This window comes from Mirounga angustirostris, unplaced genomic scaffold (genome assembly GCF_029215605.1).
Source record: "Mirounga angustirostris isolate CCGP_5_RB_7025 unplaced genomic scaffold, mMirAng1.0.hap1 SCAF_11, whole genome shotgun sequence".
NCBI lineage: Eukaryota > Metazoa > Chordata > Mammalia > Carnivora > Phocidae > Mirounga > Mirounga angustirostris.
In genome coordinates, this window is record NW_026991719.1 from 122,993,395 (window position 1) to 123,096,353 (window position 102,959).

The 102,959-nt window shown below is 43.7% G+C and overlaps 1 protein-coding gene and 1 non-coding gene across 9 annotated transcripts; one reads left to right on the plus strand and one right to left on the minus strand.

The window, feature by feature from the left end:
* The first annotated feature begins 429 nt into the window (after positions 1-429).
* Positions 430-95,211, plus strand: MTM1 (myotubularin 1). Of its 8 annotated transcripts, none has more exons than XM_045883646.3 (15): positions 430-486; positions 23,827-23,899; positions 26,145-26,217; positions 27,933-28,027; positions 40,197-40,307; positions 44,833-44,934; positions 64,370-64,453; positions 66,563-66,712; positions 70,858-71,046; positions 74,823-75,008; positions 81,076-81,282; positions 82,475-82,567; positions 83,132-83,245; positions 87,630-87,806; positions 94,503-95,211. In XM_045883646.3, exons 2-15 carry the CDS (start codon positions 23,837-23,839, stop codon positions 94,668-94,670), a joined length of 1,812 nt encoding a protein of 603 aa, XP_045739602.1. In that variant the 5' UTR covers positions 430-486; positions 23,827-23,836; the 3' UTR covers positions 94,671-95,211. The 8 variants fall into 8 exon arrangements, with proteins under 8 accessions (XP_045739602.1, XP_064430744.1, XP_064430745.1 ...); XM_064574674.1 differs by having other exon boundaries at positions 94,506-95,211; XM_064574673.1 differs by lacking the exon at positions 430-486 and adding an exon at positions 10,716-10,735.
* Positions 9,225-9,326, minus strand: LOC123851445 (U6 spliceosomal RNA). Its single transcript, XR_006792604.1, has one exon. It is a non-coding gene; the product is annotated as a U6 spliceosomal RNA (small nuclear RNA).
* Positions 95,212-102,959: the final 7,748 nt, after the last annotated feature.

Below are 102,959 nucleotides of genomic sequence, written 5' to 3' on the forward strand. Positions count from 1 at the left end.
CAGCTCCATTTAGTGACATCCGCTAAAGTTTTATCTAGAGAAGTTTCCCCTCTGTATTTCCCCTTTATTGGAAAAAACAATGGGACACAGAGGAGTCCTGGGACTACGCTTCCCAGCAGCCTCCGTCCGGCTTCTACTCCAACTTCCCTCACAGGGGCGGCTCCTAGCATCTGGGCCCTGCCCACTGGCATCGTATTTAGAACTACAACTTCCAGATGCCTCCACGTGCCGGACCTTTCAAAGAGGGCTTCCCAGCAGCCTCCCGGGTGAAGAGCCCCGCCCCTCGGGGCGGCTGCCGAGGCTTTCACGGCGCCTTCCGCCCGCCTCACCCATGTCACGTGATGCACCCGCACCAACCGGCACGGGGAGGAGGGCGGCGGGCGGTGGCCAGAGGCGGGGAGGCCGCAGGGGGCGGGCCCTGGAGGGGGCGGAGCGGGGCCCGGGAGCCGAGCAGCCTGGCAACGGCGGTGGTGCCCGGAGCCCGAGGTGGGTGCGCGCTCGCGGCTGGCCTGGCTCTGAGCCGGGCGCTGCGGGGACCTGTGGTGGGAGAGCCGGCAGGAGGAAGTTGGGACTCCCCGGGCCGACGGGTCCGGCGGGTCCTCGCTGCACCCGCGGGTGTGGGGGGGGGGGGCGGTTCGCCCGAGCGCCTCGCTGTCCCTGCCGGCCAGGGCTGAGTGAGGCCGGACAGCCGCAGGCAGGTGCCTCTGGCTTCCTCCTGTTCTCCCCGCCCAAGGTCCCAGGCCGGCGACGGGCGAAGGTCGGGACGGGGATCGGGGCCGAGGGGGGAACTCTGGGGGCGTCGCGGCCGCTCCCCGGACTTTGCTTCCCCGTCCTGGAGCGGCGAGCCGGCTGGGCGGCCGTCCTGCCTCCCAGGCGACGCGCGGCGGCTGGTCCTCGCCTTGGCCCTCCGCCTGGGGTGGGTGCCCGCCGCATCCCCAGTGGGTCCTGCGGAGCGGCCGCAGCCCGGCGCTGGCCAGGAAGCCCCATGGGGTCTCTCTAACAGAGTTTCGGTGTCACGCACGGGAGGTTTTCTGCTCTTGCAACAGTTGAGAGAAGATCTGAGAGGGAACGGTTAGTTCCCTGATACGCAGTCGGAAGTATGCACAGGCACGAGCAAGCGCCCTTTGCCGGGTTGCCTCCCTTAACTGTCTTGCTGCGCTCAGGAAGTGAAAACTAATTTTAGTTTTTGCCTAAGCAAATATGAAATGAATCTGCCGCAAAGATTATATTATGGGCTTTATAGACGCATACTAAGTATGAGGTGTAGTGAATTGTGACTGGTTTTTAAGTAGACATAATAGACCTTCACAAGAATGAAATCGTGGCATATTAGAATTGACTGGGACCTTGAAGTTCTTAGTTGTTCGTTTCCAGGATGGGGAAACTGAGGCCCAGAGAGTGTAACGCTGTATAATATTGTAATAATATGACCCAAGATTTGGGGCAACCTGATGGCAAAGCTAACATCACAAGTCAGGTCTCTGGGGGAGTATCTTGGCCTCTGCCTAACCCGGGTACTTTTTTTTTTTTTTTATCGCAGCTTAGTTTTGTTCCTTGTAAAGTATCCACCTTAGAGCCTTGAGATCGAGCCAGTGATTTTGCTTTAGTTCAAACCATTTTGAATTTCCTTCAAAACCAGTTTACCAGCCAAATAAGGCAATTAGGCGTGTTAATTTATAAACACATTTTGCTTTCATCCAACATATATTTTGGGCACGATCACTTATTGCTCACCAGATTTGACTCAATGGCTTTTGGCAGTTTCACAAAACCATATCTATCCTTGAGAGATTCCACACCATGGAGTAGATTCAAACCAGTGAAAGTAGAGAAGATTCATTGGGGCGTTTAGATTCTAGTTATTAAATGCTTTTAAACAGTTGGGTCTCCTTACCTTAAAGTTCTAACTTATATTTATCAGGTTGTCAGCGGCTTCATTTACCCATTATGCCCAGAATGCCCATAGTGTGCCTTCAGCGTGCCAAACACCGAGAAGACAGCAGACAGCACCACTAAGTCCCTGCCTTAGAGAACTTATGTGTGGGGAAGCAGAGAATAAAAAAAAAAAAAAGCAATGATATATTTTCTAGTGGAGATGAGCACTATGCGGAAAAATAGAGCTCTGAAACTCTATGATGTCAGTAAAACAGGCTGGCATGTTTGAGAGTGACTTGGGAATTACATTGAATTGTTAGTTTTAAGAGTGTCAGCTGCTGCTCCATTAAAGCAAATAATGAAATCCAAAAGTAAATCTGTCTAAATCAAAGAGATTCTATGGAGTCCTCATTTCTCTGGCGATTACCTCTTGGATCATAAATTCATCCTAGCCTCATTTTTACTTGCATTTTTTTCTCTTACATGCAAACAGTAAGTGCTTTCAAACACCTAGGGAGGTGGTCTTCCAGTCGCTCCCTGTCTCAGTAGTTCCCTTGCTCTAGCTACAGAAGGCTCTGCTGAGCTCAGTATTCCTTGTTGATTTCATGTCAGTGTCTGCCTGCCTCAGGCTACCTTAGGCAGCGATTTCTTTTCCTGCACTCTGGTTTGTACTGAGAACCTACCATCTGAAACCATTGTCAGTCTTTGGGTTGTGTGGTTTGTAAAGAAACGAGTTCATTTTGATGTTAGCTGTAGCGTAAAGAAGCATTCAACTTCTTAAAAACTAAAGCGGTAGTAAAATGGCATGCATGGTGGCTTACTATACAAGTTCATCTGTTTAGTACCTCTTCTCTCATATTCTGTATGTTCAATGGCTTCAAAGCAAATTTTTTCATTTTTACAGGTTCTAAAAAATGACTAAACGTATAAACAAATACTCAAATATTCTTTGTTCCAAAATGAAAGGAGGATTAACAAAATGTAGTTACTTTAAAAACCACTGAAAGAACATGTGGTTCTTGCTCTCATTGAGGGCTCCAAAATCAAGAGAAAAGCAGAGCCTCTTCAAGGCTTAGTAGGCAACATTTTGAACTGGTGGCCAAAGGATTTCAAAGGCCAGAGTTTCTTATTTCTAAAGTTTTTTTCATTTTATAGAAGAATAAGAGGTTGCTTTCATTATTTAGTAATTTCCCTTCCCTGCATCTGACCTCTTTGAAGTTCTGCTTTCTTTATTTTCTAGTTTCTCGGTTCATTATTCTTTTTTGGCAGATGGGGGAGGGACAGGGGCTGCCATTTGCCTGTAAGGTGTTGACCCTGGATTTGAATCCTGGCTCTAATATTACCTGCGTGACTTTGGGTGAGTTACTTACCCCTGTGCCTCAGTGTCCTTACCTGTAAAATGAAAATAATAATACGCATAGTACCTGCCTCAAAGGGTTGTTGGCCAGACTGAATGCTAATCTATGTCCAGTGCTTAGAATAGTGTCTTGCACATAGCACACACTCAAGAAAAGTTAACTGTTACTGACTAGGACTACATGGAACTCCCTTGTTTGCTTTTAAAGATTGATTTGAGAGAGAGAGAGAGAGCATGCAAATAGGGGGAGGGGCAAAGGGAGAGGGAGAGGGAGAGAGAATCCCAGGCAGACTCCCTGCTGAGCATGGAACCTGACAGGAGGCTCAATCCCAGGACCCTGAGATCATGACCTGAGCAGAAATCAAGAGTCTGACACTTCACCCAGGGCCCCCCCCTTGTTTGCTTTCAAAGAAAAAGAATGATTCTAGACATGTCCTAATACACTTTTGGACGTCCAGTAAGCGTGATTTTCCCTTTTACTATTTGGACTCAGAAATTACTTGAGACCATATTTTGTTTGTTTCTACAAACATGACTAGAGCAAGAAAGGCCTTCTTCCAGTTCCTCTGCTTTGAAAGCAGGAGGGTACCAGGAGACCCAGTTGGAGTCAGTCAGGTGAGATCCAGTTGCCATCCTGTAGTTGGAGGACAGTTCTTCACGTTAAATGTTTACAATGTGTTTTTCCACCTGAGCACCTAGACAGTCTCATCCTTTTCTGTTTAAGAATGCAGTGGGCACCTGTTTAGAACATTGGCATCATGCACTAGCGCTTTCTTTCTGTTTCTGAGGAACAAGAAATGGTAAAGGAGCTCTTTGTCTGTGTGAGGTGGCCGAAAGCTTCCTGAGTTTGGATTCTGGAAGCCAGGTTCAAGTCCCATTTCTGCCCCTTCTTAACTCTGTGACATTGGATAAGTCATTTTACCTCACTGCTGCTGCCTCCTCCATTTGTAAGACAGAGCAGTGAGCCCCGCCAAGCTCCCAGAGCTTTCCAAAGAATCAAATGTACATCAGTACCCCTTTGTAGGCTGTGCAGCGTTATTATTGCATTCATGTATTATATAGGCCGTGGCTATTTGGAGAACTGGTGTAAGAGAGCAGGGTCCTTCCTGCCCTTGGCCCCCCTCCCCCATAGCTATAGGTGCAGCCTCTCTGCCTTGCTCTCCCTCTTCTGTCAGCATTGAAATACGCACGTGTTTGATTGCCTCTCTCAAATGGACCTGAAGCCATTGGTACTTACGAGCTTCCATTCTATTGATTCCTAAAATGGTAGTACTGCATAACCAACAATGACAGGGCAATAGCAAGGCAATCTCTTGCACCAGGGAATATTGCCTGCCTTTTTCTGCAGTGTTTCAGAATGAAAATCTTTCCTTTTTCAAATCAACACCTTACATTAGCTCCTCAGTGCAGCTTGAGGCCCTGCCAAGCTCCTCCATCCATACTAGACTGGATGCTCTACTCAGGGGCTTAGGATGGGAAGAAATACAGGGCCTTCATTGCTCTCCAGGTCTATGCTGCCTTTCTTGTTCCAACAGAACCAAAACAGAGTGCTGTTTTCTCATTATTTGAACTTGTTTCTCAGTATCTTGAAATGACTCCGTAAGTAGCTCTTTGAAATGTCGAGTACTCGTCTCCCCTCTTTGTCTTGATATGTAATACCTGCATATTTCAGCATTACTTGTTTCATCTTCCAAGCTTGTGCAGAAAGGGGCTGAGGTTGGAGACGTTTTTTCCTGGGCAGGTGAAACCTAACATGGCCCTCCACACACAGTAGACATTTAGTACATGCTCTTTGACTTGAGCTGGACAAGGAAGGGATAGTTCAGAGTTGTTTGGATGTGTCCATTTCAGCAAATTCGGTTGTATGTAGAGAGACCATATCCCCTGACTGCAAGATGAAATGGAGCTCATGCTCAGCCTTCCTTGTTGTGGTCAGTTAGCAGATGAATAAGAAAGTTCTTTGAGTCCAGTGATGGGAGAGGTCTTACACGTTGCATTCCCAGCCTCTGGATTTTTGGACTATTGTCATGAGCAGTTGTAGAATAGGTTCATTTTTGTTTTGCTTGTTGGTATGTTTGGGGGTGGGAAGGGGTAAGGGAAGTTGAAGGGTAATAATTGGAAGTAAAAATAAAAGTAACTTGTTTGTAACTCATTCTATTCTCATTCCCTTGCCTACAGACCTTGACAACACAGTGACGTCCTTTCATTAACTTGTGATAATTGTTCTATATTGATATCATGTCCTTGGGCTTTCCGTGAGAAGGAAGCATTGTTTCCCAGAGCCTCTTAAAACGGAACGGGCTGCTACGTCACGGCACCATGCTTTCCCCTTCAGGGAGCCCTTGAGGCCGAGGTGGCCATAAAGGGGATTCGTGGTATCAGATGGTGGTGCTTGAAATGCCCTCGTCTGAGCCTTAAGTTCCTTTTCGGCCCCGAGGTGACTTAGGTGGGGACTCAGGAGAACAGGGACTGTGCTGTCAGGGTTCGTTCCAGCAGTCCTGGAATTGACCTGAGCTGTTTTGCTAAAAGAAGAAATGCACCTGCGGGACAGTGACCCCCAGCCATGCTTGTCAGTAGTACTGGGTGGGTCACAGTGACAAGGAAGATCCGCACTTGGTTTCAGGGAGACCCAAGGAGACCACTGCCCTTGACACTAGTTATGTGGCGGGCAGGATATGCGAAAGCTCAGTGGACATTCCGTTTTGAGCTTTCTGGTCCTGACGTGTTCCTTGCCCACACTGATACTTCCACATCTGAGAGAGAAAGGGAGTCCCCAGGTGGAGGGCAATTGGAGCTGGCCCTCACCTCTTTGTAGTTCTTGCTGTGAGGCCGAACAGCTGAGTTTTTAAAGTTGAGGCTGAGTGCAACCCTGCTGGCCATTTCCTTTCTTTACTGTTATCAGCTCTGACATGACATGATCATTTCTCCAGAGCTCCCCATCACCTCTGTGCCACAAAACAGTTTTTCCTTGTTGCTAATTGTCCAGATGCTCCTGCCCTTCCTCGGCTCCTGGGAGCTTAGGAGAAATGCAGAATTTGAGGCCCCTCAGATCTACCCAGCCAAGAATCTGCATTTTAATGACACCCCTAGGTGATCTGTATGTACATTAAAGTTTGAAAAGGCTGGTTTAAGTAATAGTTCACATCCTGGCTTCCCCATGATCCTTTGAGACCCTGTGGTCCATTAGAAAGATAATTCGAGCCACATGTGTAACCCATGTTCCTAGTAGCCGCATTGAAAGAGAAACAGATGAAGTCAATTTTTATAATATATTTAACCTAGTAGATCCAAAATATTATCATTTCAACATGCAATCAGTGTAATGATTAGTGAGTGGTCTCCCCTCCCCTTTTTTTGTATGAAGTTGTGAACATCTGGCACATACTTTACATTTACAGCACCCCTCAAGTGGGACTAGCCGTTTTTCAAGTGTGCAGGGGCTACGTGGACTAGTGGCCCCCATGTTGGACAGCGCAGCTTTGAGAGATACATCCTGGCCTTGATTTGCTGATGATGTCATCAGATTTGCTGTCAGTGCCTGAAGAGCAGTTAGAGCCGGGGTCGCCTCAGTAATAACTTGCATTAACGATCCGTGTAACCTGTGGCAAACCCTTTGCCCGTTGGGATTATGCACATCCCATTTGAATCCTCACAACATCCCCACTTTACTGAAGACCATTCTTCCCTCTGCTCCAGTTTGGTAAGCAGTTTGAAGAATTCGCCAGTGGTATATATGTGAAATGCAGGCTTTTTTCTTGGGTACCAGTATCTGCAAAGAACTCGAGGATTGCGCCCTTCCTCTCTGGCTCACCCAAGAGGGTGCGGAGTCCCTAAATAGAAGTTTCCATGTGCTGGAATACTGCAGATCAGTGGTTTGCCACGGTGGCTCTCATTAGAATCACCTGGGAGCTTTAAAGACCTGCTGCCCCGGCCCCACCCACTGACGTTCAGATGTACTTAATCTTGGGGGAGATCAAAGGTGTGCATTTTGTGCAGTGCTCCGCCTGCCGCTCAGCTCGAGAACAGCTGCTATAGGAGCGTGTCTCCAACCTGGGTAAGCCCAGAACAACCCGCACTTCAGGTCCAAACAGATTCCGACTCAGTGGGTCTGCCGGGCGGGAGAGCCGGCTTCAGTTGCTGCGAGCTCCCAGGCTCTGTCACTGGCGCTTTGACTTTGGGTAGCCGGCTGCCTCGGGATCACCTGAGGGCGTTTCCCAAAAGACAAGTTCCCTGGCGTCAAGCCTGGAGTTTCTGATTCAGGGGGTGCGGGGTGGGGCCCAGGAGTTATACTTGAGAAAGCACCATGTTTTCCGTATTACACCACGAAGTATTAGGTTTACTTTAGGTTTTGTGTAGGCACAGTTCTAGTGCATGTTTGTTTTGGCCTAAGTGGATGTTGAATGATATCAAACTCCTTTTCTGCCTTTACGGAGCTCTGTTTTTTCCCCCTTGGCACCTGTTAAGCTGATGGGGTATTTTAAGGGATTTTCTAATACAACATTGTAGCATTAACCCGGTTTGCCTGCTGGGGTGAAACCAGCATGTTTCTTACTGCTGGACTTGATTGGTAGTATTTTCTTCAGGATTTTTACATCTGTATTTGAGAGTGAGATTTGGCTTTCCTCTACTATCTTTGCCTAGTGTCAGTTTGCTAGCCTTGTAAAGTGAGTGAGAGCATTCCCTTTTTCTGGTATCTGGAAGTTCCTGTAAGATTGGAATTACCTGAATTCTTGAATGTTTGGTAGGACTTGCCCCCAGAGCCACCTGGGCCTGGTGTATTTGGTGTGGGAAGATGTTAAACTACCAGTTAATATCTGCCATTATCTGTGGTTATGTCTGTCTTTTCATTTTTTAAATTTTTTTAAGATTTATTTATTTGAGAGAGAGAGAGAAGGAGCGGGAGGGGCAGAGGGAGAGAGATTCCCAGGCCGACTTGGTGCTGAGCCAGATGCAGGGCTCAATCCCATGACCCCAAGGTCGGGACCCAAGCCGAAACCAAGAGTCGGATGCTTAACCGACTGTGCCACCCAGGCGCCCCTGTCTTTTCATTCTTTTTTTTTTCCCTAAGATTTTTATTTATTTATTTAACAGAGAGAGAGAGCGAGCCTAAGTAGGCAGAGCGACAGACAGAGGGGGAGGGAGAAGCAGGCTCTCCACCGAGCAGGGAGTCCAATGCGGGGCTCGATCCCAGGACCCTGGGATCATGACCTGAGCCGAAGGCAGCCGCTTAACTGACTGAGCCACCCAGGCGCCCCTGTCTTTTCATTCTTAAATCTTAATATCGTTTGTGCCCTTTTTTTTTTTCTTAGTCTTACCAGAGGTTTGTCAGTATGTGGAAATGAATGAACATAATTATATTCTCCAGTTTCTTTTTGATTTTTATTTATTTATTTATTTATTTATTTTAAGATTTTTTTTTATTTATTTATTTGACAGAGACAGAGAGAGCGGGAACACAAGCAGGGGGAGTGGGAGAGGGAGAAGCAGGCTTCCCGCTGAACCGGGAGCCCGATGTGGGACTCGATCCCAGGACCCTGGGATCATGACCTGAGCTGAAGGCAGTCGCTTAACCAACTGAGCCACCCAGGCGCCCTCTTTTTGATTTTTAATGAGTAAAAATTTTACATAATTTTATTTTTATTTTTTTTGAAGATTTTATTTATTTATTTGACAGAGCGAGCACAAGCAGGGGGAGCAGGGGCAGAGGGAGAGGGAGAAGCAGACTCCCTGCTGAGCAGGGAGCCCAATTCAGGGCTCCATCCCAGGACCCCGGGATCACGACCTGAGCCAAAGGCAAAGGCAGATGCTTAATCAACTGAGCCACCCAGGAGCCCCTTTATATAATTTTAAAGTCAAATTTACATCAGGGTGTTTTACCAAGAAGCCTTACTTCCATCCCTGCCTCTTGCCAGGCATTCTGTTTCCCCCACCCCGTCCCAGGTAATCAACATTATTAGGTTTTAGTTTATCCTTCTGTTTCTTCTTTTTTTTTTTTAATATATAACGCTTCACAAATTTGTGTCATCCTTGAGCAGGGGCCGTGCTAATCTCTGTATCGTTCCAATTTTAGTATATGTGCTGCCGAAGCGAGCACTCTTCTGTTTCTTCTGTCGTGAGTGCGCGCACACACGCACACACACACACACATTTGCATTTCCCCCCTTACACCAAAAAAGCATATTACATACACTATTCGGTCTCTTTTTTTTTTTCCACTTAAAATATATCCTGGAAATCACTCTTCATTTTCTCCTCTCTTTGGATTTATTTTGTGGTTTGGATGTTTCAAAACATTAGAATTATTATTATTTAGTTCTAGGATAGCCTCATTTCTATTGTGATTATTTCATTCACCTATGGGTTTAGAAGTATATTTTTAAATTTACAAATACATTTTCTAGGTATTTTTAGAACTGATTTCTAACTTCACTGCATTATGGTTACGGACTGTGGTCTGAATACCAGCAGGTCTTTGGGATGTGTTGAGGGTAGGTTTATATAGTGTTTTGTGGTTGGCTTCTTTCACTTAGCATAATGCTTTTCAAATTCATCCATGTTGACTCACAGATCCACAGTTGGTGACTTTCTGTTGTTGAGCAGTGTTCCACAGTTATTTGTTTATTCACTAGTTGATGAACATTTGAGTTGACTGAGTTTTTGGCCATGGTGAATAAAGCTGCTATGAACATTTGCTTACGAGTCTTTGTGTGGACTTGTGTTTTCATTTGTGTAAATACTTAGGTGGGGCATCGCTGGGCGGTATGCTTACTATATGTTTAACTTTACAAGAAACTGTCAAAGTATTTTCCAAAGCGCTTGTGCCAATTTGCAAAGTAAAGTATGAGAGTTCTGCTTGGGCCCATATCCTCAACTCTTGTTATTGTCTGTCTGGTTAAATTGTAGCCATTCTAGTGGGTGGGTAATGGTAGCTCACTGTGATTTTAATTTGCACGTTCCCAGTAACTAATGATGGGCAATGAGTATGTCGTCACGGGCTCATTAGCCATTTGTACATCTTTGGTGAAGTGTTTGTTCAAATCTTTTGCCTGTTTCTTATTGGATTGCCTGTCTTATTAAATTTTAAGAGTTCTTTATATATTTTGATTATAACACCTTTATGAGATCTATGATTGGCAAATACAGACTACAGCTTACCCTTTCACTTTCTTAATTGTGCCTTTGAAAAAGAGCAAGGTTTTTAATTTTGATGATGTCAGGTTTATCATTTTTTTCCTCTTCAGGTTTATGCTTTTTGTGTTCTAAGAAATCTTAGCCTAACCTAAGTTCATAAAGATTTTCCCTTGTGTCTCCCTCTAGGACTTTTGTAGTTTTAGTACTTATTTATGTTTAGATCTCTTATGTCTTCCCCCCCCCCCCACAGGTTCATACCCTGTATAATCCCCTTCCCTTGAGTTTACAGCCTTGTGAGACCTTGAGGAGAGGATCCAGCTAAGCTGTGCCAGCTCCTGACCCATGACCCACAGAAACTGCACGATGATTAATGTATGTTGTTTACAGCTACTAAGTTTGTTATGCAGTAATATAAAACAAATACTTTTTTAAAAAGATTTATTTATTTGAGAGCGAGCGCGTGCAAGCAGTGGAGGGGGAGGGGCAGAGGGAGGTGGAGGGAGAGAATCCCAAGTAGACTGCAGGTTGAGTGTGGAGTCTGACATGGGTCTCCATCTCACAACCCTGAGATCATGACCTGAGCCAAAATCAAGAGTCAGATGCTTAACCGGCTGAGCCACCCAGGTGCCCCTAAAACTAATACTTCGATGCTTCATTTCAACTTGATTTTGTATATTGTATGAAGTAAGGTTCAATATTCACTTATTTTTTATATGGATATCAAATTGCTCCAGCATCATTGGTGGAAAAGACTATCCTTTTCCCACTGAATTACCTTGGTACCTTTGTTGGAAATCAGTTGGCTGTTGCTAGGACCTCCAAAAGATGGGTCTCATCCTGAAGCCAGTCTTTGGCAATTCCTTTGGACAGTTTTTTATTATGGCAAGCTGCCTGCTGGGCAGGCTAACTAGTCCTGCCAGTATCACACAGTCTTGATTACTGAGGCATTTTTAGTAAGTCTGGAAATTGGATAGTGAAAGTACTCCAACTTTTTTTTTTCCCCTTCAAGGTTGTTTCGGCTATTCTTGGTCCTTTGCCTTTCCATATAAATTTCAGAATTGTCTTGTCAATTTCTGCAACAAAGCCCATTGGGATTTCACAGGGATGGCATCGAATCTCTAGATCAATATTGACATCATACCAATGTTGAGTCTTCTGATCCTTGAGCGGGATATGTATTTCCATGTACTTAGGTCTTCTTTAATTTCTCTCAGCAGTGTTTTATAGTTTTCCATGCATGGTTCTTGTATACATTTTGTTAAATGTATCCCTAAAGATTTCATTTTTTTATATTATGCAGGTGATTTTTTTTACACTTTCATGTTCGTTTGTTCATTGCTAGCAATACAAATATCATGGGTTTTTTATGTTGACCTGCATATCTGCAACCTTCCTAAATTTACTTACTGGTTCTGGTAGTTCTTCTACAGTATTCTTGGGATTTTTTGCATACATGACCATGTTGTCTGCGAATACAATTTTACTTCCAATATGTTACGACTTTCATTTCTTTTACCTTATTAAACTTGCTAGGATCTCTAAGAGCTATGGAATGCAAGCAATAAGAGCAACCACCCTTGCCTTGTTCCCACACTTTGTGGGAAAGCATTCCATCTTTCATCATTAAGTATGATATTAGCTATAGGTTTTTCATAGGTGCTCTTGACTATTCCTAGTTTGCTGAGGGTTTTTTTTTTTTTAAATCATGATTAGATGTTGAATTATGTTTGTAGAAGCCATGTCTCAGATACAATCTTTAGGAAGATAGTATACATCATGAATAGCCTTGTCGACTTGACATAATCACCACATTACTATCCCTTACCAACCACCACTATCCAGCTTTTCCTCCTGTTGCTAACAGAATTTCCATCTGGAGCATGGGAATTTTTTTTTCTATTCTTCTATGGAGCAGCATATATTGCTCCTTCAAAAGCCGAGGAAATTCTCTGTCAGATGCGTATATGTCATTGTTATGGTACTGGCAATTCTTCATCTTCTGACACCCGGTTTGGTTCCTCTTCATCTCCTTGCCTTTTTTATTTCTGCCTTTTTTATTTCTGCCTTTTTCCTTAGATTATTTTCTCACATCTATGAAAACCTTCTCCCTGCTAATAGTGCCAAGCTTTAGAAGTGTGTGTGTGTGTTCATGTGTTCGGTCCTTCACCTTCTTGTATGGCTTGGGTGATTGACCACTGTATTTATGACTGATTGCCCTACTCTGGGTCACTGCATGTCATTCTCTTTCTGAATCTCCAAGGCATCTAATGAAGCCAATCTTTAGAGATCCCTTTGCACACTTCTCTTAACTATTATGGCAAATTGCTTATTCAGCAGGCTAGGTAGTCCTGTTGCTGATTTCTGCTAACCTTCAAGGTCAACCTGCTCTTGTAAATTAGGACTAATAAAGATGTATCATGCCCAGCGTTTGCAGCAGTTGGCCACATTCAAAAACCTCACCTGCTGCTTTTTCCTTCTGGCCCATGTAGAGAAGGGACAGGAAACTCTATAAAACTATCCAGCCCGTTTCTGGAACTCTTTGGAATTGCCTTCAGGCACCTTTTAAAAAATATCCTCAGTGGTGTCAAATCTTTGGGTGAGGACTGGGCATTTGGCTTCAGGCCGAAATGAGGCTCCTCTGTTAAATAGACTGGGCACCCATGCAGTGGGAAGCATTATTTTTCATTGAAAAACTGAGATGTGATAAAATTCATGAGATGATGTCTTATGTAGCTCTAAACTCTAAAGGCAGTTTCAAGAGAAGAACTGGAAGAATACTTTGAATGGTGATGGGGCGCCTGGGTGGCTCAGCCGGTTAAGCGTCTGCCTTTGGCTCAAGTCATGATCTCGGGGTCCTGGGATCCAGTCCTGCGTCAAGTCCCACATCGGCGCCCCCGCTCGGCAGGGAGCCTGCTTCTCCCTCTCCCTCTGTCCTCCCCCCCACTCATGCTCTCTCGCGTGTGCTCTCTCAAATAAATAAATAAAATCTTTTAAAAATTACTTTGAATAGTAGCGGTGTTACTGGAATAAGTGCACATGACCAAAAGGGCCTGCTTTGAAGAACCCCGGCTCCATATGCTCTGCTAGGCATTTTAACAAAGGCCCCCTTACATCACAGTTGTACCTCATGGGGTCTGTATTTGATTTTTGTCCACTAATAATGAAGTTTTTCCATCTTTTTGATATACTTGGAAAACACTCTTCCATGATACAAAGTAATATCGCGGTGGGCAAACAAGAAAGAAGGTACTGGTTCAGTGCCTCCGACACATGGATGTGGGGAGAAGAGGCCCTATTTGTTTACTCGTCTGTTAAATGGAGGCTAGAGTTCCTGTTTGTGACCATCCAATTTTATCACGTAGAGATGGCATTCCCAAAAAAACCTTTTGTATTCAGCTGTGAAAGCATGAAGCATTCCTCATTTGACCGTCTATCAGAGAACCAGAGCCACAAATATCTGTTAGTGGGCAAGAGGGTCAGACTGACTGGGTTTGAATTCTAGCTTTGACAGTTCTTAGCGGACACATTCTTTAACCTTCCTATTCCCTGGGGTTGTGTGTTTTGATATGAAGATAGTAATAGTAGGGTTATAAGGTTGTTGGGTGGGGGGATCGAATGAGTTCATCTATGCTTAGAACAATGCCTGGCACATAGTAGGGGGTCAGTAAATGAAAGCCATGATCATTATCCACGAGCAGATGTTCTATTTTGATTTTTAACCTGTATGTTTGGCTTTATTACTATTTAATTTCTATCTATTCATTATCTTCATTGCTGTTTCACTTATATTTATTCATCTCCCCAACTCAGTTGCTAGCTCCTTGAAGATAGATCTCAGTTTTTTTTTTTAGAACTTCCTACTGTGGTCCAGAGTAGTTGCCCAGTATATATTTATTAACTGATTTTGGACCTCTTTGGAAATAATTACATATGCTGAGCAAGAAGTGCCTCAGAAATAGTTAGCCTGGTGTCATTTCATTATTTCTTCTCAGAAGCTATATGAATATTTTAGTGCTGGTTAATTTAATAGGTATTTAGTGAATCCTTATAGACGGTTTGACAGACTAAATTATTCTGAATGTAACCATATGTTGACATGACCATTCTGTAGATTGTTAATTTCTGCAGCTAATCTCTTGCCTCTTATGCGTTGGATTGCATTCCCCAAAAAGATATGTTGCTAGGCCTAGCCCCCAGCACCTCATAGTGGGACCTTACTTTGAAATAGGGTCATTGTAGATATAACTAGTTGAGATCATACTGGAGTCGGGTGGGCCCTTAATCCAATATGACCAACGTCCTTATAAGAGAGAAGAAGACCATGTGAAGACACAGACATATGGGGACAACTCTGTGTGACAGAGATCGGAGTGATGCAGCTACAGGCCAAGGAATGCCAGGGACTTCCGGCCACCACCAGAAGCTCGGAAGAAGCAAGGAAGGATCCTCCCTGAGTGCCTTCAGAGGAGCATAGCCCGGCAGATACGATATCTTGATTTCAGACTCATAGCCTCTGGAACTTGAGAGAAGAAATTTCTCTTGTAAGCTCTCTGGTTTGTGGTACTTTGTTAGAGTAGCCTCAGGAAACTCAGAGATTGCCATCCATTATTTTGCCTTTTTCCCCCTTGCTGCTTGAATTAGAGTGTTGATAACCCTGAGATTTCATCTCCAGTGGTTGGTTTGCCTATATTTTCATCCATTATCCATCTTCTCCATATAATTAAAAAATATATTTACAGCAAATCAGACAAAGGTATTGGGAAATCTGACACAAAAATACCATTGCAGTTCTCCTACAACTGTGCCAGAAGTGGGAGACATTTATGTTTGTAGCAGAACAGTTTGTAATAGCAAAACCTGGAACCAGTTCGGAAGCCGTGGTGTGGAACAACAGACTTCTATGCAGCAGTGAAAATGTGTGGAACACAGCTCCGCACGTCTACGTATATGGCTCTCCCAACCATGCTGTGTGAGCAAAACAACGGGCAGAAGAATATGGCGTGATTCCATTTATGTATAAAAGGCCAAAACCACACGAAAGCAACATCACTTAGGGATATTTATATTTATGAAAAATGACACAGATATGCAAAGGAGTGATAAACACAAAAATCAGCCCTAAGGAGGAAGGGTGGGGTACCTTTAATAGCTGAAGACTAATGTCTCCAAAGTAATGAAAGTTTGTGAAGGTAATACTATATTCATTGATTCATAGACTGAGTGCCCAGGCTGTTGCGTGCTGGAGCCACAAGGTGAAATAGCCCTGGCCCTTAGGAAGCGCAGATCGAACAGCACAAAGGGTCAATGGATAAGTACAGTACAGCCTGAGAAGTGAAATATTAGAAATCTGTACAATGTACGGAGAAGCAAGGTGTGTGTGTGCGCGCACGCGCGTGTGCACGCACGCATGCCCATGGGGAAGTCAGGTAAAGCTTCCTGTATCTTGAAGCAGGGAAATAAGGAGCCAGGGCCAACAAGGCTCCTGCGCCACCTCCAGTAAAAGTGCCTGGAGGAATTGGTCTGAGTGGAAGGTTATCATCTCCGGCCTTTCATCCTCTCCCTATTTTTCTGGAAACTGCACATCTGCTCTTTAGTTCTTTCCATCCCTCCCTCTTCACCACTGATTCTAGTTGGAGGAATCTTTGTCAGGAACGCCAGTCTGAGAAGGTCCTTGGAGAGTAAGGAGATGCTCTGGACGGGCACCTTCATTATTACTGTAGTTGTGACTGTTTCCATATGTTTACTTTTACCTTCGACAATTACGGTCTTAACTTTTGCTTAAGAAGGTACTTTTCACTTACAAATTTAAAGTGGACTTTTTGCAGTAGTTTCTCATAGGGAAAAATAGTTCAACAAAATGCAGTTTTATCATGGAGTACATTAGCTGGGTTCATGAGTTTTGAAATTGGCAGGTGGATGGGGAACTTGATCTTGTTCCTATTTTAAAACTTTGTTTACCTGCAGGTATTTGACAGTTACAAAATCCACTGGTGGATTCAATGATTTGTTTAAGTGTATGTGATATTACTAGGTAGCCTTTTTACATTAAAAAAAGTGAACCTGATGGTAGTTGATTTTTCTAAGAGTTTATATAGCATACCATTTCAATTCAGGAAGCATTTTGAAAGTTACCTTGTTCCATGGCCACCGCTCATGCTGCTGAAGCCAATCAGCTGTCTTGAAGATGTGCCATTTGTCATGAGGGAAACCAAGTAGAGTGGATCAGTTCAAATCCACCACTAACCACTGGAAAAAATGATTCAAAAAGCATTCTACACTGGATCTGAATTGTATTGCTTTTAGCCAAAGGTCTTTGCAGCATTTAAAGAAGTAGAAATAAGTGTATTGTGTTCTTAAAATGAATAGTAGGGGCGCCTGGGTGGCTCAGTCGGTTAAGTGGTTAAGTGTCGGACTCCTGATTTTGACTCAGGTCATGATCTCAGGGTTGTGAGATCTAGCACCATTTCGGGCTCAGTGCTGGAGGCTGCTTGTTCTTCCTGCCCTCTGCCCCTCTGCCCTTCTCCCTGCTCATGCTCTATTGCTCTCTCTCTCTCAAATCTTTAAAAAATAAAATGAATAGTAAATATCAAACTGATACAAAGAGTTTCTAAATGAAATACTTTTTAACATTTTGTAATTTCCAAAGAAGAATCATCAAAATGAAACCCCTTTAGCCCTGAGATTTGATGTGGCTGAGACAAATTGAGGAGCTGTGATGCATATGTGTGGCATGTGTCTATTTGAACAATAACTGTTGTGGGATAAACAGAGATTTACTCTGAGAAACCTCTAGCATATTTCTAGATCCTTGAGCCAAAATAGAAGGTAATGAGGTGAGGTCCTCATGTTAGGGATCCCGTGGAAAGTGTCCCTGGGTGAGGAGTCAAGTGTTCTGTTTTTCTATTTTTTTCATGGAAGTCGGCATGCTTTAAGGACAAACTACTTTAAAGCTATTCAGAGCCTCGCCAAGATCAGGTGGATCATCTTAGAAAGTGTGTGTGCAGGATGGTTAGGCAGTGTTAGACATCATGTATTTTATGGAAAATCCAGCGAAGTGTATTAGCACCAGTTGGAGGAATGACTTAGAGTTCATCAGACATCTCTCGTAGGAGGAGGAGACTTGCCCTCTGCTGTGGTAGTATCATGTGCATTTCACGGACCAGGAACTGTAGTTTGTCCAACGGGGCATAACTATTATTAATCAAGCCGCAGCGTTGGGATTTGAAACACAAACTGGTCTGAATACAGAATCCCTTTCTTTTTTCAACCCTATCACACGGTTTTGCAGCTGGTCATAGTGCATTTTTATAAGGTATAAGCTACGAATGGGGGGTGGCTAATAGCTTATATTTTAGTTTAGAAGGGCACGATTGTTACTTTGGGCAAAGAAAGTTCATTTGGAAATCATTTATTTTAATCGTTTAAGGCAGAGGGTGACAACCTGTCTTTGTAAATAAAATTTTACTGGAATACAGGCACACCCCTTCATTTCCCTATTGCCTTTTACTGTTTTATTTATTTATTTCTTTAGTAAGCTCAGCGCCCAACGTGGGGCTTGAACTCATGCCTCCAAGATCAAGAGTCGCATGCCCTACGGACTGAGCCAGTGAGGCGACCCTGCCTTTTGCTGTTTTAATGCTACAACACAGAGTTTAGGAGCTGTAACAGAGTCCAGATGGCCCACAAAGCCTAAAATATTTACTGTCTGTCCCTTTACAGAAAAAGTTTGCCAACCCCTGTGTGAAGGAAGATGTATAAAAATGAAATAAACTTGTAATTTTACAGAGCCTCGTTTGTTTTCATGTGGGTCGAGCACATATGGAACTTGATAGTGTACCTGGTCTCAAAATGGCTGGGATAGGAACATTTCCCTTTTGTGCAGAGTGGTTTCTCAAGGCATCCTTTTCATTTTCTTGCCTCCTAGGTGGTCTGTAGTCAAAGCAACTTTAATGCAAAAATCAGAATAAGTTAATTTAGTAAGTTCTGTGTATACAGGCACTCCAGGTACATAAGGGAATTCTTGAGTACTTCTCATTGGGGGCGACACTCCCCCTAGAGGCCAAATTGGAAATGGGGGGGTGCTTTTATTTTTAGTGTAATATATTGAAAAATACATTATTTAAACAAATTTTTTAGGGGCGACTGGGTGGCTCAGTTGGTTGAGCTTCCGACTCTTGGTTTTGGCTCAGGTCATGGTCTCAAGGTCCTGGGATCGAGCCCTGAGTCTGCTTGTCTCTCTTTGCCGTTCCCCCTTCTTGCGTGCAATGCCCTCTCTCTCTCTCAAATAAATAAATAAATCTTAAAGTAAAATAAAATTTTTAAAAAGAAAAATGCATTATTTTATTATAAATCACTGTCCCTTTGTTTCTCCTTTATACTAGAATTTAGGCACTATATTGATTATTTGTTGAAATTGTGTTTAGGTTGATAATATCCATGATTTTCATTTCAGGCTAGCAAAGGGGGTTTTACGGGAGTTTGCTTTAATAACAAAGGGAGCATTGGGTCTAGTGGTATTAAGCAGCACTGTCCTAAGTATGTGGCTTTTTTTTTTTTTTTTTTCAAAACAGACTTCCAAGTAAAGAGAGCACCTTCAGAAAGATTTGTAATTCTGGGCCCAGAGGCTGCTTACGCACAACTTCTTGCTCACTGGCAGGCTTTAGAAGTGGGTTTTCAGACTGGGTAGCTTTCCACAGCTTTCAAGGGAGCCTCCAGAGAAAAACTATCTTTAAACTTCATTTACACGTCAACACAGAGTAAGAAAGCACCCTGAGTAAAATCCAAACAGAAGGCCTGCATACCTTTTATCACTGTTTGTACATGGAAAGTTCCTAGACCACTGATGGAGGGCCATTGATCTCCAGTCAGGTGACCATGGGAACTAGAGCTTCCCTTGGAGTTTAGATTTTGCTTACAAAGGCCCTATGGGGTGGAGGTCAAAACTGTTTTCTAATTCTACTGCCTTTAGATTTATATAATAAGGGCAAAGATGGCCCACCTTTGAAAGTGTTTATAGTTATGTCTGCTGCAGGTGTTTTGTGGAATTCTGCTTTTCATATGCAACAGAGAGGGGAACAGGTTCTTAGTCTGGAAGCAGGGTATGGGGGAAGAGGTTTCCCCACCTGAATTTGGAAGGTCTGTTTCAGGGGAAAAGTCTATAGTGGAGGCCAGCAGCGCTCCAGTTCTTGGTGGTGCAAATTGCTTCAAAGCAGCATAAGTTAATGCTGCCACTCTGCTACCCAGAGCCATCCTGCCTTGAGCATCTGGATTGGCCAAGGATTTGTTCTACCGTTTTCTTAAGCTTGCATGAACTTCTGGCTTAAATGAAATGTTGGGTGAACAACGGTTCAGGTCTTGGGCCAGCTCTTTATTGCCCAGTCCATTTATTCATTTAACCAGCACTTACTGAGTACCTGCTGAGTGCCAGGCACCGTCAAAGATGCTGTAACTGCAGCGGTAAGTACAACAGACCAGAATCCCCTTCTGCTGGAGGCTTGTATTCTGCTGGGGGGAGGCAGACAGTAACAGCGGATTATCTGAAAGGTGGCAGGTGCTAGGGAGAAGAGATGGACAGAGAGAGGCAGAGAAAGAAGGGTGGAGGGTGGGAGATAGACGGAGATGGGGAAGAGAGTTGAGGAGGACAGTGTAGGAGGGGCAAAGAGAGTGACACCATGAGACCTTTGAGTTTCGTTGTCTTGAATGTAAAGAGAGATCCAATTAAGACCATCTTGTGACTTTCACATTTGATTTATTAAATAATCCCACCTTTATGTAGCTTTATTTGAAGGAGTTTGGGGCCCCCAATGATTGTTTGCCTAGATGAGTTGAGTTTTCCTAACTACTTCTTAGTCTAAAACTCCATTTCTGCTGGGATTGGCACCAGTCACATCCAACGTGGTTTCTTCAAAATAGAGACACTTGGAAGCATTTTTCCCTGGGTGGAAAGGACACTCCAGTGTTAGTGCAGAGGCCTAGGCTAGAGCTGACCTGCCATTAACTTGCACCAGTCCTTTTCACACATCCTCTGGGCTCTTCTGGTCATCTTCTCTGTCACAGAGAGAGGATTGGGTTGAAAGCATGACAAAAGTTTTTTTTTCAGGATCAAAAATGAGAGATATCTACCTTTTGTTAGATTCCTACAGTGTGTGTGTGTGTGTGTATGTGTGTGTGTGTGGATAGATAGAAATAGATACAGGAATTAAGTTTCAATTTCACTTTAAAGCCAGGGTAGCCCAAATTCAATGTTTTTTTAGATAAAAAGGATGAAAACTCAATCTTTAGGGGTCCTGGGCAAAATGTAACCAAAAGGGTATTTTCATGTACTTTTTAAAGAGAAGCTTTATAACTAGGTCACTGCTGGCCATGCACTATCCCTGTGCTAGTTAACTTTCTAGCTAGTATTTATAGGGTCAAGACTAATTTGTAGAATAATTTGTTAGTGTCAGCATTCAATAAGTATCCTTTCATAATTGAAAAAAAATGCTAATAATTTGTTAATGTATGTACCAGAACCCTGTTCTGAGCCTGTCCCATGTATTTATTCATTTTGCCATCTGTGCTGCAAAAACACAGAGATCGTAGCAGCCGAAGGCCAGAATAGTGGGAAGGTTGAATCACCCGCCCAAGGTCAAATAGTGAGTTGCAGAGTCAGGATTTGAATGGAGTTGGCTCTAACATCTGTGCTCTCCATCATCATGCTGTTCCAGCTTCTGTGCATCAGGGATCAATTGGAACCATTCACCAGAAAGGTTCACCTATGACATTTTAAAGCAAACCTCATGGAACTGACCCATGTTACTTGGACCCCTGGATTTCTCAGATTTGTGCTTGATCCAACTTTTAATAATAGCAGTTTCTGGTGCAACTCTAAAATATCAGGACTTTAGACCTACTACAGTTGACCCTTGAACAAAGACTGCGTATTACAGTTGAGCCTTGAACAACATAGGAGTTAGGGGCATTAGCCCCCCACGCAGTTGAAAATACACATATAAGTGTGTAAACATTTGATTAGCACATATTTTTTATGTTGTCTGTGTTACATACTGTATTCTTACAATAAAAGCGAGCTAGAGAAAATGTTATTAAGGGGATCATAAGAGAAAATAAACTTACAGTACTATAAAAAAATCTATGTGTAAGTAGACCCACGCAGTTCAAGCCTTTGTTGTTTAAGGGTGAACTGTATGTGATTCCTTATATAAAATGTCCAGAATGGGCAAATCTGTAGAGATAGAAAGCAGATTTGTGGTCACTTAGGGGCAGGAGGAATGGGGAGTGATATGTGACTAATGGGTACAGAGTTTCTCTCTGGGGTGCTGAGAATGTTCTAACGCTGGGTACAACTCTGGGTATACTAAAAACCATTAAATTGTACACTTGAAAAGGGTGACTTGTGTAGCTAGTTATATCTTGTTAGGTAGTTAGAAATAAGGGGGATGTGAGGACTTTCCTCTGTTATATTTAGTTCATTTTAAATTGAAGTTTCTTATTTTAAAGATTTTATTTATTTACTTAGAGAGAGGGGAGAGGAGAGGGAGAGGGACAAGCAGACTCCACACTCAGTATGGAGCCTGACACAGGGCTCGATCTTATGACTCTGAGATCAAGACCTGAGCCAAAATCAAGAGTGGGACACTCAACTGACTGAGCCACCCCGGTACCCCTAAATTGAAATTTTTTTAAACAAGGATTGAAAAATATAGGAAGACTCCTCTTCCTTTTATGACTTATAAACATGAACAGGAAAGTGAAGACTGAATTGACTGTATACCCCAGCATTTTGAATTTCTTATATTGACTTGATAGTAGTAATTTAATGTTATTTGAAAACATTGACTTATATTATTAAAATGTTTTAAATACTGCAGTATCTGATTATTAAAAAGTAATTTTATATCTGTTACTGAAGAAAATCCCTCAAGTATATAATCTTGTTTAGTGCATAGAATAATTTCAGGGCAGAAACATCTGACTTGCTCTCACTAGTCTGTCTCATCCATTCTGCTGTCTCTGAGAATAATGAGTTATTTTGCTTGGATTTGAACTTGAGGTTAGAGAGGTCTTTTGAAGCTATTTTTTCTAAGCTTTTATCTGAATTTCACTCATTTTTAAATTATTCATTAATTTTTCTAAAAAGCTATTTCTAATTTTAGATTGTGCTACCTCTTAATAGTTGCAGATTTAAGTTTATAAAGAAGCATTTTATTTTGCCATGGTTTTTAATTTTTAAGCCTCAGGGTAGCACCCTAGGTCCATTGTTTTAGGATTTGGTGAACCAAGGTACTAGCTCACCCCGTCACGTTTCACAATATTGTGTATCTTGTACATACTCATTCATTGACCAAATAGTTATGAGTGCCAGCTGTGTGCCAGGATGCAGCCATGACCTAGATGGATGCCCAGCCTTGCCCTTGGTGAGCTGAACTCTGCTGGGGGAAGCCTGGCAGTCTTAATCTTGTAAGAATGTCCTCATGTAGCCATCCTTGCCTCGTTATCCTGGTGGTTACCTTTATGTGCATCTTTGTCACCTCTCTTGGGCCTTACTTATGGACAGTGATTGGCACTGGGCAGCTATCAGATCTCTAGGTTTTGTGCCAAGGTGTGTTAATATTAGCCATGCCAGATTTTGTGTGGTTGCTTTTTTCATGAGCCCGGCAAAAAAGATCCCATAAATATCCACAGTCACCTAGTTGATGTGGTTCACCTCCCAGTGACTTCATACAGATCTCTTTGTGTCATTAACTTTGAGAAATAAAATAACTAAAGCATCACTTAGTTTTCTGTTGTTGCAATAGTCTTCACAAGTCTAAATCCTTGCATTAAAATATTGTGTATGTTCTGAATACGATGCTTTCATTTATGCCTGAATTGTGATGAATATGCATTATTTAAATGAAGTATAAACTTTCCCTGGAAAATACTGATCAAATCAAATCTTGCTAATTTGATTTCCATCAAGTCCATGCCACTTTAAATTGCCTCAATTTGGAGAAGACTGAATTCTTAAAGGCGAAAAGAGTGTGAGTTCAGTTGTCTACCCTTTTTACCAATCTGCTTGGCTGCTTCTAAATTATCTTTAAAAATTAAGAAGTGTGGAAATTTGAGGACTGGTGCACAATTACTAAACAGTGCATTTTTTGAGATGACGATTTGAACGCTATGAATAACCATTCTGGGGGTATGTGTAGCGTCTCCCACTGAGCTCCCCCAAGTATACTTAGCTGCCCTTTTCTGTTCTTGCCCAGTTCCCTATACATTTGTTGGAGCTCTTTCACGTGACCTGTGCTGTGTGCTGTGGTAAGTCCCTTGTGTGTCTCGTTCCCCCTGGAGACTACTACGGAAATGGGGCCTGTCGAGCGTAGTACCATTTGTTCTCAGTTGCAATATTTAAATCTCAGATGCCGCATTGTTGGAAATTGCATACAAAATCTGCTGATATTGAATGTTGTCTTTTTTGCTAGAGTTTCCAGTATGGCTTCTGCACCAACTTCTAAGTATAATTCACACTCCTTGGAGAATGAGTCTATTAAGAGGGTAAGTTTTCAGATTTAATTTGTACCCCTTTCTCTGCATTTCTCTTCTCATATTTGCATATTAGGTGGTCATTTCGGGCTTATTGAATTATTAATTTCATTATTCACATAATGTACGTTCTTCAATATATGTGGTTTTCTTTAATATCCTACTTTGTTCCAGAAAAGGCAGAATGCCATATATGTGTTAAGTAAGTTTTGCATTTCTAAATCCTTTCACGTAACTTCATTTTTGAGAACCTTTGTTTTGTGAACTGCTGCCAGACATTATATTTAAGATACTAGGCAATCTCTGGGCCTTAAAAGCTTCCTGAAGGAGATATTGGAAGGCCAAGGCCCACTGAAGAGGCTCTCACACCTTCCGAAATATTGGCCTTATTTTCTAATATGATGCTAAAATAGTTGTATGAGCGAAACGAATACAGCGTCAAGAAAAAGTTGTTCAAAGTATCGAGGAGAAAATTGTGTAATTAGAGGTTGATTTTGAAACATATATTGAAAGGAAGGGGCGAATTTAAAATAAGCTTTATTCATGGCCCTTTGAAGCCTTGGATACATTTACCAATTATCCACCAGAAAGGTTCATTTACACTCCCACCAGCAGTGTACAGGGATGCCTAAGCAATCAGAAGGGAGCCAACTAGTGTTTTTTAATTTGTAGCTCCCTGAGTACTAATGAGGATGACCTTTTTTTAAAAAATAGTGTTTATTATCCATTTGTATTTCTTTTTTGAAGTGGCTGTTCATGTCCTTTGCCTGTTTGCTTTATGGTGTGTTTCTATTGATTCATAAGTGTTCTTTACATATTATGATAATCAGCTCTTTATAATATACATTACAGGTCTTTTTCCTAGCTTATCATTGGCCTTTGAATTATATTTGTGGCATTTTGATTTTGAAATACAGAGGTTTAAGTTTTTTATGGGATCACATCTATCATTCTTTTGTATTTCATATTTTCTGCTTTGGGTGTCATGTCTACAACGACCTTTTTCATCCCCAAGATTTTATAAGTTTTTATTGTATTTGGTATCCTTATGGTACAAGGATCATTCCTAAACACAAGAGTTACTTCATGGAGCTAATTGTAAGTCCTTGACTCTAATATAAAGTATATCCTATGTTAATCCCATGTTATCCATGTTAATCAAACATCTGTTTCCCTAATTTTCTGGTTGAATTGTACTTTCTTCTCCTGACCCCGAACTGTGGCCCTTAAAAGGTATACTGAGTATTACATCTGCTCGTTATACTTGTTTTTAGTTAGTGAGGGGCGGCGTTAAAGGATGCTGGTGATTTCTTTCCAGTCTTACCATTTATATAAGTTGTGTGGTTTTGCTCCCCATGGGGGAAGGCATTTCTGGCTGGCAACAATTGGTCTTGCCCTCCTAGTTAAAATGCTTAGCTTACAAGTACTAAAAGATTGAAAAATGGTTAGGAATTTTCATTTTGTGCCTGAATAAAAATGATAAAACCATTAAAAATCCAGCAGAGCACCCAACTTTGACAGCTTATATCTTACTTAAATACACAATTCACAGTTCTCTTATTGTATAATACTTTACATTTGCATAGGCCTTGATAATTCACAGAAGTGTGCTTGTGCATTTTGTTTCACTTAATAGTCACAAAAACCCTCTGTGGGAAGTATATACTAACTTCGCACACGAAATGATTGCCCTCCTAGTTAAAATGCTTGACCGCCCTTTCCTCTTTATATAGTGACCTATGCGAGGAAGGATCTCAGTAAAATAAGAAACCTGATACGTTAAGAAGTAACATATGGGAAGATTCTGACATTATGGGAAGATTCTGTAATTACTGTTGTTCAGTTAAGGCCCCCTTGAAATGAACTTTTCATTTCTGCTGTTAACATAAGATGACTAAATATTTAATATGGAAAAAAATGCCAAAGTATGCATGTGTCTATAGAATATGCTTAATATTGACTTTTTATCACTTTTCTGAACAGTGTTCACTGTAAAGCTCCTGGAAGGGGTATTTAAAAATTAATATTGAAAAGTGTGCTAATGTTATTTACAGACTAAAAGTTAACACAGCTAATGAATATTGAAGCTAAGTTGTATTTTTTGGTCGTTTGTTTTTTTCTGTGCCACTTTTCTGTAACGATAAATATCACTCTAATTTTTTTCTTTACAAAGTATATTTCTGGTTGGTTGTGTTCCAGGTTGCTTAAAAATCTGCAAATGTAATGTTATTCCTCTGATGCCCTGTTTCGTTTCCAGACTTCTAGGGATGGAGTTAATCGGGACCTCAGTGAGGCTGTTCCTCGACTTCCAGGAGAAACTCGCATCACTGGTAAGGGTCCTGTGAAGTTAGGATTTGCATTACTTGATGAGAATCCCAGCAGGATCAGGTGGCGTCAATCCCTCTTTCTCTTTAGAACTCAGATTTAGGTATATAGGCTAGCTTTGTTTAAAAGTGTTAACATAAGGAGAACTCTCTGCATTAGTTTCTTGATCAGAGTTCTTTGAAGAGTTTCATGCTATCCAGGATAGTCATATTTTCCCCTCTGTACCCAAGATAGAATTATTTTGGAGAAAAAAAAAAAGTGGATTCTCTCTCGAATGTCCTTATTGGAGCTCTAAGCTCTCATGGTTTGAGGTTTTAAGAACCAAGTAATAGTAAGGTTTTCCAGCCTAGGTTGTATGCCTTAAAATGATCAACCTAAAGACTTAACGTCTAAATAGTCTTCTCTTTGAAATATAGGAGACCATACTGGTTTATGATAGCTTTTGTTTGTCCGATAACTGGCGTTAGTAATATTGATGCAGTATTTCGATTGTAGACTTGTCTTTTTCATGATAAATTCATTCTAAGAGGAAGGGATCTACTTTGGAAGGGCCAGGTCATTCTGGCTTAAGAATACAGGAGCATCTGACAACTTCTAAGCCAAATGCTGATGTTGTGGGCATTCACATTTTATATTAGGGCTGACACCCTTGCCTCAGATTACCATGTATTTGGTGGTGATACAGTTACCATCGTTTCAGGGAACCTTTTGGTTTGTTCACTAAGGTCTGGGTTGTTTAGCTTCAATGGCTAAAACATGGTGTAAGACATGGTGCCTTTGTGAGTTAGTTAGCCATGCACCATGAGAAACTCTTCCGTATCCACAGACTTGCACACGATGCTAGTCTTGAAAACCAGTGGCATGTGTCCATCCCAAATTCTGGATAAGAGCAAAGAGGATAGCTTACTTTGGGTGGCCTTCATATATGAAATTTTGGTGCTCTGCATCAGCATCAGAAGCTTAACCGAGGGAGTCCTGTATTGAATTAGCATGAAGTCACCTTACTGGGTATTTTTCATTTAGCACCCGAGGAGAAAGGGATTTCAAAATTGTTAAGAAGAATTAAAAGCCGTTAACACATTCAAGGACATCCTTGAAAGATAACAGAAAGATCTTTTTATGATAATAAATTAAGTCTCCTGATTTAGTCTCTCCTTATGTTTGAGTCTACTAAAGATGTACTATTCTCCTGGCCATCTGTTTTCTGTCCCTTAAATGATCGAAATGAGTCTAGCTAAAAACTCTTCTCTGGACTATTAGAAAGAGTAGACTGTAGGAATATTTCTACCACTGACGTTTGTTTATTTAAAACATCATGATGTTTGCATGATCAGAGGTTGGCCAACCTCAAACCCTATCTGGCAGTTAGTCCACGAGACTGTCCTGCCTGAATGGCCGTCCTCTAGTTGAAGTAGCTCCGTAGTTACCTTTACAACCACCTTCACTTCTGCTCTCTAGCTGTTACCACCTTGCCCTCCGTGGTGCCAGCATTTTGGTCAAGCTCAGGGAAGCAATGCCGGTACCTGGAGGTGACCTGTGGCCCCACTTGACCCGGCACGGTAATGTAGAAACGCGGCCAGTGCCCGCCTTTCAACCTTTCCAGGGATCTTTTTTTACTGTAGTTATTCTTAGCCACATAGTTGATATTAAATGAGTGCCATTTGTTGTGTATCTTGGTATATATTTCCATTATTTTAGGGTACTTTTTTTATCTTAATAGACAAAGAAGTTATTTACATATGTCCTTTCAATGGCCCCATTAAGGGAAGAGTTTACATCACAAATTATCGTCTTTATTTAAGAAGTTTGGAAATGGTAAGTAGAATCTAAGACCATAAAGATGACCCTAACTGTTAAAGATAATGCTAAACTGTGTCTCTTCTACCTGGCAACGTTGCCTGTGGATCAGATTAACATGGGGGATGTATTTGCTTCTCGGCTCTTAATTTTTGGCTTATGCAAAGCTCATTTACCACTAACACCTGTGTACGTAGGAATAGTGTGGATTTAAAAAGTAAGAAGTTTGAGCTCTCAGAACATAGGGGAGGCGTTGGTAACTGGACCCATTCGCTAGTTTGGAGAAATTAGTAGAGAACAGTGGTTCTTTACCAGAAGCACAGACGAGAACCACCTGGGGTGCTTAACAGACACTACAGATGCCCTAGATGTCCTGCATCACAGTGTCCAGGCCTGTGGTCCAGGTATAGTCGTAAGTTTTAAGACTTCACAGAGGAGGATGCTGATGCGAATCCCTTGTTAAGGCCCATTGCTCTAGAACTTTCCAAGTGGTCAGTCACAAAGTACTAGACAGCGGTTTAGCACTAGGATGCCAATGGTGTGGCTTAGTGCCAATCTACCTTTTCATTCCGTGGCCGTGAAATGTGTGCCATAGCATTTCAAGGCATGTAGCACTGATGGAACAATGAGATGGGGACGAGGTGCTCCCGAAGGGAAGGGATGAGTGAAGAGCTGCGTGGCTGTCGCCGAAGGACCTACGGTGCATGCAGTGGGTCGCCATTGTCCAGGACAGCCTGAAGGGGCAGCTGTATTTGGGGCCAAGGAAGAATGGATAGGTCCAGGGTATGTGGAAGAGTAGCCCAACAGCAGTTTATACACAGGAGATGTAAAGAATGTTGGGGGAATGTAGCTTTTGTGTCATTGCTTTTACCCCATCATTTCCTTAGGACTGTGTTACTGACAGCTTGTCCTGATTAAATTGAGGCATATGACTAAGAAACATGGGCCAAATGGTGGTGGTACATCTAGATGGAGTTACAGACTGGATTAAAGCCTTGATACCAACCAGGAAGGGCGGTAACGAATGTCTTGCTGTATAGGGCCCCTCCTCTGCAGTGTGTCTAATGCAATGCAGTTGAACCCATAGGAAGTATGCATGTCCCATATGTGAAAGACTGCGAAGTAGCCAATGTGCTAGACGACGCAGTTGCGATTTGAAACTGTCTTAATGGACTAGGATATTGGCGGGAAACTAATGATACATTTCATGTAGATAACATTTACTTTATACAAACCTGTTGTACCAACAAAGGATGGAGGAGGTCAGGTCTGTCTTAATAGGGGCTCAAGCTTATTTGATCCAGTAATTGGGCATGACTGCTGACAAAGTTAATATCCCCGTAGGCTTAACTAACAAAATATAATATAATGGCCAGCAAAATGAGACTGTAGTCCCATCTGAAGTGTCGTGTTCAAATCCAGGTGCCATGTTTTAAGAGGGACATTGGCAAACCAGCGAGGGTTCAGACAGAGGGAACCAGGCTTGTGAAGGGGCTGCAATATGAGCGATGATTGAAATAAGTGTTGATGATTCATCTGAAGAAAAGAAGACGGAAGGGAGGCATGACAGAGCTACCTTGGAATGTCTGAAGTGCCTTCTGTGGAGCAGGGATCAGACTCATTCTGTATGGCTCCCAAGGGTCAAATTGAGACAGATTGAGAGATTTTATGCTAATATATGCAAGAGTCATCAAAAATGAGAATTAAAGCAAGTGTTACGGTGCCTTTCTCCTCTGAGACTCTTGGCTTGTTGGCCGGCCACGCATGCCCGGTTCCATTTTGTGCTGTCACTGATGATGAACTGGGGAAATTTTTAAAACTCTGATGCCATGACAAGATTGTACGATCTCAACTGCATAAACCAAGCAAAACCTGTCTGTAGAAAAGAGGCCGGAAAGAAATAACAGCAGGTGTGTTAGTACTTGGGAGATCTGGAGAGTGGACTTATGCATGCTCTGTTTTCTCCTCTCCACTTGGAATGAGCACGTGGGACTTTTGGAATTAATTGGGGAAGCACTTAGCAAGCTTTAGTTGGTTTTCATATGGCATAGTAGAAGGTGGGGATTAGCACCGAATGGGTGTATAAAAGGCCCATTGGACACTGACTACTAACTTGTTTCTTCTTCCACTGTTTTACATAAACATTTTGACCAATCGGCTATAACATTTAGTCCAAGTATAAAAGCAAGAAGCTAATGGCAGAAAACATCCTTTAAAGAAAGCCACGTAAGTGGTTATGCAGAAGCCTCAAAACATAGTCATCATAGTGTTTCTTAAAGCCCTAAATAAGAGTATCAGTTGTGGATTCTGCTGCACACTGTGTGTTTGACAAAGAGCTATCCTCTTATTGGCATTTTGAAGTGGACACCTGTTGGTTTCAGGTAGGTAAACACTGCTGCAGGAGCGCGGTCTGACACGGGAGTCCACAGTCCCACTTCGTTGAGGTGTCAAGGGCAAGGTTTCCTGCCCGCCCCGTTCCCCAGGACAGTAGAAGCACAGTGGTTGTTTCCTTAGACTGTCCCTGTGGCCCTCCTGCGTGGTCATCCCCCCTCTACTCTGCCCTGCATGCTGCCTCCAGAGTGATCCTCCTTAGAACTAGGCCGGCCAGCTTACTTCTCCAGTCTAAAACTCTCATTGGCTCCCTGTGGCCCACAGAATAAAATCCACTGTCCTTTACATGGCATAAAAATCCTTGTGACTTGTCTTGCTTCAGCTCCCGCCACTGCTGCCCATGCTGTTTGTCCAGAACCCACCTCAACAATCATACCCTCTTCCGAGCCTCCTCCAGCTTCCCGTGAAGGAGCCCCTCCCTCTTCGTGTCCCCACAGCCTTTTCCCACGCCTCTCCGTTAGCACTTAGTGCTCGTGAGCAGCCCGCCCCCCACCACCAACACGTCCTCTTTCCATGTTTGTTTGTTTCTCCTGAGCACTTGCCTCCGCCTCCTTTTTTATATATGTCACTGCTTCATCTTGTTCCTTGGCTGTCTGAGGACAGGGATGCTTGTCTGTCTGTCTCCCCACCCCCCACCCCCGTGTCTCCTCAGTGCGGAGGGCAGAGCCTGGCACATTGAAGAAGTTCAGGCGGGCTGCTGAACGAAGGAACTCTGGTCTTTTTTCTTTGCTGCCATGTGTCTTTGGCCTTTACTAATGCTGAGTCCTTTGGGTCCAGTAGACAGTAGGCACTCAGTAAAAACGTGTTCTGTGAGTGAACTTGGGAGGGGACAGGCTTCATCGCTGTGCTTTGACTGCCATGCGGACCTCACTAAATTGTGGCATCTCGAATACCAACCGTGTTTCTGGAGTTTGGAAATGTCATAGCCCCCTTTTGACCTTGAGGGTGCTCAGGAATTTGGCGGGGGCACTTTAGGCATGTAATATTCTGTAATCTGTAACCAGGGGGAAGACTGCTTCAGCTTCCTTTCCAGGAACACTTTGGGTTCAGCTGCTATAGTGGGTGAGAAAGGCGAAGTAACCCTTTGTTCGTTCATGTGCTCATAACTTTATTCCGGAACCTTCAGCAAGCAGCACGGTGAACTAACACTGAGCTTGGTGAACGACACAGAGGCGAGTAATTGGGGTGTATTATGACAAAGCCTGCTGTGGTTGTGTAACATTGTGAGGTTATGAAGGAGACGGTGATTAGCCGAGTGATGGGTCCTAGCATGCTTTGTAGAGGAGGTGATATTTGAACCGAGTCTTGAAGAATGGTAACAATTTCCTGGACAGGAGGGGAGAGAGGGAGGAGCATATCAGGTAGAGCGTTTCCCTCGCACTTGTGTGACGATGTGGAGAAGACCACATACTGTGGCAACAGCTGAGTGGTCTGTTGGAGCTGGAGCACAGGGTGGAGGGGGAGTGGGGTGGCAGGAGATGAAGCCGGAAGAAGAGTCCGCCCCAAGAGTCTCGCAAGTCACGGGTCAGCAGTGCACACCTTATGGGGAGGACCACATGTTGGATGTGGGTTTCTGGAAGGGGCGTCCAGTTGCAGTGTGTCTAATGGATTAGGGAGGGGGACTGGAGGCGGGGAGAGCAGTGGAAAAGTTAGTTGTTCAGGTGGGCAGCCAGGGCCTCGCACAGTTGTCTTTGCAACAGGAGGAAGAGCACAGAAGGTTCAGGAGCATGGGGTGGCCATTTGGAGGCGGGAGTTAGAGGAAGGACTCGAGTTGAGAATGATGCCTGTGATCCTTTGCCTTTGAAATGGACCTCACGGGAGAAGGAACACGTCGGAGATGAGTCCCTCGGGATTCTCGGAACATGTGGACTTAATAACTATACAGCCACTGAGTGGAGAAGTCTCCGAAGCATTTGGAAACGTGACTCTGAAGCTCGTGAAGTTGTTAGCACATCAGTGTTGGTGAAAGCCGCATACATCCACGCGATTACCTGAGAAGAAGATGTGACAAGGAGATGCGCGCTGAGCCACACGAACATTCTCCCGGGGTGGGGGGGTGGGGGGGAGCCCCAGGGCCAACTGAGAAGAGAAAGCAGGAGCGGTGGGAGCAGGAGAAAATCTGAGCAAAGGCTTTGGTGGAAGTTGGTAGAAGAGAAAAGACTCAGAAAAGAAGGGAGGGGACCACGGACAAAATGCTGCAAGACTCAGCAGGATAGAGAATGAGCAGAGGCCACAGAGGGTGGTCATTAGGTCACTGGGAGCCCCGGTGGGAACCCATTCAGTGGAGACGCCAGTCTGATTGGTCTCTTGCTCCTCCTTCCACCTCCCAGGGGTCTGCATGCTTCTTTCTAGTCCTGCTCCTCCCCAGGGCTTCCTCTGCTCCCCGGCAGCAGTCTCTTCTGTCAGGAGAACACTGCATGCTGGCCGCGCTCCTTTCCACACGCTGTCCCCCATCTGGCCACAACTGACAGAGCCATCCCCTAGTCACCCCTGGGCTTTCTTGGGTTTCAAGGGCTGCCTTTCTTCTGGCCCCTTTCTCATTTTTTTTTTTAAGATTTATTTATTTTTGAGAGCAAGAGCAGGTGGGGGGGAGGGAGAGAAGGGACAGAGGGAGAGAATCCCCAAAAAGACTCTGCACATAGCATGGAGCCTGACGCAGGACTCGATCCCATAATCCATGAGATCATGACCTGAGCTGAAACCAAGAGTCTGACACTCAACCTACTGAACCACCCAGGCGCCTCCCCCCTTTCTCCTTTCTTACTGCCTGCTCAAGACCCCTGGGCTTTTTGCCTCCCATCCCAGATGTGTGGACCAAGGTGGGAGTCTTCAGCTCTTTCTCCCTTCCCAGTCCCTTCTTTTGGTGTTCTTACTTCTCGGGCTGGTGCTGCTTATCTCCCAGGGGCCTGGGATCCCTGCCCCGTCCTCCTTCTCCACAGTCTTCACATGTGCCCCACCCTAGTCCAAGGTCTTGTCCTGGGTCATCACAGGGGCCACATATTGGCTTCCCTGCCTGCAGCCTCTCCCCACTTCCTTCTCTCTGGCTCCTGAAGTCCTCTTTATAGTTGCACCATCCCTGTGCTCAGAAACTCTCCGTGGCTCCTTTCCTCCCTCATGTCCTATGCCTTAGCCACAAGTTAGGGACGTGGCACCTTGCCACCTCTCTCCTGTGTGCCCACCCCACGCTCCGGCTCAGGTGCCCTACTCACTGACCCCTAACGAAGCCCTGTGCTTTCTCCTCCGGACCTTTCTTCAAGCCATTTTTTTTTTTTCCACCTAGATCACCCATCCATCCCCACCCCATTTGAAAAATTGTTTTGAAATATTTAAGATAGGAAGTTTATAAAGAATAACCTAAACATCTGTGGATCCACCACCCAGCTGAAGAAACCCCATCTCCCCTTTACCCCAGAGGTAATCCCATCTGAAAGTTGGTATTTCTCACTCCCCGTCACTCCACACAGCCCTAAACTAGAACGGACTGTGGCAGATGTGTGGTAGCTAGAGGAATGGAGGCTTTTAGGCCTTCCAACTGAGTGATGCTGATGAGATGAGAAACGTGTTGTGCACACCCCTTTCATTTTCTGACAGTAAGTCAGAAACAGTATGTTCTTCCTGGATTCAATTCAAGGAGAAATCTCTCTAAAAGATAGGAACATAATGGTTCCATTCTTTAGGCAGAGTGTTACCCAAAGATTCTTTAGTACCATTTAAGACCCTCTATAAAGATGGAACACACATTCACCTGTAGTTTATAAAGGTATTTCTTTGAGGGACGAGAAAAATGAGGTCTGTTTACTTAGCTTTTTGATGGCTTATCAGTGTATAGACAGGGCTTGGAGAATTAAGATGGATGGATGGCTTGTGTGTCAGACTGTCTCTGAAATATTCGGGTCTGAAATGAGCTTTGAGCAGGTGCTAGGTATCATGCCACTTAGTAGCTGGGCATCTAACAAGTATGGCGGCGCTTAGCTTCCATGGTCTCTCTCATTGGCTGCAAATGGAGCTGTGAGCCTTGAACACTACCCTCTCCCATTATGGACATTCAGAGCCAGATCTGTATTCTTTCCCAGAGGGAAGGCCCATCCAGTTCATTATGAGGATGACCGACAAGGATACCTGTAGTATTTTTCTTTTCATGAAAATATAATGGAGACTTTTTGAGATTGTCCTTCTTTAGGTTCTTCAGTCTAGTAGATTTAGCACCTCTCTTCATTTCAAGGGAGCTGAAATAATGCTAAAAAGACTATAATAAGACCTCCTCATGTGTCTAAGTAGAACTTCAGTGGGAACATAGGATCCATACTATAGGTATTCTGTTAAAGTTCAGTCTTGAATCACCTGCAAAATGAGTGCTGTTTTCAGGTGAAAACAATATCCACTGAACCTTAGGTTCCCTTGCCCCTTATTGCCATGTTGTTCCCAACTTGCCAACCCCCAAACTTGAGGGTCTGTGGGTGACTGGGCCCTGCTATGCAAGTCACATAGATTTAATTCATTAGTTCCTTTACAAGTGCAGGCTTTCAGACCTCAGGGTCTCCCCCTGCTTGGGCAATTCTTTTTAATATCTAGTTGATTTCTCCTTCCATCCCCCACCGCATCACTGGCCAACCCTCCATGTTTTTCAGCTGACCTCCTGTCTTGCTCTGCTGAACAGTTAAAACCCCTCCTCCTGAGCTCCCAGAAACCGCCCCCCTCACTACCTGCTACTGTCTGTTTTCACCCATGCTCTCCTCCTCCTCCTCTCATCTGAGGGGAAGGGACTGGTTGCCTTTTTTCCAAAACAAAATTCCTCTACTTGAGCCTTGTCTCCTTTCCTCTTTTACTTCCTTCAGAGCCTTAGTGCTCCTTCGGTCATTCTGCGTCTTCCATCTGTGATTTCCATTAGCTCTTTTGTCCCCACCCCGCCCTGCAGACCTGCTCAAGTCTCTGTGTCTTGGATCCCTGCTACCCCCCTCCCCGATAGTACCATCCTCTTTCTTCCCCTTCTTTACCAGACTTCATTTCATTCTTTATTCGTTGACCATTTAAGAGGCCGCCGTGTGCCGAGCACTGTGCCAGGCACTCGGATCTAGTGGTGTGCATGGCAGACATGGTCTCTCCCTCATGAAGCTTTCGTTCTGATGGGACCGACAGACACTGATCAGATAATCATGCCGGGTATATAACAGCAAGTTGTGCCGAGCGTGAGTAACCCAGGAGCAAGTGGTACAGGAGTGTAGCTGTTTGAGGAGCCTGGGAGATTGTCCTGAGAAAATGATGTTTGACCCCTGGTCTGAAGAATGAATAAGAATTACCTGGATGCTTGGCAGGGGCTGGGTGGGGAGAATCAGCTGAGGGAACAGCGAGAGGCACTGAGACCAAGGGGGAACATGAAAGGATGAGCCAGTCGTGGCTGGGTTGGGGCCAGGAGAAAGACGAGGAATGGCAGGAGGGAGAGGAGGGTGGGGCCAGATGACTAAGGCCTTGTAGTCCCTGTTCAGGATGGAGGTGTTTGGAGTTGAGCAGTGAGAAGCTTTGGACATGATTTAAGCAAAGGAATGATAGCATCAGATTGACTTTTGTCAGCGATCACCTATGCTGCTGTGTGGAGGGCAGGCTCTGGGGAAGCAACAGTCCAATCAAAGAGACCGCTATGCTTGTTCCAGTGGTCCAGAGAAGTTGGAGAAGGCTTGACAGGTTCAAGATTGATGTAAGAGGTAAATGTGCAAGATTAGATGAGGGATAACAGAGAAGGGGACGTCAAGGAGGACTCCTAGGTTTCCAGCTTTTGTAACTGGGCAGATGGAGCACCAGCCACTGAGATAGGAAGACGGAATTTGGAGAGAGAAACATCATGTGGTTCGTTCTGGACATTTTGAGTTTGAGGGGCCTTTGGAATCTCTCCCAGTTCTGTAATTCCAGCTGCCTCCTGCTTATCTGTACTTGATTAATTTATCATAACCTCCAAGCCTGTGTATCTCAAAGTGACAGTGTTAATCTTTCTCCAAAACCCCTTTCTGGGTTCTTCACATCTCTTGTCTGGGTCTAAATCGGAGTCATTGCCGATGCTTCCCCAGTGGCTCATTTTCTCCTCCTTTTGCTTCCCACCTAGGTCACTCCACTCTCGGGTTCTCCTACCCTCTCAGCTTGCCCTAAATCATTAGCTTCCAGAGTCCCAAGGAATGGGCATAGTCCCTTCCTTGCTACCGCACAGTGCTCAGGACTGCCAAAGGAATCTTAAAAAAGCACCGCTCTGTCCTTGTGCTCCTCTTCTGGAAACACATTCCATGGATCCCAGTCACCCTGATCCAAGCCCTGGGGTGCTCCCCGGGGAATTCCCCTGCCGTCCTGTTTTAAACCTGATCCACTTGTGTTTTGTTTTGTTTTTCATATATAAAATCCCCATACTTTTCCACACGTGTAGCTGATGTCACTGTTAACTTGTTTCTGGAAGGTAAATCTACATCTACTGTTATTCCATTCTATAAGGATCATCTTTAACATTGCCATTGCACAGAACCTTCATGAGACCCAGTCAATAGGAAATTGTTCTGCCCTCCTCTGACCTCTCATCCCATCAGTCTGGACGTGGGTTTTGTCTTGCTGATGGCATTGTGGCTCTTTGGGCACATGTGTCCTATCTCCCATCAGGGCAACACTTGCATCTTATTTATCTCTGTGGTTCCTAGCGTCCAGTACGGTTTCTGCTACTCAGTATGCACTCAAGAGAGAGATGGTAAATGAATGCATCTTTTTTCGATTGTTCTGTTTACTTCTCAACTATTTTAGATCCTTAGAGGTACAGAATTTTGAGTTAGAATGGACCTTTGAGAATTCTTAAATATTTAATAATACTCAGATAGTAACAGCTCAGGTTTCTACAGAGTTAATTTTCCTATTTCTGGATCTTCCAGTTTGGCCTGCTGGGTTATCTGATCTTGAACCTGTCATTCGGGGAGAACATGGCAAGTAGCCTCATTAAACTGGGCACCTATGGTCAGGAACTGGCTGGTTCTCCTCAGTTGTCCCATTTTCTGTTTTGTGTTGGATCAGGGTAATCAGAGCCATAGAATTTCCTCTATACAAGGACAAAGAACAGTAAGATCTCATCTGTTTTGTTTACATTCTTGCTTCCATGTTGATCTTAGAGCATCAGACTTTTATTTAGTGTCTAATCTATGTGTTTTTAGGTATAAGTTTGACATTTAGGAATACACTTGGACACTCCTAAATCTCAATCCAAACAGAACAGCTTCCCTGATGGTGTGTTTTTAATAACTAGACTGTATTGAGAAGTAAACATGTTATAATATGCAGCTGTGAATGTACACAGTTACTGAGTAGTGTCTTTTTTTCCTCTAGGCATTTGGATTTTAGTCATGTGAGGTGTCTCACCCCATGGCAACAACTAAAAAAAGACCTGTATGTGGCTGCTTGCAAGATCCGCTACCTTTGTAGAGCACAGTTACGTCTTCCAAATACTAAGATATTCTTTGTGATAATAATAATAAATTCCATTGTTTCCTAGCTACCGCGTGACAGGCACCATGCCAGGTGCTTAAGTCCATGATCTTTAATCATCCCTACTTTACAGGTAAATGTGGCTGAGAGGTGCAGTAACCTGTGCAAGTTATCCAGCTAATAAATGTCAAAACTCCGTTTGAACCAATTTTGTCCAATGTAAGAGCTTGCAGTCTTTTGTCTACACCATGATAACCGTGCTCTTACGCTTTCTTTAGCTTTTTATTTTGAGATAATTATGAACGCTCAAGAACTTGGAAAACTAGTGCATTACCTAGCTTCTCCAATAACTGTATTGCTTGATCAAAACCAGGAGATTTGTGGCACGATACAGTTCACTAAGACTCTGACTGTACTTGAACTTCACCAGTGTTTCATGCACTCACTTTTTCATAGGTTTCTGCATAAAATTCTGTGACATTTGATCCCATGTATAAAGTCATGGAACCACGTACTAGCAATCAAGATCTGCAACTGATGCTGCCCGTTTATAGTCACACTCTCCTTCCCCGCACCCCTGGCAACCATTTCTTTGTTCTCCATCTCTCTAATTTTGTCACTTCAAAAGTGTCATAAATGGACTCCCTGCAGTACGTGATCTTTTGAAATTGGCCTTATCTACTACTCAGCATGATGCTTTTAAGAACCTTCCGTGTCGGTGTGTGCATCCATAGTTCCCTGTTTTTTTGTAGCTGAGTAGTATTCTACGGCATGGAAGCACCCCATTCTTATACTTTTTGAATTTCTAGAATACCCATGAGCTATATTTATATTCTATAAAGAAATGCTTTGTTTTTGTATTGTACAAAGGAGAAGGATTTCAGGTAAAACTTAAACTTTATTTGTATCCCCTAAAAGGAACATCTTCTAAAGGACAAAACTTCAATGAACAGCTTTAAAATATTTTCTTTATTATCAAAGTAATCACAGCACTCAAGAAAATATTAGACTTAAACAAATTTCTGTAGGCCTCCCTATCTTTGGCCACATGAATATATATCTTACATTACTGTAATCAGTGTAGTTTGTATGCTGCTTTTTTCCACTTAAGCTTGTTTTTCCATGTACTGTAATTCTTTTTGGAGCTGCGTGCTTAGTCCTTCAAGTTGACTAACGGTCATTTTCTCCACCCTGACGACCCCCTCTGGCTCCACAGAGCATCTTCACACATGTAACTGTTCATCCTGTTGTGCAATAGCTGTAAGATAAGCCCTTAAGAATGCAGTTATGGAGGCAAAAGGGTAGGACCATTTGTCTGGCTCTTTTGATGTGTGTTCCCAGACCTTGGCTCAAATCTCAGACCTTCCCCATATTTACCAAGCAAGTTACGGAAGCTTTCAAAAGCCTTGATTGCCGTGTCAGGAAACGGGAATACTACACCAACATCCGGAATGGTTGGGAGGATAAAATCAGAAAGATGAGGCGTGCAGAGCCCCCACGGCAGCGCCTGGCATAGACGACTGACTCCGTGTGTGGCGGCTGCTGACAGCTCGTGATGACTGGTGTGACATCACGCATGCGATCCTGGCTCGCCGGCACTTGTACGGCCCCCTTGCACCCAGCACTGGGATGAGGAATGATGGAGCGGCATCGCTGTGCATCCAGGCCCTTCTCCTGAGGGAGACGCACCCAGGCCTCAGCTAGGCGCTACTTCCAGATGTTTGGTTTCTGGTGTGGGGAATATAGACCTGCGCATTCCTGGCAGACAGGGTAAAACAAGCGGTGCAGCCGCAATCTGAACCAAGCGTTGTAGAACTTCAGAGGAAGGAGTGGTCAGTTCGGTTCTGTCTACTTAGGAAGCGGAGCTTTGTTAGAGGTGACGTTTGTTGGGCCAGGGCTTAAGCCATGGGAAAACGTCTGGTAGTTGGGGAAACCTAGATCAGCCTGGACAAAGGGAACACTATGCACAAAGCACAGAGACCTGACTGTAGATCGTGCTTGAGGAATGGTGAAGGTTTTCATATAGTTTGGAGTGCAGACTGGTGTGGAAGAAAAGCCTGCAGAGACCAGCTGGAAGGGACACCACGGAGCCCTTGAATTGTGTCCCTAGGAGTTTAGTCTTTATTCTGTAGGCACTGCAGAATGGCAAATGTTTGGGGATGCATTTTGGCTGCCTAACTGGCTGTTGTAATGCTTGCTCTTTTATGTGTGATCTGTATCATATTTTCGTTCATAGAAAGTGGCAAAAAGGGCCAAGGTAAAAGTGCCCTAAAGCATATGGTTTTTTAAAAGTGTTTTTATGTTTTAATGATACTGGCAGAAATACTGACTTTTGCATTTTTGTCCATTACAGGATTCTGCTCTAATACTTGATGTTCCTCTGGGTGTGATCTCCAGAATTGAAAAAATGGGAGGCGCGACAAGTAGAGGAGAAAATTCCTATGGTCTAGATATTACTTGTAAAGTAAGAGATTCAGTACTTTCTTCTGTGAAAAAAGACACATTAGTGTTGAATACTGAGTAACAGTTAATGGGGGTTTACCAAAAAAAAAAAAAAAAAAATCAAAGACCCTATTTCATCTAAGTCCCAAGAGTGGTTCTTTCCTTGTGATCAGGCTTCCAAAACCTCCTGGGGAAATAGTTCCTATTAAAGAGACCTGTGAGGACTCAGACCTGTCCTTCTGTCAGCTTGATTGGATAGGAAGAAAACTTTATAGAAAGAATTTTCACACTTTTTAGTTTTGCCTGAGTCTGCTCCTAGTGTCCCTTTATGTGATGTGTTACCAGCTAGACATCTTCACACCGTGAAAGGAAAGAGAAATGTGAGAGATTTTACCCTCTGTGAACAGGATGTGCCTCTAACAACCTTTGTAACTTTTGCTTAGTTTTCAGAGGTAACATTTTGCCTAACATTTTGCTTTGGCATGGTGGGTGACAGAGATTTAATGTTAATAACATTTACTCAGCTGTAATAATAACTGTTTATTGAGCATCTCTGTCGGTACAGACACATGCTAGGTGCTTTGCATTCAGTCCTCAGGGCAACCCTCTGAGATGGACAGTGGCGTCTCCATTTTATCATTACAAAGCCTTAAGCCTAAGAAGAGTTAGGTCACTGAGCTAAGATTACCCAACAAATGGCAAGGTTGGGATCCAAATACAGTGAGATGATCATTTTGCAGACAACAGGCTAAACCTTCTGGCAAGAAAACTTCCTTTCCAGGTATTAAGTGTCAGATGGTTATAATCCAAATAGAATAATAATAGAATAGAGTAATGTCCAATCCCAGAAAGAGTTCGAAGGGGCTTGGAGCTCAACTGTTCCAGTGCTTCTCACAGCTAGATCTGGGAGATGTGACCTTTGCTCAGGCACTGTGATTTCTTTTTTTCTTTTTTTTTTTTTTTTAAAGATTTATTTATTTGAGAGAGTGAGAATGAGAGAGAGTACATGAGAGGGGGGAGGGTCAGAGGGAGAAGCAGGCTCCTCGCTGAGCGGGAGCCCGATGCGGAACTCGATCCCGGGACTCCAGGATCATGACCTGAGCCGAAGGCAGTTGCTTAACCAACTGAGCCACCCAGGCGCCCAGGCACTGTGATTTCTTTCTTTTTCTTTTTTTTTTTTTTTTTTTAAGATTTTATTTATTTATTTGAGAGAGAGAATGAGAGAGAGAGAGCACATGAGAGGGGGGAGGGTCAGAGGGAGAAGCAGACTCCCTGCTGAGCAGGGAGCCCGATGCGGGACTCGATCCTGGGACTCCAGGATCATGGCCTGAGCCGAAGGCAGTCACTTAACCAACTGAGCCACCCAGGCGCCCAGCACTGTGATTTCTTAAAACTAATCTCCTATAATTGTGTTTTGGTTATGAATATGGTATGTTTGCTTTATTGTTTATAAAAGATGAAGACTAACTAGTACACTCTATCACAAACCAAATGATTGTGTGGTCATTAGGCCTGAACTGAAATTCTCCATCACTGCCCACCTTGGCTTCTTTTGGTTTTTGTTTTAATCCAACCTACCTTAAATGCCTTATGTATGATCCCAGCTACTGTCTTCACTTTGGGGCCTAGAAATACAGGGATTTACTTTTAAGGAAGTGTTTTTGCCTTTTGCATGAAAGGATCCATGGGAGTAGAGTGTTATATTACAGTACTCAAGGGAAAATTGGGTTGCTAATATTGATGACTTTGAAAGTGATTTCAGTTCTAATAGAATTTTTTAAAGTCCTGTTTGTTGCCTTGTCAATAGGAAGAATCTGTATTTAAATATCAGTCCTCCCAGAGTTAATAAGATAAAGCGCATTCTTACCCTTTGACTGTTTATTATAAAAACGGGGCTTAGGGACAACTCACCAGGCATCACTCGCAAATGTTACACATATCTAGATTTCTTGGAATTCGCGTTGAGCCCAAAGATGATGGCCTAGAACAGTGTTGTAGCTCAGCCTCTTCATTCTGTTATCTCCCTGAGAACTGCGATGTTATGAGAGTCAAGTCCCATGTTCTCAGGAACAGACCGGAAGGTGATAGAAAGGGAACCTGCTGTGGCGGGGGAGAGGTGGACTCTCCCGTCTTGCAGGTCAGCCCCAGTGTTGCCCTGGGGAGACTGGTCGTTCTAAGCCCTACGGATTTGGGCCTACCAGCACTGTGCACAGGGATTTCTGCTTTCACCCGGGGGTGTAAGTCCCAGCACAGGAGAAGGTGGCTCTGAATATGTGAATTTTTACCCCCAGGCACCACATCAGCCCCTGCTGACAACTTGGAGCCTTAAAAAAAAAAAAAAAGCCAAAGCCAAGCCTTAACCACTGCAAAACCTCCTCTCTCCTTCCATGCCTCACCCCTGTTTACTCGTTTTAAAGACTGTGGTATTTTGAGGTCAGCAGCGATGGGTGTTGTTTCTCTAGAGATGGGCTATAGAAATGATGTCTCCATAAATCAGCCCTTCGGTATTGTTGCACCGGGGATGTGTTTACTCGGACTCATTTATTATAGCGAGGCTTGGTGCATCGCCACGTGACCCACTTATCAGGCCGAGGGGGGCTGTGAGGCTCTTCTGCCACAAGGCTCTTTCTCAGGGGCTCTCCCCTGACGACTCAGCCTCTAAGGAGACCAGGTGGAACTTACCACTTAGGATATGCTCATATTTCTGTTGTAGATTTGGTGAGCTGCCGCCTATGAGTCATTTGCCTTTTCTGTTTCAATTTTCTTGTTGGCAAGATGAGGTAGTAATTTTTTCTGTCCTTTAATTACATCTGAATCAGATGGCAACAAGAAGTAGTTGTTGGAGTCACTGATGGATCAAAATAAATGGTTATCTAGAAATGGTCTAAGTTCTGGCCAAGTGGTTAAGAACAGTGATGTTACGGAGTTATCAGCTGACCCCAGGCTGTTAGGAGGAAAGTTCTGCACAGGTCTTTGAGCCCCACAGATCCTCGGCTATCTGGTGCTATGCTCGTGGCTCGGTTGTAAACCCTTTCGAGGCATGTCATCTCATTGAAATGATTATTCCCTTTTATTTGACTACTGCTTTGCATCATGAGCCAACAACTAATATCCCAGTTTTCTTGGAATATGTTGTGAATTGGGTTTTGGATTTTATTCAGTTCTGTGCTTTTAAAAGTGAAAGCACGGAATCCTAGAGCTGGCAAGGCCCAGTAGATGCCATCTGTATAGAGAGTGAGCAGTCTTGGGTTACTCAGTAGAGGTCTTCGGGTCTAGTTCTTTATACCGCCTCTGCTGCCAGGGGCATTCTGGGATGTCCTGTAAATGGCAAGGCCTTTGCTAGTCCTTCATGCCAGAGACTTAGGAAGCTTTAAGTGTGCTCCTGAGATACTAAATGAAAAAGCACTTTGAAAAAATGTAAAGATCGTGACATCCAAGAGGGCAGGGACCAGCTCAGCTGTCTGCCTCCTAACATTCCCCCCAGGGTCCAGCACGGGGCTCGTTTGTTCTGAATTGAATTGGTGTTTTGAGTGCTCAGCCACTCGGTCACAGCACAATGATTGATTTAGGAGACAAGCGAAACAACTCTAGCTTTGAAAGTAAGACAGAATGTTATATATTTGATAGGTAATACAACTTGATATTTAAGGGAGCTTTTTTGGTTTGGTTTTGGTGTATGAGAAGGTTTTCTTGCTTAGCAAAAAGATATGTATTGAAAGCCCCTTTTAAAATCCAGTTTCGAGCGTTAATGTTTAGTTCCTGAAAGCACAGGGGTACTTAACTGTGGTCTATGTAGAACACTGTGCAAGTCAACTTGATGGGAAGAATATGTTCCATTACTTGTATGAGAGCTTAAAGTGCCAATCATTTCCTGATTTGTTAGAATGAGACTTGAAAGGAGCATGAGGGAGAGGGAGAGAGCTTCCGTATTTTCATGACATGTTTGACAGTTTTGAGCTTACATGTGATAGCAGGTACACATTTGAAAAGTTCTGTGAAGGGGCACCTGGGTGGCTCAGATGGTTAAGCATCTGCCTTCTGCTCAGGTCATGATCTCCAGGTCCTGGGATCGAGCCCCACGTCGGGTCTGCTTCTCCCTCTCCTTCTGCCTCTCCCCTGCTTGTGCTTTCTCTGTCTCTCTCCCTCTCAAATGAATAAATAAAATCTTTTAAAAAAAAACTGAATAAAATACTCTTTTATAGGGAAAATACTGCAGAAACCGGTTGAAGTAAAGAGACACCGTAGATGGTGTGCAAGGCAAGGTTTGATTTTTCTTGTTATAAAATGACTTTAGCTCTGTCTTCTCTTTAGCACTGGTTGCTTTGTCTTTACACTCATGACTACGATGAGAGTCTTTTGAGGTATTCTTAGCTGGATATTTCAAAATGTCACACAAAACAAAGTGGTTTTCTTAGTAATCTAGATTAACTGCCCTTTCAGGTAAGTGAATCTTCCACTCCTTTAGTTGAAGAGATTTTTTTTTGCTAAGGAATGTCACTTTATTTGAAGACTGAACTGTCACATTTCTCTGCTCCCCCCCTCCCCAGGACATGAGAAACCTGAGGTTCGCGCTGAAACAGGAAGGCCACAGCAGAAGGGATATGTTTGAGATCCTCACAAGATACGCCTTTCCCTTGGCCCACAGTCTGGTAAATTCCAGGGTTCTCCCCAGCACCTGGAGGTTCTCGGGTGTCTCCCCTTTCATTTACTCTCTAGTCTGTGCTTCCCGGCGTGCTGTGTGTGCCAGGGTGTTTATTAAAGGTGATTGAAGCGTTGCCAGGAGGAGCAGGCCTCTCCTCTGCTAGTCTATGTGGGATGGCCCGCCCCAGGTGACTGAAGTGTCACCCAGGGTGGTCTGTGCTCTCCCTCCCCCAGTGTGCCCCCGGCCTTGGCTCGTCCTCCTTAAAGGCATGAGGCAGGGAGGCGGTCTGTGGGCACCTTCCTTTTGCCACCAGGCCTTGCTTACATCCTCACTCCCCTCTCCTTCTCCTCTGCTCGGCTCTAAACAGACTTGGAGGCAAGCACCTGCTAAGGGGAAAGCAAGGAAATAATTCTTAAAAAAATATGCATATATATATGCCTTTACTTTGAGTCTAGGATGAGTATGCCGCTGTGTGGACTGAAGGAGATCATTTGTAATGTAGCCCTTCTTCCTGAGGCTGTCTTTTAGGTTTTTTGGCAATAAGAGCCTGGGATTTTTTTTTTTTTTTTTTTTCTGGTGAGACAAGGTTTCTCTCTTCCCAAATTTCATCAGGAGTTGTTCCGGGCAAAGGAAATTCACAGTTGATGGAAGGGACAATTATACAAAGACTAGAGGTCTAGAGAGATTCATAAAGTACTCCTCGTGAGTCATGTGTTGATTACAGATTCAAATGTAATGCTTTTAAAACAAATGTAATGATATAGAGTTGAACACATTTTCAGCCTTTCTCAGTTTTTGATTAAATGTGTGATGTAAAACCTATTTCAGTACTAAACAATTTCTTTAATGATTAGGGCAAAAAGTTTTATAAGAACACATCTTTGGAATATTTATGAAAGTGAGAATGTAAGTCTAATCCACGAAAATTCAGTTAGGGAACATGTTCTATCTTGGGCTTTGCGTATCTGGCCCCAAATTATCAGAAATTTGAAGAACGGCTCACACAGTAGGTTTGAAGGAGCAGAGGGCCCAGTCCATCTCCTGTAAGATCCCCTTTCTCTGCCATCTTTTGTCTCTTTTAGGGTTTACTCCCCTAAAAAGTCAAGTATTAGACCAGCTTTCTCCAAACTACTGACCCGGGGCGCCTGGGTGGCTCAGTTGTTAAGCATCTGCCTTCGGCTCAGTTCGTGATCCCAGGGTCCTGGGATTGAGCCCCGCATCGGGCTCCCTGCTCCGCGGGAAGCCTGCTTCTCTCTCTCTCCCCCTCCCCCTGCTTGTGTTCCCTCTCTCGCTGTGTCTCTCTCTGTCAAATAAATAAATAAAATCTTAATAAAATAAACTACTGGCCCATCTCTCGCCTCCATCCACACTTCTCTTGGGACTTAGATGAAATAGGACTCAGACCTGGCCAAATCTAATGGCTCACTTCAGTCTTCATTCTGTTTGCTCTTCCCCCAGCATTCAGCAAGTCCTGGTTTGTGTGTTATTCTGCCACCTTGACTGTCCTTCCCAGTCTCCACTGCCTCTGTCTTTTCCTTCGTGGACCATCTCTGTGGTGGTCCCCCTTCAGCTGCCTTCTCATGTTACTCACTTTGCCTTGATGGTTTCGTTTCATCCCATCACATAAGCTGTCATTGCCATATGGGTGATTTCGAAATCTAGCCCCGACACTGGCCTCCAGTGAATGTAACCAGCCTAACTCTCAAACATCTTCCTCTGGAAGTCCTTGAGCATCACAAGCTTGTTGTCTCCCCCAACCTCTTCACAGCTCACCAGACCTGCTCTTCAGCCTACATGCACCTCAATGAGGAGGATCCCCAGTTGCTCAGGTTTGAGAACTTCAAGTCAAGTGTCTTATTCTCTCCGTGCCTTGCCTCCCATAGCTACATCTGTTCCAAATCCTATAGGTTCTACTTATTAGTGACTCTCACATATTTCTTCCCATTTCTACTTGGGCTTCCTATTTTAACCCATGCTTCCCAACTGGCTTCTCTTCTTTCAGTTTCTCTCCTTCCAATTTATTCTACAGAGTGCTGCCAGTCTTTTTTTAATTGAACTACAATCATGTCACTATGTCCCACTCTCCACAAAAACAAAAACAAACTCAGTGACTTCCCATGGCTTATACCCTACATTCCAAGCACACAGGACTTCCCTGTGCTCCTCCAATACACATAGAACTTTCTCAGAGCAGAGTCTTTGGTTTTTCTATCCCCTTTACTTGCAGGCCCCTTGTCTCTTTAAAGCCCATCCTCCACCACCTTGCTCAGCCATAAGTCCTTCTATATACCATCTGTGTATACCCCCCCGCCCCCCCCGCCCCCCGTAGGGGTTGTCTTGCCTCTCACTTGTTAGACTTTGCAGGTCCCTCTATTAGAGCACTTACCTCAGCCTGCCTTACGTAATAATTATGTAGGAATTGCCTGCCTCCTGCTATATTATGGGCTTATGAATGCGGGGAGCCGCCATTATTTCTCTCTCTCACTTCACCATAATGACTTCTGCTTGGGAGTTGTATAATGATGGCTTTTTTTATTGAACTCAGGTTTAGTAGAAAGTGAAGGAAAAATCCATTTTATGGAAACATATGGGACAAATTTCTGGATGTTGTGGATCTAGCATCAGAGCCTGGGATTCCGGGTTGCTGTCATTGGAGTAGTCCACAGAGGGGTTGATTTCTCGTCTGTGGTACTTGGCCTTAATTTTTGTACTGGCACTAGAAATCCCTACTTCTTCTTTGGGAAGTGACAAACTTGAGAAAAAATGTCAGCCGGATTACTTATACAAAGTTTTGGAAAATTACATTCCCTAAGTTTTAACCACTCAAAGTCATCTTTAAAAAAAAAAAAAAAAGTTAAACCAATCACTGAAACAATACAAGATGCAGATAAGAACAGATCAGCTATTGCCATGGCTTTTGGAACATCTGTTCTTGCTATTCAAGTCAACATGTACAACTGTCTTGTAAATAAGTTTATTTCGGCGTACTGTGTTGGGTGGTGTCCGGGAACAGGGAGGGCAGATGAGGAGGAGTATGGGCTGAAGGAATGATACCTAGCCCCATTCGGGGATGTGACAGAAGTGATAGGACACATGTGTCTGGCTCCGATATGGAACAGTTACTTTCATGCTGTAAGAGAAATGCAGAGGAAGTCTACTGGGGATTCACAGGAAGAAGAGAACACGTCCAACCTACATGGGAAAGCCTGCATGAAATTTGATAGTCATTTGGGTTGAGCCTTGAAGGATGGTTATCATTTCCGTTGGAGGAAGTGGAGTTTCAGGCAGAGGCAAGATCCTGACCCTCGACACAGCAGAGGGAAAGCTGGAAGCAGTGTGAAGTGTTTATGAGGGTAGCCAGGCGCTGTTTGGTCGGAGCGTGGGCAAGAGGAGCTCTGGGCTCACGTGATGGACGGCATTGCCAGGGAAGGAGCTAATACCTGGGAAGTGGTGGAGACCTACGGAAGGTTTTGAAATAAGTGAAAGAACTGAATACAAGGTCATGAAGACTAGACAGGAGCAGAGAGCTCACGGAACCTGGGAGGGGGTGTCAGAGGCCAGGTGAGAGGTCCACAGTGCCTGACTGAGGACCCGGCGGTGCAGGTGGCCAGGGCGGGGTGGAGGACGACAAGCTTGGGCAGCAGTTTGGTGAGAGAGGACAGCGAGGAAGGCTGAATCATCCTTCCCTCTGGGGTTTGCGGCTTGAGTGATGAGGAGGGTGGGGTGCCGTTGACAGAGCAGGGAGGTCAGAAAAGGATTTTGTTTGAGGAGACAGGTAGAAGACAGGGCAAGGAGGGAGGAGTGGGGAGTTCTGTTTTGTTCATATGGCCGTTAGCATTATTGTGGCTTTTTGACAGAATCGACGGCAGCGATTTCAGGTCTGCTCCTCAGAAAAGGGTCTAGAGATGTAGATTTGAAATCGTGGTTCTTAATCTGTTTGCAGCTATGGATTCCTTTGATAATATGATACAAATTATAGTTTCTCATCCCCTGAAGAATGCACTTATGTACAAAACTTTACATAAAATGTTAGGGTTTCAGCCCCTCTGAAGCCCATCGATCCCAGGTTAGTTAAGTTAGTTACTTAAGTAACCCTGATGTATAATAGAGAAGTCCAAACAAAACCTGTGTTTCACTTGAAGCTGAGAAAGGTGAATGAATGTATTTATGGGAGGGGAGAGGAAGCAAGAGAGAGAAGGGATCTTTCTGAAGCAGGATCCTGGGGAAGGCAGAGGGGGATGGGGCGAAAGCCCGTTTGTAGGGCAGTTTTGGAAAGGCGAAGGAACAATTATTCCTCTGAGACAGGAGGGAAAGAAAAGTTTTCAAACTGCCACATTGGGGAATGCGAGAGTGTGCCAGGAAGGGATTTCCTGGAAGCCTAATCTAAGCCTGATTGCATTGAACAATACAAAGGGCCCTACTTGAAAAATATCACTTTGTTAATATTATTGAAACTGTTAAACCAGCTGCAGATTATCTCAGTGTTTTGGGTTTTTTTTATTGTAAGCATTTGAGGTCAGAGGTAAGCATGCTGTTGTATCCATGAAATGGTGTCTGAAGGCCAAGAGAGCTGGGTTCCAAATCCAGCCATAGGGGGAACGGTGTACAAGTGGGCTTTTTGCTCTCAGACCACCCCTTTGGCTCTCTCTGGCCTCCTTCCCCATTAGCATTTTCACCACTCAGCATGTTCAAGTTGGGACTTAAACTTTGAATTGAACTTGAGCAGTTTAGCCACACAGAGTCGACCCCAGCCTATTAATTTGATTGTTCCCATATTATGTCGGCTCAGTCAGACTTGGACATTGTTCCCATAACGTTTTCTACTTCAGCCAAAGTATTTATTTTCTTGCTTTATTTTTGTTTTGCCTTACAAACACTAGAACTTGTACCAATTTCGCAAACTACCTTGTAACTCAACGCTACTTCTAGGTAAATGATACATTTTTATAAGAAACGTGATAATGCTGGGGCGCCTGGGTGACTCATCAGTGGGTTAAGCATCTGACTCTTGGTTTTGGCTCACGTCCTGATGTCAGGGTCCTGGGATCAAGCCCCGCATTGGGCTCTGCACTCAGCAAGGAGTCTACTTGAGATTCTCTTTCCCTTTCCCTCTGCCCCCACTCCCGCCTCAAAAAAAAAAATAAATCTTGAAAAAAAGAAATGTGACAATGCTTCTGACGTAATTATTTAAAGGCAAGAATAAAAATTGTGTAAATCTGAATAGAGCCTGATAGTGCTATTGAAGAGAGTAATTAATTGTTGGGGTGGTTCGTTCAATGCCAGAGTTCTTCTTTCATTGATTTCCTTTATTGTTTGCTCATTTTTCACCCAAGTGGGATAACCAGAGAGAATATAAATTTTAGATGAGTGTTTAACTGTTAATCCCAATGTATTATTGAGTCATGGAATCCATTTACTAGGTTGCAGCCAGCATTTTTAAATGGACTAGAAGAGAAAATAGTAAGAGCATAATACGTAATACGTACCATGGGTACATATGGTTTTGTTAAACATTTGCTTCAGGGGTGTGTGTGTGTGTGTGTGTGTGTACAGAGAGGTGGTCATGGTGCAAAGTGTATGGTTTTCTGTTAATCATGATCTAGAAAGCTTGAAAAACAATCTTTTATTTATTTATTTTTTTTAAAAGATTTTATTTACTTATTTATTTATTTGAGAGAGAGAGAGAGAGAGAGAGAAACAGCATGAGAGGGAAGAGGGTCAGAGGGAGAAGCAGGCTCCCCACTGAGCCGGGAGCCCGATGCGGGACTCGATCCCAGGACTCCGGGACCATGACCTGAGCCGAAGGCAGTCGCTTAACTGACTGAGCCACCCAGGCGCCCGAAAAACAATCTTTTAGATAAAGGTAGAATATATAGAATAAAATGGGTTTCGAGTTAATTTAGGCATAAGTAAAGTCACTTACATCTGTCTTTACAGCTATAGGCATGCATGGACTTTCCTGAATTTTGTTTAAGAGAAGGGCTTGAGTTTTGACAAAAGTCATGGAGTGGAGCCTCACATAAGGAGGTGGAGAGCTGGAAGGAGTGGAGCCTGGGACGCGGTTGCCAGGCTCGTGGCAGCCACGGGTGAGGGAGAGTCAGAGAGAGGACTTGTTTACTCAGCCTTGCTGGTGTGTGCTCAGTCGCTTACCTGCTTGGCAGCTTTGGAAGCCACATAATATTTACGTGCTCCAGCGTTCTCATCTGTAATGGGGATAATAACCCTCTCTGCCCCAGAGAGTTTTTGTGAGGATTAAACGTAAACTGTTTACAAGTGCCTGGCACGCAGTAAGTGCCCTTTGAATGTCAGCTGTGCAGTCGCACGCCATTTTCCCAGCAGGTGCAAAGAAGCAGGTTTCCCAGGATGATTGCCCTAACACACTTTTTTTCCCCCAGAATATTAATAAAGTGATTGTGATAATATGTGAGACACTTTAAGTCCCTTAAAAGAAAGGTGTTATGTGGATAAGGTTACTATCCTTATTAACAAACCATTGGTTGTACTTGGATAAAGGATTAGTTGAAAGTCTTAAATTTCAGTGTGTTAAATCCAGAAAGCATCTTAACTAGAAATGTGAAATAGGGGCAGCAGTGATCGTCTTCGGAAAAGGTTTCCCACTGTTTTTTCTGTCCATCTTTTGACCCCATGCAGGCCTCCCGCTTCCAATGTAGCGCGGCTCATTCGGGCGTGTGTACCTCTGTGCTCTGTGCTTTCCTACGCCGTTCTGGATTAAGCTCTTGGGCATCACAGTGTTTTCTGCCTCTTGGTACTCTGAACTCATTAACACTCGTGTAGTTGCAAAGGTTTTTGGTGTTTTGTTTGCTTTGGTAAACTTGACCTTCATGTGGGTGGTAGGACTAGGCACAGGAGAGAAGACTCTGCCTATGCTTTTGAGAGAGAGAAACAGCTGGGTTTCAGGGCCTTTTCTGGGGAGGCCAGCAGCCTTCCACGGACTGATGGTGTGGTACTTCCTACCATGGGCAGCACGGGGGGAGCAAGGTGTTAGAAATGGCCGCACCTTTCAGGAGAGGGTCCAGCTGCATTTGTAGGTGTTTGTTACTTCTGCCTTTGCTTCTCAGAGTCTTTGCCACTTGTCCATACGGCTTGAACACTGTGTCATTTCTACCTTGTGTCCACTCTGGCTCAAGTCCAGTTGTACTTGCTTGTAAAAATGATTGCACAAAAATTACCAAAGCGGGTGATGGGGGTGCACATCTTTTTCAATCGCTCAAATGAGAGTTGTAAATGATCCTGTGAATAGGCAATTGACAACAAGGGCACTTTCCCTGGGCCTTCATTTTTCAGTCCAGAATTGGGGACATTTTTATAAATTGCTTTGAGATTTTAAAAATCTCAGACTAAAATTTAGTGGACTCCTACTTCCTAGGCTGACCACAGGATAGATAAAAGCAAACAGCTCAAATTCAGAAGGCAGTTGAAATGAGAAGCAGTACTGTGTGTACACACACACACACACACACACACACACACACACATCTGCTTTTCAGCCTAGATGTGTCTTTGGGACGAAGCAGGTCTCAGTTCTCCATTTTCTCCTTGGCTAGGACTCTTTCTTGGACAAGCAGTAAATGTGGCCAACTGAGGGTCTCATCACACTTCCTGCCACCTCCAGGACTTGGCCCTTGGTCTCTTTCAGTCTCTCTCTTCTCCCTGCTCCCCATCTCCTGGAACCATGCTCCCAGCAGGACTGGCCCCACATGGCCATCCGTGTTCAGAAGCCCAGTGTTCACTGCCTGCCTGCACGTGCTTGGCGGCCGCTCCCTTCAGAGCTCATCCCACTTATCGCCCTCCCACACCAGGGGAGCTATGCTTTTGAATGTGACTCAAGACCCTGCAAGTGCTCAAGCCACCTCTCCTTTCACAGGTTTTTTAAACTACTGAGTAGCCACGAGAGCATGTTTGTAAAACACGTGTGAAGTATGAGGAAGTCTGATACCTGCAGCGTCCCTCTGGCTCCCAGGATGTCGTGTCTTTGACTTCATCCACCACGGGGCTCTTCAGCTGGGCCTGCTCTGCTGAGTTCTTACTTGCTGGCTCAAGGTGCCTGGTTTCCCAGGATGTTTTGTGATTCTTGCTTCTGAACTCCTCTTCCTCGGACCTTTACGGGAATACTCAGAGGCCAGGATTGAAGGCAGTTTGATGTTTCCTTCTGCCAGGCATCTTAGGGCACTCCTGGTGTGGGTCAATTACAAATTAGATTCCCTGCTTGATGTTTTCCGGACCATCCCAAGTTTTATGAGCTTGGGCTACACGTTGCTTCAGAGCTGCCTTGTGGCTACGAATTCCTGGTGGGAGACAGCAGTGGAGACTTTTTTCTCCCTCGATCAACACCAATAACCTGGACAGGTAACTTCCTTCGAGTCTCAGGGGGTTACTTCCTGTTTGTCCTTACCCTGAGGTTGTAGCACTTGGGAGGCCAACCTCTATTGAAGGCGGTTTCCAGTCTGATGCCCGTCTTGGCATCTTGGGTGAGCCTGGGCCTTTATGTCCTCTATCTCCTAAACTCCCAATAGGCCATGAGAATCCATTCTGTGAGCGCCCGGAGGTAAAAGCAGCACTTTCCTCTTGCTCTCTACATTCCTGTTTGTGGTTAGTGTTTAGCTTCTGAGTATTTGTTCCTCCCTAGCTAGCTCAGTAGAGCATTTTAAAAAAGGTTTCTGTTTTATCCAGCATTTCTAGATGTTTTCCGCAGAAGGCTCAGTTAGAGCATCTATATACCAGATGCCTCTCCCTGTAGAAAAGTCCACTCTTCCCCCCTCCTTCTTGCTCTGTACCATCCCCTCAACAGTATCTCTCCCTCTCCTGTCTTCCGGCATTGCCCATCTGACCTGACTTCCAGATTCAACGCTTCATGTTTCCCTTTAGCTGCTCCATAACTTCAACTGACCCCTGAACGTTCCTTTAAAATAATCTCTCCTCTTTCCCTTGAACCTGCTCTATGTTCCCAGTTTCTCGTGGTATCTTCTCTTCCTCCAAAATCAAGGCCACCATTGGAAGATTTCCCTTTTCCTGAATGTTTACTGAATCCAGGGTTTTCTTCTTTTCTCAAGTGGTGGAATCGTACTTGGACTGGTTTTCCTGCTTCCTTTCTGTCTCCTACCCAGTCTACCCCTGCACATCCTCTCCCTGGGACTCGGCTCTCATTCCCCCCGCCCTCCAAACGTCAGCAGTTCCTCCCTCTCTGTCAGCGCAGATACAGACTTCAGTCTCCCCCACTGTGTGGCCTCACCTCTCAACTGTCCCCACTTTTTTCGACCCCCTCCTGCACTTTGGCCATGTTTGCAGATGGCCTCGTATTCGCTGAGTTTGGCTACCAATTGTGCCTTTTTGTCATCATTGTTATTATCATGTCCAAGGTCATCTTATCCTTCCAGGCTCATCTCTCTAGAAATAACCTAGGCATTCTCTGGAGTCCCAGGTGCTCTGTGCTCTCCTCTTTACATAATTGGTAGTTGTGCCCTCCTTGTCACCGTCCTTTGGAGAATTTCTGACCCCTTAAAAACAGTGCCTGTGTCTTACTCATCTTTTTCTCTACTTAATACCTTGTTCATGGTAGGCCCTCGGTAAATGTTTGTTGAATTAATATACTAAGGTCAGTAGAGTGAATGAATTAAGAACCGGCAGCAACCAAGTCATCAGTAAGAATATTCTGTTTAGAAAGGGCATTTATTCAACAAGCACTACTTTAAAAGTTTGACAATAGCTAATATATGTCCATAATTGAAAATTCGGGAAGTATAGAAGGTACTGTTAAGGACTCAATGTTTGTATCCTCCCAGAATCCTGTGCTGAAGCCCGAACCCCCCAGTGTGATGATATTTGGAGGTGGGGCTTTTGAGAGGTGATTAGGTTTAGATGAGGTTATGAAGGTGGAGCCCCAGGATGGGATTACTGACCTTATAGGTAAAGGAAGGGACCAGAGCTTGTGCTTTCCACCACGTGAAGTACAGCAAGAAGGCTGCCCTCTGTAAACCAGGAAGTGGGTCTCACCAGAACCCGGCCATGCTGGCTTCTTGACCTTAGACTTTGCAGCCTCCAGAACTGTGAGAAGTAAATGTTCATTGTTTTAAGCCACCCAGTCTATGGTAACTTGTTATACCGGCTGGAACTAAGACAGGTATGTCGTAAAAATATCCCGCTCCAAGCATCCTTCACCCATCCTATTCCCCTCCTCACAGACAACCAGTGTTTTCAGTCTGTTACTGTCCACCCAGTGATAGTTTAAGCCTATTCATGCAACTTGTTAAGCATCTTTTCCCCCTTTGACCCTAGAGGGAGTAAGCTGTATGTGCTCTTCCATACCTTGCTTTTACATTTACCAAAGATACCGCCAGATGAGTGGGCTTCTTTACCCTATTTATGACCATACAGTACTCTGTTGACCGTACCATACTTTCTTCAATCCTCTCTTGATGGGTACTGAGATCATTTTCTATCGTTTGCTGTTACATAAACTGCAGTGGGTAACCTTGCACATACATCATTTTGTAGGTGCTCGTGTATGTTGTAGGATAAGTTCTTAGAAGTAGAATTACTGCTATTACCAAATATCCCTAAAAGAAGATGTACTGGCTTTCACTCCCACATGCAATGGGTCAGAGTGCTTGTCTCCAGCTCTATTCATTTCCTATAGCTGCTCTAACACATGACCACAAACTTGGCGGCTTATAAAAACACGAGTCTGTCATCTTACAGTTCTGGAGGTCAGAAGTCCAAAATGGGTCTTGATGGACTAAAGTCAGGGGGTGTGTGGTGCTGTGTGTCTTCTGGGGAATCTAGGGGAGAGTCCATTCCTTGCATTTTCCAGCTTCTAGAGGCACCCACGTTCCTTGGCTCACAGCCTCTTCCTCCATCTGCAGAGCCAAAGCAGTGGTCGAGTCCTTCGAATTACTCTGACTTTATTCCATCGTCACTCTCTTTTTCTGATTCCGACTATTCGGCCTCCTTCCACATCTCAGGACCCTTACGATGACATTGGCACTTCTGGGAAGTCCAGGGTACTCTTCCTGTCTTAAAGTCAGGTGATTAGAAATCTTAATTCCAGGGCACCTGGGTGGCTCAGTCGGTTAAGCGACTGCCTTCGGCTCAGGTCATGATCCTGGAGTCTCAGGATCAAGTCCCGCATCAGGCTCCCTGCTCAGCAGCGAGTCTGCTTCTTCCTCTGACACTCCCCCCGCTCATGTTCTCTGTCTCATTCTTTCTCTCTCAAATAAATAAAATCTTTAAAAAAAAAAATCTTAATTCCATTGGCAACCTAATTCCTCTTTGCCACATATAGTAATGACACGGGTAACAGGGAGTAGGACATGGACAACTTTGGGGGACCGTTTTGCCAACTGCACCAATCCAGGATGCTTTCTGATTTTTTGATCTTCACTAATCTAATAGGTGAAAATGTGGATTCATAGTTTTATTTTGTATTTATCCTATTTGACTGAAATTAAATATCTTTTGGTTTGAGCTATTTGTATTTCTATTGATTCTCTGTGGCTTCTGCCTATATTTCCTTTGGGATTTTGGTCTTTTTTTTTGGTCAATTGTAGGAGTTCTTTATGTAATAGTTACACTCATAATATGAGTTGCAAATATTTTCCCCATATGTCTTTTGACTATGGTGGCTTTTGCTATGGGAATTTTTTTTAAATCTTTGTATTTATCAATTTTTTGTGATGGGGGTCCCTAAGACCACCCCGACGTCAATGATTCATTAGGAGAATTCAAAAGGTGTAACATATAGTCGTCCTCACAAGTATGATTTATTATAGCAAAAAGGTATGGAGGAAGAGCTGCAAAAGGAAAAGGTACATGGGGTAAAGTCTGGGTGGGGGGAACCAGGCACAAATTTCCAGAGTTTTCTCCCAGTGGAGTCACACAGGAGACACTTAATTCCTACAGCAACAAGTTGAGACAACACATGGGAAATGCCACCAACCAGGGAAGCTCAGCACCCAGAGTTTTTATTGGAGGCTGGTCATCAGGCACCCTCTGCCTAGCATGTACCCAAATCACTGCCTCTCAGAAGGAAAGCAGGGATTAGGGTTAAACATAAACCACGTTTATACGGTTGAGGCACCATAAACCCCTCTTATCAGTTAGGGAGCAATGGGAACTTTCCCGAGAACCCAGGTTCTCAGAGTCCAGCTGAGGGTCAACCTCACAAGCAGACCTGTCTCAGGAGAGCAGCCAGGCCTGCTAGGTTAAACTCTTGTCTGCAGTTTTCTTTTATAGCTTTTGGGTTTTACATTCCCTGTTAAGGATGTCTTCCCTACTCAGAGTTATAGAAGAATTATCCCTAGAATATTCCTTTAAAACTTCAGTTTCTTTTTTAAAATGTAAATATTTCATCAATTTGGAGTTTATTCGGGGTCACTGTGTAAGATATGGATCCAAACCTTTCTTCCACTGTTGCGGCAATACCATTTGTTGACTATTCCATTCGTTTGAAATACCACCTTTATCACACACTTATTTCTTCTTTGTGTTTTGATTTCTGAATATTTCTTTTCTTGCATCAATCACCCTTCAAATACTGGCGACATTCTTTTAACCATTGAGGCTTTATAAAATGGAAGGCCTCCTAGGGCAGGCCTGTCCTCATTCCTCCTCTTTTTCATCCCTTTCCTCCCTGTTTTTGCTCTCCAGGCATTTACACAATGCCTGCCTGCCTATGGCTAGGTGTGGGGAGCTGGGGCTCATGCCCACTTGTCCAGGAGGACAGACAAATGCATACAATACAGATGCATGTGCACAGGCTATCAGGGGAGCGGGAAGTAAGGGGCTTGGTGTCGAGGACAGCTTCCTAGAGGAGGTGAATCCTGGAAGATGAGTAGGAGCATTAGCCAGGCAGAAATGGCCCTGGCCAAGTGCAAGAACAGTATGTGCAAATGTGAAGAGGCTGGACACAGACTGGACCACATGTGAGTTGGTGTACATGTGGGGGTAGTGGTGAGAGATGGTGCTGGAGGGGGAGGCTGGGCCCCAAAGCTTGTGGAGCCTACCATGCCCCACCAAGAAATTCCACTTTGTATCTAAACAGGAGGGGAGCCATTCAAGGGGTTGAAGCAGGAAAGTGACATTAGATTTTGATTTCAAAAAGATTGCTTGGGCTGCAGCATGCGGACTGGATGGAGCAGGGCAGGAGTTTATTTCTGGGGATGTTTGTTACTCACCCAGGTGCATGATAATGAGTCCTTGAAATGGGACAATGGAGAGGACAGGAGAGAATGGATTTGAGGAAGATCTAGAAGATCAATAGAATCCGTTGATCGTGTGAATGTAGTTATGATGGGGGATGGCATGATAGGGAAGAACCCAGCCTGGGTAAGCGGGTGGACAGTGGGACCAGCGGTCGAGATGGGGAATATAGGAGGGGAGTGAAGAAGAGGCAATGACTTCCAGTTCAGATATGCAGAGTTGCAGGTGTCTGTAGGACAACCAGACATAGACATCTACGAGGCAGGTTGCTGCGTAGACCTGGAGCTCTCACCCGGGGAAAGGTTTCTTTGGTGGGCCCAGATGTGATCAATGGCATTTTCATCAATGTGGCCAAAATTGCCAGGAGAGACAGTTACAGTGAGAGGAGGTGTGGCACATGAACCCTGAGAAATGTCACCTTAAATGATTATGATTTTGGACAAGTAGGAAAGAAGGTACTCTTTCCACATGGTTTCAGCTGACATTTCAAGTGTACTTTTGGGGTCTTCTCCTCCTGAATAAGTGAATGTGTACATTTATATATGAAGGTGATGGCAACCCAAAAATATGAAGCCACTTTCCCCAGGAAAGGTGGTGGAAAGAGGACTAGGAGAATTATTTAAGCCAACGGAAGTATAAATGGTAATTTATGTGCTAGCCACTTTTGACCTGTGAGGCTTTTGTCAGACTTTTGGATTAAATTACTTTTGATGCAGTTACATGAAAGATGTTACTTTGAACTATAACCTTTGCCAAGTTTCAGTACCTCCTGTGGTTCTTTCTCAAAATGTTTGGCTTTTTTCCCCCCAACTTTAATGAAAGCATTTTTTTTTCCTTATATGAAGAGGTCTTGTTTCTTAAGTGTAACCTAAAAGATGAAAATGAGGTGATTTTACATTGCCACACCGTTAAATGGTAGATGGAAGCTTTTAAAAAGGCAGGTGTCTTCAATTTCAGAAATCAAATTAGAAAAAAAAAATGCCCACTTAAATTCCTGTTCAAACACTGCAAAATTCCATCAGGAAAGAAGGACTGAGTGCACAGTCCCCTAGATTTTTAGTGCTAGGTATTCAGAGTTACAGTTTGTTTACTTCCTAAAAAGGGTCTGCTCTTTCTAAAACTTGTGTCCATGCATGGTGGCAGCATCATTTGAAAGTACCATTAAATCTTCGTAGCTTATCAATTCATTCCCCTGGGTACTATGAAAATAGTTTTTTTCTGTAACTGCCTCCCTTTTGAATGATATTTAATTTTTACAAATATAACTCTCCAACATCCACTTGTGAGACACAACATGACAAGTCTTTGAGGGAAGAGGCTGTCCGTGAGGGGCTTCATGAGATCTAGAAACTCTAATTCACGGACAGACAACTCTCCCACCTCAAAGAAGGAAACTTAGAGTTGCTCAACATTTATAGAGCCTATTAAATAGCAGTAAATCCCATCTAGGTGTTTTAAGTGAGTTGGTGCATCTTCACATAGGTGCCATTTTAAAATATTAGCTAATTAAATGAAATCTAAAACCTGTTGTCCTTTCACATTTTTCCCCCATGAGACACAACAGTGATAAATGTAGGAAAATTTAAATGACAAGTTACATTCTCTTTGTCAGAGCTGTTTTTATCCCTAGTGTGAAATCAGAGATTTTCATCTCAACTTTGTCCTTTAACATTTTTCAAATGTTACATTGTGCTATTTTTAATCCTGGAAAAAATGCACATGATTGCTTTTTTTTTTTTTTTTTTTTTTGAAGTCTCCATGCATGGTATCTCTTGACTAGTAGGAATCTGAATTGGTGAAATGCCCAAATACTAATATAGAGCCAAATAAAGGAAGAACCTGCTCACTTGAAGCCAGGGTAAGCACGTAAGTGTGTCCTTTCATGGTTTTGATACTGTACTCTAGCTATGCACGGTGCTCACACTGGGGAGGCTGAGTGAAGGGTACATGGGACTTTCCTGTACATTTTTGTAACTTCTTGTGAATCTATAAGTATTTCAAAATTATTTTTTTTTAAAAAGTGAAGCAGCCCCCCAGATAGCCCGCACACACAGAAGCGTTGGGCTGTATTCCTGAGTGTGGTCGTGTATGGCACGTGGCCCTTCAGGATCAGGGCGACCACCTCACCCCCCGGAAATTCTGGCTCAGCCGGGGGGCGAGGTGGGGCCCAGGCACCCACAGGCACCTCCGGAGAGCGCCCCCGGCACCCACCCCCACTGCCCTAGCCCGACCCCCGAGGCAGAGCCCGGGAGAAAGGTGTGGAGGGCCTCCCGAAGCCCCCCCTGGGCACAACCCTTCTGGGCTCGGAGGCTCCGGGGCTCCCGGACGGACGGACGGACGGACGCACTCCTGATGCGCGGTGCCCAGGCTGTGAAGTCAAGTCACTGTGAGACCGGCACGTGCAGCCAGCTTGATCATTACCCAGCTCACACGCCCGACTCCCCGCTCCATCCTCAGAAAGGAAAGTGCTCTCCCCGTGGTACTTCGGTTTCCCAAAGAGAGGCTCCCAAGCGACCCAAGGATAGAGTTAGGAATCACTGGAAATGGCAACCCGCTGATAAAGTTCTAAAAGACTCAAAGCCTTAAAAAATGTATTTGTCTGTAAGAGAAAATAAATGACAGCTAAAAATCTCAAGGCATGTAACCTGTTAACTTTAGGTTTTAACAGTTTTCAGACAGGAGCTTAAGACTTGTCACAAGTCACCACTTGTAGGTGAATTTTGTACTTTGTAATAATGAGGTACAGATGAAGGGTTTTGTTGCCTTGCTTTAATGCTTTAAATTTTTTTGTAATAATCCACCTTTATGTTACCCTGTTGAGAGCTTGTGTTTTAAAACTCTTGCTTCGTTCTCTTACCTGAATCTTTAAGAGGGAAAAAAAAAGGTAAAAATTAAAATATCTGGGAAATAAGTCCGGGTACATCCAACTTTAGAAAATATCCGCCTTGGTTCTTTTGGAATGCTTGCCTCAGTGGAGCCAAGTCTCGACAACTTCACGTTCACATTGTGTTTTTCTTTAAAAACTAACAAGTAATGCTTTTTAAAAATATTTTTTCTTGGGGCGCCTGGGTGGTGCGGTTGGTTAAGCATCCGATTCTTGGTTTTGGCTCAGGTCATGATCTCAGGGTTGTGGGACTGAGCCCCATGTCGGGCTCCATGCTCAGTGCAGAGTCTGCTTAAGACTCTCCCTTCCTCTCCCTCTCCCTGTCTCTCAAGTAAATAAATAAAATATTAAATATATATATTTTTTTTCCTTATAATTGTAAGCTAATTTATTTGGATGGTTAAAATATTGGTTTAAACACCTGGTCTTTTTTACCTTAAGCTCCAATTCAGTATTAGATGTGCTCCTGTGTATTTCATGACCAGGACTATCTGGCTGTTGGGTGATTCATAAACTTTCCTGAAATATCTGAGCTCCAGGTCTGGCTCTTAGCTCTTAACCTGGGAGTTGTTTCCATCATAGAGTTCTCAGAGGCATGTTTCAGAGGTAAAGGATGCCAGTTCATTGACTCATCCTGTTCATCTGGATGTCTTTAGAATGTGAAGTGTTTTTCCAGAATGATTTCGCAAGAAAGGCCACCTGAGATGTTGCTACCATAAGGACGTTGTACCCACTCTCCTATTAATGACAATTTTATATATTACTTGTATTCAGAGTTCCCTTAAAGCAAACATATTAAAGAAATTATGGAGGTAATTTTGGTGTGGGCTATATAACTTTTCATCTTCTGATAATTTTGTAAACTTATCAGTAATTTTAATGTAAGATACAAGAGAATATGTGAAGCAAGAGCAGAGTTGCTTTATTATTCATGACTGAGAAATAGTTGCATTGAAAATGCTGCTGGCAAGTCAAAGGACACTGATAGCATTAACACACATGACAATTTTTCTGGAGAGAAAGCTTTATCCGGCCTTTGAGTTAGTAATTTTATTCTTTGTTTTTAAAAGGCTGCCATATTCACTTGAGCTCCATGGGAAAGGTGCAAATAACTAAAAACAAACAAACAAAATGAACAAAAACAAAAACAAATGTGGAGGTCAGGAACTCATTTCCAAGAAAGCAGCTTATAGGTCTTCTAAAGGGAATGACAAACCACCTGGCATCCACACATATGTCAGCAGCACAGTATTCAGCAGGATTGATCAGTATAATATCCAGTACTCAGATGTCACCAAGACAGTGCTTTGATACGTGCTACGGATTCTGTTTAGGGATAAACAAGTGCATGGTACATTTTAGCGCTATTTCCATCAAAAGTCCCCCTGTCTTTGAGTTAAACTGAAGTTAACAGAAATCACGTGTTTCCCAAGTGGTAGGAATAATTAAGTATTGCTGTGGATTCCATGTCTGTCTAAAGCCTCAACGAATTGCTACCCATTGTAGAATACACAGCATTTGGGCCTACCACTGCCTGGATTGAGACCTGCTGAGGGTGCCCTGTGCTTTAAAAAAAAAAGAAAGAAAGAAAGTTTAAGAAGACAGTCCAGAGAGCAGTCTCTTAAATCTCTTGCTTTTTGAATACATAAAACTGTTGATGCCAAGCAGGGCTTTTCCAGAAATGCTCTGTAGTGTGGGGGAGGGGATTCTGGCATGCACAGTTGTAGGACGACAACAGAGGAAAAAGTGCCCAAACCCAGTGCTTCCAGAGAAGGTGGTAGTACAGGGGCTGTATGGACTTGACATTTTCCCTGGGGCAACAAATATGTATTCTGCCTACTATGGACCAGATACTGTTCCAGTTACGGGGGATATAGGATGTGACCAAAGCAGGTGTATGTCTTTATGGAGCCCCTGGTCTAGGGGAGGGGACAGTGGGAGTCCAACAGTAAACAAAGAAGTATACATATAATCTGTCAGATGGTCATAAGTAATAGGGGGAAATAAAATGGGAAGGAGAATAAGGGGTGCTGTTCTGGGGGGGTGGAATAGCATGTAGTTTTTCTATAGGGTGTCAGAATAAGTCTCACTGATTAAGGTTACATTTGGGCAGAGATGCGAAAGAAGTAAAGGGGAAAGCCATGGAGGAAAAGGATTCCAGACAGCTGGATGGCAGGTGGAAAGGCCCTGATGTTGGTCTGTGCTTGATACTTTGGGGGAATAGCACTGGAGGCCAGTGTGGCTGGAGTGGAGTGAGCAATGGGAGAGCAGAGGCCTGATAGGGGCTGTGGCCAGAGGGCGGACAGCCATATGCAGGCTATTGGACAGACTTCTGCTTTGACTCCAAGTGAGATGGAAAGCCACAGGAGGATTTGGGGCAGGAGAATGACTTGAGCTGACTTAGGTTGTGACACCATTACTCTGACTTTAGAGGTAAAGAGGAGAGTAGGGGACCAGTTAGGAGGTTATTATAATGATGCAGGTGGGAGATGGTTGAGGCTTAGACCGGGGTGGTGGCAGTGAGTTGATGAGGATAACACCAAGGTTTTGGGCTCAACTAGAAGGATGGGGCTGCCATCTACTGAAATGGGGAGGCTGTAGGAGGAGCAGGATGGGAGGCGTTCAAGGGTTTGGCTTTGGATGTGTTAACTTCGGAGTCCTCCTCTGGAGGCAGGCTGGAATTGTGGAGCGGTCCCTTGGACAGCCAAGTGTGCAGATCCAAGTTGGGGCTGGAGAGCCATAGGTACTTAGGAGTCACTAGAGTATAGATGGTATTTGAAGCTGTGAAATTCATCAATATCGCCTCCAGAGTGAGCACAGAGAGAGAAGAGAGGTCTGGGTCCTGTCATTTCACAGAGATCAGGGCATTGATTCAGAATTCACAGAGAACCATTAATTAAGAATTTTCCTAATGTCCTTTTTAAATAAACATGTCATTGTTCCCTTTTGAGACAGTTGTCTAATAATGATTCCTGAATTTCCTTTTTTTTTTTTTAAAGTGACTTTTACCTGATCAATTGCTAATACTGTTCAAAATGGATAGATGTGTTTTGGTCTAGAAACCTGATTTTTGTGGAACATCATTTTAAAAAGGACAAATTAAAAGAGATGTTTGTAGCCATAGAAAATTGAGGTCTCAGAAGTAATGATAACTCAAGCTAGAAGGTAGCATTAAGTCCAGTCTGTATTTTCCACTCTTACTCCTTTTTGAAAGTCTCGCTTTGGATTGTGATTTCATGGTAGGCAAACCTGGTGGGTGAAAACTCGGAGGATGTAGTATTAGTAGACTGTTAGTTCCGTCATGTGGAACTTTAAATTCTTTTTTTCCTTTTGCCTTTTCTAGCCCATATTTGCGTTTCTAAATGAAGAAAAGTTTAACGTGGATGGGTGGACAGTTTATAATCCAGTCGAAGAATACAGAAGGCAGGTAAGTCATGTGGTGAATCGCAAACATGCCGGGTGACAATATGTTGTTGGTCATGCTCTTTGAGCATCAGTGAAATCCTTGCAAAGTCTAGCTTAAATGGCAGTTATAGCTTATTTTATCGATTACTCTGTAATTTATGAGCTCATTCCATAGCCATATGATATGTTGTTCATGAAATGAATCAAATATTTGGAGTCTAGAAGAGTCAAACTTCTATACCTTACTATTTAGGAGTTCATGTCACTATATATTTACGTATCCAGGAGCTTAACTATCACTGACAGCTAGATTCAAATTATATTTATTCTGGTTTGCAGATTGAAATGAATTAGAACAGTTTCCCTGTAATGATGACTTTTCCAAGAAAACTTTGATGAATGTATATCAAAATTGCTTTTATTGCTCTCTTCTGTAGACTTCACCCACGTGCATGATTATGTGCTATAACAAAGGCAAGAGGCTTGATACAGTGTTGCTGTTCAGGGACAAAGGTCTCTTGTGGCATTTTGTGAAGAAGAGCCTGTGCATTTTATGTACAAGAGCCACAATTTGACCTCTGGTTTAACCAAATCTGTAGGCCAGCTAGGAGTTATGTGATGGAGTTTTTCACAGTTCTCATCCTATACAGCTTTTAAAATAATTGGGAACTTTTGTCGAGTGAGCTTTGAGAATCAGATCAAGCCCAATTGCCTTATATGAAAAGGCAGTGAATGTAAAGTAAAATCTTAGAACCCTAGACTTGAGAAGAACCTTCTAGCCACCACCTCCACTACCAAGCACCCGCACTGATTTTTTTTTTTTAGCCTTGACCAGTGGTGTACATATTTGTAAGCAGATTCGATGCTCAGGAATGAGGGTGCAGGAGTTAAAAATCACATGCATGAGGTGGTACATCCTCTGCAGCTTCAGACTGTTAAGTTTTCAAAGGCTATATATACCTCTCATTTTAATGACCTTTGTTCTGGGTCAGTTGTTGAGGCAGAAGGAAGACCATGAAAACATTTTGCATGTTCTGGAGACCTCTGTAGCAGTATGTATTTAAGTATCTGTACCTTAGTTTTGGAGTGTTGCTGACAATATTAAGACTTATTTTTTAGATCTATTTTTGTAGCTTGAAACAAGACAGTTCATGTTTAAGATTGCATGCATATACGAACTATTGAAAGGTATCTTGTTTTAGACTGCCATTATATTTCATCTTTTCTTCTTATAACTTTCTCATGGGACTTAAAACTCTCTAATTGGACTCAGCATCAGACTCACCTGTTTGGTCCGTGGTCTATAGGACCAGACCTAAGGAAAAGGTACAATGTCTGTCCCCAAAGCAAGCACCCACATAGCTCACCTTTGTGTGTGTATTTGTGTATTTGTGAGTATGGGGAGAGAATATTCCACCACCTCTGGATCTTGTCCATACTAGATATGGTTTTGTGGGTGGATGACAGGATGGGAGGTGTACTCTGTGTCTCCCTGTCACATTAGTAGTGTGCTTAGAATGCAGATGACTGTATTTCTCACACAACCTACAGAGTGATCACCGATCCCAAACCACTTGATTGAAAAAACTTTTAGGAGGTGGCGAAATGAGCCTCCCCAGAGGGGTTTTCCTCTATTTCCCCTCTGTGACTTTCTTCATAAACTTAACCTCTTTCTACTTTGGAGCAGACCGAAGCATTCACTCTGTTTTGCGTAGGGATAGGAAGTAGCCCGATCTCTTTCTACCATCAGTTAGACACAGGTTGAAACTACATGATGCACTTTTCTTTGGGGTGGGGGTGGGGTACACAGGTGGGCAATGAACTTGGGTTTATCTTTATTGTACAAGTAGTAAGAAATAGTTTGACATGAAATAAAGGAAGATCTCAAATTCAAGAGAATCTCTATTGACCAATGGTATTTCAGAATTATGGGAACCACCAGTGTTTTGTCTTGTGTTCTTCTGTTGTCTGGATTACGGATCTGGCTCCCTTTAGTACAAATGGTAGACTGTCCCTACCCTGTGGTCAAAGAGGCATGTGCAGATTCTGCTAGAAAGAAGGAAGGAGAGCCAAGGCCAAATCCAGAGATGAAGTTGTACAGTACTGACTTGGACTTCCTTTTTTCCTACAGGGCTTGCCCAATCACCACTGGAGAATAACTTTTATCAATAAGTGCTATGAACTCTGTGACACTTACCCTGCTCTCTTGGTGGTTCCATATCGTGCCTCAGATGACGATCTCAGGAGAGTTGCAACTTTTAGATCCAGAAATCGAATTCCAGTGAGTACTACAGTTAGTTTACCTCAAAGATTGCCTTTTATCCCCTAAGAATAGTAGTTAAGTCAGAGAAACACTCTTGGAATTTCAATCCACCATATAATTTTTAAGTGCCTTCTGAGTGCAAAGTACTATGCCAACTGGGAAAAGAAGTAAGACAGCACCCATCTTCCAGAGCTCACAATCAAGGTCAGAGAATGAGCGTAAACTAATTGTCATATGAGAGAGGGTATAAATAATGCATAGATCAACCAAGTGCTAGCTGGAAGGAAAGAAGGAAGGACAGGGGTTTTATGGTTTTCACCTTTGTAGTACCATACCTGATATGTGACGGGCTCTCCATGAGCGTCAGCTGAATCATACTGGAAATGACACGCTGCCTGTCTTCTGTTAGAGCACATGAGTGCTGGCTCTAGTAGGTCTAGCTCGTCCTCATCACATTTGCAAGCTGCCTGAATGCCATTAGCAAACTGGAGCCAAGTGCAGATTATTCCAGACAGTATACTTACGGTATCATTGGACCTAGTTCACAAAGTTCTCTTTGGCTCTTAAATATTTATGTATGAGTCATACCGTCTACTTTGTGTGCATAAATTTTATTGACTAAAAATTTAGAGAATTTTTTCCCCTCTTAATTTTCAGGACATGTCATAATAAGTACATTGTTTTGTTTTGGTTTTCTAAATAACAGATTTTGGAAAAATAAGGCCTGAAGAAATTAAGATTTAATGTCACCTTGCCTTTAACTCCAAGTCTAGAAATTTTTGTCCTTAAAAGGACATTTGTGTGGAACTTTTGTATAATGTCAACATAATAGGAATCACAACTTTTAAAATTCACTCGCTCCTCTAATTATGAGTAGAAATCTGTTCATATGTTAATGATCTATATCATACTTGAACATATGTTTTTTAGGTCATTTTGCTAGAATGTAGTGCCAATGAGGCTAGAGTTACAAGTTTACTTACTCCTCTTCTGCTCCGTTGTGACATACTTTTCTGTGCCATAGCTATAGACTCCACCCCTGTCTCGCCTACAGGAGAACTAGGCTAGGGTAGTGTGGATCGATTTTGTTCACGCCTTCATTCAGTTGAACATTGACCGTGTCATGCGGGCGCGAGCGTGTGTGTGTGTGTGTGTGTGTGTGTGTGTGTGTGTGAATTCATGGGATTTGGGGCAGGAGAGGAGATGAAACAGCTGTGCCCAGTCCACTGTGGACCTACTATTCTCCACTATCCTGAGTGAATGAAAGTCTACCGTAGAGCCAATAGAATGCTTAACTTTTTACTTATTTAGCCATTTTATTGATCCTTCTTACTTCATAACGGCCACCAGTCTGCCTTTATTTTTCCTAATAAAGGCTAAGCTCTCCATCATGTCTATATCTTTATAGATTACCATGCTTAAGAATATTTAAGAGTAGGGTGCCTGGGTGGCTCAGTTGGTTCAGCGACTGCCTTCGGCTCAGGTCATGATCCTGGAGTCCCCGGATCGATTCCTGCATCGGGCTCCCTGCTCGGCAGGGAGTCTGTTTCTCCCTCTGACCCTCCCCCCTCTTGTGCTCTCTCTCATTCTCTCTCCCTCAAATAAATAAATAAAATCTTTAAAAGAAAATATTTAATAGTAGATAATGTAGTCTTTCTGATACACCTTCTAACCACCTGACTCTTGACTATACCCCAGAAAATGTATTTGATTTTAATGTGAAGTCATTAATATTTGCTATTCAGTTCTTTTTTAAAAGCCCATATAAAAATACAAAAGGAATTGATGAGAAAGCAATCTTGTTATTTTGTGCATAAATAGGACATAAACAATTGTAAGGTATTGTTGAATAACAAAATGATCCACGTGCATCAGTGTTCCCATTAATGCATACATCTGTTCTTATATGCATCCCTGTGTTCTCAAACAGGTTTGTCTTAAAGTTACAGAAGTCCTTACATATAAGTAATACATAGTTATTTTAGATACGTAACAAAATGCCGATAAGCAAAACAGGAGTCTGCCCCCTAGTGAGAACCACAGTTAACATTTTGGTCTACGTTCTTCCAAACTTCCTTCTATGCAGACATAGTTTTATTTAAAAAGATGAAATTATTCTGTAATCTGTGCCTCAGTCCGCTTTCTCTGCGTAGCATCGTCTTGGAAAGAGATGAGTGTGTGCAAGGGTTTCGCTGTACCCTGCTGTAGTATATCCGTTCTCTGTTGTAAGACATCTGGGTTCCTTTTAATCTTATACTATTATAAACAGTGCTGCGATCAACATCTTTTGGTGGCTAAATATGTGTGTACATCCTTAATTATCTATGGCTTCTAGATACTAACCTTAATCGGAACAACCTTTGAAAGCAGTCATGGTAGTTGGTGTTATGAAGTGATCATTCTTTATACCTGTGAGTCAAACAGCAAGCATCCTTTTTAAGAAGATAGTCGCGATCCCAAAAGAAAAAGAAAGAAAGAAGCAAAACAGCTTAAAAGAGTAGCATTTCTTAACGGCATGGTGATTCCAGCCTTAAATCTCCCAGGCAGGGAGAGGAGGGATGGAGGGAGGGAGGGCACTGTGGTGGCACACGGCAGTTTCTGGCCTAGGACCTGATTTAAATTTAAAAGTTGGTGCGGGTGTTTATCAAATAACAAGCCTCTTGTATGTGTAGCAGTGTGCTCTTTTAAAGGTGATCTTGTATCAAATCCACATGTTGTGCAGCTTAAACTTACAGTGTTGTAGATCACTTATATCTCAGTAAGCCTGAAAAATGAAAAATACATACATACATGCATAAAAGGAATCTCCTGTCTCTTACCTGTCTCGAAACAAGGGCCACAGGAGGCAGGCTGGGCCGGTGTCACCTCCATGTTGTTGCTTGGAAAATGGAGGTCCAGGAGACCAGTGCTTGTCCCAGGGCTTCCCAGTTCTGAGCCTTTGGATTCTTAGGGGCCACAGTGGTGTTTTTACTGGTCTCTGGCATGGCACAAAGACTCAGTGAATGAGTACTCATTCACGCTACTGTATAATCTTTTCTCACTAACTTGTTGTCACTATTATGCACATCAGTTTTTATGAACATCAGTGCTTATCATTTGCCATCATGGAGGGGGTGACTTCAGAGATGACAACGCATTTGGCCTTGTAGTAAGTGAGCTTCTTCAGTTCTTGCGTCTGCTTTTCACAATTTTCCCTATCTGACTTCACAGGCCAAACTGTGAACTGGCCTGCCCCTGGAATGTACTTTACATGTGTTCTTCGCCCATCCCCCCAGCAGGGCCATGGAGTCATGTTCCCCCACCCCCATTTGATGGAGGAGAGGGGAGCGACAGAGGCTGTGAGCTCCGTGCCCAGGTTACAGCCACAACAGAGATGTGCTGCCCCCAGAGCCCACACTGTTGCCCACCACAGTCAACTCCTGGCTCCCTTTTTGTTTTGTTTTGTTTTGTTTTTAACAGCTTTGAGATCTAATTCACCTACCAAACAACTCACCCACTTAGAGTGGACACTTCCATAGTTTTTATTGTATTATATTGTTAGCTACCTTTTACAGGTGGTGTTTCTCCTGCACCGCGAGCTTAGAAACCAGGTAACCCCCATGCTAGGCTTATGTGCACAGCTTCATTGTGGGACCTCTGGCAGCTCTGTGGTCATCCTGAGAGCTTGTTTGTTTGTTTGTTTGTTTTTTTGGCTTCCCTTGGGTTTTTCTCCCCACTATGTGAGATTCTAGAATTGAGACTGTGGGGGAGATGACCTGTAGAAGTGAGTTGGTCTTATAGAAACACATTATAGCAGAGATGATTTCCATTAGGTCTCACTTCTTGCTAAAGCTTGTTTCTGTCTGAGAAATCCAGTGCAGGCTACAGAACTGAAGTAGTATCAGAAGCTTTTTATTCCCTTTAAGTGATAGAACTTTTTTTTAGGTAAGCATTTAACCTCTACGAGATGTGGTGCTAATTAAGAAAAGACTAGTAAAGCAATTGGTTATTCTAGTTGTCTCTGAATAGTCCTCATTGTGCACACGTAATAAGTATTCTCTTCTGGCCAAATCAGACTCACTTCATCATGATTGTTTGTGCTTTATTATTTTTTTTTTATATTTCTAACAGTTTTGAGGTTTGTTTTTTTTCTTGATAGCTTAAAATTTCTGAACTCACCATAGGTGCTGTCATGGATTCATCCAGAAAACAACACAGTCATCGTGCGTTGCAGTCAGCCTCTTGTCGGTATGAGTGGTAAACGGAATAAAGATGATGAGAAGTATCTCGATGTTATCAGGGAGACTAACAGACAAATTTCTAAACTCACAATCTATGATGCAAGACCCAATGTAAATGCGGTGGCCAACAAGGTGAGTATATTTAGTGACACGCTAGATGCTTATCTTACGGCTAGCATGCCATGCTTTACGTGAATGTTTTTGCACGGTGTGTCAACATGTGGGCTTACATTAATAGTTAAACTTAGTTGAAATGGGAAAACTGGTTTGCTGAGGTAGGAAGTAGTTTTAATCACAAAATGTATCTTGAAAGTTGAATCTATTAAGATCAAATGAGAATAACCTTTAGGTAAGTTAGGTGGGTATAGAACTGTAATGAACTTCAATTTTGGCAAAAGTTGGAGTCTCTTTGGAGCTCTTTAGGCTGTTCTTGATCCCTCTTGATATATAGACTGCTGAAGCATCTACGAGGAGTTGTGGGAAGCCGAAATTGTTAAAATCCTCAATCTGTAGCTTTATCCAGACGGTCTCTTCACTATCCTTATGAATGGGTCTTCTCATTTGTAGAAGATAATTGAAGAAATGAGTAGATCTCTGTACATGGATTTTATAGTCATGTGCACACAGTGTTACTGTTTTCAAAGAAAATCTGTCTCCGTTGTCTTCTTGGCCTTCGTACGCAGAGTATGCTGAGTGCCCCTGAAGTTGATCGGGGTCATCATTGTGAACATCAGTGACTAGGTAGTGTCGCTTTCAGAAGCTTCCACAGAATCTGCCGCAATGTATAAGGCCATTTGTACACTGAGCAGCCCCAGGTTATTATGCTTTTTACATTCAACTTCTCCTCTTTGTTTCGTTTTTCCCTCTCCTATCATTTCCAGCTGTCACTTGCAAGTGCCCACAGTGGGCCTGCCCTGGGCTGTTCACCGCCATTGCGCCTTTCAGAGTTCTTGTTTCTCATCAGCCGTAGGCTTAAATGTCATCATCGTGAATACTTTGCTTATCCGAGGTCACTTTTCTGGCATCTTCAATTAGTCATTGCACAAGACAAGACCCTGAAAGCAAAACAAGTCCTCAAGCAGCTCGGCGAGATGCAGCAGCTTCCTCAATGGAAGGGTGTGTAAAATGGCATGCGTGTGCAGCTCCACTCGCCATTATTTGCACATGGATTGTGTGTCTTACACGTTCACATCTGCGGAGTCCCCTCTGCTCCCTGTGTGCTCTTGGCCCAGCTATCTGTTATTGCAGTTGATTTTTGTTTCAGTAATGGAAATGATTTTGAAATTATAGGTAAAGCAATCAGGGAGTGTTGTTGACAAGTAAATTAGGAAGTAGAAGTAAACATTTAGGAAATTAAGTCTAGAGATGAATATCTTCTTGCATTATTTGTAATGTTAGGTATTTCTGTTCCATCCCTCATATATAATTCAGAGTTGAAAACATGTATAAAATGCAATATTTGCATGTATACATTTAACCTGAAATAGATATGATGTAACATTAAAATGAGGTATTTAGAAAGATTATTTTAAAATATGAAAATGTATAAAATGATTACCTTTATCATATTAACTTTAAAGCTTATTGTGATAGCAGTAGAATCTCCTCCCCCCCCCCCCCCACCAGCTTCCGAACAGAATTCTTGAATGCCTTTTTTTAACACTCAGGAAATATGCCTGTGTTACTAGTGCTCTTAGGAATGAAGGGAAGGAAAAAATTAAGGAAAAAACCTAGGCTTTAAAGATCTCTGCAGCATTCTTTAAAAACCAAGCCCCCGTTCCCTCCTCCCTCAGCTGTGTCTCTCCCCTAGTCATCTATATCCATAGCAACAGGCCCTTGAACCTTTATGTCGTCATACTAGATAATCAGGGTTGTTCCTTTTTGTTGAAGAGAAGGAAACTGAAAAGACTTCAAAACTAACCAGAGATGGAGAATTTGAACTTTTGGGAACTCAATCTATGCTTGGCTAATTGATTTTTACCCTTCTGACTTCTGTTCTCTTTGGACCTGATCGTTCCTCCCTTGTGGATATTTAGAAATTTACAGCCCCCACCCCCAACGTAATAATCAACATCACACCATTATAAAGTAAACAAACAAAACCCAGGCAAGGGGCAAAAAGTCTATTTTGCCTTTTATTTTTCTGCATATTATCTTATCTTCAGTTATTTATGAAAGAAACTCCAGCATTGAGAATCTCTGAAAAATCACTGTAACTATTTAAAAACCACATGGGTAGAGAAGCAGGTCATCCATGGGAGGGTGACTTGTCATTGCATTAGAGACTCGCAGCTCTGGCAAAACTGAGGCTCGCTGTTTGCTCCCAGGCTATGTGCCTGCAGGTTACAAAAGTGACTGCCAGGTGGATAGGGGCACCTCTGTCAGCCTCTGATCAGAGCCGCAAGGTGTTATGTGCCCTGAGGCGTGGATAACCAAGAAGAGGGAAATAGGGCTCATTTGTCTATTTATTCATTAGCTAATAACTTTTTTAAAAACAACAAGTTTGAATGTGTTTTGTCTACTTATACTGATGCTGTTTGTGACAAGCTTTAAAAATATATTTCTAAATAAAACCTATTTTCTTGCCTAGAGTCTGGGAAGACCAAGACCTCTGGCTTGTACATAGGTCTTTAGGTTTGAAATTCAGGTGGTTGCCTTACTTCTATCCCGCAGGAAACCATTGTGACTTAACCCTGGAAAAAAAACATGGGCTGCATTGGCCCTTCTGTTCTGAGTTACAAGTTATATATTCTTTCTATTGTTATAAATAAAAAGAAAAGAGGCAAAATGTAGCAACAGCACATTTGTCCAATGCCTTCCCCTTCCATTTCAGCTTGGAGAACGGTTGCTTTCTTGGCAAGTCTCTGAATTATTTAACTTCTTCTTAAAGGGCCAGAGGCCACATGTTCCATGGCATTTTAAAACATGAGGCAGAATGCAGCCATTCCATTTCTTTTGCTATACATGGAAAATGGGTATCTTCGCCATGCTGGGAAGCGGTCCGGATGCCTGTCCTGGCAAGTCACTCCTCACAGACGCCGTGGCAGATGATGACCAGCTTGTCTCCTCTTGAAACCTTTTGCTCTTTGAGGGCTTACTCGGCGCAGTGCAGCTCTCTGTCCCTGGTGTTTGCATGGCAGACAGGTGGTCATGGTGCACTAGAAAAGGTCTGGGCCTTGAACTCGGACGCCTGGAATTCTACTGATTGATTACTGTGTACCTTTGGGGATCATTAAATAGCATCTCTCCTCATTGACAAAATGGGGACAGTAATACCTATCCAGCGGCATTGCTGTAAGAATTAGATAAGAGGATGTAAAGCAAGAATCTTAGTATCTGGGACTTCACTGGGGCTCACTAAATGGTGGCTGGTGTTAACTGTGACAGAGTAGGACTCCTTTTAATCCTGTTTAGCCTACCTAGTGTTCTCACTGAGGCTCAGAGAGGTTGAGTGCTTTGCCTCAAATCACAGAGCAAAGAGAGGCTGAAGCTGAGCGCTGTTCGAGTTAGCGCCGCGCCCCGTCCCTCTCCCGCTGCCGAAGAGTTCTGCTACAAAACCCATAGGGGAAAAGGACGCTTGAGAACCGCTCTTGCCTTTCCAGATCGAGAAGAAGAGCTAGTAATTATGGAACATTTTGAAGTGATTTTTTTTTCTTGCAAATACAGATCCCCAGGAAATTGCCAGCCTCCTGTTTCGTTTGTTTGTTTGTTTTTTCCCCGAGCTCAGAGTGTGACTGATGTTGTTGAGGCTCAGTGTTGGATGGGAAGTCCGGTCACGTCAATCATTGCATCCAAGCTGGAAGGTTTTAGGTTGAGATTTGGAGGACCAGTAACTTGAAATATTTGTGTAAGTTTTCTGATGAAATAGAAAACCCAACTGACTGTTTGTGTGTCTTGCTGTTTCTCAGGCAACAGGAGGAGGATATGAAAGTGATGATGCATATCATAACGCCGAACTTTTCTTCTTAGACATTCATAACATTCATGTCATGCGGGAATCTTTAAAAAAAGTCAAAGACATTGTTTATCCTAATGTGGAAGAATCTCACTGGTTGTCCAGTTTGGAGTCTACTCATTGGTTAGAACATATCAAGGCAAGTATATTTTGAAAAAAGTACATACCTAAACAAGAAAGTCATTGTTTAGTGGGACAGGAATCTTTTTTTAATTCCTTCAATTTTTTTTTTTTTTAAGATTTTATTTATTTATTTGACAGAGAAAGACACAGCGGGAGAGGGAACACAAGCAGGGGGAGTGGGAGAGGGAGAAGCAGGCTTCCCGCCAAGCAGGGAGCCTGATGTAGGGCTCGATCCCAGGACCCTGGGATCATGACCTGAGCCGAAGGCAGACGCTTAACGGCTGAGCCACCCAGGCGCCCCTAATTCCTTCAATTTTAAAATTGAGCAGTGACAGATGAAATAATTGTTGTATAGTGTTCTACATTTGACAGTTTTGTACCTCTTCATAAAATGCTTACCTTAAGTTAAAGATTTCACAACATCACTCCAGAACAGTTTGAGAGTTTGTGGAGATGTCACTTTCCATCTTGTCAGTAGTAAGTTAGTTCGGTCTTCCATGCGGGTTTGTTTAGAAACAGCCAGTTTATTATCCAACCATTACTGGGTATGACCCTCAAGGACCTAAAGAGAGATTTTTTTTATTGAAACTTATCTCAAATTGACTTACTTTAAAGAATGAACTTTGTGCTTAGATTATACTCAATCCTTCATCTTGATAAAAGCATCAAAAACTTCCAGTCTTTTAAAGTACTTGAAGCTATCTGAGGGAACTAATACCTTTAGAAGGTACCTTTTCGTTGTGTAAACAAACAAAGAGCCTATGTTAAATAGGTGCATTATTAATATAAATTGTTTTCTAGTCAAATTTTACTTTCAAACTTGATAGGAATCATATTTTTATTTGGCCTGTCTGACTTTCATTTTTTCTTAATTTGTCATTCTCAAAAATGAATTGCAAAACCAATTAATTGTAACAGCTAAGGTAATGTGGGGTCCTAGATGGGATCCTGGATTAGAAAAAGGACACTGGGTGAAAACTAAGGAGACCTGAATAAAGTACGGACTCTATTAACAATAAGTTAAATTTATTAATAATTGAATAACATGTCAATATTGGTTCACAGGTTGTGGCAAATGTCAGTGATAGGGGAAACGGGGTCGAGTATATGCAAACTTTCTGTAGTACCTTTATAACTTTTCTATAAACCTAAAACTACTCTAAAATAAAACATTTATTTTTAGGAAGTATTACACTCTTTATAGGCAAAGCATCACGCTAGATCCTATGAATGGAAAAAGGTATGAGACGTACTTCCTGCCTTTAAAGAGGTTTGTACGGTTGAAGAGGTGACATGCACATGTGGAAGGAACAGGGCCTTTGGGATTTGGTGGGGCTTGAAAGCAGAAGGGACGAGGGGACCCATTCTAGAGAAAGAGGCAGTCTGGACAAAAACCCAGGAACAGGCCTGGGTGAGGCCTAGTTGGGAAGAGTAGACTCCTACTCCGAGCTAGACAGGAGAGAGACTGGTCAGAAGTAGGTCTTCTTCAATGGCTCAGGTATCTGAGGAAATTAGGAGTCAAGGCCATCTGCATAAGATGCAGTATGGAAGTTAGGACCTATGGAATATGGAAAATGCTGTAAAAGGCCCCTGTAAGTTTTTATAGGCTTGTCCAAAGAGAGGGAGATACGAAAGAAATGAAAGAAACTGTCGGTGTTCTCTGGCGAGGCCAGCTGTAACTGGGGAGCCCAGATAGACACCTTAGTGACCTCTGACTCAGGGTTTCTCAGGCATAAGTCACATTGTGCTAGAAGATGGGGGAGCACACGGCATCAGGGAAATCCAAATCAAAACCTCAATGAGATACCACCTCACACCAGCCAGAATGGCTAAAATTAACAAGTTGGGAAACGACAGATGTTGGCGGGGATGCAGAGAAAGGGGAACCCTCCTACACTGTTGGTGGGAATGCAAGCTGGTGCAGCCACTCTGGAAAACAGGATGGAGGTTCCTCAGAAAGTTGAAAATAGAGCTGCCGTACGACCCAGCAATTGTACTACCGGGTATTTACCCCAAAGATACAAATGTAGTGATCCGAAGGGGTATGTGCACCCCAATGTTTATAGCAGCAATGTCCACAATAGCCAAACTGTGGAAAGAGCCAAGATGTCCATCAACAGATGAATGGATAAAGAAGAAGTGGTATATATATACAATGGAATATTATGCAGCCATCAAAAGGAATGAAATCTTGCCATTTGCAACGACATGGATAGAACTGGAGGGTATTATGCTGAGCGAAATAAGTCAATCAGAGAAAGACATGCATTATATGACCTCACTGATATGAGGAATTCTTAATCTCAGGAAACAAACTGAGGGTTGCTGGAGTGGGGGGGTTGGGAGGGGTGGGGTGGCTGGGTGATAGACACTGGAGAGGATATGTGCTATGGTGAGCACTGTGAATTGTGTAAGACTGTTGAATCACAGTCCGGTACCTCTGAAACAAATAATACATTATATGTTAAGAAAAAAAAAGAAGAGTAGGAAGGGAAAAATGAAGGGGGGGAGATCGGAGGGGGAGACAAACCGTGAGAGACTATGGACTCTGAGAAACAAACTGAGGGTTTTAGAGGGGAGGGGGGTGGGGGGGATGGGTTAGCCCAGTGATGGGTATTAAGGAAGGCACGTACTGCATGGAGCACTGGGTGTTATACGCAAACAATGAATCATGGAACACTACCTCAAAAACTAATGATGTAATGTATGGTGACTAACATAACATAATAAAATAAAATTTAAAATAAAAAGGGGGAGCAGAGATATGGGTAGCCTTGAGCTGGACCTTGAAGATCGAGTGGGAATCAGCAGGGGTGGGGGCACATTTGGGCTGTGCTCCTTCTGGAAGCTCTAGGGGGAGAGTCTTGTTCCTTGCCTCGTCTAGCTTCAGGTGGTTGCTGGCATTCCTTGGCTGTGGCCAAATCGCTTCATTCTCTGCTTCTGTGATCCCATTGCCTGCTCTCTGTGAAATCTCCCTCTGCTCCTTCTTATCAGGATACATGGGATGTAATTTAGGGCCCACCTGCATAATCCAGGATAATCTCTCCATCTTAGAGTCATTATCTTGATAACATCTGCAAAGTCTGTTACCATACAAGGCAGTGTTCACAGATTTCCAGGGGCTAGGACCGGGACATCTTTGGTTGACCCATTATTCAGCCTCGCACACTATTTTGCAGCCCCAGGACTGCCGACAGACACATGGCATGGCCACCACTAACCTGCATTCAGGCGAAATGGTCCCGCCACTCTGTGCAAAACAGGGCAAGGTTTGCAGGCGAGGAGACCACCACCACCTTGGCATATGTCCCATATCCTCATCCTAGTCCGTCAACGGAGCCCCAACAGGGTAGAATGTCTCTGTGGTTTCTGGAGCTTACAGTTTCTGTCTGTCCTTTTCAACACTCTTGCCCTATAGCCCTTCCTGTTATTTTGTGTTTCTTAGAATGTGGCTAGCCGGCAGCCAACATTCATTTGAACCCATGCCCCATGTCATCACTTTATGGGGATTCTTTCTTTTAGGCCAAGACAAGCTGGTGGTGGGGATACCATTTGTCCCCTCGCTTCAGAGAGAAAGGAACCACGGTTCTGTGATTGGCTCAGTGGGTGACATGTCAAAAGTGGTGGAAGGAGGTTTCAAACCCAGGCCTCCAGGCCATTGAGCCAGCGTGCCATACACTGCCTTCCCGTCAGTCACAAGTCCATCTGATTATCAGCTTCCAGTGGTATTTTTGAAAATCTGATTTCATTTCACTAGATAACTAGCAGCATTCCTGTTGAGAAGCAATGGTGGGAATTCATACTTTATTGGAAAACATCTAATATTTTTAAAGATGACGGACTGAGACTGTATCCCCTTTTCATAAGGGAAGTGTCTGGAGTGAAGTCACCCTCTGTAAGAGGGCAGTAGCAGCTCAGCTTCCTTAAGTTGAATTCAAGTGATCTGCTATATTTCTGTTGCTGCTCAACAGCCCTTTCTTCAGAAGTGCCTCAAATTAAAATTATAAACAGGATTTTGAGGAGATACTTAAAATGCTTGAAGAACTAAAGCTGCTCTAGTCAGTTTAAAAGCGAGGACTTCTGTACGAATAATTGATGTGCCGTCAGGTCCCCTCACCTGTCCTTCTCGGCACTACTTTGTCCACTTATCTGCAGTTACTGTTTATGTCAAAATAATGAAAGTACATAGCTTCAGAGGCACCTGGCTGGCTCAGTCGGTGGAGTATGGGACTCTTGATAGCGGGGTCATTAGTTCAAGACGTACATTGGGCGTAGAGCTTACTTAAAAAAATAAGTAAATCAAGTTAAAAAAAATAACAGAAAGTACATGTCTTTAAAGTTCTTTATACTAGATCTTTCACTTAGTCTGATTTTGCCTTGAATCCGTGAAAATGACCATAATACATGGCTGTTGGAGAGCTGTTAGGATTTGGGGGGCTCCAGAAATGGCATCATGTATGTGAATGGCTGATGAGCACGTGAAAACATGGAGCCCTCATACACTGACAGTGGCAATGTGAAATGGTCCAACCACTTTTGAAAACAGCTTAGCAGTTTCCTAAAAAGTTAAATAAACATACATTTACTGTATGATCCGACCATTTCACTCTTCGGTATTTACCCAAGAGAAATGAAAACTTAAGTCCCTACAAATCTGTGTGTGCGAAAGTTCATAGCAGCGTCATTCATAGTAACCAAATGCTAGAAACAACCAAGTGTCAATCAGCTAAGGAGTGGATAAGTAACATATGACCGGTCCATATAATGGAATACATCTTGGCCATAAAAAGGAAGGAAATACGGACGCAGGCTACAACACAGATGCACCTTAAAAACATGATGCTAAGCGACAGCAGCCAGACATGAAAGATCACCTATTATATGATTCCATTTAGATGACGTTTCTAGTAAATGCAGAACTATAGAGACAGAAAGCAAATCCATGGCTGCCGGGGGCTGAGGGTGGGAGCAGGGATTGACCTCAGGTGGCACACGAGACTTTGCGGCTGATGGAAGCCCTCTACAAGTGGATTGGGCTGATGCCCATGCAGCTGTATACATTTATGCCGTCTCATCAGACTGCACACTCATGATGGGTAAAGTCCATGCTTCATAAAGGATAACTCCATAAATACCGAAATCATCCAAAAATGACATCCTAGCAATAACTCTTTGTATACATAAGTTTAGTAGTATTTCTACGTCTCAAACGTTTACCAGAAGGCTGTCACTTTATCTTGACGTAGATATTCTACTTACAAGCCACAGAATAGTTCATATTTTGTCAATTTAAAGGCTAAAAGGTGATTTCCCTTGTGTCAGGCCTTTAAGGTCTAGACTAGACCTGTTGGGCCAGTGATTTTTCTAAAATGATCGCTGCTATGGGTTGAATTGAACCCCGTCCCCCCAAAATTTCATCTATTGAAACCTTGACCCCCCAGGACCTCAGAGTGTGACCTTTTTAGAACTAGGGTCCTTGCAGATGCAGTGAGTTCAGATGATGTCATACCGGAGTAGAGTGGGCCCCTGATCCAGTAAGACTGGTGTCTTTATTCAAAGGGGAAATTTGGACACAGAGACACAGGCACAGGGAGAAAATCGTGTGAAGATAGAAGTTTTGCTGCCACGAGCCAAGGAACTCTACCAGAGCTATGAGAAGGTCTGGAACAGGTCCTTCCCTAGAGCCTTCAGAGGGAGCCTGGCCCTGCCCACACTTTGGTCTCGGGCTTTTAGCAACATAATATATTCCTGTTGTTTAAGCCACAGGCTGTGGTACTTGGCAATGACAGCCCTCAGTACTCTAATCACATGAACTTTAAAGGAGTTTGAAATGCAGTTTGGCTTTGTGTGCATTGAGTTTGGTTGTTTTTTTTTTTTTTTTAATAACCTAGTCTCATTAGAATGCCATTGCCCCAGAGGAAGAGCAGCAGGCCCCACAGCTCCTGCTGTTCCATTTGCAGAAGGCTTTCTGTCCTAGACAGTAGCAGTTTTTTGAAAACATGACCTTTTCTGGGGTTAAAAACGATCATTTCAAATGTCAGCAGTATCTTACAGCTACCTCCTAATCACGTGTTCTTTGCCAGCTTGTTTTGACGGGAGCCATTCAAGTAGCAGACAAAGTTTCTTCAGGGAAGAGCTCAGTGCTTGTGCACTGCAGCGACGGCTGGGACAGGACCGCCCAGCTGACGTCCCTGGCCATGCTGATGCTGGACAGCTTCTATCGGAGCATCGAGGGGTTTGAAATATTGGTGCAAAAAGAATGGATAAGTTTTGGACACAAATTTGCATCTGTAAGTGAACAAAAAAGTCGATTTCTTAAATGTCACATCATTGCCATTTGAGATTTAGAGTAGTTGTTAAGCTTTTTTGTTATTTGCTTTTGAAAAGAAAATCTGAGGAGTCAAATGAAAAGTGTGTGCGATTCCTTGGGGGGGCAGTGAAAGTTGTTTTAGGAGACAGGTTTATCCATCTGCACTATTTATATTTTGACTCGAAAGTCATGCCAGGAGCCTGCATGGAAATGTTTACATTGAAATTGTGTGAAAGAAGGAAGGTAGAATGACCGTTCTTTCTCAGCGGTTATAGCTATTAGAACCAAATACATTTTACAGAGATGCTAGATTATTAGTTGAGGTTTTATTATTACTATTATTATTCTCTGATGCACCTTTTGAAAATTGAGAGAACCCATTAAAATTCATATTTCCAGGTCTTATTTCCAGATATACTTTGAAAAAGCCTTAAATAAAAAAAAGATTTATTTACTTATGTATTTGAGAGAGAACACACATGAGCACGAGCAGGGGGAGGAGCAGAGGGAGAAAGAGCACCTCCAGCAGACTCCCCACTGAGCGTGGAGCTCAATGTAGGGCTTCATCTCACAACCCTGAGATCGTGATCTGAGCCGAAGTCAAGAGTCAGACATGCTTAACCAATTGAGCCACCCAGGTGCCCCTGAAAAAGCCTTTTTAACAAGCTCCCTCAGATGATCCTCATCCATGTTTCCTAAGTAGTGTGAATAACATTTTCAAGTAGAAAGAACCATTGTTAATAAAAATAAACGGTGAGGCTTTTGTCTTGTCTTTAAGAGAGAAAAAACTTCACTTCCTAATAATCACACTGTTTTGGACATCGTTTCGAGGCTTCAGACTTGAGGGTTGGTCCCTTAGCGCTAGCTAACCTAACTGCAGGCTGAGCTGGCCCAGTCTACCTGCAGCTGCTGGTAGAAATAGCTGTGAATGTGATGATGCTTTGCCAGTTGGCATTGGGATGTTACGGATGTTTATACTGGATTTCCATTATTTCAAAACCTTTGCACATTTCTATATTGCCAAGGAAAAACATATACCATTTACTCTCTGAGAAACTTGGCATTTGGAAAGCAGATTGATGAGTTGTATTGTCACATTTTGTGGGTTATATATGCTTTCTCAGTTTTGTACCCGTAAATGAAAACAAATGGTCTTCATCCATTCATTTCAGAGAATAGGTCATGGTGATAAAAACCACGCCGATGCTGACCGATCTCCTATTTTTCTCCAGTTTATTGACTGTGTATGGCAGATGTCGAAACAGGTAAGGGATATGTACAGGATAAAAATACATTTGACTTCACGTTTAAGTATTTTGATCTAATGTCCGGGATTTGCCTCACAGTACACAGGGCCGAGATAGAGATGAAACGAGTCTGGCCCTATGTAAGTCATTGTTGAAGCTGGGTGATGGGTACATGGGGTTTACGGTTTTATTCTTGCTATTTATGTCTGGGATTTTCCATAATGTTTTAAAATTTAAATATTTCACTGCATCCTCTCTCCTAATGGAATTGACAGTCCCAAGTCGTCTTTTCCATTCCCTCTGTACCGGCTTATTGTACATAGGACACCATCAATGAAGAAACTACCCTGTACGCTCAGGAGAACCCAGAAAATCTGCTTGTTTTCCTTTGATTCCTATACTTGACACTCCTTCAAACTCCTCAGTCCTGTGCAGAGCACCAAGAAATGTAGGGTGTGTGCGGGTAGCAACCTCCACTGGCCTTCCTGAAAGGCTACAAGGGGGCATCAGGTATACACCTCTTTTCAGTCTATGAAAGATCAGTCCCAAGTTTTCATTCTTTGTTGGCGTGTTTTTGTCTAGTTCCCTACAGCTTTTGAATTCAACGAACGATTTTTGATTACAATTTTGGATCATCTGTATAGTTGCCGATTTGGTACTTTCTTATACAACTGTGAATCTGCTCGAGAAAAACAGGTGAGTGGAAATGGTAATCTGTTGAGTTGAATGTGTCTAGTCTTCCATGAATTAAAAAAAAAAAATATATATATATATATATAGCTTGATTTGTGGGAAATGCAGAGGGTTTGTTGAGTGTCTGGCATTTACTGCAAGGGTGAGACATTGACTTTGCCTTCGGAGAGTAGGAATGACTTTAAAGGTATGGAAGGTCTCCCTCCCAAAACACCATAAAAACGTCAGGAAAGGGCATTGTTTTAAAGGCATAAACCTCTAAGAACAGGGAAGATGAGAAAGGAGACATAGCAACCAAATTTGGGAAGCCAAAAAGTTTGTAGATGACTTAGCTTGAGAAACGGAGTCTCAAACCAGCAGCGGGGAAGCCGAGAAGCAGCCCCACCTGGCATTGCGTAGAGCCCCAGATGACTCGGGGTCTGGGGCAAAGGGGGAAAGATAAGGCAACCTGCAGTTCTGTTTGGAATAAGCAGTTAGCTTCCCCAGACCCTGTCTCCTCTTCTCTGGAGCTGATGACTCTGACAGAGGTTTCTTCTCGAGAGAGCATGAAAGTGGCTCTCCGGGCTGGGGACCCGAGTGTCATCAGGGGGTGAGGTGAACGGACAGGAGCTCACTCTCCCTACTGACTCCCAGCATTCTGGCAACAGGTCCTTACATTCTGGGTGGGAGCATGGAAGAACCTTCTCCGTTGGCGAGGGTGGGGGGAGAAAACGGAGCCCTCATACGCTGCTGTTGTGGCAGAAAGCTAAGCAGAGAGTGTCCTGTGACCCAGCAATGCCACTCGTAGGCACATACCCAAGGGAAATGAAAACAGGAGATGAAACAAAAAATCAGGGCGCCTGGGTGGCTCAGTTGGTTAAGCGACTGCCTTCGGCTCGGGTCATGATCCTGGAGTCCCGGGATCGAGTCCCGCATCGGGCTCCCTGCTCGGCAGGGAGTCTGCTTCTCCCTCTGACCCTCCTCCCTCTCATGCTCTCTGTCTCTCATTCTCTCTGTCTCAAATAAATAAAAAATCTTAAAAAAAAAAAAAAAGATTAAAAAAAAAAAAAATCACCCACAGATGTTCAAAGAGCTAAAAGGTGGCAACAACCCCAGGGTCCGTCTGCTGAGGACAGGATAAACAGAATGCGGCCTAGCCGTACGCTGGACTATTATTCAGCCGTAAAAAGGAAGGAAGTTGTGACCCGTGCTACAGCGTGGACAAACCTTGAAAACATGCTCAGCGAGGGGAGCCAGACGCAAAAGCTCACAGATGGCATGATTCCATTTCTAGGAAATGTCCAGAATAACAAGGCCATTACAGCAGAAAGCAGATGAGTGTTTGCCGGGGGCTGGAGGGAGGGGAGAATGCGGAATGCCTGCTTAGTGGGTACGAGGGTGATGAAGAGCTCTTGGAACTTGAGAGAGGTGGTGGTGGCACAACTGAATTGTAGACTTTAAAGTGGTGAATTTTACGGTATGTGAACCCCACCTCAATTTAAAAAAATCATCCCTGGGGAAACCGACTAGCCCAAGAGGAAGGACTGAAAGATAGCAACACCCAGGGTTCCCCACAGTGAAGCTCATGTCAGTGAGCCTCGTGATCCCAGAGCTTCCAGTCAGCTCTTCAGTGCTCCACTCTTAAATAATAGCAGATAGCCAGGAGAGAGAAAAGCAGCTTGGAGAAAATGGTTACCAGGTAGGGAGGGGGGAGACGTAGACCGGCAGCTAGCATCGAATATGCCAAGAAAGATAAGAAAATATTGGTACCGTGAAATAATAACAGGATGTTGTTTGGAAAGAATATGTAGAGATCAGAAAACAACTTGAAATGAGAAGAGGTTAAAAACTCAGAAGAAGGGACGCCTGGGTGGCTCAGTCGGTTAAGCGGTTGCCTTCGGCCCAGGTCGTGGTCCCAGGGTCCTGGGATCGAGTCCCACATCGGGCTCCTTGCTCAGCAGGGAACCTGCTTCTCCCTCTCTCTCCCTCTGCTAGTGCTCTCTCTGTCAAATAAATAAAATCTTTAAAAAAACAAAAAAACAAAAAAAACTCAGAAGAAGAGTTAGAAGCTGAAGTGGAAATCTCCCAGAAAGAGCATTAGAAACAGAGGTAGAAGATGGAAAGATCAGCAAACTAGATCAGTCCTAGAGTCCAATATCCACATAATAGGGCTTCTAGAGAGAGAAACTGGAGAGACCCCAGAGCAGGAAATCACCAAAATAATTTGAGAATATTTCCCAGAATTGAAGTATGTTAAGTTTCCACATTGAAAGGCCTGCCACGTGCCCAAGCATGGTGGACAAAAATAGGCCCGTGCTAAGTAAGGCCCATCTTTGTGAAGTTTCAAAACACCAGGGACAAAGAAAAGATCCTTCAAGCTTCCAGAGAGAAAAGGAATGGACCATTTGCAAAGAAACAGATCAAGAAGGCAAAATTTTCAATAGCAGTATCGGAAGCTGGAAGTCAGTGGAACATTGCCTTCAGAATTTTAAAGGAAAATGGTTTCAACCTAGAGTTTTCTAGCCACCAAACTGTCAACCAGGTTTTTAGGTAGACCAAAGATATTCTCAGACATGCATGGCATCAAGAGTTCCCTCCCACACCAAACCCTTTCTCTGGAAGCTGCTGGAGTGTCGGCTCCATGCAAACAAGAAAGAAGACTGTGGGGGTGCCTGGGTGGCTCAGTGGTTAAGCGGCTGCCTTCGGCTCAGGTCATGGTCCCAGGGTCCTGGGATCGAGCCCCGCATCAGGCTCCCTGCTCCACGGGGAGCCTGCTTCTCCCTCTCCCTCTGCCCCTGCTTGTGTTCTCTCTCTCGCTGTGTCTCTCTCTGTCAAATAAATAAATAAATAAATAAATATCTTAAAAAATAATAATAAAAAAAAAAAAAAGAAAGACTGTGGAACTCAGGAGAGAGAGGCAACGGGATGCTCAGGGCGAAACGGAAAGGAGATCGTGGGTGCAGGCCGGGCACGAGGCACGGGGGCAAGCAGTGTGGCTTGCTTTCCTCTGAGGAAGAAACTGGGGACGCCAGAGGTGCTGAGGGTCTTGACACAAGTTTGAGACATTGGAGGAAGAGTTGGGGGTTGAATTCATGATAAATGCCAAGAAAAGTTAGCACACAGAACAGATAGTTGTTAAATCGAGGGAAGACAAAAAAATTCGTGCGGGAGAAGAAATCACAGAAAGGGACTGTGGGGCCTGCCTGAGAGTAGCATTTGCTTCATCATAGGGATCCAGGCACTAAATGTCAGTCTCATGAGAGCTGTGGTGCATGTTGGGAGTACGAGGCGGGACAGACAAAGTAAGTGCCTGTAGCTCCACAGGCCCCGGGTAGCAAGGAAAGCATATTATCTAGAGATGTGGAGGTTAAGTACCAGATAGTCAAATAGATCAACTAAAAAAAAAAAATCAAACACAGTTGCTTGTGGGGAAGTGAGAGATAGCTGGGTTTTTTGTTTTGTTTTATTTTTTCTCATAACAAACCTGGTCAGGCTATTTGACTTTTTAAACTATGTGTATGTACAAAAATAAAAGCAAGCATGCAAATGAACTCAACACAGTATAGCTTGTACAAGTGAATGAAGTTTTAGGTGGATTCCAAGGCAGACAAATTTATGCTGCCGTATTTCTTGTTCACGTTAATGAAATATGTATGTTAAAGACATTTCTTCAGTCACTTAAGCTGTTCTTTTTTAGCTGCCAGTTTTAGCTTATTGGTCCTTTCTTATTGAAGTCATTACTGGGAAGAGTTTCAAAGTCTGCCTTCGATAATTTTAATAATTGTACCTTTTATTTCCCAAGCTTTGGGGTTTTTTTCTAGTTTACGCTCAAAATTGGTAAAAATCTCTAATAAACAGTGAAAATGTGAATATCTGTATGAGCTGATGGACACCAAATGAGAAAGTAAAGATTCAGTGAAGTCAGTTATCCACGTGTTTTCAAATATCTGCACGTTGGCATGATAGAGAGCGAACATCTGGGTGGTTGATTAAAAAACCTTTATATCTAGATACCTACTGTCAAGCAGGCACAGGTTAAGATTTTACAGTTCTAACAAATACAAAAATGAAGAAAGCCGATGGGATCTTATGATAATTTTTCTTTCTGCTGAATTATAAAGAGCATACTGCCCATCTGTTCATAAATCTTTTACCTAGCCAGGAATAGTCGTCTTAGGTCAGTGAATTGCATTTAATGGTACAGCATCCTGCTGTACCCATCGTGGCTCTCAAGCTAGGCCATTATCTATGCAAATATCAGTAAGTGGCTGCTGAACACTCACTGGCCCATGAGGCTTTTTGAGCTATTATGGGGGTAATGTAAATGTGTGATTCAAGTTGAGGCTGAAAAATGGTTTGTGTACTTGTATGTTTTTACTTAGGCTTCCTGCTTTCTCTTTCTCCATAGAAAGTTACAGAACGAACAGTATCTTTATGGTCGCTGATAAACAGTAATAAGGACAAATTCAAAAATCCCTTCTATACTAAAGAAATCAATCGAGTTTTATATCCAGTTGCCAGTATGCGTCACTTGGAACTTTGGGTGAATTACTACATTAGATGGAACCCCAGAATTAAGCAACAAGTAAGTGAAGTGACATTATTAAAATGCAGTGATGTCTACTGATTATGACTTCTGGATTTAGATTAATGTTACTCGGTAGTGGGGGTTTTTTTGTTGTTTTTTTTTTCATATTATGAGGGGGGGAATAAAAAAATCACACTTGCTTTCAAATGCAACTTTAATTAAAAATTGTTTTAATTACTGAGCTACTTATTTTGATTGGTGTTAAACTTATATTCTTATAAATAATGTAATTTTTTTTTTACTAAAATGTAAAATGATTGGAAGCTCTGGAAAATTTTTGAGTCTTGATTGCTAAGGATTTCCTTCAATTAGTGGACATTGTTACACATAATAAGAAAATTCTTTCCAGTGAGTAGACTTTGATGATCCTCAAGGAAAAAAAACATTTTCTTCTGTCTGCTTCAGGTGTATGTACTGGGTCAGCTAACATCAGAGTGCATTTCACTGAGGATATTTACTTCTAAAATAAAGATAATTGATCTGTCAGTGGATAGTACATTCAGTTGGCCATTTATCAATCAAAAAGAGAAACAATGATTTTTGAAGCAAAAGAGTCCCCATTTTGTTAAGGACACACTCGGGCTTTCCATTCTCCCACCTCCACTTTATCCAGAATCAGAAGAGAAACACAGCCTGTGTGTAAGGGCTCGGAAGTGCCTCCGGTTTGTGATGTGTTTTCAGGGCTATAAATATTCAGTATTTGCGATTGCCCTTTTGTAAAGGTTTGCACATTTTCCTGCAGTTTGGACGGCCAACTACCTGTTCTCACAGGCCAGTCTTGCGTAAGCGCCAGCTTTAATCCCGCTCGAAATCGCGGGGCAACAGCAGGGCCCGGGTGCTGCATTCTGTCTCTTAGATTGTTTATCCCACTCAGGCAGCTGGCTGCACGCCAGGCTGTGCCCTCTCTTCCATTGGGGAATGCCTGCTTCAAGCTGGCACTCTCGTTTCAAGGTCTCTGCTGATCGCATGGAAGGCTTCTGCAATTCAGTAATGGTGGAAACGTGTAATCTCTCGGAAAGTGACAGAGTCCAGGGCTTGAGAACACTCACTTGTTTAGTTTGAGATTTGAGAAGCACAGTGAGGGAATTTATTTAGCAGTAGTTCTAGCCTTTGGAATATCAAGTAAAGAGGAAATGGGAATTTTGCCAGGGTTCTAACTGCTGTTACAGAGGACATGTTCCTTTTCTCATAAAAAAAAAATACCATGTAAATGTGCAGTGTCTCCTATAAATTGACCCTTTTCTGTGTTTATTGTGACCTTTTTTAAAACATTAGTAATTAGAAAGTATCACCAATTTCTGTATAGATTCTCTAATCTCCCCTCACCTATTTGTACTTGGAGAAATTCTTAAAATACAGGGAATTTAGAGCAATTCATTTCTGAACATATAAAGGTAATAATTGTGTGACAAGTCAAGTAGGAAGAAACATTATTAGAATAACTTACTAGAGTGTATCTACCCCCTTATTTTTATGGAGGTTAGCAAAAAATGGAACTGGGCCAGTTAGGAACACACATTTTTTTTGATAGAGGTTTCTATTTTGAGACAGTAATTGGTCTGCATTATGATCTGTGAAATTTACTCCAAAAAGAAAGTAACTTATCCTTTCTATATAGATTTTTCTGAACGTGGAGGGTACTACACATATCTTTGTATTTTCAGGGCAGCGAGGGGAGGGGCTGTGGAGCACACAGGGTGCCTAGAAACATAAGCCGGTGATGGTAGTGCTCGGGGAGAAATGTCATCATGGAAGGTGTGAATTAAATGCATTACATTTCCTTAAAGATCTCCTGTAGAACATTATTTCATTCAGAAATAGATTTAAATCGGATCACATAGGACTTTTTAAATTAGTAAACCTCAAGGAATATACTTAATCACTTAAAAGTTAAATTGTTGGGCACCTGGGTGGCTCAGTCGGTTAAGCAACTGCCTTCAGCTCAGGTCATGATCCCAGGGTCCTGGGATCAAGTCCCACATCAGGCTCCCCCTGCTCTGCGGGGAGCCTGCTTCTCCCTCTGCCTCTGCCTGCCACTCCCCTGCTTGTGCTCTCTCTCTCTGTCAAATAAATAAAATCTTTAAAAAAAAAAAAAAGTTAAATTGTTGTTCAGTTGTGTGGCCCAGTTGGTATACAAACAATTACTGGGTACCTGTCGCATTCACAGCCCGTCCCTCTAATGAGCTCTGGCCTAGAAGAAGGCAGGGTCAGTGTGCTTTTTAAAAGCAAAAACCACCAACCATTGCTGCGACATAAAAACTGAGCGGAGTGGACGGAAAGAGCAGTGCTTACATTTGAAGAGCTATCGGGAAGCCCGTTTGGTACATGTATTAAGGTGAGGGAATTGCTCATGCCGGAAGCAAAAGTGTTCCATGAGTCCTGTTATAAGCCTGAATGAGGCCTTGGGCTGCCGGGGCGCCTCCTATTATGTATCCTTCAGCAGCTGCCGCCCTCCGGTAGCGGTTAAGCAGGCCCACGCTGGCGAGCTCACATCTTTGCACAGTGATCGCCAAAGGATGAGAACAGGGACAGTCAGATAGGAACAGGCTGACCCGTGTGGTGCTTCAGTCATTTCTGAGGGGAACGCCAAAAGGAGTGGGACTCTGAAAGCTGTTTGAAGGCCGAGATACTTCCATAGCCCGTGTCGTGTGCTGCGCTGAGCACACTCTGGACTTGCGTTCGGTCCCGGGGAGCGGCCGGGCTGTCGCTTTTGCAGGCGCTTGACTTTAAACTTCATTTCTTGTGATTTTGCCTTTTGGACTCTTTCCTTGTAGCCTCTCAGTGGTTTGTGTTTGTCTATAGGCTAATGGCTTCTGGATATTTTGTACCCATCACCAGACTGAATTCTCTTCATTTCGAATCATTTTTTGGTCTACTCTCTTGAGATTTCTAATTATACAGCCTTGTCATCTGCAGAAATGGTTTTTTACCTCTGATTCCTTTTTCTTGTCTAATTGTCCTTGCTGGTACAATAACAAACTGATTCTAATAGTCATCTGAAAAAAGGGAAATTTAAAAAATAGCCAGGACAGTTTTGGAGGAGAATATCGAGGAAGAGCTTGCCCTGCTCTTTGCAGGGGTCGAGCCCAGAAGCAGACTGCGCAGGTGGGGAGCCCCGGTAGGTTGATGCAGAGGGAAGGACCGGCGATGGTAAACTGGCCTCGCACAGCAGATCAACGTGGACATGTCTAAAATGGGTCTCCTGGTCCCGCAGAACCTGTTCCTCCTGCCATCTTTCCCATGTTGGTTCTTGGCAACTCCATCCTAGTCACTCTGGCCAGAAACCGGGGAGCCCTCCTCGACTCCCTTCTCTCTTGCACCCCTTTTGCAGTCTGTCGGCAGAGCCTGCTGGACTCGGCCTTCAAAGCCCATATGACCCCAGACCCTCCGTACCAGTCCCCCTGCTGCCGGCCTGGTGCAGGCCGTGTGGTGCTGCCTCGCCTTCTAGCTGGACTCCCTTCCTTCCTTCTGGTATGTTCTCAACATGGTAGCCAGAGCGATCCTTGTAAAGTACATCCCGCATCCCACCGCCCCTCCACACAAAACTGTCCATGGAGCTGCTCACCTCACCCGGCACCAAAGCCCAGATCCCTGCAGTGGTTTCCAAGGCCTGAGCGGCATCCCACCAGTCCTGCACCTCTTACCCTGGTCTGCTTCCTTTCCAGAATGTTCCTCACCTTTGAACACCCCCTGGAACTCAGACTTGTGGTATTCTTTGCTTGTCTGTCTCCCTCTGCTGGAAGGAAAATGCCATAAAAATGGGGATTTGGGCCTCCTTTGTTCACTGATGGATCCCAAGTGCCCAGAACAGTGGCTGCCCTCAGCTGAATATACAGAGAAAAAATGGACAAAAGACATTAGCAGGTTGTGCACAGCATCTACTGGGTGTCACACACTCTACCAAGCATTCCTGTTCTTTTTTTTTTTTTAAAGACTTTATTTATTTATTTGAGAGCATGAGAGAGAGAGAGAGAGAGAGAGAGAGAGAGAGAAAACACACAAGCAGGGAGGGCAGAGGGAGAGGGAGAAGCAGGCCCCCTGCTGAGCAGGGAATCCGACGCGGGGCTCAATCCCAGGACCCTGGGATCATGACCTGAGCTGAAGGCAGATGCTTAACCGACTGAGCCACCAAGGTGCCCCCAAGCATTCCGGTTCTAATGCCACATGTGCCTTTCTGAAAAACTTCACATTCTGCAGTCACAGTAAAGAAACAGGGCTTACAGGAAGAATAGGATTAGGAGCAAGGAGGAGACCTCTTCCAACCTGTGGACATTTGTAACCAGAGCTCTAATGGAAACACCAGTGCGGGCCCCTGGCTGGCTCAGTCGGGAGAGCATGCAACCCTTTGTCTCAGGGCTGTGAGTTCGAGCCCCACGTTGGATGTAGAGGTGACTTAAAAGTACAGTCTTAAAAAAAGAAAGGAAAGAAAGGGATGCCTGAGTGGCTTCGTTGGTTAAGCATCTGCCTTCAGCTCGGGTCATGATCCCAGGGTCCTAGGATCGAGCCCCGGAATTGGGCTCCCTGCTCAGTGGGGAGTCTGCTTCTCCCTCTCTCTCTGCTGCTCCCCCTGCTTGTGTGCATTATCTCTCACTCTCTTTCTCTCACAAATGAATAAGTAAAATCTTTAAAAAAAAAGAAAGAAAAGAAAAAGAAACACCAGCGCCACTAGAAACGTGGGCACCATCACATGTCTGTGGCATTTTTATCTGGCCTCTGTCGACCACTCCTTGGCAGCTTGTGGTGGGTCGAATGGTGTCCCCCTAAAAGACATGTCCACTCTGAACCTGGGAATGTGACCTTATTTGGGAAAGGGGTCCTTAGAGATGTTACTAAGTTAAGGATCTGAAGATGCCATCCTCCTGGATTTGGAGTGGGCCCTACATCACGTGATAGGTGTCCTTGCAAGAGAAAACAGAAGGAGATTTGAGCCGCAGACACTTAGGGGGAGAAGGTGCTGTGGAAACAGAGGAGGTGGGAGGGATGCAGCCACAAGCCAAGGAAGCCTGGACCCCCCCCCCCCCCGAAGCTGGAAGAGGAGAGGAAGGAGCCTGCCCTGGAGCCTCCAGAGGGAGCACAGCTGTGAGAAAATACATTATCTGTTGTGTGAAGCACTCCCCGCCCCCCCGTTTTGTGTTCGTTTGTTATGGCAGCCCCAGGAAGCTCAGACACAGTCTTAACCCCCAGGGTTCCTGCTGTCTCCTCGAGGCTCTGGTGCAGCCCGCTCTCCTCCACATTACGGACCCAGGCCAGGGTGCGGCCTGCTTCATCAGTGCGTTGTCTCCACAGCTTCCATGTTGGGGCTCATAGCGTGACGCGGTGGAAAGCAGGATGGTTCCAGAAGCCACTAGCGCTGAAGGAATGCACTTCCGTAGACTTTTGGCCTTTTTCTTAATGTCTTCATATACTGCTCAAGCTTTCTAGGAGCTTGCCTTTAATCACCTCAAAACACGCTGGTGAGGGAGTCTTCTGGGGGCTGTCCTATCGCGTATCTTGGCCTGGGTGGGTGATCACATTAGTGTATGTCTATGTAAAGGCTCACTGAGCTGAACATTTTAAGCTTTGTACACATTCCTGTCTGTAATTCATACATCAGTACAAAGGTGTAAAAAGTCCGCACGCTCGGGAGCATCACTTTCTGTTCTAACCTGACTTCTAACCTCCGGACCGCCGCGAGACCCCCATTCATCAATGAAGCAGAACTGACCGTATTGGCTGCCCTCGCTCTCCCAGCAATCCCGTGAGGTCTGTGCCGTTTTTAGTCCCATTTCACCGGTGGGGAAATGGAGGCATCCAGGTTAAGTCCTGCAGCTGGTAAGAGCCAGACCCGAGACTGACCCTGAGCTAACGGGCGTCGGCCCTGCAGCTCGCAGCTCTGAGTTGACACGGGCAGTAGCACGTGAAAAGAGGTGCAAAGTAAAGCTGTCCTGAGATGCCACCTTATAATCACCAGATCGGCCCAAACCAGAAAACAATTACTCTTGTATCCCAAGCGCTGATGAGGACGTGGAGCACCAGACATCACTAGTGACGGAGTGTAAGGTCATACCGCCACCTCAGAGAACGTTCGGCAGCATGTGATAAAGCTGAAGAGACCATGCTGTCCTCCCCGGCAGGCCCCACCCCCACCCCCAGGAAACTGCCTTCAAGAACCATTTAGCGGATGTGCACGAGGACAACACAGCATTGCACATAGTAGGGGGAGCACTGGACATCCCCGGGTATCTGTCACTGGGGGAGTGCAGAGATCAGCTGTGCTTTATTCATTCAGTGGGACTCAACCAGGATCGAATTCAGAAACATGGGTGAAAATGCCAGGTGATAAATACAGAATACCACCATTAATGTAACTTTCACAAGATAGACAATAATAGCGTATTTTGTTTCCAGATACTCATGTACAGGAAAAGTATCATAAATCTGCACAGGAAAGAAGGCCACACGCCCATTTGAGAAGAGTTGTTGCCTCTGGGAACGAAAGAGGGCAGTGGGCCTGGGGCCGGGGGACACAGGAAACCGGAGCCGTGTCTGGGTTGATAAACCTTAAAAAGATGGCAAGCCCACGTGTACAAGAGCTGCTTTCTTGGTGGCGAAGAGCTGGGTGTTTTACCCTTGTACTTTTCTGTATTTTTGGCATCTGTACATTAAAGGTCAGTACGAGGGTTTCTTGTAACACCCGTTTGTGCTTCTTTCTAGCAGCCCAATCCAGTGGAGCAGCGGTACGTGGAGCTCTTGGCCTTGCGCGACGAATACATACAGCGGCTCGAGGAACTGCAGCTTGCCAGCTCGGCCAAGCTCTCCGATCCCTCGACTTCGCCTTCTGGTCCTTCACAGATGATGCCGCACGTGCACACTCACTTCTGAGAGGGAACCCCGGTGCCGTGGTAGAGCTCTGAATACAGGAGACGGTTGACGTTCATTTAGGGCCTCTGTACAAAGTAGATTAAAATAATTGCCTCCGTGTAGAACTTGAACTAACATAATCTTAAACTCTTGAATATGTGCCTTCTAGAATACATATTACAAGAAAACTAGTGTCTACAGGGCAATCAGAAGAAAGGAGCCAAGATGGGGTTTTGGAAAATCCTGACACCTTTCAAGAACAGTTTTTGAAAGATAAAATTGAAATTGAATTTACCTCTTTCGAAATACTGTGTATACAATACGTATTTTGTGGGCTTAATTGGAATGACATGATTTTAAACTTAAGTGAAAAAATATGTTTGTGAACCGGATTTTCCTTAGGCTGCTTCTAAATAGTTGCTTTGGAGTAAAACGAGCCCAAATGTGAAAGATGTTATTGCCAAAACCAGATCGAGCTCATCTTCTGAGGTATCATCCAAAAGCAAGGTGTTTAAATAATTGCCAAACTTTATACCATCGTAAGTGGCGGCTTAAAGAGAAATAGTTGTGTAGATGAGTTTTTCGTTATTTTGAAATTTTGGAATCTGAAGTGTTTTCCCCTAATTTTCAAGAGGAGCATATTTTTATATTACACTGATGGGGCCCAGTCAAATAGGATTTTTTTTTTTTAATTTTTTGCCAGTTCTATTTTCTAAGTTTTTCCATGAGCTTGCCTAAAATTCTGCTCCATTTTCAGGTTGTGGAAACCCCCTTATCTAGCACTGTTTGAGGATGTCGGGGGCATTATGCTGCTTTGGTGAATGTTTTCGCAAACGTCGCTCTAGTCAGACCAGCTTATCTGCCAAAGTGTGGGGTTGACCATCTTGGATGTATGAGCTGTTGCTAGAGCATCATTCTTTGAAATAAAAGCCACAGATGTACATTTGTTGAGCGTATTCTTGAAAGTATTGTATTTCAATTTACATGGTGTTGGATGCCCCTCCCCCCAAGCGTGCATTAAACTGGTTCTACAAATTTTTACTTGAAATGTACCCGGCGGTTTGCTTTTTCAGGTTTTTGGGGAGTTTTTTTTGTTTTGTTTTTGTTTTTGTTTTTGGTAATAGTACTAGTGGTAAATGAAGTTTCAAATGCAGTTCTATTTGATATCTGAACTAATTCATTTAGTTAAGTATATTTGTAAAAGTTAAGGCTAGAGTTAAAACAATTAATGTTTTACAGTGATTTGTAAAGGACTATTTATAGCTAATATGGTTTTGTTTTCAATGAATTAAGAGATTAAATATATATCTTTGTAAATTATTTTATGTCATAGCTTAATTGGTCTACCAAATAAGACATCTCAAATACAGTAGTATCGTGTATAAATTTTGTATGTATAAGAAATTTTATTAGACATTCTCTTGCTTTTTGTAAACGCTGTAAATATTTCATAAATTAACAAAGTGTCACTCCATAAAAAGAGAAAAGCTAATACTAATAGCTTAAAGGATTTTGTGAAATGTCATGAAAAAGTTTTCATGACAATAATGACTAAAAACCTGCTGTAATAAATGTATTAACTAAAATAGCACTCTGTTTTCAGGGGTGTAACTGTGTGTGTGGGGGGGAGGGGTGTTTGGGTGTCTTTTCTTTTCCTGGCTCAACTTCACATGCTCTTTGTCTTACTAGCAACCTTGCAGGCCCCTCCCAAAACTCAACAACATGGGACATTTAAGTGTATTAACGGTGCCAATTTTAAGCCACACCTGTCTTTCTTAAAGTCCGGAGAGCTTCCGCAGAAGAGCTAGGGTGCGTAGACGTGAGACTTCAGAGTCTGGATGCGGACCACAGCGGCCGGCGTTAAGGGAGGCTGAGACATTGGCGCGAGTAAGCCATAGTCGGTGTCTCTTGCGGTAAGAATTCAAAACTGTTGTCGAATAGTACAGCCGGTTGGAAATTATGTGCATTCTAAGAATGCTAAATAGTTCTAGCAGTAAACTAAAATTAACCATTTTTTGGAAATCTGAATAGGACTCTTAAAAGATGAAGTGTATCTTTGAAAACTCTGAGTATTTGAAATACTCTGCCAAGGTTCTTCCTCGACATTGCTGTGTTGAGTCCTCACTGCAGCCTCATGGGCTCCGTGGCGTTCTGGCATCCCTGTTTTCCAGCCCAGGAGAGTGTCGTTGAAACAAATGTGCACAGGCGTCACGCTGAATTCTGCATCTCTCGAGTTCCCAGTGAGTAGCCTTAGCTCTGCCATCGGGAATGAAATAGAAGAATCTCTCTTCCTGGGACAGCCCTTCAAATAATTTGGAATCATATATATTTTTGATAATGCAATGAAGCTTATCCTTCTTCTTTTTTGGTAGGAATAATACTCAAAACTCTCAAAACAAGCTGACTAGTAGTTCGTCACCTGCAGGTCTCTCCACAGAACACAGATTTGTGGTGTTGGTCATTTGGACAGCTCTTGTGGCGTGTGGGGCATTGGACGAAAGCAGGACCATATAAGGGGAATGTTCTTAATTATGAGAGTTTTTCACACAGTATCTACACCTGTGACTGGAGGACGTGGCCATCAGAGCAGAAGCACAGGGGACCCCCAAAGCAAATAAGAAACATATGCAAGGCGCATCCCACAAATAAGGAGGATTAGCACATCTGCAGGAAAATATTGTGGTTGAAATAGATTGCGGTTGAATTGTTGGAGGTTCACAGAATCCCTCACTAAAAGCACAATGCTGGAATACCAATACTTGAAGTGAGTCTAATCCTCCAACATCTATTGGTGGGCTTATAACTTAATTAGGGAATTGTTAGCGAAGTCTTTTGTATTAAGTGTATTTGGAAGATGAAAGATCAGCAAAACGAAGCATGCTCATTTCCTTATGAGGCTTAGATTCAGACATGGATTAGTCCTTATTTGCGAAGGCAATAATGTATTTAACCACATAGAGTAGCTACACATTTACACATGACTGTTAGGTCCTGACGGTTCATTTTCCAGTAGCTTTGGACAACATGACTTACTCATTTACAGCTGGTAATACTTATGTGCTTCTGAAATTGACTGCATTTCCCAGTGCATTCCATATAAATTACAAAAGAAAGTCATTCACCTCGTTTCGGGGGCCTGATCACACAAACTTGTCTTAGTCAGGATGCATGGAGATCTGGGCTTCTGTCTGAGCTCTGGAACTGCTTCTTGGATGGAAGGTGTAGGGCACTCCCAGCTCCCGGATGTGATGGATCTGGAGGCCTGGAGGAGGCCTCAGCGTCCACTGTTCAGCCAGGGTATGGGCTTCACGTTCTCGAAGGTTCCTTCCAGTTCAAATGGCCCTTCCCAGAAAATGCATTTTAATCACTCGTGCCCATATAAGATGTATGGCACAAAACAGCACTTGCCTCACATATTAGCTTCCTGTTTCTGCTACAAGAAATCACCACAAACTTAGTGGTGATTATCTTACAAGGCATTTGTCTTCTTACAGTTCTAGAGGTCAGAAGTCTGAAATTGGTCTCACTGGCCTAAAGTCAAGGTGCCGGCAGGGCTGCGTTCGTTCTGGAGGCCCTAGGGGAGAGTCCTTTTCCTTTTCCGGCTTCTTGTGGCCGCCTGCTTCCCCGGATCCGTGGCCCGTTCCCCTGTCTCTAAAGCCAACAGCAGAGCATCTTCAAATGTTCGGACTCTGACTCTTCTTCCTCCCTCATTGACATTTACAGGCCCCTGGCAACACTGGGCCCACCTGGATAACCTAGGCTAGTCTACCCGTCTCAGGGCCAGCTAACTGATAACCTTAATCCCCTCCGCTACCTTAACCCCCCTTGCTGTGTAAGCTACCGTATTCCCAGGTTCTGGGGATTAGGAGGTGGACATATTTTGGGGGAGGGGCATTATAATGCTTACTGTGCCTCAGTCCTTCCAGCTTCAGATGGCGGGTGAATGCAGGCTGAGAGAGGTCGAGACGCTGCTAGGCTGTCCCGTCACCAGCTATACAGTTACTTTAGGTAAAGGCCAGCTCCATCCATTTCGTGACATCTCAGAGAAAATCTAGCCTTCTAGTTGCCTCTGGCTTTGCCCCCGGTTCTGGCTATCCTTTCTATCCTTGCATCTATCCAAAGCCAGACCATGTGCTTTCAGTTCCCTTGGTCCCTAAATGGAGGAAAGGGAGCTGTTTACTGGGGGTATGTGTGCCGAACCCTATACTATCTAGCATCCCCACAGCCTTATAAAATTGATAGGGGTTTTTTTTTGTTTGTTTGTTTGTTTTGTCATTTTATAGATGAGACTAAGGCTCGGAACCAGGAGTGCTTTTATAAAGTAAGGTCACTTCAACAAAGACTGTCTACTATGACCCAGACCTGTGCCAGCCGTTTTTTATTTGGAAACAGAAATGAATAAAACAGTGGCCTCCTTCAAGGAGCGCCTGGCCTAGAGGGAAGACGGTTCGGTTAACGGCTAATTGCCGCCTGCTCTGACAAAGGCTGGGAGGTCAGGGAGGAACTTCTCGGGAATGCCGTCAGAACAGAGTCTTGAAAGTTAAGTAGGAGCTCAGTCACATCTGTCTTTGGAGAAATGCACGTTCAAACCACACTGAGATACTATCCCACACCCACATATTGGCAAAACTTTTAAAAGTCTGGCAATCCCAAGCATTAAAGAGGTTGTGGGCCGATAGGAATTCTCATACACTGCTTTGAAGAACAGTTGGCATCATCTGGTAAAATTGATGCCTACCCTATGATGTAGCATTCCCACTCTCAGGCATATAGATGCCCTTGAGAAATGAGAACTTCTATGCACCAAAAGACACGTACAAGAATATTCATTGCATTGTCTCTAATGCCCCCCCCAAACTTGAAACACCTCAAATACCCATCTACAGTAGAACGGATGAATTGTGGCGTATTCCCACAATGGAATTATACACACCCGGGACGAATGATCAAACCACAGCTACATACAACACGGATGACTCTCATAAGCTTGTTGGTTGAAAGAAGCCAGAAACAAAAGAATATATACAATAGTACTCCATTCGTTGAAGTTCAAAACCAAACAAAATCTTGTTTTGGCGTGTATACATGGTAAAACAACAAAGAGAAGGGAACAGTACAAATTGAAGGATCTGGTACTTTATTTTTTTTTATTTTTTTTTTAAAGATTTTATTTATTTATTTGAGAGAGAGAGAATGAGAGAGCATGAGAGGGAGGAGGGTCAGAGGGAGAAGCAGACTCCCCACCGAGCAGGGAGCCCGATGCGGGACTCGATCCCGGGACTCCAGGATCATGACCTGAGCCGAAGGCAGCCGCTCAACCAACTGAGCCACCCAGGCGCCCCTAGGATCTGGTACTTTAAACGTGATGCAGTATGTACAGAACCCAAAGAAAGTTGGTGTTCCCGGATCGTAAGGTGCACGGGACTAGGAGAGGATCGAGACGTAGGCAGGGGCTGGTCAAGGAACTCCCTCCGGGCTACGGTAAAGAACGGGTATTTCCTTCTCTAGGTCATAGGAGCCACTGAAGGGGTCCACTGGGGCAGGGGAGGGACGTGATAAAAAGCGAGCCACTGTGGCAGCCAGTGGAGGGTGGGTTGCAGGGTGGCGAGACTGGGGACAGGCCGGTTGGAGGCTCTTGTAGTTGATCAGACATAGAGGACTGGGCCTGGAGTGTGGATGAGTAGAGAGAATATCAGGGTGGAGGAGCAAATGGGGGCAGTGCTGAGGCCTGTTTGGGACATGCTGAGCATACTGTATACAGAAAAACAGATTTGCGGATAAAATCACCCAACAGGGCTCCTGGCACGTGGTAGGTGCACAACAGATATTTATCTGAATGCATGAGTCAGTGAATGAAGGAAGGAAGGAAGGAAGGATAGACAGGGCCATGCTGCTCTTTCTAGAGAGTTGAGTATAAAGAAAGAAGAGAGATTGGGTCATAGCTATTGGGAGAGTGGACCAGGAGAATGTGCCTTTTTTTTTTTTTTTTTAAAGATTCTACTTATTTGAGAGAGCATGAAGGAACACAAGCAGGGGGAGGGACAGAGAGAGAGGGAGAAGCAGGCTCCCCGCCAAGCAGGGAGCTCGATCCCAGGACCCTGGGATCATGACCTGAGCCGAAGTCAGACGCTTAACTGACTGAGCCACCCGGGCGCCCCGAGAATGTGCTTTTTGAAGGAAGAGACTTAAGTGTATCATCTATGGGGAGGAAGGAGTTGGTGGAGAGCAAGAGATTCAAGGCCCCAGAGTGGGCATGAGCCCCAGGATATAAGCAGAGAGGGATTTGCCTTGAACAACAGAAGGGACTTCTGTTTCTCAGCTGTAGGGGAGGAGGGTTGGTACAGATAAAGCAACATTTGTGGAGGGGTGTGGTAGCAGGATCATGGCTCCCCAGAGATGTTCACGTCCTAATCTCCAGAACCTGGGAATATGTGAGGTGCCATAGAAAAGGGAAATTAAGGCTGCAGCTAGAATTCACGGGGCTAATTAGATGGCCTTGAGTTGGGGAGATCATCCTGGATTATTGAGGTGGGTCCCCAAGCATCCTTAAAATTGGAAGAGGGCTCACCTCACCATTGCTGGCTTTGAAGATGGAGGAAGGGGCTGTGAGCCAAGGAATGTGGTGGCCTCCAGAAGCTGGAAAAGGCGAGGAAATGGATTCACCCCCAGAGCCTCCGGAAGGTATACAGCCGTACTGACACGTTGATTTTTGTCCGGTGTCAGACTTCTGACCTACGGAACTGCACGAGAATAAATGTACGTCGTTTGACCCGATTAATGTGTGGCAATTTGTTATAGCACCAGCAGGAAAAGAATACAAGGAGGATACAGAATCTGGGGAGAGGAGGAGGACCATGCCTGATTAATTCCATTTTCTTAAGCAACATCTGCAATATCAGAGGACTGTCAGCAAATTCAAAGTGGCCCAGAGCGAGGCGGAGGAAGATGAAAACGTTCCTGAGAAGCAGGCTCTGTGGTGTGTAGTCCAAATTGACTTCCCCGGTAATGGTCACAATCTCAGGCACCAGGCTTATGGCGCCCCCAGGTGCTTGACAGAAGCTAATGCAATACTCTAGAGGAACACATCTTCATCCTCAGCCTCTAGGAATTCTCACAAATCATTTTCCAAGGAACATGAACAGTTCGCAACAAAAAATAGCAAAGATAGAAAGCCCTCGGTGAAAACCAACGGAAAAGACAGATAGCAGGAGAGGACTTGTACGGGCTCGTGAAAGCCAACGGTGAGCCTCTCCAGCCATTCAGTATTCCATGATGTCAGGATAGTGGTCTGAAACTGGCCAGGGTGGAAGGATTTATACCACAGAAATCAGCAAATGCTACAAATCAGGGTGGTTGTTTGTTTTTTTTATTTCAGAGAGCTGATAATTAAAACTTTATCAGCACACCACTGGGTGCAGGTTATAAAATTACTGTACGTATTATCTTTAAAGAAATAAAAATCAAAGTGACCTTGAGTTTAGGAGTGAGTGTTTGGATACAACACCAAAAGCACAACCTATGAAAGAAAAAAATTGATATGATGGACCACATTCGAATTAAAAACATCTGTTCTGTGAAACACACTGTTAAGAGAACGAGAAGACAAGGCACAGAGTGGGAGAAAATATTTGCAAAACACTTATCTGATGATATCTGATATCATTAGGTTTATAGGAAAATCAGGCGGGAAGTACAGAGAGTTCCTAGGCACGCTTCACAGAGGATAAACCCACCCTCCACTGGCTGGAGTCCACTGGGGCAGGGGAGCGACATGATCAAATGTGAGCCACTGGGAGAGAAAGGGGTTGCCCTTCCCCTGCCGGTGGGCCTCCTTTCCAGTGGGCCTCGCCTGCTAGCCTCCTGCAAAGCACAGCTTCCTCCGGGGCTTGGCTCGTGAACACGCAGCATCTTCCGTACTGGCCCCTGCATGTATTAAGCAGACCTTTTATTTTCGGTACTCTGATGCTTTGACAGCTGACCCTTCACAGGGTTATACAATTCCCAGAGACGGTGAGTATCTGTCTTGCAAACACGCTTTACAAATGTAAACCAACCGGTCCAGAGCCCTTATCCCCAACCACCTCCTTTGTCTAAAGGCTTTCACACTCCAGGCCCCTGTCCCCCTGCTGTCATCACCCCCAGGGCCAGGTACCAGGCAGCTACGGACAGCCTGGATGGCCCAGAGCTGGCTGAAATTACTCCAACCAGCCAATCCTCAGCCTGTTTGCCCTGCCTCGCCCCTCCCTTCCCTTAGAAACCACAATAAAGGCTCTTGCCCCTGGCCCCCCTCCCTGCCTCGTGACTGACCCT

Bases quoted from the DNA above. Each gene is read 5' to 3' on its own strand.
- MTM1 (XM_045883646.3), top strand. From the start codon at position 23,837: ATGGCTTCTGCACCAACTTCTAAGTATAATTCACACTCCTTGGAGAAT. The intron at 44,935-64,369 runs GTAAATTCCAGG...TGCCTTTTCTAG, and splicing joins TTCCCTTGGCCCACAGTCTG to CCCATATTTGCGTTTCTAAA. The intron at 75,009-81,075 runs GCAAGTATATTT...GTTCTTTGCCAG, and splicing joins ATTGGTTAGAACATATCAAG to CTTGTTTTGACGGGAGCCAT.